Genomic DNA, 144179 nt, shown 5'->3' with positions numbered 1-144179 from the left:
GTCTTTAAGTAGTGATCTTTCTGTGAGCGAATGGTTGGGGTAGGAATTACCTTTTACAGGCGATGTTATCTAAACTCGTGAATCTGGAATCCGTACGAGAGAGGACTGATATGGGAAATAGAGAATAATCAAAGAAGAGCAGGACATTTCATTACAGGTTGATCTAGTAAGAGCGAAAACGTGATGGAAATTGGCAGACAACGGCACTGGCAGACGCTGCAACAGGGGCGTTCTGCATCACGGTATGCTTTACTGATAAAGTTCCGGGAGCTTACTTTCCTAGAAGAGTCAACGAATATATTGCTTTCGCCTACGTACGTCTTGCTAAAAGACCAGGAAGATAAAAGAATATATTGCTTTCGCCTACGTACGTCTTGCTAAAAGACCAGGAAGATAAAAGAATGATCCAGGCTTATACGTAGACTTAAAAGAAAACGTCCGTCCTGCGAACCATTCGCGACTGGAACGGGAAGAGGGGGAGCTGACAATGGTTTACGATGTACCCTCCGCCAAACACCGTAAGTCGTTTTCGGAGTATACAGGGTGGTCCATTGATAGTGACCGGACCAAATATCTCACGAAATAAGCGTCAAACGAAAAAATTACAAAGAACGAAACTCGTCTAGCTTGAAGGGGTAAACCAGATGACGCTATGGCTGGACCGCTAGATAGCGCTGCCATGGGTCAAACGGATATCAACTGCATTTTTTTTTAGATAGGAACCCCCATTTTTTATTACATATTCGTGTAGTACGTAAAGAAATATGAATGTTTTAATTGGACCACTTTCTTCGCTTTCTGATAGATCTAGCTGTAATAGTCCCAAACGTATAAGTACGTGGTATCACGTAACATTCCGCCAGTATTTGCTTCGTAATACATTACCCATGTCAAAATGGACCGTTTACCAATTGCGGAAAAGGTCGATATCGTGTTGATGTATGGCTAATGTGATCAAAATGCCCAACAGGCGTGTGCTATGTATGCTGCTCGGTATCCTGGACGACATCATCCAAGTGTCCGGACCGTTCGCCGGATAGTTACGTTATTTGAGGAAACAGGAAGCGTTCAGCCACATGTGAAACGTCAACCACGATCTGCAACAAATGATGATGCCCAAGTAGGTGTTTTAGCTGCTGTCGCGACTAATCCGCACATCAGTAGCAGACAAATTGCACGAGAATAGGGAATCTCAAAAACGTCGGTGTTGAGAATGCTACATCAACATCGATTCCACCCGTATCATATTTCTATGCACCAGGAATTGCATGGCGACGACTCTGAATGTCGCGCACAAAAAAAAAATGGTTCAAATGGCTCTGAGCACTATGGGACTTAACATCTATGGTCATCAGTCCCCTAGAACTTAGAACTACTTAAACCTAACTAACGTAAGGACATCACACAACACCCAGTCATAAGGAGGCAGAGAAAATCTCTGACCCTGCCGGGAATCGAACCCGGGATGTCGTGTACAGTTCTGCCACTGGGCACAAGAGAAATTACGGGACGATGACAGATATTCTGCACGCGTTCTATTTAGCGACGAAGCGTCATTCACCAACAGCGGTATCGTAAACCGGCATTATTATGCACTATTGGGCAATGGAAAATCCACGATGTCTGCGACAAGTGGAACATCAGCGACCTTGGCTGGTTAATGTATGGTGCGGCATTATGGGATGAAGGATAATTGGCCCGCACTTTATCGATGGCAATCTAAGTGGCGCAATGTATGCTGATTTCCTACGTAATGTTCTACCGATGTTATTACAAGATGTTTCACTGCATGACAGAATGGCGATGTACTTCCAGCATGAAGGATGTCCGGCACATAGCTCGCGTGGGGTTGAAGCGGTACTGAACAGCATATTTCGTGACAGGTGGATTGGTCGTCGAAGCACCATACCATGGCCCGCACGCTCACCGAATCTGACGTCCCCGGATTTCTTTCTGTGGGGAAAGTTGACGGATATTTGCTATCGTGATCCACCGACAACGCCTGACAACATGCGTCAGCGCAATGTCAGTGCATTTACGAACATTACATAAGGCGATCTACTCGCCGTTGAGAGGAATGTCGTTACACGTGTTGCCAAATGCATTGAGGATGACGGACATAATTTTGAGCATTTATTGCATTAATGTGGTATTTACCGGTAATCAAGCTGTAACAGCGTGCGTTCTCAGAAATTGTAAGTTCATAAAGGTACATGTATCACATTGGAACAACGGAAATAAAATGCTCAAACGTACCTACGTTCTGTATTTTAATTTAAAAAACCTGCCTGTTACCAACTGTCCGTCTCAAATTGTGAACCATGTGATTGTGACTATTACAGCGCCATGTGTCACAAAGCGAAAAAAGTGGTCCAACTGAAACATTCGTATTTCTTTACGCACTACACGAATATGTTATAAAAAATGGGCGTTCATATTTTAAAATACGCAGTTTATATCCGTTTGTGCTATGGCAGCGCCATCTAGCGGGCCAACTATAGCGCCATCTGGTTTCCCCCTTCACGCTAGACAAGTTTCGTCTTTGTAGTTTTTTTCGTCTGACGCATATTTCGTGAGATATATGGCCCGGTCACGATCAATGGACCTCCCTGTATATGCAGATGTGGGTGTAGATGTAAACGTCACAGAATATGTCTTTAGAAAACAGAAAACCAACTGGGAACGGTAGAAATTATGAAGAATATCCCAGCAGAGGGGAATATGTAGACTTGAACAAAAATTTGTCATCAGTTTGTTCATTATGTCTAAATAGTTGTACGCATTTACTTAGCATTACAACAGAGCGGTGCTGCTTACCTACAGCACGTTTTGTATCTTGCTGCTAGCAACAACTATGTATCGCTGTAAGCCCACACAAATATTTTAGAGCACGTGCTGAAGTCGAAATAATTTAATTCCGACACCGACACCAGGCGGCAATCTCTCCACACTGCCTTCTTTTAACAAAAAATTTCAAATCTCCATTTCCTTACACCAGTCGGCCTTGTTCTGTTCTGCGCTATAAACTTTAATTGTAATTATTCCTATGTAAATACTTCATTTATGCGTCTATTTGATGGCCACGCTGTGTCACTGCTTAAGGTGTTTTAAATTCTTCTTTGCAACTACTAAAAATGTGTGTTTTTTATATACACAGGTTTCATTTTCTTCATTTAAAACATCATCAGTGGTCTGGAACGAAACATATTTATTCTTTTAGTTTTGGTTCCAGATCTGAAAAAATTTCGTTTCATAAGCTTTTGAAGCATTACTTACAGCATTTTTGTGTCCTCCATAAATGCCGTCAGCAAGGACTTGTACTCGTGTGCTAGGTTGTGACTCCGGTTATTTCTGCCTAATTTCCCGCTGACTTGCAGCATTACACATTTGCTGACGTGAAACACCATTAAATATATACGTCGAAAAGTCTGTAGTGCTACAGGTCAAAGGTAACCTAGATCGTAAGCAAAAATCATACGAAAATCGTGTATAAAGTCACATTTCAGTAGTGTGTGAAATATTGCCTCTATAGGGAACTTTGAATATACATCGCGAAACCGATTAGACATAAGTCACGGAAACGTCTTCCTACTAATCGTTATTTTCTCAATGGTTCAAATGGCTATGAGCACTATGGGACTTAATATCTATGGTCATCAGTCCCCTGAAACTTAGAACTACTTCAACCTAACTAACCTACGGACATCACACAACACCCAGTCATCACGAGGCAGAGGAAATCCCTGACCCCGCCGGGAATCGAACCCGGGAACCTGGGCGCTACCGCACGACTACGAGCTTTCACAGTTAATCGACAACATTCAAAAATCTGTGAACAACGAATTCAGCGAGTTACACCAACGGCTTTTACACTATTGGCCATTAAAATTGCTACACAACGAGGATGACGTGCTACAGACGCGAAATTTAACCGACATGAAGAAGATGCTGTGATACGCAAATGTTTAGCTTTTCAGAGCATTCACACAAGGTTGGCGCCGGTGGTGACACCTACAATGTGCTGGTACGAGGAAAGTTTCCAACCGAGTTCTCATACACAAACAGCAGTTGACCGGCGTTGCCTGGTGAAACGTTATTGTGATACCCCGAGTAAGGAGGAGAAATGCGTACCATCACGTTTCCGATTTTGATAAAGGTCGGATTGTAGCCTATCGCGATTATGGTTTATCGCATCGCGACATTGCTGCTCGCGTTGGTCGAGATCCAATGACTGTTAGCAGAATATGGAATCGGTGGGTTCAGGACGGTAATACGGAACACCTTGCTGGATCCCAACGGCCTCGTATCACTAGCAGTCGAGATGACAGGCATCTTATCCGCATGGCTGTAACGGATAGTGCAGCCACGTCTCGATCCCTGAGTCAACAGATGGGGACGTTTGCAAGACAACAACCATCTGCACCAACAGTTCGACGACGTTTGCAGCAGCATGGACAATCTACTCAGAGACCGTGGCTGCGATTACCCTCGACGCTGCATCACAGACAGGAGCGCCTGCGATGGTGTAGTCAACGACGAATCTGGGTGCACGCTTGGCAAAACGTCTTTTTCCGGATGAATCCAGGTTCTTTTCAAAGCATCATGATGGTCGTATCCGTTTTTGGCGACATCGCGGTGAACGTACATTGGAAGCGTGTATTCGTCATCGCCATACTGGCGTATCGCTCGGCGTGATGGTACACGTCTCGGTCACCTCTTGTTCGCACTGACAGCACTTTGAACAGTGGACGTTACATTTCAGATGTGTTACGACCCGTGGCTCTACCCTTCATTCGATCCCTCTGAAACCATACATTTCAGCAGGATAATGCACGACCGCATGTTGCAGGTCCTGTACGGGCCTTTCTGGATACAGAAAATGCTCGACTGCTGCCCTGGCCAGCACATTCTCCAGATTTGTCACCAATTGAAAACGTCTGGTCAATGGTGGCCGAGCAACTGGCTCGTCACAATACGCCAGTCACTACTCCTGATGAACTGTGGTATCGTGTTGAAGCTGCATGGGCAGCTGTACCTGTACACGCCATCCAAGCTCTGTTTGACTCAATGCCCAGGCGCATCAAGGCCGTTATTACGGCCAGAGGTGGTTGTTCTGGGTACTGATTTCTCAGGATCTATGCACCCATATTGCATGAAAATGTAATCACACATGTCAGTTCTAGTATAATGTATTTGTACAATGAATACCCGTTTATCATCTGTATTTCTTCTTGGTGTAGCAATTTTAATGGCCAGTAGTGTACTTATAATATCTCGTGCTAAGTGCTTGTTGGGTTTCACTTGAACACTGTATTTCAAAGTCATGTCGGTTGCCGTGTAAATTCCTATTTGCTCGCAGGTGGCCACAGACATATCTGGTGTCTACATCTACATCTAAATCTACGTCTGTACACCGCAAGCCATCTCATACTGTGCGTACCTCGTGTGCCATTGTTATTTCGCCCTTTCCCTGATCCAATTGCGAATGGTACACGGGAAGAGCGATTGTTGGTAATTCTCTGTGTGATCTCGAATTTTTCTAATTTCTACTTCACTGACTTTTCACGAGCTATACATAGGAGTTGACTCTTCTAGGAACGTACACTCTAGGAGTTGTGACGCAACACCGTGATGCATACCATGACTCTTGTAGTGGCTGCCGCTGGGTTGATCGTATCCGTGGCGCTTTCATGCTGACTAAAGGAACCTGTAACGAAATGCGCTGCTCTTCTTTGGATATTCCCCATTTCCTCGATCAATATGATCAAGTACGTATCCCATACTGACGAGGAATATTCATGTAGTGGTCGGAAGAGAGTTTAGTAAGCCTCTCCAACTATCAGATTTAGGTGGTCGTTCTGCTTTAAATAGGTGCTTACGCGTAGACCCAGATATTTAATAAATGTGAATGCTTCCCGTGCCAACGGCTTTGCCGCAGTAATCGCACTGGTTCCCATCACCACCGAACTAAAGTAACGACACCGGTCACGAAAACTGACAATGGCCGGTAAGCGGTGTACTGACCACATGCCCCTTCGTGTCCGCATCCGATGACGCCTAAGGTCTGAGGATGACAGGGCGGCCGATCGGTACCTTTGGACCTAAGTAACGACACCGGTCACGAAAATTGACAATGGCCGGTAAGTGGTGTACTGACCACCTGCCCCTTCGTATCCGCATCCGATGACGCCTAAGGTCTGAGGATGACAGGGCGGCCGATCGGTACCTTTGGACCTTCAAGGCCTGTTCGGACTGTGTTTACTTTTTTTTTATGGCTGCTTCCAGTGACTGTTCGGTAATCATGTGAACTTGCAATAGTGGGCCTAATTATTTGCTATACGTTACATTTGTTTACTATGAGGTACCGAACACTGCACTACGTTCCTATCCTCTTCACGTCTTCCTGCATTACAGCACAATTTTATGCGTTATCCACTACTTCATGTATGTTCAGTACTTGACCAAAAATAAATAAAGCACGCAAACGGCATGGTCGTATGTCGTTGTAAGTATGCACTCTTACATAGTACCAGTGGGTATGTAAATGATTAGAGTCGCAAGTCTCTGTGACTGCTAGAACTGCCAGCAAAGTGCATTAGTGTTGTTCATGTTTAGTGTTAGGTATAGGAAATAAGCGGCGTGAAATTATCACTATCGACACGGTGATGCCAAGTACTAAGATGAGACAGCGTTATCAGAAACTGACAAAGATGAAAAAGGGCCTTCATTTGGCCAGCTGGTCAAATCGTGCAAAATCCAGACAGTGAGCCACCAATGGACTCCATAGGAACATGAAGGCAAACCTACTCGTCCTCTAAGCTTCCGGTCGACCACATTTCACACCAACAAGGGAGGATCGCATATCGTGCACAAAGCACGTCATAACCTCTTCATATATGCGCCCGCTGTCCGAAACCTATTAGTGAATACCCTGTAATACCCGGTGTCATTCCACACCAATGGTCGGAGAGTAGATGCATCAGAAGTGGGGAACTACCGTCCCATGCGTGCTGTTAACACCACTACAAAAACGGATGCGTTTGGTTCCATAGCCAGGAAACGTTGACTGCTGATGAATGGGATCGCGTTCACTGATGAATCGTGGTTCTGCATTACCCCTGGTAAACGTTGCCAGCGGGTGTGTTGGCGACTTTGGCAGAGGTCCCATTTTTCCACCGTTTTGGAGAGGCACAGTAGTGTGGCTCCTCGCGTCATGGAGTGGGGAACCATAGGGTACGATCTCCGGTCACGGGACCGAGGGAACTCTGACAGCACGACGACACGTGACCGGCTCTGCAGCCTCGTGTGTTATTTCTCGTGCGACACTATCGTGGTGCCGTTTTTCAACAGGACAATGCTAATTCACAAGTAGCATGCGTCTCTATGAACTCTCTGCGTGATATTCAGCTACTCCTGTGGCCAACAAGATCCTGAGATATGTCCCAGATGGAACATGTGTGTTTGACCAGCTCAGACACCAATTCATTCCAAATGCTGTCGATGATAGTTTGAAAGTTTTTGATCACATTGCCTCAGGAGAGGATGCAATGGCTTTATGACAACTTTCCCAACAGAACCAATGCAAGCATCTAGGCCTGAGGGGATGAAACCTCCCAATTACAAGAAGGCTCTTTGGCTCATCCTGCTAATTTCCCTGCAGTAAATTTGACTTGACACTCTCTCATTGAAACACGTATGTAACGTAGCAGCGATGGTGAGGCACGTTAAAATCTTTGACCAGAGAGCCTATAATCGTAGTTAGTCTGCGCTTGACCGTGCGAGTGTTGCGAGCAGTTCGCTGGTAGTCGTCATGCAGAGCAGTCGGTCAGTAGTAGCAGCCCAGAGCGGTTGTGTGATGTAGTCTGTCGGCAACACTGGTCAAGATGCTGAATGAGGTATATTGTTAATTAAGGTAATCATCAGATAATGTAAAGTTTATTTATTGTAATTAATTTCCAACAAGTGCCCCAATAATAATTTTTATTCCAAAGCAGTTTTTACAAAACAAAATTTATTTAATTGCACTTCCCATTTCATTCCACTTCCGTTAAAGAAAAATTTCAGTAAAATCACAAAAAAAAGGAATATTATTATTTGCAATGCAGTTCCTCCAAGCCGTGCGCAAGAATAAGAGCAGAAATTTGACTACCAGTACAATGAGGTAAGAAATTAATTCTGATTTTTTTTTGCACAGGGCCAAAGACCGATATTTCGGTTTAATTGAATTTCATTAGCACTGAATTGTTTTCCATTATTTTTGTGGGAGCTTACACCAGAGTCAGATTGCGAATTTCACATTTTTGTTGCTTTTGTCAGTACATTTCATTGCAGGGAGGTTATTCTTGGCTCCTATTCATTTATTATTTCTGTCTTTAAAATTTCAGTGGAGAGGTTACACTTAGCGCAATGTCCATCAGCATTTCTTAAATAATATTGTCATTTCTTTTAAATTTCTGTGGGGAGGTTACACTTGGCGACACCCAGTCCAGGATCGTATTTCGTTGAGAATCTTTTGAACAACAGTCAGATATCTGCTCTTATTTGCTTAGATATAATTAGGATTTGGCGCTACGCTTTTACTAATTTTGTGACTTTCTTTCCACAGATCAACGACAATTCGTTTGCTCTATTGTATTTGTGTGTTGCTTTTGCATTTGTGCTTATTGTTTTGGTGAATAATTGTGACTATTGTGAAAATGCCGCGAAAGACTGTGAATAGTGTATCGCGAGGTATTACGAACGAAATTACCGGCTCAAACGACTTTACCGATAGGACATGTGACACGCAGTGTAATGATGACAATCCTGCGTTCACTAATAATCAGTGCTTTCCAACCACTAGTGATGACTTTTACCCTGATAATGAACAAACGAACTCAATTGTCTCGTCTGTTAATTTGACGACAATTGATGACGCAGAACGCTCTATTGTAATGAGCGCTGCTCAGCTTAACACACCCGGTTTGGAAAATTCAAGTAACATACAGACAAATTTTTCGAATGAAAATGGTCAATGTAGTGAAAGTACGACGGATTTATTTAATTCCGAAATAGGGACTGACAGTGTATGTTTGACTGACAAACCTTTTTGTGAATCTCAGAATAACCAAATGGTTACGGAAAGCGAGACAATTCCAGGTACACCACTAAACAACACGAGGAATAGAAATGATGATGTTGTGTCGAATCCAATTATGGCATTTTTGCTACAAATGAATAAACAACTTAATGAAAAACTGGACAACACTTCCAAACAACAGAGTGAAGATTTCAAACAACAATTTAGTGAACAGGACAAAAAATTTAATAAAATTGATGAAAATTTCAAACAACTTAGGGAAGACAACAAACACTTAAATGAGAAACTTGACAATAATGACGAAAATCTCAAACAACTTAGTGAACAGGTCAGACAACAGAATGAAAAATTAGACGACAATTCCAGACAGCTTAGTGAACAAATTAGAGCCGTTGCCGCGCAGTGTCATGACACTAAGGAACAGTTGCGCGAGGAAATTGAGGCTAGCTCAAAGAAAAGTGGCGAAGAAATTAAGTCTGTTGCTCAGGAATTAAGGGAATTGCAAACAGCTGCAACAGAAACACTCAGAGACGAAATTAGCGGAGTCGCTAAACAATGCTCTGAAAAAGCTACACAATTACGGGACGAGTTTAAAGCAATGACGGTAGAACTTTCGCGCACAATGGACGCAAAGATAGACGCGAAATTCGAACAGCAGAACACTCAGATTAATGAGCGCTTTAATCAGCACATACAGAACAGTGATACGCGTTTCCGTAAATTTATTCAGGATCAAAATAAAGTCAAACGTCAAGTCATGGAAACAATCATGGCTCAGAGACAAGAAGACAAACGTAAAATGTTCGCGAAAGCGAAGACATACGTAGACAACAATATTGCCTCAGTGTCCGACGAAATTAATTCCATCAAACAGTCGAACACAGAATTACGTGACGAAATTTCCAATCTTAAATCAAAAACAGATACACACACAGTAGATATTCAAACAGTGACAGACAGATTCGAACAATTAGAACTAACACAGGATTGCGATGTCATCAAAGCTGATGTTAAAAAACTGAGCGAAACTACGCGTAAGTTGCAAAAACAGATTAATGCGTCCGATTCTAAAACCGATGAACAGGCAAAAATACTGACTGAAAAATATGATGAATTAGCCAGTCGTATTGGTGCTATTGAAAGTAATAATGATAATAAATCAGACGATACTGCACCGATTTCATTTAACCAAACACCTGAATTTCAAAATTTACAGCAGACAATTAATGAGATCGATTCGTCTAATAACACGTTGCATAGAAAATTGTCGAGTTTACAACAAGAAGTAACAGAGATGAAAAGTATTTCAGTTAATAACGCATCACAGCAGACGCCACTTTGCGAACATTTTTCAGACTCGCGCAACGCGTATAATTTGAGTAATCTACAGAGAGTACGGGACTTGATTCCGAACAACCACAGTTCAATAGATTCTCTTACGATCCTGAACCTGTTGCATCACACAGAGATGATAATTTCGATTACAAACATTTTCTGTCAGTGAGAAAGTTTAAAGTATTTAAAAACGATAGAACGCAGATTCACCCACTGGATTGGATTCAACAATTTAGCTTTGCTCTTCCACCGACTTGGCCTGTTACGCATAAACTTGAATTTATTTGCAGCTTTTTGGAAGGCGAACCGGCAACTCGTATGAGACCGATAGCGAGGCAATGCTATTCAGTAGAGGAATTTCAGAATGCTTTTCTGTCAGCGTACTGGTCGAAGACGACACAGCGCGGAATTAAAGACCAATTAATTAGCTTATCAAAATATGAGAACACAAATTTTCCCAGTGTCACGCAATTTTTTGAGCACATGGTGCAACAAAACCAGTACATAAGTGAACCGTACAGTGAATCTGCACTTATACAATTATGCATTTCCAAATTACCACGGTCATTACGAGTGTCACTTCTAACGGGCCAGCAAAAAGAAAACATTTCAGCATTCAGGGATCTGTTGCAGCTTTTAGAAGTGCAGCAATCTGATTATTCTTTTGTAAACAAAAACTTTTCGTGTAACAACCAAGGTCAACAAAAGTACGGTAATTATGATCAGGGAAGTAATTTCAATAGGAAAGATAACAGACGCTTTAGGAACGACAACTACCAAAACTCTAATAACAGCCAAAATTCTAATTATCAATATCGTCAAAATTTTCAGCAACAGGAATCACACTTTAGTAACAATAGAGGTGTTTCACAACAACAACATCAAAACCAGCCGGTTAGCATGCCTAACCAACAATGGAATGCACAAGGTCAACCAGGCTTTAATGTTCCGCCGCGTGCACGTATAGTTCAAGATCCAACAAATAGTAACGCACGGGAGCAAGGAAACAACTATGTACAAAGAAGACAGTATTTCAATTCCCATCGCAATACACCGTATAGGAATGACTATTACGACAGACGTAAAAATAACGAGAACAATTTTCAGCGTACATCTAACAACAGACGGTCATACCAACAGCAAAATTATGCACGAGAACCTATTCTCATGAACGAACCCGACAGTAGGTATCATCCAGAGCGTAATACGTCTGGAAGAAGTAATAGGACAGTTCAAATAGTCGAAATGCCACAGAATCCTCCTAATAATAATAACACGTCAGATAGAATCTGACTAGATACTACACAGGACGCATCTTCTAATAACACAAGCACTACTTTCAACGAGTGCAACAAAGAGAATACCTATCCGACATTACCTTTAGGCAAAACAAAAGTGAAAGGAGCAGTACCGAGTAAAGGAGTAGACGTTAAATTACAGACGCATTTATCATTTTGTATTGGAGGTCATACTTTCCACTCAAATTTTTGGATTGTTCCTTTATTGACAACTGACGTTATTTTAGGTACGAATTTTCTGGTACAACACGACGCAGTTATCGATTTTCAAAATTCTTATTTAATGTTAAAGGATGAAAATGTGCAATTGGCTTTAGAATTTCAGCACTCTTTATCTGCGGAAGAACAAACAATTAACCGCACAGAGGTCATTTCCGCAACACGTAACAAAGACTGTAATCCCACATTGTTCACGGATACGTACGTACACAACTATAATACTCCAGACGAAGCTGACTACGACGTAATGCAATTGATTTCTGATAAGGTTAAAGAGAGCAGTGCAACTACAGACGACGAACGAACGCAATTACACAAAATTCTTTTACAGCAAGCTCCAGTTTTTGACAACATTCCTGGTACTATGTCCGGCTTTATGTATGAATTTCAAGTCAAACAGCACGATACATTTAAAGCAAAGCATTATCCTATTCCGTATATTCATAGAGAACAAGTTAAAAAAGAATTGCAGGATATGCTTGACCAAGGAATTATAGAACCGGCAGTTAGTCCGTACATAAACCCGCTACATATTGTTAAGAAAAAAGATGGCTCACTTCGCCTCGTACTTGATTCACGTCACATTAATGACATTATTATTAATGAAACAGATCGACCACAGACACTAGAGGAACTTCTACAGAAATTTCACGGTACAGCTATTTATTCTACACTAGATTTGAAATCGGGATTTTGGCAAATTCAACTTCATCCGAATTGTAGAAAATATACAGCTTTTCTCTGTTTTGGCGACTGTTATCAATTTTGCAAATTACCGTTCGGCTTAACTATTTCTTCTGCAGCTTTTATTCGCGGTTTGAATTCAATACTTCCGACAGAACTTAAGGACAGAATCACGACGTATGTAGACGACATTCTTATCGCAGAAGCTAACTGGTCTGAACACAATCTGATTCTTGAACAACTGTTACAAACTTTTCATGCACAGGGACTTACAGTTAATCTTAGTAAATCGCACTTTGGCAAAACTTCTATAAAATTTCTTGGACACGTAATTTCAGCAGAGGGCATTGCGCCTGATCCGGAAAAACTTCAAGCTCTACGTGACATTACTGTTCCTACGACAAAAAAGCAATTACGCAGCTTTTTGGGCTTAATTAACTTTTTTCGTAAATTTATTCATCACTCTGCTTTAGACACGCCTAGATTATGCCAATTAACAGGTAAAAACAGTATTTGGTCTTGGGATAAGCAAGCACATTCTGAATTTGTGAACCTGAAACATGCTTTGTTGAATGCTCCACTTTTATCGCACCCTGATCTTACTAGAAATTTTTCCATTGCCACCGACAGTTCCAACACCGCTTTAGGCGTACATATTTTCCAGGAAATAGAAGAAGATGGCTCTACAGTAATTAAAAACATCGCATTTGCAAGCCGCATTCTGTCACCTGCTGAACGAAATTATTCCGTTACAGAACTGGAAACATTATGTGTTGTATGGGCTTTTACGAGATTTAGGCATTTTCTTTATGGCAGACATACCACCGTTTACACAGACCACAGAGCTATACAATTTTTACTTTCGGCTAAATTTACTCACGACAGGTTAAGTAGATGGAAACTATATTTACAAGAATTTAATTTTACAATAGTTCACATTCCCGGTACACAAAATGTTATAGCAGACGCACTATCGCGTTCTCTCGGCAACAATCAACAAGACGTGGCAACCAACTTCTGCAAAACAAATTTCAGTGTCATGTACATTCAGCAAGTTGCATTTGAAAACTTTATTTCATCGTCATTACAGGACATAGCAAAGCAGCAAAATAAAGACAATGTGTGGAAAGAAATTAAACACCTTTGGCAAGATAGAAAAAATGTTACGATTAGGAACCACTACACTGTACGCAATGACATTCTGTTTCGCCGCTCTCATCCTGACAGCAACAATTGGTTATTATGTATTCCTGACGAACTGGTCAACAAATTAATCTGGTACACTCATTTAAGTTACGCACATTACGGAGCACGAAAATGTTTTCTTATACTGAGACAAAACTGTTAATTTACTAACATGGAGAAACGTATACGACGAGTTTTAGCGTCTTGTAAAATTTGCCAGAAAGCTAAATCAGACACCACTTCACATATTCCTCCATTATATCCCATTATACCTGTTAAATTAAGACATATGGCCGCAGTAGACATTTTTGGTCCGATTCCGAGAACTAACAGAGGTTTTTGCTACATATTTGTCGCTGTTGAGCTCACTTCAAAATTTGTTACTTTCACTCCATTACGCAAAGCTACTGCTAAAACTGTTTCGAAAGCATTTGTAAAACATTTTCTATTTCATGTAGGGCATGTGATGAAAGTAATTTCTGACAATGGATCTCAATTTCGTAGTAGCGTATGGACACGCATGTTACGAGCTAGAAACATTTCTCCGATTTATATATCCAAGTACCATCCTTCTTCGAACCCCTGTGAAAGATTAATGAAAGAAATTTGGTAAGCTGTGCCGAATATACTGCCACAAAAGACATATTGATTGGGATACATACATACTCTCATTCCAAGATGTAATTAATTCCATTCCAAATGAATCCACTACGCTATCTTCGTCTGTTATACTGAAAAACGTTGAACCACCAAACAAAATTAAAGAATTAGTAAACTTCCCTAAATGTCGTCGACTAAGACACCACGAAATAATTGACATTGCGCTGAACAACATCAAACGTGCCGCAGAGCGCCGGAGAAGACAGCAAAAACAGGTTTGTAGACGCCGAGACTTTCACGTTGGACAGAAGATATTAGTACGTACACACTATTTATCCAGCAAATTAAAAGGTAAGTGCAGTAAATTTGAACTTCTATACGCAGGTCCATATCGGATTCGCAGCATCCCTCACCCCAATGTCGTACACGTCGAAACTTTGAGAACCAGAAAATCGAATGGCAACCACCATATCTCAAACATTAAACCGTTTATTGAATGAAGACACTTTATGATTCAACACACTATGGTGCCATTTACTAATGCAATTATTTCACCTGATTAATTACTGATGATTATCGTATTTTTCTTGGCAAGTGCCCGGCAAGGTAAGGTTAGCAGGTCGCTTTTCTTGTCGTTACACATCAGACCGTGCACATTTTCCATTTTTTTTTTTTTATGTATGATTGTTTTCAAGTTTTGTTTGTATGCACTGTGAAATAGTTAAGATATAGCACACACCAGTCGACTTTGACATTTTTTTTCCTTATGACATCTCAACATCGTGACTGTTTTACATTTTTTGCTGCTGCATTGTATTATTCTGTGTACATTTTTGCATCTGAACACTGTCAATGTCTTTGACCTATTACGATTTCTGTCATGTTGTGCTGTATAGTTAATTATGTCACCATAAACCAGTCATTATTTAGTGGGTATATGATTTAAATGCAAGACATTAATCTCTGTTCATCAATTTCAGAAAGAAATGATGCGTGTAAGAAATAAATTCAACAGAAATGGGAATTTCACCTACGGAATAAACGAAAGAAGATGCAATAACTTTATGAGGAAGAGTAAATGGATCAGGATTAACAAGCATTAACAAGAATATACTATACTCATCATAGAATAGCAGTCTTAACTAATTTTTTCTTTCAGAATACAAGGTGATTGATGCAGGCTGTCAGACAGAACTACACATCTTAGTTTTTAGTGATGAAATATGCTAGAGATAAGAGATAGTTGTATAATGAGTAATGAAGTGATTTTTTTGCAGATGATAATGAATGCTGATGAATAATGATGAAGAATATGCTATTATGAATAATGAAGTTTTTCTTTACAGGTGAAGATAATAGTGAAGTTATGATAATATGGATAATGAAGTTTTTTCTTTACAGATGAGGATAATGTTGAAGTTATGTATTTATGCTACGTAGTTATTTAAGTATTTGTTGCAGTTTCCTTTGACAGCAGGTGTTATATTGCATAGTAGGATGATGGAAAGTTTTGGAAAGGACAGCTATGGAACACATTTTTATACACATTTCACTACCTGTTAATTCGAAGTTCACTACTTTTCAGCATAGAGTGCGTTTCTTCTTTCAGGTCAATAATCCATTTTGTATATTTTTCCAGGAGAAGCTTTTCATGATACTTACTAAACCTGTTACTTATTATACCTGTTCTAGTACTTGCATTTTTATTTTTTTACCCATTTGTGTCTATCATTTATAAATGTGATCACATATACTGCTTTGTTACATAATCCTGCTACAGCTGACTCATGACGAATGACGTTACCTATCCTCATTTGCAGCAATAGGTCAAAAGCAAATAGTGTTATGCCTCAGCAATTAATTATCGATCCCAACGCAATGCATTGCTAACAAAAAAAAATGTATTACCAGTCCCAAATAGTGATACCAGTTTGAGAAAGTTCTGAGTAATGCTGATCAGCTCTGAATAGTATGTCACTTGAGTAATGACCTCTTAATGAGACAAAAAGAATATATAAAAATAATGCTTTGTAACTGGCTAATAACTGCCACTGTTTATTGTAATGAGACTACTTATAATGCGCATGATTATTAATGCTATGACTGTAATTAACTGATTTTAATAATGACTTTGTAATGATCTGAATACTACTGAATGAGGAACACTGTTTATTGTAATGAGACTACTTATAATGCCCATGATTATTAATGCTATGACTGTAATTAACTGATTTTTAATAATGACTTCGTAATGATCTGAATAATACTGAATGATGAACAATGTTTTATTCTATTCAATACTTGCTGGCCACTGAGTGCCAATAATTAATGTCACTCGATGAATTGTTATTAATTATGCCATTAATTAGCTCTTGTTTTCAATGTTCATACTTTGTAATTGGAAATGAATGTGACTGTTTAATAATGCTTTGTAATTAGAAGAAGGCTAATGATTCTTACTATATTGGAATGACAAATGATTAATTAACGATACCATACTTTGTAACTGGAAAGGAATGTGACTGTTTAATAATGCTTTGTAATTAGGAAAAGGCTAATGATTAATACTATTGGAATGACAAATGATTAATTAACTATGCTATACTTTGTAACTGGAAAAGAGTGCGATTATTTAATAATGCTTTGTAACTAAGAAAAGAAGGCTACTGATTCTGTGTAAAACAATTAATAAACATTTTTCTGTAATACTACATACTTGGTACAGAAATGTTCAATAACTGGGCTATGAATGCCACAAACTACTAATGAAGACTGTAATTGTCAATATTATGTGACATAATGTCCTTCTCCTCATAAGCTAACTACCCTGAATTACTGCAATGTCCATTTGTCCTGTTTATCCTAGTGATCATGGAGCACTATCTTTGGTTTTGCACTAATTCTACGTTGGTGTGCCTTGTAAGAGCGTGGTGTTGACACGACATGCTGTCCACCACCGTGAGCGATGAAGACGTTATTATGGTCCCACTGTTTGGTGTACCTAATATACTGCCAAAATGAAAAAAATGGAATATTACTACGACAGTTCAGTGTGTTGGCTACGCTGATAAATTCGGAGGGGAAAAGAACTTCAAGTTGTGTCACTTGGTGTTGTACTTCTGTGGAAAGATATGGACTTTCAGAACAGCTGTGTGCAATCTAAAGTGCTACAACCATGATGCAATCCTTCCCTTTCCTATCCTAATTCTTGTCACATAATGAAAATCATTTTTTTGGCAACATCATTTATGTTCGTGGGTTATACATTTTTTTCGATTCGCTGAACTCCAGTGCGAGTACACTTATGTCACTGGTCGACATGATGTTTTGCCATTATGTTTATTTGTTGCGAAAATGCTAAAGACATTTTTTCGATTTGTTCTGAAGTACAGTATATGTACACTCTTGTCTTTTATATTGTATATACATTTTTATTTTAATGATATATTGTGAAATACAGTGCATGTGCACTTCTGTTAGGTGTTATATTGTTTTCTACTGAACTTCAGTGCTTGTGCGTTTTTCTCATTTTTCAATATGATTTGTACTCATTTCTGTATGTTCAATACTTCAGTGCGTATGCACTTATGTCATTTCTTACTCATTGTATGTTCTGAACTCCAGTGCATGTGCACTCATGTCACTTGTCATGATTTTTTTTTTTTGCCAGTCTGTTTATTTGTTCTGAAAATGCTAAAGAATTTTTTCAGTGCGTGTGCACTTTGTTATCTGTCAAATAATTTGTATATACAGTTTTCTGATTTGCTACTATGTTTTGTACTCACATTTTGTCTTTGTCTGATATATTTTGTACTTAGTGCGTGTGCACAACATTTAATTCATGTACTACATCTAAATATTCTGTAAATTGTAGAAGTTTATTAATTAAAGAAAAATTTTGCCGCGATGGCAAGTCCAAATGACTCACCATCGCTGCCAAATTTTTGCCCCCCCAGTGGAGGGTTATGAAACACGTATGTAACGTAGCAGCGATGGTGAGGCACGTTAAAATCTTTGACCAGAGAGCCTATAATCGTAGTTAGTCTGCGCTTGACCGCGCGAGTGTTGCGAGCAGTTCGCTGGTAGTCGTCATGCAGAGCAGTCGGTCAGTAGTAGCAGCCCAGAGCGGTTGTGTGATGTAGTCTGTCGGCAACACTGGTCAAGATGCTGAATGAGGTATATTGTTAATTAAGGTAATCATCAGATAATGTAAAGTTTATTTATTGTAATTAATTTCCAACAAGTGCCCCAATAATAATTTTTATTCCAAAGCAGTTTTTACAAAACAAAATTTATTTAATTGCACTTCCCATTTCATTCCACTTCCATTAAAGAAAAATTTCAGTAAAATCACAAAAAAAAGGAATATTATTATTTGCAATGCAGTTCCTCCAAGCCGTGCGCAAGAATAAGAGCAGAAATTTGACTACCAGTACAATGAGGTAAGAAATTAATTCTGATTTTTTTTTGCACAGGGCCAAAGACCGATATTTCGGTTTAATTGAATTTCATTAGCACTGAATTGTTTTTCATTATTTTTGTGGGAGCTTACACCAGAGTCAGATTGCGAATTTCACATTTTTGTTGCTTTTGTCAGTACATTTCATTGCAGGGAGGTTATTCTTGGCTCCTATTCATTTATTATTTCTGTCTTTAAAATTTCAGTGGAGAGGTTACACTTAGCGCAATGTCCATCAGCATTTCTTAAATAATATTGTCTTTCTTTTAAATTTCTGTGGGGAGGTTACATCATTCAAACACTACATACCTCTCAACGCATGAAGCTCCGTTTTGTTTCCTCTACCCTTTCGGGGTTCTCGATATTTCTTTCTTTCTTTTTTTTTTTTTTTGAGACAATGTACACAAATCAAAAAAAAATTTGCATCACCACAGTTCCCGGAACTCCTGAAGATTGATTGTGGATATTGGATATTGTATCACAGACACAGTCCCTTTGACTGTTCAGAGATCTCACTAAACCCGCCCAAAGATGTAAACAACCACTCATAAGCAGCGCCTATTAGACGGAGTTGTTCCGATAGCCGATCAGTTCCAGTCATTCCACCAGGAACGAGGTACACGCTAGTGTTGTCCGTAGTTCAACCATGCCGAGACGGTCAATACCGCGATTCGATTGCGTCCGATTTGTTACTCTGTGCCAGGAGGGGCTCTCAACGAGGGAAGTGTCCAGGCATTTCGGAGTGAACCAAAGCCATGTTGTTCGGACATGGAGCAGATACAGAGAGACAGGAACTGTCGACGACACGCCTGGCTCAAGGCGCCCAAGGGCTACTACTGTAGTGGATGACCGCTACCTAGGAATCCTGACAGCAACGCCACCATGTTGAATAATGGTTTTCGTGCAGCCACAGGACATCGTGTTATGACTCAAATTGTGCGCAATAGGCTCCATGATGCGCAACTTCACTCCCGACGTCCATGGTGAGGTCCATCATTGCACCCACGACATCACGCAGCGCGGAACAGATGGGCCCAATGACACGCCGAATCGGCCGCTTAGGACTGGCACCATGTTCTCTTCACCGATCAGTGTCGCCTATGCCTTCAACCAGACAATCGTCGGAGACGTGTCTGGAGGCAACTTGATAGGCTGAACGCCTTAGACACACTGTACGGCGATCACGGCAAGGTGGGGTGGCATTATGTGGGGCCGACATACGCCGCTGGTGGCCATGGAAGGCGCTGTAAAGACTGTACGATACGTGAATGCCATCCTCCGACCGATAGTGGAACCATATCGGCAGCATATTGGCGAAGAATTCGTCTTCATGGACGACAAATCTCGCCCCCATCGTGCACATCTTGTGAATGACTTCCTTCAGGAGAATGACATCGCTCGACTAGAGTGGCCAGCATGTTCTCCAGACATGAATCCTATCGAACATGCCTGGGATTGACTCAAAAGGGCTGTTTATGGACGACGTGACCCACCAACCACTTTGAGAGATCTACGCCGAATCGCCGTTAAGGAGTGGGACAATCTGGACCAACAGTGCTTTGACGAACGAGTGTATAGTATGCGATGTCGAATACAGGCATGCATAAATGCAAGAGGACGGGCTGCTGGGTATAAGTACCGGTGTGTACAGCAATCTGGACCGCCACCTCTGAAGGTCTCGCTGTATGGTGGTACAACATGTAATGTGTGGTTTTCATTAGCAATAAAAAGGGCAGAAATGATGTTTATAGTGATCTCTATTCCAATTTTCTGTACAGCTTCCGGAACTCTCGGAACCGAGGTGATGCAAAACTTTTTTTGATCTGTGTATAGAATTGGTTGCTTGGCTGGTTTGGGGGAGGTGATCAAACAGCGAAGTCATCGGTCCAATCGCGTCAAGTATGGATGGGGAAGGAATTCGAAAGTACCCTTTCAAATCAACCATCCCAGAATTTGCCTGAAGCTGTTTAGGGGAAAGCCTAAATCAGGATGATCGTTGTTGGTTTGTACCGTCGTCCTCCCGAATACGAGTCCAGCGTGTTAACCACTGTCCCACCTCGCTCGATGACTATAATCTGCTTAGTACTGGTGCTGGAACACTCCGCGGGCGGTAGCCCGAAATTATTTTTACTTCTGAAGATATCACTCCGTTGAGAAAGATGTTCTGTGTTCTGTTTTCTAGCAACTCATCAATCCAAGCTGCATCGATATTCGGTATGCTTGTAGTTTTTTTTTCAAGCGACAGTGTGGAACTGTACGTAACGCATTGTGGAAGTCAAGAAGCATGACCTCAAACTGGCAGTCGATGTTTGCTATGTTCTTGGTCTCGCGGACGAACAGAGCTAGCCGTGTCTCAGATCATCGTTGTCTGCTGAATTCGTGTTGATTTCTACAGAGATTCTCCATTTTGATAACGATTATAACATGAGAGCGTGTGAGAGTGTTCAACGACCCTTCTTGGAAACGAGGTTGACTTGTGCATTTTCCAAGTCGCTAAGAACCTTCGCTCCTCTAGGGATCTATGGTAAACTCCTGCTCGTAAAGGACCAAGCTCTTTCGAATACTATGCACTGAGGTGACAAAAGTCATGAGATACCTCCTAATATCGTGTAGGACCTCATTTTGGCCAGCGTAGTGCAGCAACTCGACGCGGCATGTACTCAATAAGCCCTCTGAAGAAATATTGAGCCATGCTGACTCTGAAGCCATCAAAAATTGCGAAAGTTTTGTCAATGCAGGGTTTTCTGCATTAACTGGCCTCTCGTTTACGTTCCATAAATATTCGATGGGATACATGTCGGGCGATCTGGGTGGCAAAATCACTAGCTCGAACTGTCAAGAACTTCCTTCAAACCAATACGGAACGATTGTGGCCCGGTGACATGGCGCGTTGTAATCCATTAAAACTCCATCGTTTCTTCGGAAGATGAAGTCTATGAATGGCTGCAAATGGTTTCCAAGTCCATTACATACGAATACAGCCCACGCCATTATGTAGGTGAAACCTGGTAGTCAAGGGAAGGCAGGATTCGGTTACGATTGTGGACGGGGCCGTAATCAGTTACTATTGGTTGCCTTTTGCAATTACACACAGTTTATTTACGAGTAATTCTAGACTCAACAATAAATAAAAAAAACCACACGTTATTAATGAAGGAATTATCAACTGTGTAAATAATAGTGTTTTCAGTGAGTGACAGTTTAGCAAAGCACCATTAAATACAGATACTACGGATAATGTTTTAAAGCAAGCCACTGTGATCTGGGCAGAAGGCCTTACACGCCAGGATTGGCAGTAAATTAATAATTGTTTAAAACTCGATGCAACTTTCAAATAACAGGTATTGAAATGTTAAAGGCATGTCGCCACAAACGCAACAGATGGCATCAAGACGCCAGGAATGGCAGTAAATAAGGTTTTAAGGCTTACTGCTAAAATACAAATAGCAAATTAGAATTTTATGGCTCTGCGCACCTTGGGACTTAATATCTGTGTGCATCAGTCCCCTAGAACTTAGAACTATTTAAACCTGACTAATCTGAGGACAGCACACACACATCCATGCCCGAGGCAGGATTCGAACCTGCGACCGTAGCGGTCACGCGGTTCCAGACTGAAGCACCTAAAACCGCACGGCCACACCGGCCGGCCATTAGAATTTTAAGGCAAGCGACCACAATCACGGCTGAAGGCCTTACACGCCAAGAATGGCAATAAATTATGAATTGTTTAAGAACTCGATGCAATATGTAACTTACAGGTATTGAAATGTTAAGGTAAGTCGCCACAAACACAACCGAAGGCATCAGACGCCAGGAATGGCAGTAAATAAGGTTTTAAGGCTTACTGCTAAAATACAAATACCAAATTAGAATTTTAAGAGAAATGACCACAATCACTGCTGAAGGCCTTACATGCCAAGAATGGCAATAAATTAAGAATTGTTTAATAACTCGCTGCAATATACAACTTACAGGTATTGAAATATTAAGGTAAGTCGCCACAAACACAGTAGAAGGCATGAGCTGAAGGAGCGTTACACAGAAGTACTGGGCATCAGACCTCCTTTTAGAACACACATATCTTACAAGAAACAAGGAGCCACAGACGGTGCTCCAGGAACCGACGTCTGAGAAGGTCCGGCAACAAACACTTTCGCGAGCGATGAGATAGGCAGCCAAGAGTTGGTAACTCAGACTAGTGGCAGTCTAACGAATGACTAATGATAATATTGCTGAAGCTACCTGACGTCCGACAAACCAAATGCAACGTTGGAACAATACGCCAAATCCGGAACCGGTGGTCTGCACCACGTCCCCAGAATTCTGTGTTTAGACCGCCCAGAACGAGAAAGGAACCATTACCACCGTAGTAGAAGGCACTCCACTTGCTGCTCTTCGTCTCGGGGACACTACGAGCAGCAACACGAACCCAAGTCACAGGAGAATCGCGATATATCACAATGGTGGACGTTTCTCTACTTGTACTGAAATGTACTCATCTTAAAGGCTGCAAGATCTGGTTTACGACGAGGTCGTGCACCCTTGTGACCACATCCCTTCCATCCGGCAGTCCATGCGTCCAGCCAACGGTCCCGGCGTGTTCTGGCACTGCGTGGACGTGGCTCCTCCTGAGTCCTCAACCGAACTGGCCCACTCACACGACCCGGTAAAACAACGACTTCGCCCCAAAGATAGGGCAACAGTTACTACATATCAATAACCGCTGCTGCTGCCACTAACGGACAGGCAACGCTTGCGAAACCGAGTGGCGCCAGTCAACCATGCCAACTCAACGATACCGTCTGGCCTCCAACAGAGGGCGGAAACCTAGGAACAGCATCAACGCGAGCCGCAGTACGGCTCAGTAGGCCCACCGGCTTCCACAGTGCCTTGTTGACAACTTGGATCCATGGCTTCAGGGATCTGCGCCACACTCGAACCCTTCTATCAACTCTCACCAACTGAAATCGGGACTCATCTGACCAGGCTGCGGTTTTGCAGTCGTTTAGGATCCAGCCGCACTGGTCACGAGCCCAGGAGACACTCTGCAGACGATCTTGTACTGCTAGCAGATGCACTGCCGTAGCCCACTAACTTCCGCAGCGCTGTCTTAGCGGCTTTTTTGTCGTACACCCCATATTGATTTCTACAGTGATTTCACCAAATGTTGCTTGTCTGTTAGCACTGACAACTCTAGGTAAACGCCGCTGCTCTAGATTGATAATTGAAGGCCGTCGGCCAATGCGTTGTCCCTGGTGAGAGGTAATGCCTGAAATTTTGTGTTCTCGGCACACTCTCGACACTGTGGATCTTGTAATACTGAAATCCCTAACGATTTCAGAAAACGAATGTCCCATGCTTGTAGCTCCTACTACTGTTCCACGCTCAAAGTCAGTTTATTCACATCGTGCGGCCATAATTACGTCGGAAACCTTTCCACAAGAATCACCTTAGCACAAATGAGAGTTCCGCCAGATCAGCGCCATTTTACTCCACGTGTACGAGATTCTATTGCCATCCGTATATGTGCATATCGGTATCCCATGACTTCTGTCACCTCAGTGCACGTAGAATACTATACGTAACCCATAACGTCCAGTCACCTTTGTTGAGCTATTTTCCTTGATTTTCAATACTGAAGCCACTTATTTCCGTATCTATCATTTTGATGTTTATGTGACGGTTCAAAAAAGAACGACAGTACGATCTTCCTCATTCAAACAACTTTAGAAAAAGCAGTTTGTATTTCGGCCTTCTCTCTGTCATCCTCAAATGCCATTACGTGTACTGAGTGTCAGGAGAGATGGCCTTGAGCCTTTCACTTCATAGGTTTCCTGTCACATCGATTGATAGAATTTTCCTGTAGCGTTCTTCAACGCTTTGTACCGCGTGCTGCGTCACGTACAAAATCGTGTGCTTTCTCTAGAACTCAAACAAAGAAACAGACAAGTAATATTTAATAATCAAGCAGTCAAATTACAGACTTAGCGTCCTTTGTCAGTGGAAACCTCACCTCTGTATCGTACTGTCTAGAGGTCCTTTACTTTTCAATTGTGTTTTAAGTAATAGGTTGGTGCATAACTTTGTAGCGTTTTTGTTCTGCATTTTAGTATTCCGGTTGATATATATTCATTTATCGATTGTCATTTTTTATCTGTAGTTCAATGTGCTATTTGAGTTTACACATTGTCATTTAGTCACTTGGAGATAGTAAGGGTGGTGTGAACACTAGAAAATGGAATGACAAGTGAGGAAATCGGAACATTTCCGATGTCTTCTTCTATATGAATTCATAGACGGGTGACAGCAGCGGAGACATCCAGAAACATTTGCGGCGTGTATGGGGAGAGCACGGCAAGAAAATGGTTTTCCCGTCTTAAGGGGAATTGTTCTGACATTAGTGACTCTCCATGTTAAGGAAGACCTGCGGTGTATGATGAAGGACGTTTAAACGCATTAACCCACTATGATTCACGTCAGTGTACTCGAGGAATGGCAAATGCGATGAATTGTATCACCGTACAGCATTTGTGCGCAGTGTGGAAGGTTCAAAAATCGGGTGTGTGGATACCGCATGCTCTAAGCCAAAATCGCAAAAATCATCTGGTGGCCGTACGTGAACCTCTGCTTCCGCGTCATCTACTGGCTCATGCGCAACACCGACCATTCCTACCTTATATCGTTCCTGGTGACGGGAAATGGTGTCTTTATGCTTACATGAAAAAAAAGGAAATAGTTCAGCCAAAACAAAGCAGCAGCTACCCGTACAAAGAACTGAGTGCAACCGCAAAAGACAATGTTGTGCATCAGGTGGAACAGGCACGGTGTGGTGTTCTAAGAATTGCTTCTCCGAGGTATAACCATCGCTGCCGATACTTATTGTGAACAACTGAGACGTCTTGGAAACGCAATCCAAAATATAGTGACCAGGAAGACTGCGTGAAGTACTGCTACTCTTGGATAACATCCACCTGCGTTCTGCTGGGCTGACAAAAAACACTATATAGGAGTTGGAGTGGGAAGTCAATCCACACCCACCTTATTCACCCTTGTGCCCTCTGATTTTTACCTTTTCTGCTTTCTATGGACAACTTTCAAAGAACTGCCTTGCAGGATGAAAATGCGCACCGAACATGACGAGTTCTTCGCCTCAAAACCACGTGATTACTAGAGTCGCGGAATCGAATAGCTACCTCAGCGTTGAAAGACTGGTGCAAGCAGTGAAGGATAATGTATTATTGATGACTAAAGTTTCTGTCAAGTGTATGTGTTGTGCTTATTACACTTATGAAAACGCTACAAACCTATGCACCAACCTAATAATTAATAGAAATTTTGAGCACTGAGGTATATAGTTATAGTAATTCCTAATGTCCTGAGATACTGAAATCTGGAAACATACACTACTGGCCATTAATGGCTCAAATGGCTCAGAGCACTATGCGACTTAACTTCTGAGGTCATCAGTCGCCTAGGACTTAGAACTAATTAAACCTAACTAACCTAAGGACATCACACACATCCATGTCCGAGGCAGGATTCGAACCTGCGACCATAGCGGTCACGCGGTTCCAGACTGAAGCGCCTAGAACCGCAGGGCCACACCGTCGGCCTACTGGCCATTAAAGTTGCTACACCACGAAGATGACGTGCTACAGACGCGAAATTTAACCGACAAGAAGAAGATGCTGTGATACGCAAATGATTAGCTTTTCAGAGCATTCACATTACGTTGGCCGGCAGGAGGGCCAAGCGGTTCTAGGCACTACAGTCTGGAACCGCGCGACCGCTATGGCCGCAGGTTCGAATCCTGCCTCGGGCATGAATGTGTGTGATGTCCTTAGGTTAGTTAGGATTAAGTAGTTCTAAGTTCTAGGGGAATGATGACCAAAGAAGTTAAATCCCATAGTGCTCAGAGCCATTTTTTAACATTAGGTTGGCACCGTTGGCGACACCTACAATGTGCTTACTTGAGGAAAGTTTCGAACCGATTTGTCATACACAAACAGCAGTTGACCAGCATTGCCTGGTGAAACGTTGTTGTGATGCCTCGTGTAAGGAGGAGAAATGCGTACCATCACGTTTCCGACTTCAATAGAGGTCGGATTGTAGCCTATCGCTATTGCGGTTTATCACATCGCGACATTGCTCCTCGTGTTGGTCGATATCCAATGACTGTTAGCAGAATATGGAATCGGTGGGTTCAGGAGGGTAAAACGGAACGCCGTGCTCGATCCCAACGGCCTCGTATCACTAGCAGTCGAGATGACAGGCATCTTATCCGCATGGCTGTAACGAATCGTGCAGCCACGTCTCGATCCCTGAGTCAACAGATTGGGACGTTTGCAAGACAACAACCATCTGCACGAATAGTTCGACGACGTTTGCAGCAACATGGTCGATCAGTTCGGAGACCATGGTTGCGGTTACCCTTGACGCTGCATCACAGACAGGAGCGTCTGCGATGGTGTACTCAGCGACGAACCTGGTTGCACGAATGGCAAAACGTCATTTTTTCGGATGAATCCAGGTTCTGTTTACAGCGTCATGATGGTCGCGTCCGTGTTTGGCGACATCGCGGTGAACGCACATTGGTAACGTGTATTCGTCATCGCCATACTGGCGTATCACCCCGCGTGATGGTATGGGGTGCCATTGGTTACACGTCTCGGTCACCTCTTGTTCGCATTAACGGCACTCTGAACAGTGGACGTTACATTTCAGATGTATTACGTCCCGTGGCTCTACCCTTCATTCGATCCCTGCGAAACCCTACATTTCAGCAGGATAATGCATGAACGCATGTTGCAGGTCCTGTACGGGCCTTTCTGGATACAGAAAATGTTCGACTGCTGCCCTGGCCATCACATTCTCCAGATCTCTCACCAACTGAAAACATTTGGTCAATGGTGGTCGAGCAACTGGCTCGTCACAATACGCCAGTCACTACCCTTGATGAACTGTGGTATCGTGTTGAAGCTGCGTGGGCAGCTGTACCTGTACACGCCATCCAAGCTCTGTTTGACTCAATGCCCAGGCGTACCAAGGCCGTTATTACGGCCAGAGGTGGTTGTTCTGGGTATTGATTCCTCAGGATCCATGCACCCAAATTGCGTGAAAATGTAATCACATGTCAGTTCTTGTATAATATATTTGTCCAATGAATACCCGTTTATCATCTGCATTTCTTCTTGGTGTAGCAATTTTAATGGCCAGTAGTGATGTAGCCTGTTGTCAAGTTGAGGGAAGTTGATAATTCGCTGAAAATAGTAGCAGGCGCTAAAAAGTTTTTTTCTTCCCTTTTCCGACGGCTGCGATTGAGTCAGAAAGTGAAACGCCTGACGGAAAAAGATGTGGTAGATTCCCTACGTCAGAGCAGGCAGGCTTTGGCCCGTGTCCCTCACCAATAGCCCCAGTTTCCAGAGGAGGGTAGCTCACTGCGGGGTGGAGACTCCGAAGTCATGAAAGATCGAAGTGCTGCCGCCTCCAGCACCATTGAACTTTAGTTTTCATATGAACATATGCAGCTTCGTCTCTGTCGTGGACGCTTTTTACTCCAAGCAGTTGCCCTGTTGCTGTGAGTAGCCGTTTAATTGTTCATCACGCTGAAGAGAACATAGTAGTGTCGCTCTGTAACGACACCACTGTTCGCTCAGCAAGCTAGACCATTTTACGCAATGGCTGCAAGCTGACGGCTCCACCCATGCTTAAGATTTCATCGTGTTCACCCCATCACTCAGATTGGTGTCTGGTGGTTCAGCTCTCTCTCTCTCTCTCTCTCTCTCTCTCTCTCTCTCTCTCTCCCTCTCTAGTAATATAATACCCTCAAAAATGTCCGTCTATCACTGTACTGCCATCAGCATAGTCCAAGTGTCGTTTATTATTGCTTAGCGTCAGTGGAGGCCGCCCTCTGCTAGTGTACCTTTAATTTAATCACACTATTCAGGGAATCCCTGCAAATAGAAACACCCCTTTCATAATAGACACCTGGCGTGCGATTCCTTATAAGTCAGCGAATGGGACAAGCACGGCTTAACGAACAGGTCTCCATGTTAATTACAGCTTCGTTCAGTTTTTGTTCCTCTACAAGGTTTAGGCTACATTTAAATCGGTGGGAAGATAACTGCGTTCGGAGCGTCTTCCTATAATGACTGCCGAACCGCAGCGCATCTTCGGCATTCCTCCCAAATTTTCTTGTCATATACCTGCCTAAGATATGTTGGTCAATATTCTGCACCTTTGTTCATTTATACTCAGAGACGAATGTTTGATCGAAGACCTGTAGCTGTCTGTCATCTTCGACCGTGATGGCATTTTCTGTGAGTTAACGAGTATTTCGCTCTCATTTAAGTATATGGCCGAAAGAGACAGCCTTCAGGAATTGTGGAACAAACCCTGTCGTCCAGGACCGTGTGACACAAAGAGTGCAGATTCGCCACGAGATGGGGAAATTTACTGGCGTCTACGTCTATTGTGTTGAATGAGGCCTGCGCGCTGTAGTGTGCAAGTGAGACAGACAAGAATCTACGTCGTAGGTAAACTCCGCAGAAGCCATTTGTGGCCAGGGAGACGAAGCAGTGTTAAATATGGCGGACCTAAGATCGGCCATAAAGGGAACATTTATGAAAAGTATTTAATTCAATAGTACATCAGGGAATGAAGCCACAGTAATTGTAATCTACTATCTTTCATTAAATTTCATGGTGATCCCAAAAAATTTTGAATATTGATCATATCTATAATAGTTTAGGATCTACTGTTAAAATGAAATTAACAAGTTTTTGTAACAAAGACCTGAATGCTAAAATCTGAACGCTTTGGTCCATCTTAAGTATCGACATTTCATATAGAAGCACATCATTAAAAGGACAAATGTTGTAAATATCAAATCTGTAACTATATTGTTTAAAAGATATAGCGAATTTAAATTATCTTTATTTTCAATTAAGCATCAAATCATCATTTCCTTCACACAAAACACATTGAACGATGACAGCATGATATCTTATTGAATCATTAGGCAATAGAATATTTGTTGTAAAGTTTAGTGCATAATAGTTATTTTTGTTCTTTATTTATTCATCAGAAAGCACATTGGTGCAATGCCAAAGGCCGTGACATTCTAAGAAGGAGATCGTATTGGTTTTATGTAAACGAATTTAATGTTTATTATGTAGTGGATGTTATTGTTGCTTTGTTTAGAACGTGAAAGTCGTCAGGCTTTGATTATTTAAGTATGTTAAAATGTAAAATAGTGTAGAATAAGCCGTAGCCAATCAGAGGGACGGCTTCAGGAAAGGTAACTGCACTAGTCAATTGAGCAACGATGTTTCGCACACGGGGGACGCGGCCGGAGACGGGCAGAGAGAAAGTTCTGGTCTAGACACCAAAGGGACAGTGCTGGTGGAGACGCGAAAGCGGACAGTCGATATTTAGACAGCTAGGAAGTGAAAAGACTTAAGAAATTTTTCGTTGTGTGGTATCGCGGGACTTAGTCTCTGAGCGCTGAGCAGCCACGCGACTGTGTGAAATCTAACTTTTCGTGTAAATGGCGAGGTGGAGTATTGGACTTCTGTTTCGCGATGAGATGGTGAATGATCGAACTGTGTCAAATGGATATGCGCTCGAGTGTAACAGTAGCGCTAAAAACGACCACATTCGCTATTAGTTTTCTTTTTGAATAAACATAATTCTAACCAAATCGCAACTGTGTGGCCTCCATCATTTATGGGTCGTTAATTTAGCTCCCGATGTTATTATTACTGTTGTTATATTTTATATTAACTTTGAATGGTTCATACAAATTCGCAAACTTGCCATCAGCCAGATAATTTTACCAAAGGGTCACAAGTGTCTAATTTAGGGCGTGTAATGCAACCCTTGACGATTTTGAGCCAAGACATTTCGACGAAGAATAACCACATGTAAACCCGAACATCTTTGGGATGTTAGTTCTCATTCACCCCATTACAGTTTGAAGTGAGGGTTGCACTGAATAACACATTTCCTGAGGGTGCATGGACAATGCTGGTCCAACGGCATGGCCTCTGTGCCACTAGACTTATTGCTGCGGGGTGCATCATACAGACACGCGAGTCAAAGCCATTGCTGCCCCTCATGCACGAATCAATAAAGCAATCAGAAATGTTGATGCTGCATTGCTGCCCCATACAAGTGCAAAATATTGCATTGCTCTTTTACGAGCGACGAGTTCGGCAAACGCTGAAATTCTGGCATAACAGGGAAAAAAAACTGAGGGAGAGGTGCTAAACGTTTTGAAACAGGTCACGATTGTCTTTCTCTAATAGTTTTCAAGTTATCTTTTTTTTAAGTGATAGTGGAACTTCGTGAACGGTGTATATTGCCAGCTTTCTTTGTGTTACTATTGACACCTGTAGTCAGTGATGCTGTAATGTTGTTCTGAACACTGCTTTCCCGTTCAACATCAGCGTGTGGGCTGCACTAGTTTCGAAACACGCGCTTCGCCCGGTATAGTTGTGACGTCGCCGAGCAGTTTAGAGGGAAGACGGCACAGCTACTCGTCCCTGGAATGCCCACTTCACAGTTCAGATGGGACCAGGCACTGCCGCCCACGCACGAGCGACAGATACGCAGCGCGTTGCCGCGGTTCGCTGCGCTCTCTGCAGCCGCCACTGGCTTTATCCGTGTCTGGCAGCTTCAAACACCTGCCGCTGGCGGCGCTGCTAACACTGCACCGCCCCTCCCTTGACAACTGGTCATCAAACAGGAACTGCTATTTTGAGATAAATTTGCAGACACAATTATGGTTCTGGGGGAAGGGGGGGGGGGAGGGCTGAGCTCATACAAAAGTTCTGTCACTCTGTCGTCTCCAAGTTCTCTAGAGTAAACAAAGGTGTTTCCTTAATCTGTTATAATACCAACTACAATAACAAGAAAATTTTTGTAACTGTTAAGGGGTGTGGAACGTCAAACGGGCCGACTTGGAGCAGGAGAGCCACCACAGGACATTTTAATTTCCACTTTTACAAATAATTTCATAATAGTTGGTTAGCACGACCACGAGGGATTCCGGATTCACACTCATAGCAGTGGCAGTTCAAAAACACAACAAAATAAATTTCTTTACATGTGAAATTTCATCACGTTTTCACGTGCTATTGGCTGCATTTTTTGCTAGAGGTACACTTTTCTTCATACGTAACTCCGATGAATTTTGCACAGAGCACAAACCATACTTAAAGGTGTATGAAACTCTAGAATTTTCCAAATCTATTAAAAACTATGGTAAAAATTGAGATAATTAACTATAAAATTTGAGTTTTCTAAACATGAAGTTTAAAATGTAACAGCTCATTCATTTATTAAATAATTCTACAGTTTGTACACCTATAAGTATAGTTTGTATACTGTTTATTTGTAAAAGTGTCCGCCCCAGTAGCTGAGTGGTCAGCGTGACGGATTGCCGTCCTCTGGGCCCGGGTTCGATTCCCGGCTGGGTCGGAGATTTTCTCCGCTCAGGGACTGGGTGTTGTGTTGTGTTCATCATCATTTCATCCCCATCCGGCGTGCAGGTCGCCCAATGTGGCGCCGAATGTAATAAGACCTGCGATATGGCGGCCGGACCTGCCCCGCGAGGGGCCTCCCGGCCAATGACGCCAAACGCTCATTTCCATTTCCATTTGTAAAAGTATAGACAGTGGAAATTAAAATGTCCTATGGTGTCTCTCCTGCTCCAAGTCAGCCCGTTTGACGTCCTACCGCCGTAAGTCCGAAAGCTATGTTTCAAAGACTTTCTTGCGACATTAAGAAGAACCAGGAGTAGTTCTGGAGGGGGACTGCAACCTCATAGCACCCTCACCCCCTCTGTAGTCACCTCTTCGAAAATTGTCTACAGACGTATGATGCTTTCCTCTCAGAGAGGGAATCTTGATAGCCAAGAAGCTCATAGTTTCTCAGAAGCCAAAAAGTTCTCAGTAAGTGCTGCAAAGGTGCTAGGTGCAAATTCCCTGCCTCGAAAGTAGAAGGGTATCACTTTAGTAAGTTCCCTCACAGTTTGGAGGTACTGGTAGAATCTGCCCTCGAGAAAAACTGTTTGTAGAAACAGCTGAGGTAATACTGCCCTACGGCTTACCTAAGAAACGATAAAGTAAATATATCAGAAAAAAGTAGTGCTTGAGAACGGGTCGATACATCATTGTAACATACCCAGATTATGTTCAGCCTGTACTTTGACTTAGCTGTAAAGAGAACCATTGAAATATTTGGAAAGGGAATTGAAGATCAAAGAGTAAAAATAAAAGTTCGGCGCTTGCCGAGAACAGTGTAATTCTGTCAGAGGTGTTAATGGATTTCCAGGATCAGTTGAACGGAATCGACCGTGTCTTGAAAAGAATTTGTGACATGAATGTGAACAAAATTCGAACAGGGGTGATGAAATGCAGTGAAACTAAATCAGGCGATGCTCACTGAAAAGAGGATATGAAATACATTAACAAACGCAGACGATTTCGATATCTAGGCAAATTTCTGGTGATGGCAAGAGGAAGAAAAGCGTTTCCGAAAAAAGAGATTCGTCAACATCTAACGTAAATTTAAAAGTATTTTCCCAAATTTCGTGTGGAGTATAGCCTTGTATTGAGTTAATAATAATTTCGTGAGGTTCGATGGTCGAGTGCAAGTCTATCAACTGGACGTCATTTCGGCGACTTGAGTGTTCCTAACCTAACGCGGTTATCCAACCAGCGCAAGGAGACCTACAGCTTAACGTGGAATCCGAACCATGTGGCCGTCCCTGGTGACTCATCACATCATTGAGAAGTGAAGGTTGGAATAAACCAAGCGGGATTCTACACCGCGGTTTCTCGGTTTCTAGGTAAGAGCTCTGCCGGTAGAGCACCAGGTCCGGCTGCATGGAACTGAAACTTTGACGATAAACAATTTTCACAAGAAGAGAATTTTGAAATGTGGCACTACAGAATAACCCCGAAGATTACATTGAAAATAGCGTATAGTATTAAATCCAACTGAAGGGAAGAGAAATAACTGGCACAAATTACTGAAAGACTGGTTAATATGATACACACTGAGGGATTAAGAAACTGGTAGTTTATTAAAAGAGTTAAGTGGGGGCGGGAGAGACACGCCTAGGCGGCCGTTGTGACCGAGCGGTTCTAGGCGCTTCATTCCGGAACTGCGCTGCTGCTAAGATCGCAGGTTCGAATCTAGCCTCGGGCATGGATGTGTGTGATGTCCTTAGGTTAGTTAGGTTTAAGTAGTTCTAAGTCTAGGGGACTGATGACCTCAGATGTTAAGTCCCATAGTGCTCAGAGCCATTTGAACCATTTGAAACACGCCTACAAATGAATACAGTAGGCACGTTCAAATGGATGAAAGTTGAGACCAATCTGTATTAGTAACGTTTTGAGCTCCGAAATAAAAACCACCTAGCGCTACCCATTCGTCACGACAATAAACAACTTTACATGTTACCCAACCAAAACTCCATCACACTGAGGCAACACCTTAGCGGATCAGGTCCTCATCTGCTCAAAAGCACTTTCAAATACATACGATGCACAAAGAATCAGTTAAATTGCAAGCATTTAGAGTGCAAACTCTGCGATATGAAACTAACACCTCATGCCACAGCAAAAATCGAGAGTTACGTCTTCAGACTGCAAAGTCAGTACGGGACAGCCAGGAAGCGAATGATGGCACGCGACGACTCCCAGAAAACGAATGATCAGAGTTTTAAGTTCCTTGTACCCGGCCCAAACTATCTTTGGAGAGACGACAGCATGCTTGTAGCCAAGCTACCGAACGAAACACTGTAATGTCACAGCAAGAGTTGTGAAGTAAACATCCTTTTATTTTTCTCTTCGGATCCCTGTACTTTTTTCTCATACCATCCAAATCGCTAGACCAGTATTCATATTCGTCCCTGCAAATGGCGACTTTAATTCGGGAATAGTTGCCTCACTTTTCCGCTACGGAGTGGTAGGCGTCTGACAGTCTTACCACGCAGTCGCCTCACTCGCTCTCCGACCTATGAAACATCCGGCAGTACCAGTTCTAAAATCTTTTACTGGACTATAGCTAAGCGCAGAAGCTTAGTTCACGGTAGTATCTATCCTCCTTCACTACAATGAGAACACCATGTGCCTAGTCCTCCACATATAATATTTCAACTTACGAGTATACATTAGTAATCTTCAGAACCACTCTGAACTGCATGGCAAACTTCCAATGATACACCTTATCACCTGCTACGGTTTCTTGTCATTTCATTATCACCCTAGAACACACAAAGCGAGTCTCTGAGACTCATTAAGTTACTTTTTCACTTTTGTTAGCTGTAAATACTATGGTTGTCCAGAAAGTAAGTTCCGATCGGTCACGTAATGGACACCACAGTGAAAACCTGATAAAGCTTTTCAAGGATGTATTGGGTAGTGTCTCTAGTATGACCGTCATTCTCATCAAGACGCTCTTTCAGTTGTGAGCGCACTGTGAGCGAGTAAAAGTGCCTAGAACAACGATGTCTTCCGTCAGGTAGGAGGGCCCGCTGGGAGGCTTCGCCTTAATGAATGCAGCCCACCTAACACAACTGCCACGCACTCCCTTCTTCATGGCAATTCTCAGCCGCACTCTGCAGGGGCAGTGAAGACGCTCCTGCAGCCTTTTCGATGGGAAGTGTTCGATCACCCACAACACAGCCCTAATTGGCTCGTCCTGAGTATCGTCTCTGTTCACATGAAACACTGCATATGAAGACAACACTTGTGCGCAGGCTACACGCTATAGACCAGCGTAGAGAATTATCAGAAACCACAGGCAAATAAAATGTTTCTGATTTTCACTGTGATTTCCATTTTCCGACCGGTCGGAACTTACTTTCTGGACAACCTTGTATTTGTGCTGCAATTTCATCATTTACCTGTTCTCCTAGCGTGATGTTTTGCTCCAGTAAAAGACAAGCACTAAGATTTAATACCTAAAATTTATTAGCTGAGATTTAACGTATATACTGATATTTAAAAAAATATTCGTGCATTAATGCCTAAGACGAGTCTCTCAGACACAGTTCGTGCTTTTTTTCCTTTGCTTCATCTGTGGTTCGTTGCTGACTGTATTTCTTTCGAATATAACGCTCCATTATTGAATGGTATGTGGAAGCTACAGAACATATTACCTGTTAGTCTTACAACATGTCTAAGTAGCGTTGCTAACTATACTGTATATCCCGGGAAATCCGACATTTTCACTTAATTTCGAGCGAAATCTTAGGTCCCCTGTTTTTCAAGATACATCCCATGTTTTCAGATTGCCCGCCATTCTGTCTTTTAAATTAGGTGATGATCGCTTTGATGCTCTTCGTCACTTCCTTCCCTTCGTTTTCCTCCTCCCTCCTGAGGATGAATTTAAGCTTGCCAATACGACTTGCGTTCAGTGTTGCGTCGGACCATTGCATCTCGATATCCTGAGAGGACAACACGTAACAGTTACGCATCGAAACATTTTGTAAAGAGTTAAAGATGAGTGATACTGGTAGTATAGGGAGAAGAAAATTTACCAAAAGGAAAAAAAAAAGTTATTTCTGTTTCACACTAATTGGGAGGAAACGTACTCGTGAATTGCACATATAAAGAATAGTCATCATAGAGCATATTGTTATTTGTGCAAGAAGGATTTTAGAATTCCGCATGGCGGCAACACAGACCGTCTTCAATATTCGAAAACGTTGGGTAAATAATATGAATCATAGGGTTATAATCTATTTATTTTGCGTTATTCATTTCCTAATCTAGGAAATGCAGCAGTGACTGATTAGTTATTTTTACGTCTTGGTGGGTCACAAAGAGAAGGAAAGGCAAGTAAAGCAGCCAAACCTCTTCAAGCGTCACATCACAAAAAGAATTACGTAGCGCAACTGCAGGAAAACTGGTGTTTGTGTTTCACAGTGTAAAATATAACCTCAGCTATAATAGCATGCATTGCAACATGAAACTAGCTAAGGCAGTGTTCAGTGATTCATGGATTTTAAAAAACATGCAGTTTGGTCTGACAAAAGCCAAAAATCTCGCGAACAATATTTTAGTCCCCCAAAGTGTGTCCGATTTTACTGAAATTTTTAAAGAGTCATCTAATTCGAGCTTATTTTTCTTCATTTGTACTGATGCGTCTAACCACAAAAACAGCAAAACGTTTCCAGTAGTCTTACGGTATTTTGATCCAGATAACGGGAAAAAACATAAACTTTTAGACTTTATAGTGGTGAAACGGCAAAAGCGTTCACAACATGTAGAAAACGTCACTGGCGTGTCACGGTTAAATGTTTCCAATTTGTTGTGCGTACTCTGTGGTAGCGCAAATGTAAACTTTGGGAAGCACAATACAGTTACAAAACTACTAAATGATGATAACGGAAATATTTTAAACGCTCGTTCTTCGAATTATGTTTTACATAATGCTGTAAAACATGCATGTAATACATTAAATGTTGATATAGAAAGTGTGGCTTTAAAACTGTATGGCCATTGTTGCGTTTCTATAAAGAGAAGGGCTTCTCTTAAACCATTTTTCAAATATGTAGAAATGGAATGGATAGAAATTCTCAGGCACTTTCCTATGGCGTAATTACCACTAACCCCTATTTTTGAAACGATAATTAAAACCTAGGAACCCACAATAAGTTACTTTAAAAGTAACAAAGATTGCCCTTAAGTATTGGAAAAATGGTTCAATGACTGTAGTCACTCAGAAAAGGAAAAAATATTACAGTTCTATTTACTGTTTTCTTTCCATATTGGTAATGTAATAGCGGAATACTCAAAGAAACTAAGATGTGCTGACGTAAGTTTAATGAAATCTTTTGAAACAGTAAAAACTGTAATTAATAAAATCGATCAAATAATAGCTCACAAATTTTTTGGTAGTGCTACAAACAAAATGTAAAATGAATTGACTTGTTCCAGGGCAGTTTCTGACATAGACTTTATAGGTTACGATTCCATTTGGGTTGAATATATAAATCAATATTTCAAATTTGACAAAACTTTTTCATTAGAATCTTGGACTTCATTTATTTTAGTATCGGATCTTAAATTTAACCACATATAAACTTTCGGAATTTATTCTGATCGAAGTCGATGAAGACGATTTCTATGACGAATTTACCAATTTCTATGTTAATTTAAAAAATTTCACTTCTCGGAAAGGAAATACTAGTAAAAATGGATTTATGTTTTCACGTCTTTAAAAATTAGAAATTTCAGTTTGCCTAATCTTTTAATGGCAATTGGATTTGGTTTGGATCAAATGCAGGTACAGAAGGAATGTTTTCGTTATTGAATAATAAGTGAAGTGACACACGAAACAAGAGTAGTGCAGATCTAATAAATGCGGAACTTCGGGTTAGTATAAATGAGGATAAGTCAATTATCACGCACAAAACAGCTATAAAATTTTATTGTAATCAAATAGGAAACTTACAAGAATATCATTTTTCGACATAGTCTCCTTGCGTATAAACGCTCTTGGTCAATCGTTGTACAAGCTTTTTCTTGCCCTCATAAAAGAAGGTTCTTGGCTGAGCTGCGAGCCAGGAAAGCACCGCTTCTTTCACTGCTTCGTCCGAGGCAAATCGACGGCCCCTTAATGCCTGTTGCTTCGAACTGCAGGCTTTAGCCTGGCAGTAAGCATCTCACTGTAATGTACATTGTTTATTGTTGTGCCCCTTTCCCCACAATGTTCCAGTACTGGACCTTGAGCGTACCAAAAAACCGTAAGCATCAGTTTGAAACTTTCCTGTGGAATAAATAAAAGAAATAATTTAAGGGGGGTGGGACGTCAAACGGGCCGACTTGGAGCAGGAGAGGCACCACAGACATTTTATTTTCTACTGTCTAAACTTTTACAAATAAATTCATAGAACTTTGTCAGCATGACCAGGAAGGATTCAGGATTCATACTCATAGCAGTGGAAGTGCAAAAACATAGCAAAATAATTTTTTAGATATGAAATTTCATCATTTTTTCACTTACTAATGGCAGTATTTGTTGCTATAGGTACATTTTACTTCACAAGTAAGAGAGATTCTTTGATGAATTTTGGACAGCATACAAACCATACTTACAGGTGTATGAAACTCTAGAATTTTCCAAATCTGTTAAAAACTGTGGTAAAGATTGAAATAATTAACTACAAAATTTGATTTTTTTCTAAACAAAGTTTAAAAAGTAACATCTCATTCATTTGTTCATAAGTTAAATAGATTCTAGAGTTTCAGACACCTGTATGGTTTGTATGCTGTGCAAAATTCATCGAACTGTCTCTCTTACTTATGAAGAAAAGTGTAGCTATAGCAAGAAATGCAGCCAACAGTAAGTGAAAAAATGATGACATTTCACATGTAAAAAATATTATTTTGTTATGTTTTTGAACTTCCGCTGCTACGAGTATGAATCCTGAATCCTTCCTGGTCATGCTGACAAAGTTTTATGAATTTACTTGTAAAAGTATAGACAGTGGAAATTAAAATGTCCTGTGGTGCCTCTCCTGCTCCAAGTCGGCCCGTTTGACGTCCTACCCCTCTTAACTTACTTTCTATCTAATGAAAGAAAGAAAGAGAATTGAACTTTTTGTGACTTGCAGGTTTCCTGTCTGGACGTGCTTTTGACAACGTGTCTGATCTCGTAGTCTTTAGCGTACACAATGTTGTACGCCTTGTGCCTTTATTGGTAACAATCTTAATGTAACTGATCAAAAGAAAATTATTTTGACGTGAACACATAAGCTTACGCCGAGGCCCTTAGTACTGTTTGTCTTGGCAGTGAACCTGAAAACATACATATATACTTTCCTTACCTTTTATTTTACTGTGTTGCCTCTGGATAACGTCATCTGACTGCATGTCTGAATATACTCACTCTGACGTTTTGTTGATAATTATTTGGGTTGGCATTAATTTACTATGATTGCAAATATGTGAGCTAAAACTGTACTTATTATTCATTTGCTTTTCTGATTGAAGTTACTGGTGAGAAATTCAGTGTCATTATTTAAAAAAATTGAGAAAACTCAACAAAAGTTAAATCTTGTGGTTACTGGGTTCTATGAAAAGTAATACGATATTGACTGAGATAAACTGATCAATCTGAAACTGATTGAATATGAATTCCTAACTCTTTATTGTGATGCAATTTATAAAACTTTAGTTTGGGGATCGTTTACATAAAACAGACAAAAAATGTAACAACGAACTTACAATATGCAGTTAGCGCTTAAATACCTTTGATGTCTTCATGATGTCGATTGTTAATATTTCATGAATAATTATCAATTATATAATTATAGTATTCTTCAAGTAAAATATAGCTGGTGGCGAACAGTCTCACTGCTCTGTCTCTGCACACAACTTCACTGCACAAATGCTGACTCAAAAGTGTTCTGTCGACAATACTGCGCGCTTCTCCCCACGCTCCCTATGTATCAATGCGTGGGCTCCCCCGCCAACAAAGAGCTTGGTGCGGATACTTCATTGTCACCATTGGTATGCAAAGAACTTAATAAATTTTACAAAACATTTTTCTTAACATTTTTCTTACACAGTATAATTCTTATCTACATATTTCTTAGCTCATAAATATTTTTCATGGCCTGTTTGATTTTCTATTGACATATTTCAAGTTTTCCTGCGGACTGTTGGGTCTTGAAATTTTTCTTGCACAGCGAATTTCAGTGTTTCCATTCCACACTCTGCCGTTTGCTCTCCAGCTAGTAATGATGGATCCATGTTTCGACGTCAGCATCAGTAATGATCCTGACTTTTTTTTCGGTGTCCAAGCGCGTTTGTTTATGCAACTGTGTGAGTCGTTTTGGGACCCATCTTACACAAACTTTATGTAAGCCAAGTCTGTTGTGGATGATTTCGTTGGCAGAACTGTGACTAATTTGCAAGCGATGTGCCACTTCATCAATAGTTAATCGTCTGTCTAAGATAATCATTTCATGTGAACGCTCAATAGTTTCTTTATTTGTGGCGGTAAACGGTCGTCCGGCTCCTTCATTGTGCGTAACACTTGGGCGACCATTTCGGAATTTTTCAGTCCATTCGTAGACACTCAGTTGTGGCAAAACACTGTTACCGTATTGTACCGAAAGTCTTCGATGAATTTCGGCCCCTGATACGGCTTCCGACCACAAAAACCCGAGCACTGAACGTTGCTCTTCTTTGGTGCAAATAGACAGCGGAGCAGCCGTGATTAACAGCACGGCAGCGGTAACGAAACTAATCTAGCAGCATGAAAATTGCAAAGTTAACAACAAATAAACAACGCTTGCACCATCAACGTAAAACCATAATACTACCAAAATAAACAAAAATATAACTAGATTGCGGATAATAATTGACTTACCCTCGTAGTTGTAAAGTAATTCTTTCTTCTGTAAAAAGGGACACACCTTTACAGAAGGACACAACTGTTGCCAAATAACAGAAAGCCATCAATAATTAAAAGGTGAGTATAATCAATGAGTCTCTCGAGTGTTGAAAGTCTGTTCCGTCCTTTTTTTCGGGAACGTATGTAAAGTGCTGTTAACGAAGTTATATACTTTTTTTCATAGAGTATAACAATACAATACGATTCTTTACCATTCGTTATTCTGCGTGAGAGGTCAACTATATGTCTCCTATTTATTGCATTTTGCCGTCCGTATTTTCATTTTTGTAATACCTTATTCTCCCTTATCTTGACATTAAAGAGTTGGCAACCCTGTGTGTAGAGAAAATTGACAAAGAAATTCTTCAGGTATTGGAAGAGTCTGATGATCAGAGCGATTCCAATGAAGATTTGGACTGCATACAAAGTGATGAGAATAAAGAGGGGGAAGACGATCATGTAAGTGTTGTCAGTAAAGTAAGTTATGTGTATGGCTTAGTAGATATTTCGAAAGTAGGAGATGAAGGTAATACCACTAATTTTGAAAGTACTGAAGATGTATTTCCTGGAAAAAATCTCAGGAAACAAAACCAAGGAGACATAATACAACAAAATTTCAGGTTGATACAGACACACTTCCTGCTTTGAAAACTATTGTAACACTGCCAGACGCATCTGAACTATACATTTCTTCATATGGTACAAAGAAAATTATAGGGATTACTAGTTTATTATCAAAGAAGCTAAAAGTATCTATAGGGAAAAGAATTCTGAGAACAATTGAAGAAAATATGGTAGTGGAGAAATAAGAACTCTGACTGGTGTCTCAAAAACACCCGGCTATCTAAAAAGCAATCTGTCCAATGTAAGAGTACCGCGAAGCAAAAATTACGGTCCTTCAATATCTAGAGACACAGTGGTTCGTCAGGTATCTGAAGACATTATTGATCCTGCGGTTCGATGTTAAAGCACCAAGAATTGTTCGAAGAGAGAAAGAGAAATTTGTTGCATTCAGAGACATTTGAGACGACATAAATCATAATCTTGGGGAAGATTATATACCAAACGAAAGTTTGCCGATCTGTGAATAGTTAGTTCATTCCATGCATGGAGTGCATCGAGGCAGTATGAGTTCAGAATCTGATAAGTCTGGAATAAAAATTTGTCGGATCGTGACTCTAAAAACTTCTATCCAGTGAAATGGCTACTATACCTCGGAAAAGAACGAAACGGAAGAAGTAAAAACGTAGGTTTCAATATTGTCGATCATCGTGTACAGCCTGTTTCGGTAGTTCCCGAAATATCACAATGGATAATTTCTAAACATCCATGGATTTGGCAGGGTTCCTACTACAACATGGGTGGACGCTTGCAGGAACAGTTCGACAAAATTAAACATTTGCACCTAGAGAATTTTTGCCAAAGAGAAGCCTGAAGGAACATACTACAGAATTAGGTTTCACTCGCTATTATACGTTACTATCGTATGTTCCTAAAGCGAATTATATTGTACTGTTATCTTCCACAATGGTTCATAAATCAACTGTAATTACTGAAGATCTTCGTAAGACTCACGCCATAATGAGACGAAAGGTGGATTGGACTCATTAAATCAGATGGTGCAAACTTACTCCTGCAAAAGGAAAAGAAGAAGATGGCCTCTGTTATTATTCATGAACTCAGTTGATGTATGTGGAGTTGCACCATATGTGGTACTTTTGAACAAAAACCCGACATATCACATCAAAAAGATGAAACCTAGGCGTCAGATCTGTCTTTCCGAACTCACTGAAGATTTGGTCCTCCCATATATCAAAAGAAAGCCAGAAGGTGGGCTTCAGAAACCTGTTCTTCATCGTATGGTAAGAGTTTTGCATGGAACTTAAGATTCCAGAGCAGTAGTAACAGGGGTAGTTTTGTTACATGTGCGACGATACGAGAGGAAGACAGAGGAAAATTTTTGGTAGTAACAACAGAAGAAACGTATAATTGCTCTCTATGAAAACAAAACATTAAAAACAGTACTTTTTCAGAAATAAAGTCTATCAATGTAATGTAAAAATTTATAACATACAGAATCTTTTTTTCCCGGGATTTATCATTCAGCATTGTCGGAAGAGAGTACATGTTCCAGGTTTCGTGCAATATAGATAACAGGACATCTCAGCAAGTGAGTGAAGTGGTGTGGCATCTGAAGTAAGCAGGACAGTAAGATTCTTCCGCGAAGTACGTCTAAACTGCACACGGATTCACAGAGAAATTCTGGTGGCGTATGAACCAAATAAGTTGTATGCGTCTTTGTACACAATGGTAAGGAAAGCTGGACTACAAAACGGTGTAGCAACTGTCGACATAGGAAAACTGGACAGGAGCAGAAATGGTTAACGAACAAGTTAACACAATAAGGTTTACTTAACAATAAGGTTTACTTAACTTGCGTTTCTACAAACTTCAAAAGACTCATTACAAATAATGCAGTAAGAAATAGTCCAGCTCTCCATGTCAACAAAGATGGACCTCGCTGGATTAGACACGAACTATGGAGTCAGTGCGATGAGACTCCATGTGCGTGTGGGGTGAGTCACTGCCACTGGCCATCGTGTATCAGAGCGCGCTCCAAGTACTGAGCTAATGGAGGTATGGCTCAACGGATGCTCACCATTGGATCCGCCAGTCATCGAAAGGAAATCTATAATTCCGTTGAAAATGTAATGTTACCAGTCGGGTGGTATCAGTACGTGATACCAACAAAAGATCTAAAGTGCCCCGTCTAACTGTAACGAATTGGCCTCAACGATTTGACCGTGGCCGCACAGACGCGAGTGACACTAATCAGAAACGAAAGCCGTCGACGTCAAGCACAAAGAGCTCGCGCCAACAACTTGACTACAACAGCACAGACGTGGCTGATGCTTATCAGAAAGGGAACCTATGGACGTCGATCCGAAACAACTGTGCTCACGCTATCTTTTTGCCAAGCTGGAAGATCGCTGGGGAGTGAGAGATTTTCCAACGATGAGGTTGTTCACACAGCAGTGTGAGGTAACGGGCGAGATGTGGCGCCCTGAAAATATTGTAAGTTCGGAGTTGGAGTGGCCGCAAAGGGCCGCTCGACAAGCCGGGGCTCGTCAGCAACCGCGTGGTGCCGAACAGCAGCTGGAGCAAGTGGGGTAGCCGCAGAGCGTGGTCCAGGCTGACCGCGTGGCTGGGAATTCCATGTTGAAACTGTATCGAGGAAGCTGCTTTGTGTCGATGAAGGAGATTTGTATGCCGGGAGTGCCAAAGATGGCGGACTTTGTGAAACCATCATGGCAGCCATTTCACAGTTCTTGTTTTGTAAATCAAACTGCCTTTTCCTGCTGCTAGCTATTTTATTTATCCCATACGAGTTTCGCCTTCTCTTGTTCTAAGGCATCATCAGTGGTATCGATAATGATGCAGTTTTGTTAGTTATAGATTATCAAACAGTTCGTGATAAAAGTGGTAGTGCGACCTTCAGACCAGATGTGAGGAAACGCATATCAGCAAATCGTAAGTAATTACATTTTTACAAAAAAATGGCGAAGTGAACTGTTTGATAATCTATAACTAACAACACTGTATCATTATCGATACCACTGATGATGACTTAGAACAGGAGAAGGCGAAACGCGTATGGGACAAATAAAGTAACTAGCAGCAGGGAAAGGCAGTTTGATTTGCAAAACAAGTATTTATATGCTTGCTGCGGAGGATGGCCACACAAACAAACTTGTTATTTCCCAGTTCATGTAGAAATTAACAGTAGCCAGAGGAATCATGATACCTCAAAAAGATAACATGTACATTACCATTATTCGCTTGACGATTCTGATGGTGTAATCAGATTTTCAATATCTTTATTAGTTTAAAGTTTAGTATCTGACTGTAAATTATAAAAGTAACACCCAGCAACGAATTTCCAAAATCTAAGCGGTTCATCCGATTTTGTCAATCGACATGTCTTTAGAAAGCTATTAGTGTAACCCGAAATGGTATGAATTACAGGCATGTAACTTGAATAGTACATGAATTATTGGAGGTCAAAGTGGCCGATTACTACTGATCGCGTCAGGCCATAAGTACACCACAGTTACAAAAGAAACGGTAGTAGCATGCTTATAAATATATTTATTCATTTATTTCTTTGTTTATATCCTAGATTGCACATATAAAATTCTATCCAAGATCCTATATGAAAGAATCAAGGAGCAATTAGAACAGGAGTTAGGGGAATATCAGGGAGGTTTCAGACCATGGAGAAGCTGTGCAGAGCAGATAATTAGTTTAAAATTGATTATAGCATACTACAAGAAACGGAACACACCTCTGGCAATAACATTTATAGATTTTAAGAACGCATATGACCGTCTCCCCAGACCTTCAGTATTAAAAATTTTAAGAAATCTAGGACTCCATCCAAAACTAATTAAAATAATACAACTCACTCTAACCAACACCAAATCAAAAGTGAAGTTAGAGGAGAAATTTTGGAACCATTCCTCATAAAAACAGGCTTAAGACAAGGTGACTGCCTATCACCATTACTTTTCAATTGTGCACTGGAATACATAATGAGAGAATGGTACAAGGACAATCCAAAGAGGATAAGAATTGGAAGTGCAAAAGATGATATTAGCTTAAACTGCTTGGGATTCGCTGATGATCTTGCTCTCCTAGCCAACACCGTTCAAGAAGCCAGGCAACAAGTGAAATCACTACAAGAAATAGCAGAGAAAGTAGGCCTTAGAATATCATTTGAAAAAACGGAGATTATGCTAACTGATCCACCACTTGCAAACAAAATTACAATAGGAGAACAGGAAATCAAAATTGTTGATAAATTTAAATATTTAGGCGAAATAATAACATACAATCTAAATGAGAAGCCATCATGTCAAAATAGAATAAAAAAACTGAACCATGCAAATTACATTACCAAAACTACCTACAACAAAAAAGCCTATCTATAGATGCAAAATTAAAACACTATAAAACAGTTACACAACCAGAAATAACGTATGCAGCTGAAACTATCTTCAAAACAACTAATACAGCAGAAATTGACAGAATACTAAAAATAGAAAGAAGAATAATTAGGACATGTATAAATAAACAGTATAAAATAAATGGACATTGGAGAATAGCATCTAATGAAACAGTATATAAGAAAATAGAATCAGTCATGAGCACAATCAGGAAGAAACGCATCTCATTCTTTGGACATCTGATGAGAACTCCAGAAAACAGAATTAGTAAAAAAATAATACAAAAATTGTGGAATAGCAAGAGCGACATTAAATGGATCACAGAAATTAAGGAAGATATAAAAGAACTTCAAATTACAGTAGATGACCTAAAAAACAAGACAGAGAAAACTAGAATACTGCAAGACCCGTAAACCAGACTACAAATGAAAATCAATAAAAGGAGTACAGGAAGAGTTGTCTCAGATGAAGAAAGAAAGAAAATATCTGAAAGAATGAAGAAATATTGGGCAGACAGAAGAGCAAAACACCTTTCATATAAGAATAGCCTCAAATAATTATATTACCTAAATATATTAAGTTATTGTCGAACCAAATTGTATCCATGTGTAACAACTTGTTTAGAACTTTGTATTTTTGACTATAGTGGTCCAATGAAGGCCATAAAATAAATAATAATAATTATTATTATTATTATTATATCCGATATATACTATTCATGAAGAAATTGGTCAAATATTTACTGTGTTTTAGAAAGCACAGAGGCATTAGGCTACAGGGCTACTTTTGTCTCTGTTCCTTTGGTATATATTTATTTAATCTGATTAGGTATTTCATAATGTGTATTAGAGAGTGTTTATGGTCCAGCCGTAGGAATATTTATTTAATTTCAAGTTATTTAAATGTAAATCCAGTATTTCGTATGTGTCTCAATATATTTGTGAGTGAAGACATGGAGGGAGCGCTCTAGCCAATCACAGCGCTCGTTCCTACGGTAGGCGACTACCGAAGTTAATGGAGAGACTATAAGGAAGTAAGGAAGTGGGGGAGAAGCATCGGTTGGCACAGGACACGAGAGTGCTGGTCGGGAAGGCGCGACGGACGGTCGCGGGAAATGTTTGGAGAGTGTTGACCATTTTGCGTGTGGTTGCGGGAGATAGAAATATTTCGTAGTGCCAACTTGTGCACTTGTGAGATTTCTGTGGCTTCTGCAGTGAAGACATAATATTCGTTTAGAAGTGGAGATATCGCGAGCTATGTAGCTGTTCATCACTAATTATGTGATGCAGGAATCTGTTGTTTCCCTTTTATTCAACTTATATTTTATTTAGTTGCTGGACCATCGACACCAATAAATGTTTTGCAGTAATAAATGGTATTCTTAAAGGAACTTCAGCTATCGTACTCATCATTTAAAGTCGTTAAAATAGTACCTGCAAATTTTATTTAATTGCAATATTTCATTTATAAATTTCTATATTACGTTCAAAATTCGCAATTGCCGAGTGATAGGAACCATCGACCATTCGAGTCATGTGTATATTCATATTTTATACTGTAGACTCTGCAGTATTTGGCTTGTAATGCGACAACTACGTATCCCAGCCCCCTAGACAACGAAACCACCCAAAACTTTTAATATTTCAAGTCTGAGTGTGAGATACGTAGTTGAGGGCAAACTTTTTTTTTTTTTTTTTTACAGAGTCTTTGTGACTATGTTGAAAAAGAGCATTCATTGAATATTGTTTGGCCTGCCGTAATAATGCATAACTTTCTTGCTGAAGTTCTCTAATACATTCACAGATTCCTAAATACTGGTTACATGAATTTTTAAGTAGGTATCACGGGAGAGTCGTTGTACTTCACGTTTTTTGATGTCTCTATGTTGCTCTCCCGTGGTTCAAACAAACCTATGAAAAATCGTGCTACATTATTTACATGTTCAAATTCCGTTGTTTGTGCAGTTTGGTGCAGGTCCCACAAACTCGAGAAATACTATAGGGCATGTCGTACGAGTGTTTAAACCAGGCGACTATCTTTGTGATGCTTTCACGATTACTAAACGAACCAGTGACGAAATACACTGCTCTTCTTTAGATGTTCTGTATTTCCTCTACTACTCCTATCTAGTAAGGGTTCCAGAAAGACATAAAAAACTATACTATCAGTCGAACGAGGTGTTTGTAAGCCACTTCATTCGTCAGGGGGCTACACTTACTTTAGATTCTTCCAATTAATCACTGGCCGGCATCTGCCTCTCTTATGACTAGATGCATGTGTCCTTTTCACTGGTTTGACGCGATCCAACACGAATTCTTCTCCTGTGACAACCTCTTCATCTTAGAATATCTACAGTCACATCTACAAGATTGCCCTGCAATTCACAATTAAGTGCCTGGCAAAGGGTTCATCGAATCCTCTTTAAGTTTCTAAGTAGGCTGTTTAGGTTTTTTACGTTGGTAATGCCACGTATCGCTCTATATGAAAATGACTGACTGTGTTGTGTGCAGCCTGTGGCTGGTTTACATTGTTGGAATATTTGCTATTGTAGTGTTGGGAAGTTGGATGTGAACAGCGCGTAGCGTTACGCAGTAGAGATGGGCAAACTGAAACATGTAACTGTTTCGAAACAAATGAAACAGTACAATGTAATGTTTCGATACGTTGTTTCGAAACATGAAACAGTTTGTGTTTTGTAATCTAATAAACCTACACATTTTATCATCTTGAATGTCTACTGTATAAGTATGTCCATATAAACACAAATGAGGTGCGAGAGCGCTAATCATATCGCAGAAAGTATGAAAGTATCACTTAGGCGTCTTGGCAGTTCCGTATTTCTTGCAGCAAATGCACTGCTTTCGTGTCGTGTGACCTTCATACTTTTCAATTGGCTGAGGACAGCCATAGCTGAAGACAGAAGAACCATCACGAACGGAACTGGAGGTGGGAGCAAAATGCAGAAACTACGGATATGCTACTGGGATTACCACATTCCGTTAGTATGGGTAATATACCCATCCTGCTAATTTCCATGCACACCAATGAATCATTGTGGATAATAGGCACATTGACTATATAGTCACAAATAACGCCAAATAATTCGAATAAATAACAAAATATAACAGAAAAAAAATTGTCTTTCAAGGAGCTTCGAACCGTTACTATAAATTCACCATGCTTTCCAGCCCTTCCCGTTCACCATTACACTATCAGTGATATGTCAAACAGATTGCTTGCAATTATACCTACACCAAATTTTTGTACATTTCTAATAACTGTCACTCTACGCCTTTTTTTATTGAAAATCTTGTAGGCTTACTTGTGTTTCTTAATATGATTACTGTACATGAACAGAGAAGCGTATGTTATAAAAAAAGTGTAATTTAGCTGAATGATTCTCACATATTTATTATTTTGAATGTGAATAGTATGCGTTGTTTTATTGTTTGGTTAGTGTTTATAAAGCAGATGTTACAGTATTTCGGAACAAGACAGTCAGCTAGAAACGAAGCTTTATTTTCGTATACCTTAAGCTTCACGCTATTGCCTGCCAAAAAGATTTCGACACTCTTGAAAGTGTTTCATAAAGTGTTATGTTGTGTTTCAGTACCTGTGCCGAGCCCGAATCTCGTCCTACACAGAGCGAAAAGGAACATCACTGTTTCGATACAATTAGTCCGTTTCAAGCACAGGTGGACTGAAACAACCTTATTTTGAAACAACTATACAGTTTCTGTGTCTGGCTCGAGATCGAATCTGGTCCGGTTGTCCGAGACAGGGGCGGAATGAAACACCATTGTTTCGAAACAGTGAACCACAGCCGTTCCGAAACACTGAAACAGTTCCACGTATCGATACACTGTATCGAAACATAGAAACAGTGGCCAAGTCTATTGCGCAGTTGGAGGTGAGCCGCCAGCAGTGGTGCATGTGGGGAGAGAGATGGCAGAATTTTGAGAGCGGACAATCTGGACGTGTGTCCATCAGAAAGCGTAAATTTGTAATATTGGATATCATGAACTGATATGCAAACTACTTCTGTACCGTTCCACTCTCGAACTGCGCGCTGGAAAAGCGAGCATTTAAGTCTCTCCGTGTAAGCTCTGATTTCCTAATTTTATTACGATGATCATTTCTCCTTATGTAGATGGACCCCAAAAAATGTTTTCACACTCTGAGGAGCAAATTGGTGGTTGAAATTTCAAGAGAAGTTCTGGGCGCAGCAAAAAACGCCTTTGTTTTAATGTTTGCGTTCTCAATTCGCGTATCTTATCCGCGGCACTCTCTCCCTTATTTCGAGATAATACAAAACGAGCTGCCCTTCTTTGTACTTTTCTTGATGTCCTCCATGAGTCCTATCTGATGCGGGTCCACACCGCGCAGCAATACTGCGGACAAGCGTAATGTAGGCAGTCTCTTTAGTAGACCCGTTACATTTTCTAAGCATTCTGCCAGTAAATCGCACTCTTGGGTTATGTATTGTCTAAGTAATTTTGCAATCTATTTTGATCACCTGATGGTATTACATGACGGTAAATGACATCATCATCTACAAACAATCGAAACTCTTGCACTCTGCGTCCCCAGTTCTTTGCTGGATGCGTTTCAATATCTGTATTGCCATATAGTTTTTAACCCCTTCCGTTCACCTTAATAGCATGGAAATTATTCTCTGACGTCATAAAATATGTCCTATCACCCTATCCTTTCTTTGCTGCTTTGTGCATATTCCTTTGCTCGTCGATTATGTGAAGAACCTCATTTCCTATCAGTTCACCTAAATTTCAACACTCCTCTATAGCACTACATAGCATGTTGCTTCCAAAGTAGCGGAATTCTGTAACTTCGTCTGCTTCGTGGTCCCCAGTTTCAATGTTACGTTTATTGGTAATCTTATTTCTTATTCCTGATAATCCTCGTTACGATCGCCTTTCTTAGGTTTACTCTCAAAACATATTCTGTACTCATCGGAATGTTCATTCCTGCCAATACGTCCTGAAATTTTATTTCACTCTCACTGAGTATGGCAATGTCATCAGATAATCTAATCATTGATATCATTTCACCCTCAATTTAATTTCATCATCTGCCTTTTTTTCGTCATTGCTTCTTCGAAGTGCAGATTGAACTGCAATGAAGAGTGGCTTTAGACTCTTATTAGTCCAAGGACATTGTTCTTGGTCTTCTATTTTTTCCCCTCTTCATTCTTGTACATATCGTATATTATACGCCTTCCCCTAGAGCTTACACCTATTTTTCTGAGAATATCAAACATCTTGCCCCATTTTAGTTGTCGAACGCTTTTTCTAGGCCGAATAATTCTATGAAAGCGTCTTTTTTTTCTTTTCTAGTATATTTTCCATCCATTATCAAGCGATTTCCTAAAGCGAAACTGATCGTCAGATCCTCATTTTCTTTTCCATTCTTCTGTATATTATTCTTGCCAGCACATAGATACATGAGCTTAAACTGATTGCACCATAGTTCTCAGACTTGCCAGCCCTTGCTTTCTTCGGGATTGTGAGGATGATATTTTACAGAAAATCTGATGATATGTCGACCTACTCATAGGTTGTACACTCATAGGTTCTGAGTAGTCGTTTGGTTGATATTATTCCCCCCCCCCCCCCCCCCCCCGTCAATGATTTTATGAATTTTAAAAGAATCTTATTTATGCCTTCTGTCTTATTTGATCGCAAGTACACCCAAGCACTGTTTGTCTCTGATAATGGAACCCCTGCGTCACCCAATTCTTATTCTGTCACATCTTCAGACAGCATCGGATAGACCGTTAGAGACAGAGCACCTCGTATACCTGCTGGTAATAAGGCGAGTACACCGATCGTTTGTTATACATTTTTACAAGCTTCCTACAGGAGCGATTTATTTACAGATACCTGTGTAGTCACTAGATTATTTTTGTAATGTCTTGCGTGTTCAAGTGCTTACTAGGCACCAGCTTTTATTTTAACAACAGTGTAGCATACAGTATCATCGCTGTGATCGACCCTCGTATCGTATAGGCTTTTGTTTGTTTTGGTTAGTTTAGCACAGTGTCGTTAAGATTGTTAGTGAGAGAGCACTTCGAATTCCTGCTGCTAATAAGCCGAGCACACTGTTCGTTTGTCCTATATTTTTACGAGCTTCAAACAGGAGCGACTGCAGTAATGGATAGGAACTGTGACTGCTGTGGGCGAGTGGGATATCATTCCAACGTCTCGCAGGCAGCGAAAAACTTTCCAAGGGGCCAATTGTAGAGCCCTGTTCGTTTGACGAACAGGTTTCGGGCGTTACCTGAGGCTGCCAATGTCTCTGAACCGGATGCAGAAGCTACTCAGCCCGCAAGATCTGGGCATTCACAGAGGGTGGGTTTGCTGGTGGTTGGGAGTTCCACCGTTAGGCGCGTGATGGGGCCGTTTAGGAACATTTCTGCCAAGGAGGGGAAGGAAGCCAGTGTGCACTCCATGTGCATACTGGGAGGAGTCATTCCGGATGTGGAAAAGGTGCTTCCGGATGCCATGAATAGTACAGGGTACCGCCAACTGCAGGTGGTGGTTCTTGTCGGTACCAATGACGTGTGTCGCTTTGGATCAGAGGAGATTCTCTCCGGTTTCCGACGGCTAGCGGAAATGGTAAAGACTGTCAGTCTTGCTTGCGAGACTAAGACGGATTTCACCATCTGCAACATAGTCGATAGAACCGACTGTGGTCCTTTGGTGCTGAACCGAGTGGAGGGTCTGAATCAGAGTCTCCGGCAGTTCTGTGACCGTATAGGCTGCAGATACCTTGACTTGCGCCATCGTGTGGGGGGTTTCCGGGTTCCACGTGGTAGGTCAGGAGTCCACTACACACAGGAAGCGGCTACACGGGTGCGGGGGCTGTGTGGAAGGCACTGGGCGGTTTTTTAGGTTAGAGGGTCTCAGGGAACCACAGAAAGGGCAGAAGGGGACAGGTAAAACACAGTAAGTTAGTTGTAGAAATGATCGGTATTATACTTATAAATCGTTGTAGCTGTTTGGGAAAGAACCAGAGCTCCAAGCCCTAATAGAAAACATTGAAGCTCAAATGGTTGTAGGTACAGAAAGCTGGCTAAAGCCGGAAATAAGTTCAGCAGCATTGTTTTCAAACGATGTAACAGCGTTCAGAAAGGATAGATTAAATACAGTTGGTGGTGGAGTATTTATTGCTGTCGGAAGCAGTTTGTCTTGTACTGAAAAAGATGGTTCCTGCGAAATAATATGGGTAGAGGTTATACTTGACAGTGGGACTAAACTATTAATTGGATCGTTTAGCAAACCCCCCTGACTCAGAAGATACAATTGATGAACACTTCAAAGAAAACTTGAGTCTCATCATTTCTAATAGGTACTCCGCTCATACAGCAACAGTCGGTGGTGCCTTCAACCTATCCTCGATATGCTGGAAAAATTATACTTTTGAAGCCGGCGGTAGGCATAAAACGTCATCCGAAATTGTACTGAATGCTTTCTCAGAAAATAATTTTGAATAATTAGTTCACGAGCCCACTCGAAGTGTAAATAGTTGCGAAAGCATACTTGACCCCTTAGCAACAAATAATCCCAGAAAAATAGTGAGTATCGTGACGAATACAGGGATTAGCGACCACAAAGCAGCTGATGCTAGGCCGAATACCGTAACACCCACAACTTTCAAAAAGAAACGTAAAGCATTGAAAGGTCTCTGTTCGATTCCTTTCATGTTAATTTCTTAAATCTGTTGTCATTTACGGCATACATTCCACTTCTAAATTTACTGTGGTGTTTCTGACTCTATCTGGGAGGAGACTGAGCAGTGGAACGTGTTACTTTTACACTTAGTGTGTTGCATACTGGATATAAATTGAACTAATGCAGACACATAACCAAGCTTAAGCAACATGGACCAAGGGATAATTTGATTTCGAATATTAATGGGTCGGACAGTTCCGAAAATGCAATGGGGAATACTTCAGAGGAAATGCAAAACAGGATGAACGGGTTCACAGCAGAGCCAGAAATTAATTTGCCTCCAACAAACCAAATTGATTTGGCAGAACTCATGAAAGCCTTATTGCATCAAAATAAAGAAAACGTAGAGAAATCAGAAAAATCGTTTTGAGAACAAAAAGAATCATCCAAAAAATCGATCCGAGAGCTAGGCGAACAAATGACGCAGAAATCTAAAAAATCGATCCGCGAGCTAGGCGAACAAATAGACGAAAAACTAATCCAGCAGACAAATAAAGTCGACAAGTCGATGCAGAGAGTGTCCGATGATATCTCACAAAGAATAAGCAATCCGGCAAGTGAAATAAAAAGTGATATTATGAAAGAATTAGGCCGTACATTTGCACAAATTGATGATCGTCTGCAAGCTTAGAACAGGGCAAGCGGAGTCGTGATGCGGAATCGAAAGACAGCGAGGAACAGCTACTTAGGAATTCCTAAGCGCTGAGAGAAGAATGCCAAAGGGAACGCCAGCAGGTACTCTCGAGGGTCCAGGAGGTGGAAACGCATTGTCCTGTGTCCGTTAGCAACACAGTAGCGGACAACAGACAAGCGATTTACACACTCGAACAGCAAGTAGAACAATTGGAGCTGACTGGGGTGGAGGACAACAGACAAATACATTATAAGATTGTGGCATTAGCCGACATTGTAGGCACGATGAAGGTGATGGAGAGCGATAACAATACTAAACCAGTAGCGGTCGCAAAGACTGAAGAAGTGCGTTCGCTTCTTAGATTTCAGAAGGGACAGTTCGAAGTGAACAGGCGGCACAAAACTGTAACAGGCGAATTACAAGAACGCGTGGCGCATCTGGAAAGCCGCATGGAGTGTGATTCTGAACTAGCCAATAGCACTAAAAATAGCCGTACGAACAGTGCAGAGATCAGCCACGAGGGAGATTTTGACGATAGGGAAGAATGTATTTTGAGGGGCAGACATGAGAAAAATAGAAACATTCAAGGGCCTCGCCGGGAGGAAATGCGGGAATTTGATTTCAAACATTTCCTTATGGTGAGAAAGTTTCAGATATTTCGAAATTCGCAAAAAGGAATACATCCACGATCATGGCTCAAGCAATTTGAATTCTGTCTTCCCCTCGAATTGGCAAGTTCACATAAAATAGAATATATGTGTGGCTATTTGGAAGGTGAACCGGCGATTCGCATGAGGTCAGCAGCATGACACTGCAGCTCCACTCGAGAGTTTCGACAAGCCTTTCTGTCCGCCTGTTGGTCGGAAGCGGCACAAAATAGGGTCAAGCATGGCATAATTATGCTGCCAAATTTGAACCAGTCTGGTTTCGGCAGCCCAGAACGCCTATTCGACCACATGCTGCAGACGAGGCAATTTCTATACGATCCATACGGACCTGCGGAACTAATTAGGAAATGCATCACCAAATTGCCGATGCACTTGCGCCACGTCATTCTTGAGGGACGATGCAAAGAGGACGTGGAAACTTTTAAGACACTTCTCCAAGAGCTGGAATATAACACAGGAGAATGGCCCCCTAATCAGGCACAAAGTTATTACGGGGCACAGCAGCGCGACCGCAGTCATGGCCGTATTACTAATCAACGGCGTAACTGGTCGTCGCGACTCGAACGGATCAATAATCGGGACAATGATCGATGTTAAAATAAATGTTCAAATATAAACCGGTTGTCGTGAGATGGCTATTAAAAGATTATAATTAATGTTAGTCTGGTTGGGAATTTGGTAAGCTAGACTGGATACCTGGTGAAACAGTTGCTCAGTAATGCAAGGTTAACTTCCCCAGATAGCTCACAGCTTTTACCCCGCTTTTATTGTCTTGAATATCAACACCGCTTTCAGAACAACTTAATGCATCAACATTACAGTATGTCTATTTTTAAAAAAGCTGATAAAAATGCTCTTAACGCCGTTCTAAGAGACAGTCTTCACTTATTCCGATCTGATCATGTTGAATGATTTCAAAGAGATAGTATCGACAGCAATTGAGGGATATACCCCACATAAATTAATAAGTGATGGTAATGATCCCCCATGGTCAACAAAACGGGTCATATCGCTGTTGCACAAGCAGCGAAAAAAGCATGCCAAATTTAAAAGATCGGAAAATCCCCAAGACTGGCAAAGTTTTACAGAAGTTGGAAAAATAGCACGTACTTCAATGCGAGATGCTTTTAATAATATCCATGACGAAACTCTGTCTTCAAATCTGGCAGAAAACCGAAAGAGATTCTGGTCATTAATTGCGCGATAACAACTGTGAAGTCACTGATGACAGTGACACTAAAGCAGAGTTATTAAACGTGGTTTTACGAAACTCCTTCACCAAAGAAGACTAAGTAAATATTCCTGAATTCCACTCAAGAAGTCCGCAGCTCGTGGTCGTGCGGTAGCGTTCTCGTTTTCCGCGCCCGGGTTCCCGGGTTCGATTCCCGGCGGGGTCAGGGATTTTCTCTGCCTCGTGATGACTGGGTGTTGTGTGATGTCCTTAGGTTAGTTAGGTTTAAGTAGTTCTAAGTTCTAGGGGACTGATGACCATAGATGTTAAGTCCCATAGTGCTCAGAGCCATTTGACCCATTTTGAACCACTCAAGAATAACTGCCAAGATGAGAAACATAGAAGTAGACATCCTCGGTGTCGCAAAGCACCTTAAGTCACTTAATAAAGGCAAGGCTTTCGGTCCAGATTGTATACCAGTCAGGTTCCTCTCAGAGTACGTTGATCCAATAGCTCCGTATTTAGCAGTTGTATACAATCACTCGCTCACAGAAAGATCCGTACTTACAGACTGAAGAATTGCTCAAATCACTCCAACACCCAAAAAGATAAGTTGGAGTAATCCGTTGAATTACAGGTCCATATCACTAACGTCGATTTGCAGTAGGATTTTGGAACATATACTGTTTTCGAACATTATGAAGTACCTCGAAGAAAACGATTTATTGACACGTAGACAGAAAATATCGTTCTTGCGAAACACAACTAGCTCTTTATACTCATGAAGTAATGAGTGCTATCGACAGGGGATGTCAAATTGATTCCATATTTTTAAATTTCCAGAAAGCTGTCGACACAGTTCCTCACAAGCGTCTTCTAACCAAACTTCGTGCCTGTGGGATATCGCCTCAGTTGTGTGACTGGATTCATGATTTCCTGTCGGAAAGGTCACAGTTCGTAATAATAGACGGAAATCCATCAAGTAAAACAGAAGTAATATTCGGCCTTCCCCGAGGAAGTATTATAGGCCATCTATTGTTCCCGATTTATATTAACGATATAGGAGACAATCTTAGCAGCTGTCTTAGATTGTTTGCAGATGATGCTGTCATTTACCGTCTTGAAAAGTCATCAGATGACCAAAACGAATTGCCAAATGATTTAGATAAGGTATCTGTATGGTGCAAAAAGTGGCAATTGACCCTGAATAAAGAAAAGTGTGAGGTTATTCACATGAGTACTAAAAGAAATCCACTAAATTTCGATTGCGAGGTAAGTCACACAAATCTGAAGGCTGTAAATTCGACTAAATACTTAGGGATTACAATTACAAATAACCTAAATTGGAACAATCATAAAGATAATGTTGTGGTTAGAGCAAACAAGAACGATTCTTTGGTATAACACTTAGAAGGTGCAACAGGTCTACTAAAGAGACTATTTACACCATTCTTGTCCGCCCTATTCTGGAGTATTGCTGTGCGATGTGGGATCCACATCAGGTAGGACCGACGGATGACATCGAAAAAGTGCAAAGTAGGACGGCTCGTTTTATATTATCGCGAAATAGGGGAGATAGTACGACAGAAATGATACGTGAATTGGAGTGGCAATCATTAAAACAAAGGCGTTTTTCTTTGCGACGGGATTTTCTAATAAAATTACAATCACCAGTTTTCGCTTCCGATGCGAAAACGTTCTGTTGGCACCCACCTACATAGGGAGAAATGACCACCACCATAAAACAAGAGAAATCAGGGCTCGCACAGAGAAATTTCAGTGCTCGTTTTTCCCGCTCCCCGTTCGAGAGTGGAACGTAAGTGAGGCAGCTTTAAGGTGGTTCTCTGAATCCTCTGCCAGGCACTTTGCTGTGATTAGCAGAGCAATCACGTAGATATGGATGTGGATGTCTCTCCCTCTCGCAGATGCCTTCAGTCTACTATTTCCATCTAACTGCATTCTCCTTCGCGTTTAACAGTGGAATTTCTCTAGCAGTCTTATTATTGACGCCTTTGCTTTTAATTTCCACCGAATGTTAATTTAATGATCTTTCCTTCGCGGGGGACAATAGCCATGAAGATTTTTTTGAAAGAAATATTCGTCATTTCATTGTTAATTGTTCCTTTATGTTACAAAACCATGATTTCGGATTTGAAACCATTCTCAAGTGCATGTTGAAATGTTAAAATATGTCTGACCTGTCTGTGACATGTCAGCCCCGAAAAACATATTTCTTGTCTTACGAGGAGATGTCGTATTAGGGGATATAAGTGTATATGAAGACACATAATGCAGAAGACATCGTACACAGCGAAAAACCATTAACACATAATATGGCGTAAGTAACAGCCAATATATTCCTCAGACCTTCTTTCGTTACTTCTGTTGAATCACTATTACAAGCTGAAATTTATTGCAGAACTCAGTCTTTCTGTTCTCTCATCTGTAGTAGAGAGCCCATATTCTCCCATAATGCTGTCTCCTGTTCGTTCCCATGCTACCATGCTACTGCGTTCCATTCACCCTTATCCTACCAATTTTTTTCGTGTCCTTATACAGTTTATGTCTTCGTCTTCCGCTTGAGACGTCGGTATTCACTCTTTAACAGCGATTCGAATTTGCGTTATAACTTTGAAGGTAACAGCGATTCAAATTTGCGTTATGACTTTGAAGGTTATTCATTCCGTTAACCGCGCAGAACTGTGCCAAAGTACAGGCCAATCAGTATGCAGTCTAGCACGTCAGCTATGGCGAGTAAATTGAGTGAACTCCCTCGCCAACAATAAGAGTGGCACGAGTTTCAATAACACCGCCAGCAACATACAGCTCGCAAGAACACAACGTAGACTAAAAAGAGTCGTGCCGTTGCCGGAAATTAGAAGTGCCCTATTCGTTTTTTCACGTGAGGTAACGCGACATTCGAGCACAGCTGCAGTGCCGTTGGTTTGATATACTGTGGCACCTATTTCTTGCTGGTAAATTGCGACACTAGACTGTCATTCTCGAAATGAAGCAGAACATTGCACCAGTTTTTAAACAGCGTCGGAGGACAAGTCTATGTAACCCATACCCCTTTTCCCTCTCTCTCTCTCTCTCTCTCTCTCTCTCTCTCTCTCTCTCTCTCTCCTTCACACACACACACACACACACACACACACACACACACACACACACACACAAAACTGTAATTTTTGATTGGAACAAAGGTCCAAATTGTCCCGGAAGTAAATTAAAAGTTGTAATTCGCTGAATTTTTTGATATATCCGTTGGTTATCAGCAAAACGCTGGAAATAGAAATTCCCTTCCGAATATTCACATTTGGAAATCCCAGTGCCCCACTCACAGTCAGCTGCGATACTAGGCTAAAAAGAACAATTTTCTAAAAGATACCACCTTTATCTCACGAGAAAGGAATAGACTCTATACAATAGTAGCATGACATCAAATAAATGTAGACGTCTGGAACATTTGACTTCCGTGCATATCACTTCTTTTCTAAAAGTTGTTACGGTTTTTACAGACTCTGATCTATGAAATCAGTCTCAGTCTTTTCCAACGATAACTGTAGCGCATGTAGAGTGTACACCACACGAAGAGCTGGTACCTGACGAGGACAGAAAACGAAGACTGATTAACTATGTCAGTGTACGTCACTACTGATGGCAAGGCCGTAAGATATCTTTCGTTTAATTTAACTATTCAACAAGAAAGTTATCATGTAGGCTTCAGTAAACAGTTTTACGATACCTGAAGATGAGGTGATGATCGAAACAAGCACTAAAAAGAAAATCAAGAAAAAGTTAATCAGCAGTTCTGTCTGTTTTGGAATAAGACGTTTTTCAAACATTTACGAACTGTAAGGAACTGTCTCTACAAAATATACTCAAGATTTACGAATTCATCTTCCATATAAACTCCGATAAAGTTTCTTGCTATCGCCTTACGAACGGAATACGTACGCACGAATTGTCCAGCCATGTGTGAATTCGGCATTGAAGGCTTCTTAGAAACTACAACTCAGCAAGTCGTACCCGACGATAACGATGGAATGTTCAGCTGACACCTATGTCGTGTACACCAATTCGACGGGCAGCTTCCGACTGCTGAAAACTTACATCACAGTCGGGTAAGACTGGGCAGTTGCCTCATTCTTTTAAATATGTAAGCGTTAATATTTCAATTTTACATATCTCTCTGGTATTCTGTTGAGTAATAGCCAGAAGCGATGTTGAGCGCCCTAAACAAAAAAACCACCAACAGTAACCTAAAGCAGACGAAATGTCAGTTAAAATTTAACAGTAATCTGTTAAGTTTCCTTCAGTGTATCGCTAATTAAAATGTAGGTGTGCGTTCTTTCTCGACGCTACGTACCGTGTTACCAGTTAAACTTCACGCAACGTGGCAGAGTGACCATGGAGCAAACACATGCCGTGTCAGCGTATTTTATTGTCGCCACGTTGAAGGTGTCCAACGCACGGGACACAGGATCTCCGAGATATTTTCACCTGCCGTGTGAGACAACAGATCTCCGATGTATTTTCATCTGGTCCAGAATATTACCAGTGGTCGGATTTGGGATCCTATTGGACGCGACGTGTAACCTGCGCCGCTTGGCGACAAATCCAATCCATCTCCGGAACTTGTGGGCGGTCGTTGAGCGCTCCTGAGTTGGTATGGCGCCACAGAGCTTTTGGTGTCTACTGGAGTCTACGAAGCTACGCTTCCCCGTCATCATGACGTAAAGGGATGATACACGCTAGTACATACATACGAGGATTGCTCAGAAAGTAATGTACCGCATTTTTTTTTTTTTTTTTCCTCAGCCGAAAACAATGCTACGAATACGAAACGTTACGTAATTATTATTTGAAGTCTCCTGACTGAGCTCTCCGAGTTTCCGTCACTGCCGACAGATAGCGTAGTTGCAAGACAGTTTCAAAATTGCGTCTGTAGGTGATGTACACTACTGACCATTAAAATTGCTACACCAAGAAGAAATGCGGATGACAAACGGGTATTCATTGGAGAAATATATTATACTAGAACTGACATGTGATTACATTTTCACGCAATTGAGGTCCATAGATCCTGAGAAATCAGTACCCAGAACAACCACATCTGACCGTAATAACGGCCTTGATACGCCTGGGCATTAGACCTTCTCCTGAAGGAGGGTGCCCTCCTCTTTAATCAACGTTACAAAGCTGACCCTTCCCGTTCCCCTCCTCAATCCCTCCACTGCCAGAGGTGCTTGCGGTATAACACACACCCCACATCTGAGTGCCGCGAGGCCCCCACCTGCTCGCACTGTAAGCAAGCACATTTTCTATGGCAGTGCCCCAACCTCCAGTCCCCTCCCTCCTGTAACACCTGTAACCTCCCTCATCCTACTTACTTCCAGAAATGGAAGGCCCGACCCCCTCCTACCACTCCTGAACTCACCGTCCCTGTCCGCCCTCTGGACGCCCCCACCCCTCCTGGCAATACCCTTCGCCCCCCCCCCCCCCTCTGCCACTGAGGACATCATCAGATTCCTCACCATCGTCCTCCAAAATGTTCACCCTTTCCAGCGCCCCCACACCCTCCAACAGATCTCCCTCGCCGCCCGTTCCATCTTCCACTTAAAATGTATGCCACCTACTCCCACAACCAGGCCCATTTCACCTTTTCCCATCTCGACACGCTCGTTTAAATCCTTGACATGGCGCGACAGCACTGTATCCTGTTCAACAACATACGCTTACTTCCCGCCAACAGGACCCTCTTCCTGCACACCCTTGCCACCCACTGCATGATTGCCTTCCTCCTAAATGAAACCTTCCTCCAACCCCACCACACCATCCACACTTCACCCTACCTCCTTCACCACTCCGATAATCCCCTCCCGATAGCGCGTGGTGGAGTTGCCATTGGTAACCACCACCAGATCCCGGTTCGGCTTCAACCTCTCCTTCCTGACCCCACCGAACACCTGATCCTTAGTCTATTCTTCCCCGGCCTTACTGTCACCTGCGCCACCATCTATGTCCGCCCTAACTCCCCTATTCCTTTCGACCCTATCCCACATTGACTGTACCTTCTCCTCCTACGTGATCACCGCCGACCTCAACATCCATAGTCGTTCCGCCACCCAGTTATGGCGGTGGTATCGGTTCCTCTCCTCCCTCCAAGGCGACCTCGTCCCCATTCCCCAACACACCCGCCCCGAATCCAACTCCACTCCCGATGTCATCCTCTCCTCCCCTAACCTCCTTGGCCGCATAGCGGTGGATGTCCTGGACCCCATTGGTAGCGACCATCTCCCTGTGCTCCTCACCGCTTCAGACGGTCGTCGCCCCTTCCCCAACCCTCATAATGAGTCTCCCCGAAGTACATACATGATTATTCCCGTGCCAACTGGAATGCCTACCGGGATACCCTCTCCACCCAGGTTGATAGCCACCCCTTCACTTACCACCACCCTGATGATGTTACCCATGCCTCCTCCTTCCTCCAGCAGACCTTGTCTGAGGCCATGGAAGCCCACGTCCCTACTGTCGCCATCCATCCCCATGGTCCTACCATCCCCCACAGGCCGTCCTCCTCCTCTGTGCATCCCGCTGTCTCTACCGTGCCTTTCTCCACATGCGTAACCCGGACACACTACGGCGCCACCGGTAACTCCAGCGACACATCTGAAACTTGCTCGTGGCTAAGAAATGCTGGGACTGGTGACAGACATGCACCCGTTTAAATGCTACCCTTCCTATAAACTTGTCCAAGTTGTGGTCAGCCTTCCATTGCCCTACCAGAACTAAACCCTCCCCGTACTATCCTCTTCTCCATGATGATCACCCCTTCCCTGACACCCTTAGTAAGGTCAATCACTTTGCCTCTTACCTCTCTGATGTCTTTTCCATCCCCGATGATCCCTAGTTCGATTACTCCCTCTTCCCGGATATCCGCGATCGAACTGACACCTCTGTCCCTCCCCTCGCACCTGGTTTCCAGTACATGGATAACATTGCACACACGGAACTCAATCCTCCTATCACTACACAGGATCTCATTGCTACACTCCGCACAAAACGCAACACCGCTCCTGGTCACGACCGTGTCACCTACCGCCACCTTCGTGAAGCTCCTGTCTCTTTCCTCTCCACCCTGGCCAGGCTCTACAATGTAGTCCTCTCCACCGGCTACTACCCCGACCTATGGAAAACCTCCCGTATCCTGATGTTCCTTAAACCCGGTAAACTGCCATCCGCCGTCTCCTCCTACCGTCCCATCAGCCTTACCTTGGTCTTCAGCAAGGTCCTGGAATCCATCCTCACCCAACGCATCCACCAGCATCTCCGCAGCACCACCTCCTTCCCATTACCCAGTGTGGCTTTCGGCCGTCCTTCTCTTCTGATGACCTTCTCCTTCACCTCACTCATCTCCTTTCCGAACAGCTTAATTCCCGTCGCTCCACTATCTTCCTCTCCCTGGACCTCGAACCACTCATCTCCTTTCCGAACAGCTTAATTCCCGTCGCTCCACTATCTTCCTCTCCCTGGACCTCGAACGTGCCTATGACCACGTATGGCAGTCTGGTCTTCTCTTCAAGCTCCAAACCTTCGCCCTTCCCATTAACTACGTCCGTCTAATCGGCTCCTTTCTCTCCCAACGTCCTTCCTACGTCACCATCCATAATACAAATTCCTACACCTTTTTTCCCTTAGCTGGTGTGCCCCAAGGCTCCGTCCTCTCTCCCCTTCTGTACCTTTTTTTATACGGTGGACATGTGGCCGCCGTCACCCCCTGTCTACCTTCTCCAGTTTGCCAATGACACCGCCTTCCTTGCCCTTCCCCCACCCTGCAGCGTTCCCAACACCTTCTCCAATCCCATCTTGACTGGTTCACCGCTTGGTGCAACCAGTGGTTGCTTAAGGTCAATCCCTCCAAAACCCAGGTGATCATTGTAGGCAAAACCACCCCTTCCTTCCGCCTTCTCGATTTCTATCTAACCATCTACGGCCGTCCTATCGCCCTCACCCCCACCCATAAGTACCTTGGTGTCACCCTCGACCGCCACCTCTCCTGGATCCCCCATCTCCTGACAATCCAAGCCAAGGCAAGCTCCCGACTCCATCTCCTCAAGCTCCTTTCTGGCCATACATGGGGTCTGGACCTCTCCACCATACTCCACACCTATAAATCCCTCTTCCGCCCTATCCTCTGTTACACCCATCCTGCCTGGATCTCTGCCCCCCTACCTTTTACAGATTCCTTCAGATCCTTGAACGTCATGTTCTCCGCCTTGCCTATCACATCCGTCTCCCCTCCCTCATACGGATCCTATACAACCTAAATCCATTCCCCTACCTCCTCCTTTTCCTTGAACGGATACGGATCTTCTACACCTCCCGTAAACTCGATCCTTCTCACCCACTTGTCTCATCCATCCTCTCCCACCCCCGCCCGCTGCCGCATCTGTATCTCCAAGTCAAACCTGCTCTCCATCTCTCCAACCTCCTTACCCTCTCCCAAGGTGGATTCCGCCAGCTCCCCCTCCCTGATGATGCCCTCCTCCCCTCCATCTACCCCTCCAACCAACTTTGATCCTCAGCTCCCCCTTCCTGTGTCTTTTCCTTTGGGCACCCTCCCTCCCTTCTCTCTCCATTTTCCTCCATCCCCCCTTCCTCCACCCCTCTTCCCCGGGCTTTCCCTACACCCCTCCCCCTTCCTTCCTCCCCCTATCTCCCCTGCCCTTGGCATCTCTGCTTTCCTCTCTCCCTCTCCCACCCCCTCCTCCTCTCTTGGCAGGTCCCCAGACTCGTACACACTCAGTGGATATTCGCGTGCCGGAGATCGTCGCCTCGTGTTTCTGTGTGTGAGGTCGTTCTGCTCAAGTGTTCCAGTGTTATTCATTTTGTGCTCCAACGTTCTCATGTGACAATTATTGTCTCTGTGTGTGTCCACGTGTCTGCTCAATTTTATCTTGGACTCTACGCCCGCGAACTGCTCTGTGCATTTTAAAAGTGTCTGTCTCTGTCTATGTATCCACCCTGTTTACTCTTTGCTTGTCTTCATTTGTATCTTTTTTTTTCTCTGTGGCTGAAGAGCGTCGTCCTGTGCCGCTGATTGCCTACCTGTAACGGGTTTAAAAATAACAACAAAGAAAAAAAAAGCCTGGGCATTGAGTCAAACAGAACTTGGATGGTGTGTACAGGTACAGCTGCCCATGCAGCTTCAACACGATACCACAGTTCATCAAGAGTAGTGCCTGGCGTATTGTGACGAGCCAGTTGCTCGGCCACCATTGACCAGACGTTTTCAGTTGGTGAGAGAACTGGAGAATGTGCTGGCCAGGGCAGCAGTCCAACATTTTCTGTATTCAGAAAGGCCCGTGCAGGACCTGCAATATGTGGTCGTGCATTATCCTGCTAAAATATAAGGTTTCGCAGGAGTCGAATGAAGTGTAGGGCCACGGGTCGTAACACATCTGAAATGTAACATCCACTGTTCAAAGTGCCGTCAGTGCGAAAAAGAGGTGACCGAGACATGTAACCAATGGCACCCCATACCATCAGGCCGGGTGATACGCCAGTATGGCAATGACGAATACACGCTTCCAACGTGCGTTCACCGGGAAGTCGCCAAACACGGATGCGACCATCATGATGCTGTAAACGGAACCTGGATTCATCGGAAAAAAGGACGTTTTGCCATTCGTGCACCCAGGTTTGTCGTTGAGTACACCATGACAGGCGCTCCTGTCTGTGATGCAGCGTCAAGGGTAACCGCAGCCATGGTCTCCGAGTTGATAGTCCATGCTGCTGCAAACGTCGTCGAACTGTTCGTGCAGATGATTGTTGTCTTGCAAACATCCTCATCTGTTGACTCAGGGATCGAGACACGGCTGCACGATCCGTTACAGCCATGCGGATAAGATGCCTGTCATCTAGACTACTAGTGATACGAGGCCGTTGGGATCCACACGGCGTTCCGTATTATCCCCCGGAACCCACCGATTCCATATTCTGCTAACAGTCATTGGATCTCGACCAACGCGAGCAGCAATGTCGCGATACGACAAACAGCAATCGCGGTAGGCTACAGTCCGACCTCTATCAAAGTCGGAAACGTGTTGGTACGCATTTCTCCTCCTTACACGAGGCATTACAACAACGTTTCACCAAGCAACGGCGGTCAACTGCTGTTTGTGTATGAGAAATCGGTTGGAAACTTTCCTAATGTCAACACGTTGTAGGTGTCGCCACCGGCGCCAACCTTGTGTGAATGCTCTGGAAAGCTAATCATTTGCATACCACAGCATCTTCTTCCTGTCGGTTAAATTTCGCGTCTGTAGCACGTCGTCTTCGTGGTGTAGCAGTTTTAATGGCCAGTAGTGTACTTTAGAAGCAACGTACCGTCATTGAATTGCTCTTTTTTTTTTTTGGTCTTCAGTCTACTGACTGGTTTGATGCGGCCCGCCACGAATTCCTTTCCTGTGCTAACCTCTTCATCTCAGAGTAGCACTTGCAACCTACGTCCTCAATTATTTGCTTGACGTTTTCCAATCTCTGTCTTCCTCTACAGTTTTTGCCCTCTACAGCTCCCTCCAGTACCAGGGAAGTCATTCCCTCATGTCTTAGCAGATGTCCCATCATCCTGTCCCTTCTCCTTATCAGTGTTTTCCACATATTCCTTTCCTCTCCGATTCTGCGTAGAACCTCCTCATTCCTTACCTTATCAGTCCACCTAATTTTCAACATTCGTCTATAGCACCACATCTCAAATGCTTCAATTCTCTTCTGTTCCGGTTTTCCCACAGTCCTTGTTTCACTACCATGCAATGCTGTACTCCAGACGTACTTCCTCAGAAATTTCTTCCTCAAATTAAGGTCGGTATTTGATATTAGTAGACTTCTCTTGGCCAGAAATGCCTTTTTTGCCATAACGAGTCTGCTTTTGATGCCCTCCTTGCTCCGTCCGTCATTGGTTATTTTACTGCCTAGGTAGCAGAATTCCTTAACTTCAGTGACTTCGTGACCATCAATTCTGATGTTAAGTTTCTCGCTGTTCTCATTTCTACTACTACTCATTACCTTCGTCTTTCTGCGATTTACTCTCAAACCATATTGTGTACTCATTAGACTGTTCATTCCGTTCAGCAGATCATTTAATTCTTCTTGACTTTCACTCAGGATAGCAATGTCATCAGCGAATCGAATCATTGATATCCTTTCACCTTGTATTTTAATTCCACTCCTGAACCTTTCTTTTATTTCCATCATTGCTTCCTCGATGTACAGATTGAAGAGTAGGGGCAAAGGCTACAGCCTTGTCTTACACTCTTCTTAATACGAGCACTTCGTTCTTGATCGTCCACTCTTATTATTCCCTCTTGGTTGTTGTACATATTGTATATGACCCGTCTCTCCCTATAGCTTACCCCTACTTTTTTCAGAATCTCGAACAGCTTGCACCATTTTATATTGTCGAACGCTTTTTCCAGGTCGACAAATCCTATGAAAGTGTCTTGATTTTTCTTTAGCCTTGCTTCCATTATTAGCCGTAACGTCAGAATTGCCTCTTTCGTCCCTTTACTTTTCCTAAAGCCAAACTGATCGTCACCTAGCGCATTCTCAATTTTCTTTTCCATTCTTCTGTATATTATTCTTGTAAGCAGCTTCGATGTATGAGCTGCTAAGCTGATTGTGCGATAATTCTCGAACTTGTCAGCTCTTGCCGTCTTCGGAATTGTGTGGATGATGCTTTTCCGAAAGTCAGATGGTATGTCGCCAGACTCATATATTCTACACACCAACGTGAATAGTGGTTTTGTTGCCACTTCCCCCAATGATATTAGAAATTGTGATGGAATGTTATCTATCCCTTCTGCCTTATTTGACCGTAAGTCCTCCAAAGCTCTTTTAAATTCCGATTCTAATACTGGATCCCCTATCTCTTCTAAATCGACTCCTGTTTCTCCTTCTATCACATCAGACAAATCTTCACCCTCATAGAGGCTTTCAGTGTATTCTTTCCACCTATCTGCTCTCTCCTCTGCATTTAACAGTGGAATTCCCGTTGCACTCTTAATGTTACCACCATTGCTTATAACGTCACCAAAGGTTGTTTTGACTTTCCTGTATGCTGAGTCTGTCCTTCCGACAATCATATCTTTTTCGATGTCTTCACATTTTTCCTGCAGCCATTTCGTCTTAGCTTCCCTGCACTTCCTGTTTATTTCATTCCTCAGCGACTTGTATTTCTGTATTCCTGATTTTCCCGGGATATGTTTGTGCTTCCTCCTTTCATCAATCAACTGAAGTATTTCTTCTGTTACCCATGGTTTCTTTGCAGCTACCTTCTTTGTACCTATGTTTTCCTTCCCAACTTCTGTGATGGCCCTTTTTAGAGATGTCCATTCCTCTTCAACTGTACTGCCTACTGCGCTATTCCTTATTGCTGTATCTATAGCGTTAGAGAACTTCAAACGTATCTCGTCATTCCTTAGTACTTCCGTATCCCTCTTCTTTGCGTATTGCTTCTTCCTGACTAATGTCTTGAACTTCAGCCTACTCTTCATCACTACTGTATTGTGATCTGAGTGTATATCGGCTCCTGGGTACGCCTTACTCACTGCAGAGAAAGAAACTGTGGGGCATATTCACAAACGCTTGTGCAAAGTCTATGGAGCATCTGCTGTGGACAGAATTACAGTTAGTCGCTGGGCACGGGGGGTGAGGTCATCAGAAGTTGGTTCGCCGGAGGTCCACGGTTTGCAGCGGTCGTGGAGGCCATCCACTGCAGTCTCACCTGACACAATTGACCTCGCCCCCTCGGACTGCCACTTGTGTAGGACGATGAGGAGGTGATTCACATAGTGAAGCGCTGGCTCCGCCACCGCGAGAAGCACTGGTACCGACAAAAGCATACACGCCCTTCTTTCGCGCTGGAGGAAGGTCGTAGAACGGGATGGAGATTACATGGAAAAATATGATGTGTAGATAAACCACCATTCTTTCGTGTGTGTAATTCTCATTACGTTCAATCAAGAATTGTTGAACAAAAAATGCGGTGCCTGCCTTCCTGGGCAACACTCGTATTTAATTCTGTTTCTCACGTGTGTTTTAGTAATCATTAGATGACTGGTTGTACATGTTTTTGCAAAATGCCTATTCCTCCCAGTTTTCTTACTCATACATGTTCCAGCCCATCTGTACCTCACACCAGGGAAGAACCTTATTACTATTTCTGTTATCTAAACGGAAGTTGTTATGTCCGCACTATAACACAACAAATATTCCGTGATAACCAAATTTATTTGACCTTCTGTCCTCAAAACAAAACTTAAGTTCGACTACACAACACTTCGCTGACTGTAGCGCCAAGGAGAAATCAGAGTCACTAGTAGAGAATACAAGTCCAAACCACTGCAACCAGTCGATTCCGACGCGTCGCAAGTTTCCAGCCATGGAGGCCACAGTACGGTTCGGTCGTCGTGAATCCAGCAGCCGGGTAGTAACACAGTCATCGGTGAAGATTGAACTGGTTAAACGGGCTCAGGGAGCTCGCTTAAATCCGCAGATCCGGCCCATCAGAGTGTTGGTAGATGGCACCCTTATACAGTTGCTCACTCTGGTGGCAAGGGCAGCGCCTTCAGGGTAATCCGTATCGATAGTGGTGTGTACGCTGCCGCTAATCCCGCGACGACGCGTTCACTTGAGCCAGTTGTTGACATCGTGTGCGGCGTCAGCGGTACTCGATTTGTGCCGTGCATGTTGTAGCACGCCGCGCCGAGTTGACGGCTACTGTGCGGCGGCCGATACGACAGAAGTGAACACGGTTTATTTGATACGTGGGGAGGCGTCGCCACGAGTTGCTTTCTCCGTTCGATTCACCCGGAACGATTGTTTCCTTCTGGCGTTGTTTATCTTTGCCTCGTTGGCTGGTGGTGGTGCTTCTGGGCTGGCGGCCAGACTCGATTTTGGCTTCGGAACGGCCGGTACGTGTCGCTGCTTATAGGTTGAAATTTGTGTTTGCGTGGAGTTAGCTGGATTTGACCGGTGTATGTGGATCGGAGTGCGGAAGCGGGCCTGTTATTGCAAGTTCTTGAGGCGTGACTGGGTCATGGTCTTCTACACAGGACGCTGAGCAGTGTGTTATTCATTTTGGAGTAGAACTATGTACCACGCAGCTGTCTATTGAAGAATTAGACATTCAAGCTTTCTACACTCCTGGAAATGGAAAAAAGAACACGTTGACACCGGTGTGTCAGACCCACCATACTTGCTCTGGACACTGCGAGAGGGCTGTGCAAGCAATGATCACACGCACGGCACAGCGGACACACCAGGAACCGCGGTGTTGGCCGTCGAATGGCGCTAGCTGCGCAGCATTTGTGCACCGCCGCCGTCAGTGTCAGCCAGTTTGCCGTGGCATACGGAGCTCCATCGCAGTCTTTAACACTGGTAGCATGCCGCGACAGCGTGGACGTGAACCGTATGTGCAGTTGACGGACTTTGAGCGAGGGCGTATAGTGGGCATGCGGGAGGCCGGGTGGACGTACCGCCGAATTGCTCAACACGTGGGGCGTGAGGTCTCCACAGTACGTCGATGTTGTCGCCAGTGGTCGGCGGAAGGTGCACGTGCCCGTCGACCTGGGACCGGACCGCAGCGACGCACGGATGCACGCCAAGACCGTAGGATCCTACGCAGTGCCGTAGGGGACCGCACCGCCACTTCCCAGCAAATTAGGGACACTGTTGCTCCTGGAGTATCGGCGAGGACCATTCGCAACCGTCTCCATGAAGCTGGGCTACGGTCCCGCACACCGTTAGGCCGTCTTCCGCTCACGCCCCAACATCGTGCAGCCCGCCTCCAGTGGTGTCGCGACAGGCGTGAATGGAGGGACGAATGGAGACGTGTCGTCTTCAGCGATGAGAGTCGCTTCTGCCTTGGTGCCAATGATGGTCGTATGCGTGTTTGGCGCCGTGCAGGTGAGCGCCACAATCAGGACTGCATACGACCGAGGCACACAGGGCCAACACCCGGCATCATAGTGTGGGGAGCGATCTCCTACACTGGCTGTACACCACTGGTGATCGTCGAGGGGACACTGAATAGTGCACGGTACATCCAAACCGTCATCGAACCCATCGTTCTACCATTCCTAGACCGGCAAGGGACCTTGCTGTTCCAACAGGACAATGCACGTCCGCATGTATCCCGTGCCACCCAACGTGCTCTAGAAGGTGTAAGTCAACTACCCTGGCCAGCAAGATCTCCGGATCTGTCCCCCATTGAGCATGTTTGGGACTGGATGAAGCGTCGTCTCACGCGGTCTGCACGTCCAGCACGAACGCTGGTCCAACTGAGGCGCCAGGTGGAAATGGCATGGCAAGCCGTTCCACAGGACTACATCCAGCATCTCTACGATCGTCTCCATGGGAGAAAAGCAGCCTGCATTGCTGCGAAAGGTGGATATACACTGTACTAGTGCCGACATTGTGCATGCTCTGTTGCCTGTGTCTATGTGCCTGTGGTTCTGTCAGTGTGATCATGTGATGTATCTGACCCCAGGAATGTGTCAATAAAGTTTACCCTTCCTGGGACAATGAATTCACGGTGTTCTTATTTCAATTTCCAGGAGTGTAGTTTTGTAATCGGGCCTACTCGTGTTATCACTAGCTTCTACCTTTCCGTATGAGTGTCAATATTGCATTGGAACTGCCACGTACTGGTGTAATAATATTATGCTTTGTATTATCGTTGCCCTTTTAAAACTAGTCTGTTTTGTGCTGGGGCAATTTCACATATTTGAAATTTAAAGTCTACAGTTAATGCTTTTAAGCATTTTTAATTTACCTTTGTCTTGATGTGATCTATCTTTGCAGAATTTTATCTTGCTATATTCTGGGGCTGTTGACATTGTTTCTTTTGGCTGTGGCTGTATGTTTGCGCTTACCTGTTACAGCACTGCAGCGGGCACCTCGTCCATGTCTAAATCGATGTCCGGAGTACGACGCCTTGGCCGACCAGTACCAGAGGGAACGGGAGTTTCTTTTGGCCGCGGGAAAAATGGCAACCGATACGGCGGGCACTGAGTTCTTCGGGTTGCAGTGAGTGGGGATCTTGCATTAAGTTAACTTTCCTCTGCATTGGGACGCCAAGGCGTCTGTTCCGTTTGCTATATTGCTTGTATATTTACCTTTCAAACCACAAAGGAAGGAGACTAGTGTTCTGAACTATACTTTGCGTGCAGTGGGAGTTGAACTTAGAGAAATACTTGATGGGTAGCGGAAACTGGAAATTAATGTGAATTGTCCTACAGCGTTTGCCCAGGTGACCTGTTTAAAAGAAACTTATTTCACCTTTATTATCCAAGTGCCCTTTGTTAAATAGAACTGATTTTATCTTTTATTATTGAAATGGTTACAATTAGTATAGAAGTTGTGAGAAGTTCTTGTTTGCAAGTAATTCAATCAGAAAGGTTTCGTGTAACGTATTTTTGACTTCTGTATCCTGTTCAAAAGAAACTTGTTTCACCTTTATTATTTAAGTGCCCTTGTTAAACTGTTAAATGAAACTGATTTTACCTTTATTATTGAAGCCCTTATAAGAAGTACTTGTTTACACCTAATTCAATTAGAAAGGTATTGTGTAATGAATTTTTCTGATTTGTGAATAAGAGACACTTGTACAAAGTATTTGGGTAAATACTGTGCCCTTTGGGATGAACTGTTGATCAGTAATAAATTAGTTGTATCTTGCAAGTCCTCTGTACTTATTATTTCGCTTGTCACCGGTTTGCACGTAACCACCACGTTTCATTATTCTTTTTGGAAATACGTCTGCCTGCCTTTATAACATCAGAAGCCAAACAACGATTGTTGCTTTTTATAATATCCGTCTTGGAAGACGAGCTGGCTTAGGTACACTTGTTCCCTGGCAATTTTTCACATTTGATCGGTTTGGAGCCTAGTAATGAAGAACTATTGATTTCCATTATCTGGAAGGGTGAGAAGGGGGGCGGAAGGATAGGTGTTTGTATTTCTTGTCATCACTGCTGAACCCAGCGTTTTGAGTTGAATACTCATTTTCTGATGGAGTGAAGGTATGTGACACCGTTCATGATGCCACTAACTCTATTCGCGACACATAAAACAAACACTAACCTCATATGACACTGAATCTGTCTGCAAAATTGTATCATTGTAGCAGACGCAGTTCAGGAGATACGACGTCAAAAACATTGAGTTACTTGAAAACGAAACTGCAGGGCGAAATTCGCTAGAAATACAGATGGAATATGTGTATAAATACATGTAAAATTTGTTAAATATGTGTGAAATATGAAACTTCCTGGCAGATTAAAACGTGTGCCGGACGGAGGCTCGAACTCGGGACCTTTGCCTTTCGCGGGCAAGTGCTCTATGTGTGAAATATGTTTGACATGTGCGTATGCTGTCAGAGCTACGGGTAAGAAGCTACACCGTTGAAATTATTTCAGTCAAATTTAGTACACAGTGGTACAAGTACTGTAGGGGTAAGAACACCAGCCACCTACTGGGATGAGTGTGGTAGCGTGGAGAGAGAGAGGAGGACTAGGATACGGAGGGACGGGTATGGAGAAAGAGGAAATTTAAATAGAGATGGGGCCCCTCCACGCCCGCACCAACGTGATGACCAAACCAAAAGTTCTATTGTCACCTCCGTCAACATGTTAGTTATCTAGTAAGTGGATCACAGGATGCTGGGCTGTCATGTTATCCGTGCGTCTGGGTAAGACTATGCATTAACACGGTCCATCAGGTGATAGATAGTGGACGAAACGCGAGTGAGGGTAGCGATTTGAAGAGCAGACGGAAAAAAGTTCCAAGGCTCGTGCCGTGGGAAAAAACCTCTGCGACAGTGGGATGGGTAGTAAGAGCAGTAGTGGCTTACTAGCTGCGATAGTTCATGCAAGGTTGGATTTGTTAGTATGGGTATCATGCATCATTACCGTGGCAAGCGATGGCGGTGTATCCCAGTGCTGCAGCCGCTACATTCCTGGAACAATCAAGATCGTTATGCAGTAGTGGGAGATCGGCCATAGATCATCTCACTATGTGGGGAATGTGTGGAGCTAGTCTGCATGCAGTGTACGGTACGGCTTCCCTGCGTGGTGCCAGTTTTTTCGGCAGTGTATTCCAGCTGGATATCCAGTGATGGCGTCTGATTAACAGGGGCTCACCTGTACCGTTGTGTTTGCGTGTGCTAGGCCATAGATGTTAGGTCCTTACAAGTATGTCTTCTGGTCTTTTATGTTTCCATCTATGGTTGTGGTCGTAGTTCCCCAGATTCAGAGAAAGAGGAGACAGGCACAGATCAGAGGAGGAAGAGAAGGATGAGATGGACAGAGGCATGCGAGGGAGAAACGGACAGAGAGAGGGGAGAGGAGGAGATGACCAGAGTAAGGAAAGAGAAGAAAATGGAAAGAGATAGGGGGAAAACAAGATAAGCAGAGAGATCGGACAGTGATAGAAGATAGACAAATGAGGAGGAGAAAATGAACAATTGACGGGGAGTGCAGGGCAACAGGAGAGGAAGACATCGAGAGAGGGAGGAGGGGGAGAAGGAGAGAAAGAGAGGAGAAGAGGAGAGGGATACAAAAAGAAAAGGGGAGGTGATGAACAGGGATAAGGGGAGGAGCAGATGCCAGATATTTAGCTACTTACTGATGAAGAAGAACCACTACCTCACACCCGATCAATGGTCAGTATTAAAGTAGCGGTCGAGATGTAACTGAGTGTTACTGCAGTTCTTAGGGAGAGTGGTAATGGTACATGATACATATTGCGTCGCTCCCTGTAAAGTGGTTCAAAATGGCTCTGAGCACTTTGGGACTTAACATCTAAGGTCATCAGTCCCCTAGAACTTAGAACTACTTAAACCTAACTAACCTAAGGACATAACACACATCCACGCCCGAGGCAGGATTCGAACCAGCGACCGTTGCGGTCGCGCGGTTCCAAACTGTAGCGCCTAGAACCGCTCGACCACCCCGGCCTGCCCTTGTAAAGTAGTTTGCGAGGTGTACATGCAGATGTGTGTCAGCGTACGTGCGGTCGCATCTAGTGACCTGAGAGCGCTGTATCGGAGAGACCGGTCGCCGCCGCTCTCGCCCTACAGAAAGCAGAAAGGAGACGCGTCCTAAAATGGACCCGCGCGTCGCCGTCTGGGGAAGGGAGCCAAGGCCACGCCGAGAGGCGGCCGTTGCACCTGCACCGGCAGACCTTGTGTCTGCTTTCCGAAGCGTGAACCGGGCCGGGGGAGAAGGAAAAAGCGGCCGGCTGGCTGGCTGGGTGACTCAGCCGACAGGCGGATTACCTGCCGGCCGCGGACCGGTACGGCGCGTCGCCTTTTGTGGCCGACGCCAACCCGTCCGCTCCCGTCTCGTCCTCTTTATGCCGCGACGCACCTGGGCCCAGAACCGAACGCGTGTCCTCCAGGGCAGAGAGACTGCGTGGCGCTCTGCCGCAGCACAGTGGATGGCTGCCGAAGGCAGCGCCGCCGCTTCAAAGGAAATGCGCGACCCGGTGCTCCAAATCCTCTGTGGAACCAACCATTCTCCTAGTCCTCCTAGTGCACGTTGCGCTGAGATCTAGAAAACAAGGACCAAGTTTCATATTTGGATGCTAAAGCGGAATGAGAAACTTCCCACTGCAGTCACTATCTAACTCCCTGTAGCGCAAGAAGTAATGCCCGATTCGACGCAGAATTAATCTGTATTGGCGGAGCTCATAGAAAAGTAGGTGAAACGGTTTTACTGGTTCACACTCAGACGACTACGATGAGGGGCCCTGCGAGCACGCAGAAGTGCCGTAACACGACGTCGCATGGACTCGACTTATGTCTGAAGTAGTGCTGGAGCGAACTGGCAACATGGATCCTGCAGGGCTGTCGATAAACCCGTAAGAGTCCGAAGGGGTGAAGATCACTTCTGTATAGCACATTGCAAGGCATCCAAGATATGCTCAATAATGTTTGTGTCTGGGGAGTGTTTAAACTCAGAAGAGTGCTCCTGCAGCCTCTCTGTAGCAATTCTGAACGTCTGTAGTGTCGCACTGTCCTGCTGAAATCGCCCAAGTCCGTCAGAAAGCACAATGGATGCAGGTGGTCAGAAAAGGATGCTTACGTACGCGTCACCTATCAGAGTTAAGTAGGCTGTTTAGGTTTTCATGTTGGTAACGCCACGTAGCGCTCTATATCAAAATCACTGACTGTGCTGTGTGCAGTCTGTGGCTGGTTGGACTCATTGTTGGAATATTCGTCTGTGTAGTGTTGGGCAGTTGGATGTGAACAGCGCGTAGCGTTGGGCTGTTAGAGGTCAGCCGCCAGCAGTGGTGGATGTGGGGAGAGTGATGCCAGAGTTTTGAGAGATTACTATGTGAGCACAATTTGGACGTCTGTCCGTCAGAAAAAGGAAATTTGCCAATTGGATGTCACAACATTATATATATATATATATATATATATATATATATATATATATATATATATATTATGACTTTTGAACGCTATTAAGGTAAATACGTTGTTTGTTCTCTATCAAAATATTTCATTTCCTAACTATGCCTATCAGTAGTTAGTGCTTTCAGTAGTTAGAATCTTTTATTAAGCTGGCAGTATTGGCGCTCGCTGTATTGCAGTAGTTAGAGTAACGGAGTTTATTGTGAAGTAAGTGATTCATGAAAGGTATAGGTTATCGTTAGTCAGGGCAATCCTTTTGCAGGGATTATTTAAAGTCAGATTGCGTTGCGCTAAAAATATTGTGTGTCAGTGTAGTGATGATCAGAATAAGTAAAGAGAGAAATGTCTGAGTACGTTCAGTTTTACTCAGCTGTCTTTGTACCAGTACAGTCATTCATAAAATTTTTCAGAGGGAGGTTACAAGAGTCGTATCTGGACGTATCAGATGTCCCACATCACTCCACCTGCACACGCCCCAAACCGTTACAGAGCCTCCATCAACTTGAACAGTCAGCTGCTGACATGCAGGGTCCATGGATTAAGGAGGTTCTCTCCATACCCGTACACGTCCATCCGCTAGATAAAATTGGAAACGAGACTTGTCTGACCAGGCAACATATTTCCAGACATCAACAGTCCAATGCCGGGGTTGACGGACCCAGGCGATTTGTAAAGCTTTGTGTCGTGCAGCCGTCAAGGGTACAATAGTTGACCTTCGGCTCCGAAAGCCCATATCGATGACGTTTCGTTGGATGGTTCACGCCCTGACTCTTGTTGATGGTCCATCATTGAAATCTGCAGCAATTTGCGGAACGGTTGGACTTAGGTCACCTTGAACGATTCTCTTCAGTTGTCGTTCGTTCCGTTCTCGCAGGATCTTTTTCCGGCCGCAGCGATGTTGGAGATTTGATTCCTGATATTCACGGTCCACTCGTGAAATGGTGGTACGGGGAAATCTCCACTTCATCGCAACCTCGGAGATGCCGTGTCCCATCGCTCGTGTGCCGACTATAACACCATCTTCAGACTCACTTAAGTCTTGATATCGTGCTATTATAGCACCAGTAACCTATCTAACAACTGCACCAGAAACTTGTTGTCTTACATAGGTGCTGCCGACAGCAGTGCCGTATTTTTCCTGTTTACATATCTCTGTATTTGAAAACGCATGCCTACTTCAGTTTCTTTGTCGCTTCAATGCATCTCCCTATGCACAGACATTGCGCTACCTGGACTGCAGGTAGCAAACTGTAACTCACGAATGATTTCTTCTTCTGCAGTCATGTGATTTTTTAAAACCACCCTCTGCAACGCTCGATGGTCCCTGTCCATCAGAAAATTCTTCAATCATCATCTTCATAATCACATCACAAACACTCCACATGGACAGCTTTGAAAAGGTTGGAATTTCTCTGATCGTTTCGTTGAGTGAAATCTAACGACTAGTCGACGTTGGATGTCACTCAGCTTTCCTATCCGACAGATTCTACTGTTACTTCTTTTGTATTGACAATAAAACACACCTCGCATCCATTTACACTTGCGGGTCCGCCTCCGATGACATCTGGTGTTCACTTGCGCATTACACAGAGATGCAGGAGTACTTTTCATCAGACAGTGTATGTGTTGGAGAAGTTCTGGAGGAAGAAAGAGGAGGAGGGGATGTAGAAGAAGAAAATACAGACGATGGAGGGGCTACAACTTTCTTCCTCTTCTCTCTTTATTCCTAGGCTACATCAACAGGAAGTACACTACTGGCCGTTAAAATTGCTACACCACGAAGATGACGTGCTACAGACTCGAAATTTAACCTACGGAAAGAAGATGCTGTGATATGCAAATGATTAGCCTTTCAGAGCATTCACATAAGGTTAGCGCAGGTGGCGACACCTACAACATGCTGACGTGAGGAAATTTTCCAACCGATTTCTCATACACAAACAGCAGTTGACCGGCTTTGCCTGGTGAAACGTTGTTGTGATGCCTCGTGTAAGAAAAGGAAATGCGTACCATTACGTTTCCGACTTTGATAAAGGTTGTAGCCTATCACGATTGCGGTTTATCGTATCGCGACATCGCTGCTCGCGCTGGTCGAGATCCAATGACTGTTAGCAGAATATGGAATCGATGGGTTCAGGAGGGTAATACGGAACGCCGTGCTGGATCCCAACGGCCTCGTATCACTAGCAGTCGAGATGACAGGCATCTTATCCCCATGGCTGTAACGGATCGTGCAGCCACGTCTCGATTCCTGAGTCAACAGATGGTGACGTTTGCAAGACAACAACCATCTGCACGAACAGTTCGACGACGTTTGCACCAGCATGGACTATCAGCTCGGAGACCATGGCTGCGGTTACCCTTGATGCTGCATCACAGACAGGAGCGCTTGCGATAGTGTACTCAACGACGAACCTGGGCGCACGAATGGCAAAACGTCATTTTTTCGGCTGAATCCAGGCTTTGTTTACAGCATCATGATGGTCGCATCCGTGTTTGGCGACATCGCGGTGAAAGCACATTGGAAGCGCGTATTCGTCATCGCCATATTGGCGTATCACCCGCCGTGAAGGTATGGTCTGCCACTGGTTACACGTCTCGGTCACCTCTTGTTCGCACTGACGGTACTTTGAAGAGTGGACGTTACATTTCAGATGTGTTACGACCCGTGGCTCTACCCTTCATACGATCCCTGCGAAACCCTACATTTCAGCAGGATAATGCACGACCGCATGTTGTAGGTCCTGTACGGGCCTTTTTGGATACAGAAAATATTCGACTGCTGCCCTGGCCAGCACATTCTCCGGACCTCTCACCAACTGATAACGTCTGGTCAATAGTGGCCGAGCAACTGGCTCGTCACACTACGCCAGTCACTACTCTTGATAAACTGTGGTGTCGTGTTGAAGCTGTATGTGCAGCTGTACCTGTACACGCCATCCAAGCTCTGTTTGACTCAATGCCCAGGCGTATCAAGGCCATTATTACGGCCAGTGTTGGTTGTTCTGGGTACTGATTTCTCAGGATCTATGCACCAAATTGCGTGAAATTGCAATCACATGTCAGTTCTAGTATAATGTATTTGTCCAATGTATAACCGTTTATCATCTGCATTTCTTCATGGTGTAGCAGTTTTAATGGCCAGTAGTGTATCTCCCTTCATCTTTTCCTTAGACAGTATACATTTCTTTTACCAGCCGGTGATTTATTTCTTACGATTTTCACAATCTTCCGTTCATCCATCGTGCCTGTGTGTTCCATTCATGCTAGCTGTTACGTACCCACTCATTAATCCAGTTTACTTTACGACCTTTCCTAATGCGTTAAATTTTCTCTATCTCTCAGCGTCTTCTCCGCAGTCCTCCGCAGGATTCTCACTTCCGTGGTTTCCAAACGCCTTTTGTGTTTGATGTTTCAGGTCTTGATCAGCTGTGTATGTTATAACTGGTCTCTCAATTACTCAACATTCTTGCCTTTTCTTTCTGCATGTTTGTTTCCCCAAATTGTATCATTTAAGCACACTGCCACTTTGTCTGCTTTTGCTACTCGCTCTCTAACCTCCTTTTTGACATTTCCACTGCTGGTCGATTCAGTACCAAGCTATTTGAATGTCAGTATTTCTTGAACAAATTTTCCGTATGGTACCAGTTTGCACCTAACTGATTCCACAGATATGGTCGTACATTTATTTGGTTCTCCCATTTTTAGTGGTGATAACCACTAAGATCATCCAGTGTGTGTGGTCTCGCAGCGTAAAATGTGTTCTTCAGAGTACACCATAGAAAGAAGTCTAGAGGTGTTAATTATGGAGGTCGAGCGGGATACTCCACACTCCCTCTTCGTCCTATCAATCTGGCCGGGAATGTACGATTGAGAAATACCCTCACATCCAGGTGAAAGTGAGGTGGTGTCCCATCCTGTTGAAAGTAATGATTTTCGTTTACAAACACAACGCTAAGACCACGAGTTATCATTTACAACATTTCCAAGTACAAGTCGCCCGTGATATTGTTGTCAAAGAAGTACGGCCCGATTAACCCTCTGGAAAAGAGACCACACCAGACTCTTACTCCTGGTAGATTAACATGACTTTGCTCCGTTACGTATGGATTCTCCCTGGCCCAGTACAAGCAATTATGGCGGTTAATTGTTCCATCAAATTTAAACGTCGCGTCTTCTGACCAAAGAATTCGATCTTGGAAACGTTGTTCTTCCTCACATCTGTTAATGAACCACTCACAAAATTATCTTCGCCTATCAGGATCATCCTCGTTAAGAGCATGGAGAAGTCTTGGAATGTAACGTTTAAAGTTCTGAGACCGCAAAATTCTGTGAACACTGCTTCTGCAGATCCCATTCTCACGAGTGCATTGCCTCACAGATTTCTTTGGGGACCGAGTGTATGCCTGTATTACTGCATCAACACTCTCATTGTCTGTTGAACTTCTGTTTCATCCGCTATGTCCCTTCTTTATATCGTGCACCGTTCCCTCGACTTCAAATTTATATCTGATTCTTGTAATAGTTATTCTTGTCTGCGGTGGTGTTCCAAATTCAACTCTCCAACGTCGGCGTACCGCACTCACATTCTCTGTTTTCCAGTAACAATTTAGCACCCATTTCCGTTGTTCAAACGATAACGCCATATTTACTGACAATCCTGAAACAAAAGAAAGTTACGTTTTTCAGCGTATTCTAAATTATTACCCACAAAAATTGTATTTCTGTCTGCTTCAATTAAAGAGATATTCTGTTCCAGAGAGTGTATACATTATTATGGGACACGTCCACTACTATATTAAAAAGTATCTGGTCCAGCAGTCACCCTCTCTAGCAACGCTCTTAACTGGTATACAGCTAGTTAACCTAAAACCAATTTTTACCTGGATGTAGCTGTTGGAATAAATGTCTTCAGCTGTTTTCATTAAGTTGGAGGGAACGCCCCAATTTGATAAGTGAGTCCTAACAAAAGCCTTCTGTAAGTCAATAAAACAAGGTAAGGTGGTCTGTTGTATTCAATGGACGTCTCTACAACCTGTGTAAGAAAAAAAATACTGAATCTGTGCATGACCTACCGTATTTAAAACCACACTGCTTCTATACAAGAGTTATAATGTTTTTTTATTTTATTTTTTGTTATTTTTGTTACGAGGTTAAGAACTGTACTGAGTATATTTATGCCTCTTATCTCCTTTTGCGTACTGGGTCTCCATTCATTTGGAATTTCAACCGACACTTCACGATAACTAATCAGTAAAAAACACAGCACATGTTCTAATGAAAGTATGAAAGCCGCCTGACGATGAATCGTAATGATTCGAAACCGATAACGGTATTTTTTGATTAAATGAACTTAAAATAAATTTGTAGCTGGTTGTTGACTCAACACCATGAACTTCATTGTGAGCTATAACACTGTTAACTAACTTGGTTAATTATTCAGTTATTGGATGTCCTTTATATTTTCGTAATGCATAGGAACTCTACTTTTCCCTGGAGACTTCCCATTGTTAGCAGACTTACAGCTTCATATATGTCTGCAGGTGAAACGATTACACCATTCGTTTACTTCTATGCTGATGTCTGGTATCTCCGTTTTCGGTTGGTTTTTTTTTTTTTTTTCACCGAAAACCATCTCCATTAAATATTTAACCCATGATTTCTAACTCATATTGGTCACTTTCAAAATTTCATTTAATTCTTTCCTCTTAGTATCATTCTCCGGATTCATCTATGCAGTCCTTAGAGACCTTTTCCACATTTTTAAAAAGATTTCCCAGGGTTCCTTCTTAAAACGATTCACTGGCGACTCTGCCACAAGGAACGTAGCTACAGCCAATATGTCTATGTTCGTCTGTGAAAATGGACTCGATAAGCAATCTGAGCTATCAGTACATGGAATCTAACCTGTCCAACACTGGGCGCATGTTGTATGAGTGTCAGTTTCACTGTCATTTAAGCTATCAATAGATCGTTACATCAAAAACTTAACGAACATTTGGATAACCTATATGACTGCGTATTTGAATCTGAAAAACTACAGCAACATAATGAACCTGTAACAATGAATACCTAAGCTATCTGACTGCGTTTTTGAATAAGAATTTACAAGTGATACAGAATCTAACTTGTGCAACGGAAATTACTGGATTAGAGTAAATGACATGTTGTGGTGTGCCAGGTCTCTGTTTTGACCCTACGTTTCGCACTCACCTCTTCAGATGAATGCCTTTTTCCATGTGATTTACAGCGATTCACAGCAGCAGCTGCTAAAGCTTATTGTTACTACGAATGAATTTAATAAAAGGAGTTTCCTTGGGTCCTGTTAACTACTATATAACTTGTGAGAAGGGATTTCATAAATTAAATGTACACTGCTGGCCATTAAAATCGCTACACCACGAAGAAATGCAGATGATAAACGGGTATCCATTGGACAAATATATTATACCAGAACTGACATGTGATAACATTTTCACGCAATTTGGGTGCATAGATTCTGAGAAATCAGTACCCAGAACAACCACCTCTGGCCCTAATAACGGCCTTGATACGCCTGGGCATTGAGCCAAACACAGCTTAGACGGCGTGTAGAGGTACAGCTGCACATGCAGCTTCAACGCGACACCACAGTTAATCAAGAGTAGTGACTGGCGTATTGTGACGAGCCAGTTGCTCGGCCACCATTGACCACACGTTTTAAATTGGTGAGAGATCTGGAGAATGTACTGGCCAGGGCAGCAGTCGAACATTTTCCGTATCCAGAAAGGCCCGTACAGGACATGCAACATGCGGTCGTGCATTATCCTGCTGAAATGTAGGGTTTCGCAGGGATCGAATGAAGGGTAGAGCCACGGGTCGTAACACATCTAAATGTAACGTCCACTCTTCAAAGTGCCGTCAGTGCGAACAAGAGGTGACCGAGACGTGTAACCAGTGGCACCCCATACCTTCACGCCGGGTGATACGCCAATATGGCGATGACGAATACACGCTTCCAATGTGCGTTCACCGCGATGTCGCCAAACACGGATGCGACCATCATGATGCTGTAAACAGAACCTGGATTCAGCCGAAAAAATGACTTTTTGCCATTCGTGCACCCAGGTTCGTCGTTGAGTACACTATCACAGGCGCTCCTGTCTGTGATGCAGCATCAAGGGTAACCGCAGCCGTGGTCTCCGAGCTGATAGTCCATGCTGGTGCAAACGTCGTCGAACTGTTCGTGCAGATGGTTGTTGTCTTGCAAACGCCACCATCTGTTGACTCAGGAATCGAGACGTGGCTGCACGATCCGTTACAGCCATGGGGATAAGATGCCTGTCATCTCGACTGCTGGTGATACGAGGCCGTTGGGATCCAGCACGGCGTTCCGTATTACCCTCCTGAACCCATCGATTCCATATTCTGCTAACAGTCATTGGATCTCGACCAGCGCGAGCAGCGATGTCGCGATACGATAAACCGCAATCGTGATAGGTTACAATCCGATCTTTATCAAAGTCGGGATCGTGATGGCACGCATTTCTCCTCCTTACACGAGGTATCACAACAACGTTTCACCAGGCAACGCCGGTCAACTGCTGTCTGTGTATGAGAAATCGGTTGAAAACTTTCCTCATGTTAGCACGTTGTAGGTGTGGCCCCTCGCGCCAACCTTGCGTGAATGCTCTGAAAAGCTAATCATTTAGATGCTGTAAAATGCAAATGCAAATGATTAGCTTTTCAGAACATTCACACAAGGTTGGCGCCGGTGACGACACCTACAACGTACTGACATGAGGAAAGTTTCCAACCGATTTCTCATACACAAGCAGCAGTTGACCGGCGTTGCCTGGTGAAACGTTGATGTGATTCCTCGTGTAAGGAGGAGAAATGCGTACCATCACGTTCCCGACTTTGATAAAGGTCAGATTGTAGCCTATCGCGGTTGCTGTTTATCGTATCGCGACATTGCTGCTCGCGTTGGTCGAGATCTAATGACTCTTAGCAGAATATGGAATCGGTGGGTTTAGCAGGTTAATACGGAACGCCATGCTGGATCCCAACGGTCTCGTATCACTAGCAATCGAGATGACAGGCATCTTATCCGCATGGATGTAACGGATCGTGCAGCCACGTCTTGATCCCTGAGTCAACAGATGGGGACATTTGCAAGATAACAACCATCTGCACGAACAGTTCGACGACGTTTGCAGCAACATGGAGTATCAACTCGGAGACCATGGCTGGGGGTTACCCTTGACGGTGCATCACAGACAGGAGCGTCTGCGATGGTGTACACTATTATGAACCTGGGTGCACGAATGGCAAAACGTCATTTTTCGGCTGAATCCAGGTTCTGTTTACAGCATCACGATGGTCGCATCCGTGTTTGGCGACATCGCGGTGAACGCACATTGGAAGCGTGTATTCGTCATCGCCATACTGGAGTATCACCCAGTTTGATGGTATGAGGTGCCGTTGGTTACACGTCTCGGTCACCTCTTGTTCGCGTTGACTACACTTTGAACAGTGGACGTTACATTTCAGATGTGTTACGTCCCGTGGCTCTACCCTTCATTCGATCCCTGCGAAATCCTACATTTCAGCAGGATAATGCACGACCGCAAGTTGCAGGTCCTGTACGGGCCTTTCTGGATACAGAAAATGTTCGACTGCTGCCCTGGCCAGCACATTCTCCAGATCTCTCACCAATTGAAAACGTGTGGTCAATGGTGGCCGAGCTACTGGCTCTTCACAGTACGCCAGTCACTAGTCTTGATGAACTGTGGTATCGTGTTGAAGCTTCGTGGGTAGCTGTACCTGTACACGCCATCCAAGCTCTGTTTGACTCAATGCCCAGGCGCATCACAGCCGTTATTACGGCCAGAGGTGGTTGTTCTGGGTACTGATATCTCAGGATCTATGCAACCAAACTGCGTGAAAATGTAATTGCGTCTCAGTTCTAGTATAATATATTTGTCCAATGTATACCCGTTTATCATCTGCATTTCTGCTTCGTGTAGCAATTTTAATGGCTAGTAGTGTACTACAGCTGTTGACAGAACCATTAATACGCGATAAGGGATTTGTACAAAGTTATTATTTTTTATAAATGATGTGATCGATACCTGCCGGTGTCGAAGAACTCCTAATACGCACGAAGCCTGATTGCACCTCACTGTGCGAGTGCACAATACCGGATGAAACCAGCCGCATCTGTCGGTGCGGCCACCTGCTGCTTGCCCGTGCCAGGCTGGGAACAGAGACGCGGCGGCCAGTACGGACACAGGTGGGGGCGGGCGTCCTGCTTCCCAGAGACGGATCGGCGCGGTGGCGGTGGGGGCGGTGGCGGTGTCCGGCGGGCCGGAACGGCCGGAGACACGGGCCGTGCGCCGCACGCTCCGCCGCCCACCGCCGCCCAGGATCTCCACCCCAGTGCCGCCCCCACACCCGGCTGCCTCGCCTCCAGTTATGACCGACGACTTCCTTCACATTTCGAGACGTCCCGAGCTCAAACAGCGTCGCCTTCTTTTTCCTCCAACAACACGAGTTTCACTTGGTGTCTTTATGATTTTCCTGGTAAACACGAGCCACACAAAAATATCAACGGCGACGCTTGCAGAGACATCAGCGCAAAATTTTCTTACTCTGACACGAGTAGAATTCTAGAACACGCTCTAAAGTGTTTTTCTTTTCAAACAGTGAAGGCCGTTCCGCTACAATAGTGCTCTCTTCCATCTATTACTATTCTGTACTAATCTTTTAATCTCTGCATAACTATCACACCGTACATTCTCTGCAGTTTTTTCTCTTATTTTAGTTTCTGCCTTCCCCTACTAATAGTCCCCTCTACTGCGCACTCCTTCCCAAAGTTAACCATATCTTGATATCATAGCCGCCGCCCAATACTTCTTTCCCCGCCTGTTCTTTTTGGTATTGTGGCGCCTCACACGTCAAAATTTTTAACGTTTTCCATGGCTGACGACGGCGCTAGAGTTGAAGCCAAGGTAGGCTAGTAGCCTGCACAATATGTAGACTGTAACGCCAAGAAGACGAACAGCCGATATTGCATGTAGCATGGGCACATCACCGAGTTAACTGCCACACACCACCGGAGCTGGAGGACCGAGATGCCAATGCGGCAGAGTAACCTCACAGAGGAGGGAGAGCATTTTGGCACTCTTACCACACTGGCTGAAGTAACAACTCTTAAGTCGTACACAAGGGTGGATTGAAGGTCACAGGAACTGCAGAAACAACTAAACTGAAAAACTGAAGCGAAAAGTTGTGACACCGCAGCATGGTGCAGCCGGGTCTAGAAAACTAGGCCACATTGCGTCATTCGTACTAGATGATAAAGTCATTGGCGTAGATCTACAGCTGCAATTACGAGCAGTGAACAACAAATACGGTGAATGATTTTATTAGAAACAAGGTAATAAGTTTATGTCGAATCTGATTTAATGTATTTCAAAGTACTGTCCTTGGGTAGCAAGGCATTTACCCAATCGCTTAAACCATGACTGGAGGTACTTCTGGAAGGCTTCGGTTGGAATGGCTTTCAGCTGCTCTGTCGTAGCCCTCTGAGAGACAAGAATGGTGTCAAAATGCTTTCCTTTAATATGGTGAGAAAGGCGGAAGTGGACAGATAGTCAAAAACTCGTAAATCAAAAGCGAGGTGTGATACGGCCATTATGGAGATCAAGAAGGAAGTCATTGATCCATTGTTTGGTCCCTTTTTTAGTACACCACTTCGCAGACGTTGCAGTACGCGTTTCTAAATTCGGCATTTATAGCTGTTCCATTTGGAACGAATTCTGATCACTCTATGCATTCAATGTCGAAAAAAAAAATGAGCGTGACTTTGATACTCGATTTTGACTGGTGTGCCTTTTTATGACTAGGAGATACAATGGTTTTCGGTTGCGAATTCCGAATTTTCGTCTCAGGGTCATACCGAGAGACTCGAGTTTCATCTCCAGTTACACTTTTTGACATGAAGTCCGTATCTGAATGAAGATGAGTCTTCAGCTCCGTGCAAAGTGATGCAGAATTTTCGTTCCGTTCACCATTCAGGAGTCTGGGAAAAATTTTTGCACCCACTCGTCTCATTTGTAAACTATCCGTTAGAATCCTCTTCACGAACCCGTTCGCATCAGTAAGGTATTCCGTAAGATATCGAATGGTTATTCACCTGTTTGAACAAACTACACTCCTGGAAATGGAAAAAAGAACACATTGACACCGGTGTGTCAGACCCACCATACTTGCTCCGGACACTGCGAGAGGGCTGTACAAGCAATGATCACACGCACGGCACAGCGGACACACCAGGAACCGCGGTGTTGGCCGTCGAATGGCGCTAGCTGCGCAGCATTTGTGCACCGCCGCCGTCAGTGTCAGCCAGTTTGCCGTGGCATACGGAGCTCCATCGCAGTCTTTAACACTGGTAGCATGCCGCGACAGCGTGGACGTGAACCGTATGTGCAGTTGACGGACTTTGAGCGAGGGCGTGTATTGGGCACGCGGGAGGCCGGGTGGACGTACCGCCGAATTGCTCAACACGTGGGGCGTGAGGTCTCCACAGTACATCGATGTTGTCGCCAGTGGTCGGCGGAAGGTGCACGTGTCCGTCGACCTGGGACCGGACCGCAGCGACGCACGGATGCACGCCAAGACCGTAGGATCCTACGCACTGCCGTAGGGGACCGCACCGCCACTTCCCAGCAAATTAGGGACACTGTTGCTCCTGGGGTATCGGCGAGGACCATTCGCAACCGTCTCCATGAAGCTGGGCTACGGTCCCGCACACCGTTAGGCCGTCTTCCGCTCACGCCCCAACATCGTGCAGCCCGCCTCCAGTGGTGTCGCGACAGGCGTGAATGGAGGGACGAATGGAGACGTGTCGTCTTCAGCGATGAGAATCGCTTCTGCCTTGGTGCCAATGATGGTCGTATGCGTGTTTGGCGCCGTGCAGGTGAGCGCCACAATCAGGACTGCATACGACCGAAGCACACAGGGCCAACACCCGGCATCATGGTGTGGGGAGCGATCTCCTACACTGGCCGTACACCACTAGTGATCGTCGAGGGGACACTGAATAGTGCACGGTACATCCAAACCGTCATCGAACCCATCGTTCTACCATTCCTAGACCGGCATGGGAACTTGCTGTTCCAACAGGACAATGCACGTCCGCATGTATCCCGTGCCACCCAACGTGCTCTAGAAGGTGTAAGTCAACTACCCTGGCCAGCAAGATCTCCGGATCTGTCCCCCATTGGGCATGTTTGGGACTGGATGAAGCGTCGTCTCACGCGGTCTGCACGTCCAGCACGAACGCTGGTCCAACTGAGGCGCCAGGTGGAAATGGCATGGCAAGCCGTTCCACAGGACTACATCCAGCATCTCTACGATCGTCTCCATGGGAGAATAGCAGCCTGTATTGCTGCGAAAGGTGGATATACACTGTACTAGTGCCGACATTGTGCATGCTCTGTTGCCTGTGTCTATGTGCCTGTGGTTCTGTCAGTGTGATCATGTGATGTATCTGACCCCAGGAATGTGTCAATAAAGTTTCCCCTTCCTGGGACAATGAATTCACAGTGTTCTTATTTCAATTTCCAAGAGTGTATTTTTGTCACTTTTTGCACGATTTCTTCTGTTTTCGAGGTTAATGGGCGTCCCGATTGATGCTCGTCCTCTACCCACTCATTTCACGGTTTAAACCGCTCATACCATTTTTAAACAGCACTATCGACATTCAACAATTACAACACTTAATGAGTTTCTTTGTCAGTTTTTTTGCAACTTGAAATAACACCTAATGCTCACGTGTTGTTAGAAATCCTTGATGTACGACGGACACGGTAAACAAAACCTCCCTCTAGCTTGTCTGGACTCTGACTGACAAGTCAGAACGTAAGTCTGCAGGCTTTCGTGGCCGTTGCCACTAAAGATAAAATCTTCTGGGTTGTTAGGCCGCGTCATATTTCTTTCTAAAATAATCGACGTTTCGACCCCTCTGCTGGGATCTTCTTCAGGAAGGTCTTTTTCAGGAAGATACCAGCAGAATGGTCGAAACGTCGATTATTTTAGAAGGAAATACGACGCAGCCCAACAACCTAGAAGATTTTATCTTAAGTCAGAACATGTTTCAAGTGTTTGTCGGACAAATTACGTCAAGTGGTTGGAGTTTCAACAGTTGCTGCAAAAACATTCATTCACCGTGTTTATTTTCATCACACCTCGTAATCTGACTTGTGAAGCCCAGTGCTCAGTTTGCACAACCATCAAATTTCAAGGTGGGGAACAGCCAGCCCAAGCTGAAGGACTTGGCTGTCGATGGTTGCTGCCACCTCACATTCACGTTCGCTGATGAGAAGTCTTGGGTCTCTCCTACCACCAGGCCCCCTGGAGACCTAGTTTGTGATACCTAGTGTGTTGGCGAGCTACCATCATCGTAATGAACGCAGTGGCTGCTACTGCCCCATCCTGCAGTTCTGAGCGGACACCGACATTGCTGGCTTTTGTTTTACTGAGAGGCTGTGACACAACTCCTCGTGAGTACAGACACCTTATGAAGAGCTGTGGGGTGCCTTCCCGGGGCGCCGTCTACGATGTCAGCGATAGCGCCACGGTAACCTGCCAGCCGTACTGCTGGCCACCAGGACGCACTGGCAGCGTCTGGACCGCGTCCTGTTGACAACCTGCCGAGGCGTAGCTGCCCGTGGAGTGTGACTACGGCCGTGCAGATTGCAAGGTGCTCTGGCGTCGGCGCTTACCTGTGGGGCTACCACCGATCTGCATACCTGGCTACTGTCAGCCAGGAAGGAAGACACGTGTACAGCCGTGACTAAAGTATTCAGTCTCCGTTTATCCATTGTGGACACGGGACGGAAGCTGAGCAAGTATTTAATAATGAAATTCGCCAAACAACCGTGCAGTTGAGATGTTATTTTATTTTCGCCACCATTTTCAGCTATTCATTATGCCATCTTCAGGTACCTGAATAATAATAAGAGTATATATGTAGTGCATATTAAGGTGTACCACAGCAAGCTTTACGGAAACAGACAGGAAATAACAATTGCACTTAAAACTGTTCAAAGAGATTTCGGGCTTGCAACCGGTCGTCGTAAACTTCATTGCACGATATTTCGGCTGGACAACTGCCAGCCATCTTCAGGTGAGCCGAACGAGGACTGACGAAGACGTTCTCCGCTCCGTCTTACATAGCGCGCTGACGGTACTGCCGCGGATGCGTTGCAGTCGAGGAGACAGAGGAACCACACCGCCAAGCGACAGCGCCCTCGCTAGTGAAACTGCAATACTCAGCTGCCGTCGGTATTGTCGCTGGCCGCAGCCATCGAAGTCTTGTCTTCGTCTCGAGCAAATTTCGGAGATGACGGGATTCCAAGCGTTTTTCAGTTGGTAACCACTGTCCCGGTTCATTAGATTTCCCGCGATGCGTATTTCAACGGATTCTTTGACAATGGAGTCCCATAAAGTTATTGCTGTGGCCAAAATCGAAGTTTTGTCATACTCCATTGAATGTCCGTTGGAAATACAGTGTTCCGCAACTGCAATCTTACTGGGTTGCAGTAGGCGAGCTCAACGTTAATGCTCCGTACAACGCTCTTCCACTGTACGCGTTGTCTGTCCTATATAGGCCATACCACATTGACCCGGTAATTTGCAAATTCCCGCCTTCCGCAGTAACAAATCATCCTTCACCAATCCCAGCAAATCCTAAATCTTAGAATGTCGACGAAAAACCTCTTTCACATGAAAATGATTAAGAAGCCTCGCTATTTTGAAGGAGATATTTCCAACGAAGGGAAGAAAAGCTAGGGACTTGGCTGGCGCGTTATCCCCTTTATCCAATTCCCGGTTCCCCACTTTAGTTGAGAAGGCCCTGTTAATTCGCCGGGCCGAATATCCATTGTCTCAGAACACCGTCCTTAAATGTGCAAAGTTCCTTAGGTAAAATCTCTGCCTCAGACATCGTATGTGCCCTGTGCACTAGGGTTTTAAGTACACTCATAGTCTGGGATGGGTGATGGCAACTTGAAGAACGCAGGTACAAATCAGTGTGAGTGGGCTTACGATAAACAGAATGTCCCACCTAGCCGTCACTCTTCCATTTAACCAAAACATCCAGGAATGGAAGGCAACCATCTTTCTCTAGTTCCATAGTAAATCGAATATTCTCATGGATGGAGTTAAGATGCTGAAAAAAGTCCATCAGCTTTTCTTTTCCGTGGGGCCACGCTACAAAAGTATCGTCGACGTATCTCCAAAAAATAGTTGGTTTACAAACTGCTGTTCCAAGTGCTCTTTCTTCAAAGTCCTTGGATTTGGTTTACGACGACCGGCTGCAAGTCCGCAATCTCTCTGAACAGTTGATTCGCAGGGAAAATTTTAAATTTTGCACTTAAAACTACAAAATGAAAGTAGCAGCGTTAAGACAAATTACTGTGTACATACAGCACAACAGAATAAAATATATGTACATACTCGTTACTCCTGAAACTTTTTATCGTCGCGGGTTTATAAGAGAGCATGCCAAACATTAAAATTTTTTCACCAGTAGTGATAATACTTAGGCCATACATATGCACATTATTGTGTACTTCATAGATTATAGTGTGAAATTTCACTTTGAACGAAGATAGGTCCTCATATATACTAGGGTTTTTTCTCATCTGTAAGAATTATACAGGATTCTTGTAAGCTTGTTCGGCGCAGCTTCTGATTGAACATTGTCTTTTTTTCATCGTTTAATGTGTGGCATCTTCTCTTATAAATCCCTGACGTTAAAATAATTTCAGGACTAACAAGTATGTACAAATATTTTATTCTGTTGAGCTGCAAGTACACAGGGAAATGTGTTAAGGTTTCTACATTCATTTTGTTGTTTTAAGTGCTTGTATAATCACCCGTCATTTTCTGTAAAGCTTGCTGTTGTACACCTCGATATACACTACACATATACTCTTTTTATTGTACAGGTGCCTGAAGATGGCATAATAAACTGCCGAAACTGGTGTCGAAAAGAAAATAATTTCTCAATCGCACGGCTGCTTGGCGAATTTCATTGTTAAGCAACTAATGTATTCTGTTAACAATGCATTACCAGTACCTTTAGACATTCGACAGATCTTCACTGCAGCACTCTGCTCCACATCATTCTGGAAGTCGTAGAGGAAACGGCTTTGGCCCTCTATAGTTCTTCATTTTCTACTTTACCCATCCACCTAATTTCTAACAAATTTCTGACATTTGCAGTTCCATCTTCTCTTGATTTTCGATGGTCCAGGCTTCACTTCCTTTCATTTCTGTGCTGCAGATGAGCACATTGTAAATCTCCAGCCGCATTACTTCACTTCGTTGACAATCAACCTTGTCTGTCTAGAATTATTTAGTGATCGGTTGGGAAAAGTTCGTTAAGCACAATGGATTGAGATGCCACTATTCGTTTATTACAATCCTTATCGAAAGGTATTATTGAATCAGAGCCGTAAAATCGTGCCACGAGATGCGAATAAAACTTAAACCTTCACGAATGCTTCGTTCTTGGACGAAATTCCCTACACGCAAATTACTATTCAATATTTATTTTTCCAACTCGCCATGATAAAACTCGGTACACTACTTGGCTCTCTACGGTCGGGAGATTCGCGACCGACCACATCTGAAGACTCCACATTAACCATTGTCCCGATGACGCGTGACTTTTATTCCTCCAACAGCAACATATATACTCCACAAGCCACCTTAGGGTGTGTGGCGGAGGGTACTTTGTCTACAACTCTCACTTCCACCTTTTTCTGTTTCAGTCATGAATGGCTCGCAGGAAGAACGATTATTGGTCAGCTCGGTGTGGACTCGAATCTCTCTAGCTTCATCTTCATGGTCACTTCGCGAGATACACGTAGCAGGAATATTGGTAAACTCTTCTAGGAACGAACACTCTCACAACTTTAACAGTGAACCATACCGTGATGTAGAACGCCTCTCTTGCAGCATCTGCCACTGCTCAGCATTTCCGTGATGATTTTCCGCTTATGAGTGAACCTGGACGATACGCGCTGTTCTTCTTCCGATCTTCTCTTTCTGTCTGTTTATGCATAACACGTTAAATTTGTTAATGGTGAGGGTCGGTTGCCACTTCCTGCACCAGGCGTCGATACCCCTCCGTATTTCGCTGCAGTTTTCTACCGTTGCGTCTTCTCTTATACAGCAGCTTCATCCGCGAGAAGCCTCATGAAACTTCCGACGTTGTCTACTATTTCGTTTATATATATCTGGTTAAAAGTAATGTCCGATAACAGCTTGCTGGCGCACTACGCAGAGTTACCTTTGCGGCTAATCACAACTCTCCAATGAGGACACGCTGTGTCTTCTTTGCTGGAAAATCTTCAACGCTGTTACGCAGTTGGCCTGATATTCTATACGCTCGTATTTTGTTCATTAGGTGGCAGTGCGGAACTGCATCAAACGCAGTCCGGAAATCAAGGAACGCGGTATCTACCCGGGCGCCTGTATGTACTGTTCGTACGTCACTTGGGGGAACAGACCAGGATGGCTTACGCACGATCGTTGTTGTCTGAGGACTTGTTGATTCCTAAAGAGATTTTTTGGGTCTCCAGAAACCCCAGAATACGCGATAGTGAAACATGTTCCAAAATTCTGCAGCAGACCGACGTGAAAGACATGGAACTGTAGTTCTGTGCGTTTCTTCGACGACCCTTCTTCTAAACACGAATGAACCGTCCGTTGTCAATCATTAGGAAAGCTTCGCTCCTGCAGAGACCTTCCAGGGGCTTTTGGTACACTATTGTCAGAAGAGGGGCAAGTTCTTTTCCATACTACATGTTAGTAGTTTCCAAACCTTTAGAGACAATTACCCCTCAGCACAATCAGATATCAGCTAGTACGTCCCCTCTTCAAATCATCAACATCAGTGACTAACTAAACTTTAGAAAGCAAAATAACATTTTTCTTTGGACACTTTTATTTTTAAAACGATAAAAGATAAATAGTATTTATTTTTTGTAGGTGCTTTATTGAGTCACAAGCTAATGTGTCAGTGACACAGTTGGTACTGCTTATTTCTAACAAGTTTTTTTCCTAGAATGATGACGCAATCTCAGTGCATCGCCAGTGATACCTACAGCTGCTGCTCAGAAAAGAAAGCTGAAGGCAGACACTTGTTATAAAACGTGAGTCTCCTACACCAATCCTCTCTGCAGTGACACCTGCTTGACCCACACCTTGCTCCCGAATTTAAAATCAGCCAAGTTAATCTGTGTGCACTGTGCTTAGGCCCACTGTTCATAAATCACTTTATTGCTGAACTGAAAACTGCAGGTTAGCAATGCTTTGCGTCTGACCACTGGCAATAATAATAATAATAACAATAATAATACAGTGCAAACCCTACGGCAACGTAGTAGCCACTGTTGTGTTGAACTGTCAGTTCATTTATTGTTGTTAAGTGATAAATGATGCAATTTCTGGTCTATTAAGGTAACTATCCACAACTAAGAGAAGGCATTTTCATGAGACATTTAGGCGTATGTGATGCATATGTCTCAATGTTACTATGATAGATGTATGGTCCGAAGCACAAAGTCTGTGAGTACTGGGTGGAGAATGAGAGGAAGATGATGTTCATACATTCATTTCACAAGCTGTAAGCTCCACTGCATATTGTCGAGCATTAATGTCGGTATTTGAAAAAATAAGATGAAAATCTTAAACATGCCTGAGAAGCAACAATTATGTAAATCTCAAGAGATTGAAAAAATCAGCCAACCACTTGCAAAACAAAGGTTTATTAGCCCTTGACGTAGGTTTGGGTATTTCTAAAAATATCATCTTCAGAAGGTGTGGGCCTTGTTACATCACTTGACCGTACATTAGATTAGCTGAAGCCAAGTGACTCTCGCCATGTATACGAGGGCTATTCAGAAAGTAAGGTCGATAGCAAAATGGAAGCCACAGTGTAAATCTGATGAAGTTTCACATAGATGTGTCGGATAGTGTCTCTAGTATGACCATCGATCGAATCATGTGGCTCTTTGCAGTTCTGATCGCACAGTGAGCGCGTAAAGAAACCTGGAAAACGCTGTGCCCCGCCAAGTATGAGTACCTGAGAGAGATTTCGCCTGATTTCATGCAGCCCGCACAACATAACTGACATGGATTTCCTTCCTCATGACAATTCTCGGCCTCACCCTGCAGGGGCAATGAGGTGGCTCTTGCAGCGTTTTCGATGGGAAGTGTTTCGTCGCCCACCATACAGCCCAGACAGGGGTCCCTCAGAGTTTCCTCTCTGCTCACATGAACCACTGAATATGAAGACAACATTTTGGCACAAACAACAACCCACCAGGTTAGCTGAGAGCACTAATACAGTTCTTCCTGGACTCGGGTAGGCGCGTCGGCCCCAGATCGAATCCGCCAGGCGGATTAACGATGAAGGCCGGTGTGCGGGCCAGCAAGGATGTGGTTTCTAGGCGGTTTCCCACATCCCACTAGATGAATACCTGGTTGGTCCCCACGTCCCGCCTCAGTTACACAAGTTTGCAAAAGCAGGCATAATGTCTGATGGGATACTGCAATCACTTGTTATACAATATTACTTATAATCCATCTTGATTGCAAAAATGTTTATTCACATGGCTGGTTTCGGTTCCTCTAGAACCATCTTCAGATCTGCAATTTCAGTTACAGGAGTAACGCGTCCACACACACAGCAACCTTCACAAGCTGTGCAGCAAATGAAGGCTGCTGTGTGTGGACAGGTTACTCCTGCAACCGAAATTGCAGATATGAAGATGGTTCTACAGAAATCAAAACCGGTCATGTGAATGAACATTTTTGCAATCAAGACGGATTATAAGTAACATTCATTTACACAACTCGCAGACATTTGAAACACATTCGCACTATTTCATGATTTACACTGATTCCGTGCTGCGGGGTACGGGGTGGCAGCAGGAAGAGCATCCGGACGCCCCTTCACATTAACCTTGCCAAATCCGATTGTAACCGCGCCGACCCTGCCAAAACTGTGGGACAAAGGCGTAAGCAAAAGAAGAAAGCTTTTGGCACAGAGAACAAGCTGCAGATCAGCATAGAGAATTGGTAACAAGCACAGGCGGCTGCCTTCTGTGACGAGGTTATCGGAAAGTCCGTACAGTGCTATGACAAATGTCTCAGTCAGAGCGGCGACTGTGTAGACCAGTAGTTGGAAATAACACATTTTTGATTTTCGCTGTGATTTCCATTTCGCGACCGATCTGACCTTACTTTCCGAACAGCCCTCGTAAAATTGACAAAGCAGGAACCATCCCAAGCCATGGCTTTAGACAGCAGCCGCATTACATTTAACATTCATTCTGAAGTACGCTAAATGTAATCTGGCGGCTACCTAAAGCCATACCTTGGGATAATTTTTGTTTTGTCAATTTTATATACAAGAGCCGTTCGGCTTCGTCTAATCTAATGTACCGTACTGTTTGTCCTAGGTGGACATGAATGAGAAATGTATATAGATTGCATGTTTTTACGATAAGTATTGTATGAGAATCTTACGCGTTTTACCAAGGAACAATATATTATGCTACAATGTATGCCTATTCCATGTAATTGTGATTCTGTATTTTAACTCTGACCTCTTTTATCATTAATATTCTTCTTCTTGGGTTATGATCTGGACGCGAACCGTAAGGAGCGTTTAACGAAGGTTCATCTTGCTGTATCATCCAATGTAAGTTATCAACAAAAATGAAAACAGGGTTGTTTGTGACTTAAAAATTGTGTCCGTGTTGAAATCATTTGTAAGCCTGAACCTTGCTTGTCTGCAGTAGACATGGGCCTTAATAGAAATTCTTCATTGTTAGGTTCCATCTTAAAAAATAATTAAGAATTTTCTTTTAGCTCATCATAGAGACGTGCTACCGGTTAGAAAACTAAACCTTTTTTGTTACAGGTTCTACGAGCCTGCCGGCAGCTGCAAATAATTTAATAAGATTCACTTTCAGATTTTCTCAAAGTTGCGAGATAACAACCCAGGCAGGAACGCCTGGTCACCTGATTCTAGTTCTGGTATAAGGTTTTATTTGCAAAAGCTACGCTTCTTATCTTATATTGGGAATCAAAACGAAACCACGATTTTGAGTTACGGAATTTATTGTTGTACAGTGAACGAACTGGTGAAATATTCTCTAGTGCTATAAGCACACGACTTGTAACTTGACGTCGACTAAGGATATACTGAGGATTATCTGTGGTGTTTTAATACTCAAACAAATGAGTATTCACAATTTCGTAATTCCTGAGAACTGAGCTAGTTTACTGAGTGCTTATACGAGTCGGGCTAAATTAAACAACATATTACAAGGTTGTTAGTTATTTCTCTTTTATTCTGAGCCATTGCATTAATGTGTATTTCCTTTTTAAATAAGTCAAGGCTCCTATTCATTCTATTACATTACGCTGATAGTAAGAAAAAGAGCCACAACTATTTTTATTTTGCACTACTGGCCATTAACATTGCTACACCAAGAAGAAATGCAGATGATAAACGGGTATTCATTGGACAAATATATTATACTAGAAATGTCATGCCATTCCATTTTCACGCAAATGCATAGATCCTGAGAAATCAGTACGCAGCAAAACCATCTCTGGCCGTAATAACGGTCTTGATACGCCTGGGCATTGAGTCCAACAGAGCTTGGATGGCGTGTACAGGTACAGCTGCCCATGCAGTTTCAACACGATACCACAGTTCATCAAAAGTAATGACTGGCGTATTGTGACGAGCTAGTTGCTCAGCCACTATTGACCAGACGTTTTCAATTGGTGAGAGATCTGGAGAATGTGCTGGCCAGGGCAGAAGTCGAACATTTTCTGTATCCAAAAAGGACCGTACAGGACCTGCAACATGCGGTCGTGCATTATCCTGCTGAAATGTAGGGTTTCGCAGGGATCGAAAGAAGGGTAGAGCCACGGGTCGTAAAACGTCTGAAATGTAACGTCCACTGTTCAAAGTGCCGACAATGCCAACAAGAGGTGACCGAGACGTGTAACCAGTGGCACCCCATACCATCACGCCGGGTGATGCGCCAGTATGGCGATGACGAATACACGCTTCCAATGTGCGTTCACCGAGAAGTCGCCAAACACGGATGCGACCATCATGATGCTGTAAACAGAACCTGGATTCATCCGAAAAAATGACGTTTTGCCATTCGTGCACCAGGTTCGTAGTTGAGTACACCATCGCAGGCACTCCTGTCTGTGATGCAGCGCCAAGGGTAACCGCAGCCATGGTCTCCGAGCTGATAATCCATGCTGCTGCAAACGTCGTCGAACTGTTCGTGCAGATGGTTGTTGTCTTGCAAACGGCCCCATCTGTTGACTCAGGGATCGAGACGTGGCTGCATGATCCGTTACATCCATGCGGATTTGTTGCCTGTCATCTCGACTGCTAGTGAAACGAGGCCGTTGGGATACAGCACGGCGTTCCGTATCACCCTCCTGAACCCACCGATTCCATATTCTGCTAACAGTCATTGGATCTTGACCAACGCGAGCAGCAATGTACGATAAACCGCAATCGCGATGGGCTACAATCCGACCTTTATGAAAGTCGGAAACGTGATGGTACGCATTTCTCCTCCTTACACGAGGCATCACAACAACGTTTCACCAGGCAACGCCGGTCAACTGTTGTTTGTGTATGAGAAATCGGTTGGAAACTTTCCTCATGTCAGCACGTTGTAGGTGTCGCCACCGGCGCCATTCTTGTGTGAATTCTCTGAAAAGCTAATCATTTCCATAGCACAGCACCTTCTTCCTGACGATTAAATTTCGCGTCCGTAGCACGTCATCTTGGTGGTGTAGCAATTTTAACGGTCAGTAGTGTATTATCGCGAAATATGGGAGAGAGTGTCACAGAAATGATACAGGATTTGGGCTGTAAATCATTAAAAGAAAGGCTTTCTTGTTGTGACGGAATCTTCTCACGAAATTCCGATCACCAACTTTCGAAAATATTTTGTTGACGCCGACCTACATAGGGAGCAAGGATTACCATGTAAAATTAGAGACCGATGACCTAAGCGCTTTGGTCCCATAAGACCTTAAGTTTCCAAAATTTCCAAAGAGACCATGACACGGGAAGATATAGGTGTTCATTCTTTCCGCGCGCTGTACGAGATTGGAATAATAGAGAATTGTGAAGATGGTTCGATGAACCCTCTGCCAGGCACTTAAATCTGACTTGCAGAGTATCCATGTAGATGTTAGTTATTTCTCTTTTATTCGAGCTATTGCATTAATGTGTGTCTCTTTTTTATATAAGTCACAGCTCATATTCATTATATTACATTACACCGCTAGTAAAGAAAAAGGGTCACAACTATTTTTACTTTATTACATTACAGTACCATCATGTGATGTAACAAAGCCCTCTCCTTCTGAAGAAGATATTTGTAGAAATATCTAAACCTGGGTCAAGGGCTAATAAACCCTTGTTTTGCAAGTGAGTAGGTTAGAAGCATAACTCACATGCTCCAAAAACATAAATTTCAACAAATGACTAAAAACGTGTTTTACATGCGTCCTGCGCATGTGCCATATATTGACATCAGTATGTGCAAGAACAATGGCCATAAATCATTATGTATATTTCAGATTATGTTTGCTTGAGAAATTACAATTACTTAAGGTTACATTATGGATCATGTGAGTTTTGTTAATGAGCTATGGAACATGTAAGTTTTGACAATCCCCGTTTTGGATCTTGTGAGTTTTGGTACTGAACTGTTTGGACGATGTTAGTTTCGTGGGAACTATCGTTGCGACTCGATATGCAACATTTTTCAGTTCCGACTGCAAACTACTTTCTCTTCTAAAGTGTATATATAATATTACATTCCGATGTTAATCGTGATAAATACCAAATAATCATCTTTTATGGACTTCGCTTGTATTAGTTTACAAAAGATATTCTCTAGTTTGGAATACCGTTTGCAATTTCATAAAAGAAATGTTTACCGTGCACATTTCTTCAGTTTAATGATCAAAGAAATTTACAAATTTTCCATTCATCAGAACTAATTATTGATCATAAAGAAAAGTAGAATATTATAATCAGGAAAATAATTCAAACTTGTTAAGCATTCTTTGAGAATAAAGAAAATATCAGATACCAAAAGAAAATAAGCTACTAAAATAAAACTGAAAATTTGAAGGAGATTCACTTTTAAAACTGAGAATAATTTTACTCTTCTGTGTTTATATCACTGAACAGAACAGAAAACACACTCCACTGGCATCAATATTTACTACTATACAAGAAAACGGCGCCGGGTGAGCTAAACACTGATTGGTTAAGGTGAGGTACGGGACAAAACTCACAAGATCCCGCCGATCATGAGACTTTTGAAACTAACCATAAAGCTTAACACCGGTTTTCTCAAGGACCTTGTGCCAAATGTGAATAACTGTTTCGTGAATTATGTTCTATGTATAAAGCTATATGAGAATATGTCGGCATCTCAATTTTCATTATTTTGGAGCATGTGAGTTATGGCTCTAACCTACACAAGTGATTGGCTGTTTTTTGTTTTTTTTTTTCACCGTCTTAAAAAATAAGATGGGAACACACGAGTATGTGAACAGTGAACACTCTTAGGAAACGATATTAATAGTAACTGCATTTCACAAACTATTTTCGTGACTGGAACGTAATTGAGCACTTCTGTTTTTACACCTAGGAAAGTTTAATTTTCCCCTCAGGTTTCGAACAATTGTTGTATGTAGAATCTCTACCGACAAGTTGCACCGTTCCTCTTCTCTCTCCAACCGACTAATTTTTTCCTTGCTCTGGTCCTGCTCTTTCCTTCTCTCAGTGTCGACTGTGTGGCTAATCCCTGGCTGCCCGGGGTGGCCGAGCGGTTCTAGGCGCTACAGTCTGGAACCGCGCGACCGCTACGGTCGCAGGTTCGAATCCAGCCTCGGGCGTGGATGTGTGTGATGTCCCTAGTTTAGTTAGGTTTAAGTAGTTCTAAGTTCTAGGGGACTGATGACCTCAGAAGTTAAGTCCCATAGTGCTCAGAGCCGTTTGAACCATTTTTTTCAGCTAATTCCTGAGACGTCGGCCGGCAACTCATGTGAGGTGGAAGCGGGAGCTGCGCAAAGAGCGCCGGCCAGTTGGCGCAGGTAAATCAGCGCGAGGGCGGGGCAGAGCAGTGCTGCGGGGGTGGCGCTGGACGCAGCCAGTGGGGCAGGCGGGCAGCCAGCGCCCCCGCCGGAATCACAATTAACCCGCCGGCCGGGCATTGTGCTCGCGCCCTCCGCACTTCCCGCGCTCACAAAGGCGCCCCTAATGCGTCCGCTGCCCGAGACGAATTAATTGGCTCCTAAAGCGCTACCGCGGACGTCGTACATCTGGCGCCCGCGCGACACCGACCTCGACCACCGGTGGCACTGGAAAATGAAGAATGCCCGTTCCCCTGTTCGGTGGGATCCTCGCGTGACTCTCGCTGCTAATAATCTCTGCTCCAGCAGTGTTGGCCACTGAAACGTCCCAGACAGGGCACGGTATTGAACCGTGGTACTACTCATTTCTTTAGAAAATCAAAAATTACAATTCACCACACTTATTTAAGGGGGGTAGGACGTCAAACGGGCCGACTTGAAGCAGGAGAGGCATCACAGGACATTTTAATTTCCAGTGTCTATAATTTTACAAATAAATTCATAAAACTTTGTCAGCATCACCAGGAAGAATTCAGGATTCACACTCATTGCAGTGGAAGTTCGAAAACATAACAAAACAATTTTTTTTTTTTTTTACGTGCGAAATTTAATCATTTTTTCTCTTACTAATGGCTTCATTTGTTGCTATAGGTACACTTTTCTTCATAAGTTAGAGAGAGTCTTTGATGAATTTTGCGCAGGATACATACCATACTCACAGCTGTATGAAACTCTACAATTTATATAATCTATGAAAAAACGAGTGAACTGTTATATTTTAAACTTCATGTTTAGAAAAAAACACAAATTTTATAGTTAATTACCTCAATTTTTACCACAGTTTTTAATAGATTTGGAAAATTCTAGAGGTTCACACACCTTTAAGTATGGTTTGTATGCTGTGCAAAATTCATCGAAGAATCTCTGTTACTTATGAAGAAAAGTGTACCTATAGCAACAAATACTGCCATTAGTAAGTGAAAAAAAATGATGAAATTTCACATGTAAAAAAATCATTTCGTTATGTTTTCGAACTTTCACTCCTATGAGTGTGAATTCTGAATCCTTCCTGGTCATGCTGACAAAGTTTTATGAATTTATTTGTAAAAGTATAGACAGTGGAAATTAAAATGTGCTGTGGTGCCTCTCCTGCTCCAAGTCGGCCCGTTTGACGTCCTACCCTCCTTAAAGTAAATAGGAAACCCGGGATCACTGGTAATGGACAAGCTTGTGATTGTTTTACAATTTTAATTTAACTCAAAACAGCCTTTATTATAGACTTCAATTCGGACATTTGCCCTCTCACTGATGCAATATACAAATCTTCACTTTAATTGAACTACGTATATATAAGCTCCCTTCGTCTTGGAGATTATATGGGTTAATTAATGATTATTATGTTAAAATACTCTTGTTGTAGTGTAAGTAGGCTGTTTAGGTTTTTATGTTGGTAACGCCACGTAGCGCTCTGTATGAAAATCACTGACTGTGCTGTGGGCAGTCTGTGGCTGGTTGGCATTGTTGAAATATTCTCTATTGTAGTGTTGGGCAGTTGGATGTGAACAGCGCGTAGCGTTGCGCAGTTGGAGATGAGCCGCCAGCAGTGGTGGATGTGGGGAGGGAGATGGCAGAATTTTAAGAGCGGACGATCTGGACGTGTGTCCGCCAGAAAGAGTAAATTTGTAATACTGGATATCATGGAATGATATATATATATTATGACTTTTGAACGCTATTAAGGTAAATACATTGTTTGTTCTCTATCAAAATCTTTCATTTGCTATCTATGCCTACCAGTAGATAGTGAGTTCAGTAGTTTGAATCTTTTATTTAGCTGGCAATATTGGTGCTCGCTGTATTGCAGTGGTTCGAGTAACGAAGATTTTTGTGAGGTAAGTGATTCATGAAAGGTATAGGTTATTGTTACTCAGGGCCTTTCTTTTGTAGAGATTATTGAAATTCAGATTGCGTTGCTCTAAAAATATTGTGTGTCAGTTTAGTGTTGATCAGAATAAGTAAAGAGAGTAATGTCTGAGTACGTTCAGTTTTGTTCAGCTGTTTGAAAAGCAAATAACGTAAGAGGTTTTCCAGCACAGTAATTCATAAATTTTCCTAAGGGGACGTTTCAATAGTTGACCGTGTATATCGAGACTTCGTTCATTGTTAAATGCAGTGGTGTTGTACTAACTGATGGAGACACATTAAGAACTGGTAAAATTTAATTTATTTCCTTTATCACACTGCACAAACATAAACACACTATTATCCAAACTGTGTGCCACTACTATTAAACATAGAGATAAACCCTTCGCTACGCAACCGCCTTTGGCTCACGCAGCCTGCACCTTCCACAGCCTCTCAACAACTGCCTCTGCTCGCGACTCTCTGTGCGACTGTGCATATTTTGCGTCCGCAACCAAAATCATAGATAGTAGGCACGGTGAATAATCAGTCATAAACTTTCGTTCTTGTTTAACCATATCTCAAAAGACTAGTAACACTATACACTTCCAACCCAAAGTTACACAGCCACATAATAACACAACTTCTTTAAAAAAACAAAGATCTTAAAGCTTAATAAAACTGAACTGCCCACATACAGGTCCACAGTGGCTGGCTCTGAGCACTATGGGACTTAACATCTATGGTCATCAGTCCCCTAGAACTTAGAACTACTTAAACCTAACTAACCTAAGGACAACACACAACACCCAGCCATCACGAGGCAGAGAAAATCCCTGACCCCGCCGGGAATCGAACCCGGGAACCCGGGCGTGGGGGTCCACAGTGAAACATGCTTATACTAAAAATGCGAAGTGGGAAAACCAAGGTCGCAAAACTGGCACACAGGAAAAATAACAAGTTCCACATTAATTAAAGATACGCAAATGATTAACATAAGGGTTAAATAAGAATGGCTAGTAGTAACTCATCCATTAAAATAACTTACAGAAACGCTAATATTAACAAAATAGCCTCACTTAACTTTAGAGAACAGCGTTAAGGCCTAGAGTAGTATTTGGAAGCAATAACGCTACGGCGGGCAGGCAATACGAGCGTTCACTCTCCACGGCTTGTGCACAGACTCACTAGCAGGTGGTATATACACTCCTGGAAATGGAAAAAAGAACACATTGACACCGGTGTGTCAGACCCACCATACTTGCTCCGGACACTGCGAGAGGGCTGTACAAGCAATGATCACACGCACGGCACAGCGGACACACCAGGAACCGCGGTGTTGGCCGTCGAATGGCGCTAGCTGCGCAGCATTTGTGCACCGCCGCCGTCAGTGTCAGCCAGTTTGCCGTGGCATACGGAGCTCCATCGCAGTCTTTAACACTGGTAGCATGCCGCGACAGCGCGGACGTGAACCGTATGTGCAGTTGACGGACTTTGAGCGAGGGCGTATAGTGGGCATGCGGGAGGCCGGATGGACGTACCGCCGAATTGCTCAACACGTGGGGCGTGAGGTCTCCACAGTACATCGATGTTGTCGCCAGTGGTCGGCGGAAGGTGCACGTGCCCGTCGACCTGGGACCGGACCGCAACGACGCACGGATGCACACCAAGACCGTAGGATCCTACGCAGTGCCGTCGGGGACCGCACCGCCACTTCCCAGCAAATTAGGGACACTGTTGCTCCTGGGGTATCGGCGAGGACCATTCGCAGCCGTCTCCATGAAGCTGGGCTACGGTCCCGCACACCGTTAGGCCGTCTTCCGCTCACGCCCCAACGTCGTGCAGCCCGCCTCCAGTGGTGTCGCGACAGGCGTGAATGGAGGGACGAATGGAGACGTGTCGTCTTCAGCGATGAGAGTAGCTTCTGCCTTGGTGCCAATGATGGTCGTATGCGTGTTTGGCGCCGTGCAGGTGAGCGCCACAATCAGGACTGCATACGACCGAGGCACACAGGGCCAACACCCGGCATCATGGTGTGGGGAGCGATCTCCTACACTGGCTGTACACCACTGGTGATCGTCGAGGGGACACTGAATAGTACACGGTACATCCAAACCGTCATCGAACCCATCGTTCTACCATTCCTAGACCGGCAAGGGAACTTGCTGTTCCAACAGGACAATGCACGTCCGCATGTATCCCGTGCCACCCAACGTGCTCTAGAAGGTGTAAGTCAACTACCCTGGCCAGCAAGATCTCCGGATCTGTCCCCCATTGAGCATGTTTGGGACTGGATGAAGCGTCGTCTCACGCGGTCTGCACGTCCAGCACGAACGCTGGTCCAACTGAGGCGCCAGGTGGAAATGGCATGGCAAGCCGTTCCACAGGACTACATCCAGCATCTCTACGATCGTCTCTATGGGAGAATAGCAGCCTGCATTGCTGCGAAAGGTGGATATACACTGTACTAGTGCCGACATTGTGCATGCTCTGTTGCCTGTGTCTATGTGCCTGTGGTTCTGTCAGTGTGATCATGTGATGTATCTGACCCCAGGAATGTGTCAATAAAGTTTCCCCTTCCTGGGACAATGAATTCACGGTGTTCTTATTTCAATTTCCAGGAGTGTATTTATATATAGTCCGACCGGCCTCACAATGAGCGGTCCTGACAAGAATGCTTAACCGCAGCGATGCCAGGAAACGAGCAGACTTAACAAAAGGCCTGCAGCACAAATAGACTGCAAAGAAAACAAGATCAAATCACAGCCACACTGCAATATATAATAAACATGCCCCCAAATTCTTATGGAGCAATACTCTAACATTACCCGTCTCCCAGAAAATTAGCAGAAAACTTAGAGATCACTTAGAGTTGCCTTAAGGCACTTTCAACATTGAATTAACATACCAAATCCCGCCGTGACAAATGATTAAACCATTAACTCTACGGCTGCAGAGCGCCTACACAAAGGCAACCAGTCCCCAAGCGGTCAATATGTCCTAAAACAAGTTAAAACTTGAATGAAAACCACTTAAAACACACACTCCACAGATGATGAGAAACGAAATGAAGATCATCAGCCTCCTTAAAATAGCCACTGTGGAACCAAGTCAAGAACCATCTCCGGCAGCTACCCATGCCACAATAAGTTTCAACAATCTTCTTAGTTAAACACAGAATAACTTGCAGCTTGCAAATTACGAGCTGGGAAGCTGTTGAGCGTGAAACGACGAACCCACCACAATTTTGGACGTCAAGATGCCCAGTGATGGGCAGCGTACATCCGGCGAGACAAAAGACAAGGACGCCGAGCTCGGCGAGGCCCGTGCACCACGGTTAGGAACGGCGGCTTGTTTACAACACAAGCTGGCTCGTTGAACACCGACCAGAGACTCTCCTGTCACACGTTCACCAGCAACACTGCCGGAGGGGAGCAGTGAAAGATAGCAAGACAGCCGAATATCGATATCAGCGATGCAAGTAGAACACACTAGCGCCAGCCGCCAAGGCTCAGTCTCCCTTACCCTTGTTTACAAAGAACAACTGCCAACAGCAGATGGGAAGGGATGAAGTCTTAATTACTGACGATGCCTTTGGCATAATTGTTTTATTATTCTCCATTGCATGATGTAATTTTAGTAAGTACTAAAGATTTTGTGCCTGTATTACTTTGGTAATTTCACCGTTACTTAAGCTTCTGTTTCTCACTTTCGTTGATATGGCTTTTCTAATGAATGTGTCTTTCTGTTCAGGATGTTTTACTTCTGATGAAGGTATATTTATATGTACCGAAACCTTGGTCAAGAATTTTAATAAAAAATTTTATCCTGCAACTGTTTTGGCTGTCATCCTTTTAATGTGAAGAATTTTAACAGTTGCTGCTGCAGCCATGTTTAAAATCTTGAAGGGATGAAGAGGTTGGCACAGGAAGGGAAATCGTCGCGAGCCCCATAGAGGAGTCAGAGGACTGATGAGAAGAAAAAAATATAGATACTACCGTCCAGCAAAACAGAAAAATTAGGCTCTGAAACTAAAATGCTTCACTAAAATAAAATAGTTGCAGCTTTGCTCAAGAAAGAGAAATGATTAATTGGGAATGACTGTTGCAGGTAAATTATTTTACGTATAGTGGCTGTAGTCATTTTTTTGCTATTTTCCATCGTTCCTCAGTTGCCTCAATCTTCGTGCAGGTATGTAAGCAACTGAAGGCTGTTGGTTTATTGCCATGCGTTTCGCTTTTGTTATTTCTGAAGCTTCTTCAGCGACGATTTTCAGCAGTGTTAGCCCACGTGTGTCGCCCTGTAGATGTGTTCATTAGTCTCCACTCTCCAGATGGCCGATTTCCGGCGTTCTTTCACCCACAATTGATTCAACACATCGCACACATCGCTTGAGCTTTACATGTAAAGAAAGAACGCTGGAAATCTGCCAACTGGAGCATGGAAACTAATGAACACATCGTCACTGAAGACGCTTCACAAATAAAAGAAGCGAAACGTGTATGCCAATAACAAATTGTCTTCAATTAGTTGCACAGACGCAACATACCTGCACGAATAGTGGCTATATTTCATATTTAAACAGATTTAGACCCGACTTGCGGAGCAATAGTCATAAATGCAGTAAACTCATCAAAATATGTTTGTAAAATATATAAGAGAAGGAAGAAAACAAAAAGGAGCATGACATCAGTTCGAATTTTTTTCTGTTTTGTGGAAATAACGTATGTACAGTGAGATAAAATGCACCACTCGGTTCCTTGATTTCAAATCTTCAAATTAAAACACAGTTCGGAAATCTTCTGCGTTATTTACTTTCGATGAGGAGCAGGAGGTGAAGAAGGAGGAGGAAGAGTGGGAGGAGGGGAGGAGAAGGAGGAGGAGGAAGAGAAATGGAAGTAGGAGGAGGAGAGCAAAACAGTGAAGGAGGAGAATGAGTAGCAAGGGGAAGAGTAGGAGGTGGAAATTGAGGTGCTGGAGAAAGAGTAGGTGTGGAACAAGTGACAGAGTAATTTAGAGTATCAGTTCTTGTGAAGGTTTGATCACTTGAGAGTGAGTTCTTGCTTAGGAAGACAAGATGGAAGAAACAAATCGGCATGGCGAAAAGGAAGAAGCCATCCCACCATTTTCTTCAAATGACTTGGAGGAACTCTAGAAAACATAAAACACTGGACGTAAGGGGATGTTTGCCCAATTTTTTGCTGAGGAGAAATACAGTAACTTGCTACAGTGCTACCTCGTTTAATATGTTTTCTTCATTAAAAAAAAAAAAAACAAAAAAAAAACACTGGCAATACTTGGCAGCCGTTTTGTTTTTATTCCTCATTGTTATTACTTATTTTCAAACATTTTTACTGTCGTGAATATAAATCACTTATGACATGTTTCCTTACTGACAAGAATTAGCTTACATTCTTTCCAGGCCCATATTCAGGCGACAAAGATTAAAACTGAAGAAACTGCAAAAAGGTGGGAATTTAAGGAGATGGGACCTGGATAAACTAAAAGAACCAGAGGTTGTACAGAGATTCAGGGAGAGCATAAGGGAGCAATTGACAGGAATGGGGGAAATAAATACAGTAGAAGAAGAATGGGTAGCTTTGAGGGATGAAGTAGTGAAGGCAGCAGAGTATCAAGTAGGTAAAAAGACGAGGGCTAGTAGAAATCCTTGGGTAACAGAAGAAATACTGAATTTAATTGATGAAAGGAGAAAATATAAAAATGCAGTAAGTGAAACAGGCAAAAAGGAATACAAACGTCTCAAAAATGAGATCGACAGGAAGTGCAAAATGGCTAAGCAGGGATGGCTAGAGGACAAATGTAAGGATGTAGAGGCCTATCTCACTAGGGGTAAGATAGATACCGCCTACAGGAAAATTACAAAGACCTTTGGAGATAAGAGAACGACTTGTATGAATATCAAGAGCTCAGATGGAAACCCAGTTCTAAGCAAAGAAGGGAAAGCAGAAAGGTGGAAGGAGTATATAGAGGGTCTATACAAGGGCGATGTACTTGAGGACAATATTATGGAAATGGAAGAGGATGTAGATGAAGATGAAATGGGAGATATGATACTGCGTGAAGAGTTTGACAGAGCACTGAAAGACCTGAGTCGAAACAAGGCCCCCGGAGTAGACAATATTCCATTGGAACTACTGACGGCCGTGGGAGAGCCAGTCCTGACAAAACTCTACCATCTGGTGAGCAAGATGTATGAAACAGGCGAAATACCCTCAGACTTCAAGAAGAATATAATAATTCCAATCCCAAAGAAAGCAGGTGTTGACAGATGTGAAAATTACCGAACTATCAGCTTAATAAGTCACAGCTGCAAAATACTAACACGAATTCTTTACAGACGAATGGAAAAACTAGTAGAAGCCAACCTCGGGGAAGATCAGTTTGGATTCCGTAGAAACACTGGAACACGTGAGGCAATACTGACCTTACGACTTATCTTAGAAGAAAGATTAAGGAAAGGCAAACCTACGTTTCTAGCATTTGTAGACTTAGAGAAAGCTTTTGACAATGTTGACTGGAATACTCTCTTTCAAATTCTAAAGGTGGTAGGGGTAAAATACCGGGAGCGAAAGGCTATTTACAATTTGTACAGAAACCAGATGGCAGTTATAAGAGTCGAGGGACATGAAAGGGAAGCAGTGGTTGGGAAGGGAGTAAGACAGGGTTGTAGCCTCTCCCCGATGTTGTTCAATCTGTATATTGAGCAAGCAGTAAAGGAAACAAAAGAAAAATTCGGAGTAGGTATTAAAATTCATGGAGAAGAAATAAAAACTTTGAGGTTCGCCGATGACACTGTAATTCTGTCAGAGACAGCAAAGGACTTGGAAGAGCAGTTGAATGGAATGGACAGTGTTTTGAAAGGAGGATATAAGATGAACATCAACAAAAGCAAAACAAAGATAATGGAATGTAGTCTAATTAAGTCGGGTGATGCTGAGGGAATTAGATTAGGAAATGAGGCACTTAAAGTAGTAAAGGAGTTTTGCTATTTGGGGAGCAAAATAACTGATGATGGTCGAAGTAGAGAGGATATAAAATATAGGCTGGCAATGGCAAGGAAAGCGTTTCTGAAGAAGAGAAATTTGTTAACATCCAGTATTGATTTAAGTGTCAGGAAGTCATTTCTGAAAGTATTCGTATGGAGTGTAGCCATGTATGGAAGTGGAACATGGACGATAAATAGTTTGGACAAGAAGAGAATAGAAGCTTTCGAAATGTGGTGCTACAGAATAATGCTGAAGATTAGATGGGTAGATCACATAACTAATGAGGAAGTATTGAATAGGATTGGGGAGAAGAGAAGTTTGTGGCACAACTTGACCAGAAGAAGGGATCGGTTGGTAGGACATGTTCTGAGGCATCAAGGGATCACCAATTTAGCATAGGAGGGCAGCGTGGAGGGTAAAAATCGTAGAGGGAGACCAAGAGATGAATACACTAAGCAGATTCAGAAGGATGTAGGTTACAGTAGGTACTGGGAGATGAAAAAGCTTGCACAGGATAGAGTAGCATGGAGAGCTGCATCAAACCAGTCTCAGGACTGAAGACCACAACAACAACATTCAGGCGACACATAAAGATATTTTCAGAAGGAAACTATATGGTTTTCAGTGACCTATTCCAGTGTCACACGTCTATCAGTATTTGAAAATTTATGCCAAGGCCCAGTGTGCAGAAAATCCAGTTTAGATTACCGGCCTTTGTACACATTTTCATTCATCGCTTCAGTCTGCATATACACACGTTTTCAGGAGTTCTTGGCTTGTTGCCGGGTTCAAGAGGTTCCTTGCATGTACACCCAGATGCCTCCAGGTTTCTGATGACACTCACTATAACGGACGAATATGCCAATAGGGAGGGAATATGGAAATAGCCACGTGCACGTTAACACCAGTACCGCCCATACTCTCACACAGTACCCTCTCCAGTACACAAAATCACGCCAAAAACATAAACATGTTAGCGACTGCGTGCCACATCATGAGTCTGCAATTGTTGGAAAACTAGTTGGCCGGCCGGTGTGGCCGTACGGTTCTAGGCGCTTCAGTCTGGAACCGCGTGACCGCTACGGTCGCAGCTTCGAATCCTGCCTCGGGCATGGATGTGTGTGATGTCCTAAGGTTATTTAGGTTTAAGTAGTTCTAAGTTTTAGGGGACTGATGACCACCGATGTTAAGTCCCATAGTGCTCTGAGCCATTTGAACCATTTTTTGAAAACTAGTTGACGGAAAAAAAGAACATTTCGTAAGTGGCTCATCACAGCTTTCTGCATTCATATTCAGTTAGTACACTACTGGCCATTAAAATTGCTGCACCACGAAGATGACGTGTTACACATGCGAAATTTAACCGACAGGAAGAAGATGCTGTGATATGCAAATGATTAACTTTTCAGAGCATTCACACAAGGTGCGCGCCGGTGGCGACACCTACAACGTGCTGACATGAGGAAAGTTTCCAACCGATTTCTCATACACAGACAGCAGTTGACCAGCGTTGCCTGGTGAAACGTTGTCGTGATGCCTCGTCTAAGGGGGAGAAATGCGTACCATTACGTTTCCGACTTTGATAAGAGTCGTATTGCAATCCATCGCGATTGCGGTTTATCGTATCGAGACAATGCTGCTCGCGTTGGTCGAAATCCAATGACTGTTAGCGGAATATGGAATCGGTGGGTTCAGGAGGATAGTACGGAACGCCGTGCTGGATCCCAACGGCCTCGTATCACTAGCAGTCGAGATGACAGGCATCTTATCCGCATGGCTGTAACGGATCGCGCAGCCACGTGTCGATCCCTCAGTCAACAAATTGGGACGTTTGCAAGACAACAATCATCTGCACGAACAGTTCGACGACGTTTGCAGCAGTGTGGACTATCAGCTCGGAGACCATGGCTGCCATTACCTTTGACGCTGCATCACAGACAGGAGCGCCTCCGATGCTGTACCCAACAACGAACCTGCGTGTACAAATGGCAAAACGTCATTTTTACGGATGAATCCAGGTTCTGTTTACAGCATCATGATGGTCGCATCCGTGTTTGGTGACACCGCGGTGAACGCACATTGGAAGCGTGTATTCGTCATCGTCATACTGGCGTATCACCCGGCGTGATGGTATGGGGTGCCATTGGTTACACGTCTCGGTCACCTCTTGTTCGCACTGACGGCACTTTGAACAGTGGACGTTACATTTGAGATGTGTTACGACCCGTGGATCTACCCTTCATTCGATACCTGCAAAACCCTACATTTCAGCAGGATAATGCACGACCGCATGTTGCAGGTCCTGTACGGGCCTTTCGACTGCTGCCCTGGCCAGTGCATTCTCCAGACCTCTCGCCAATTGAAAACGTCCGGTCAATGGTGGCCGATCAACTGGCTCTTCACAATACGCCAGGCACTACTCTTGATGTGCTGTGGTATCGTGTTGAAGCTGCACGGGCAGCTGTTGCTGTACACACCATCCAAGCTCTGTTTGACTCAATGCCAAGGCGTATCTAGGCCGTTATTACGGCCAGTGGTCGTTGTTCTGGATACTGTTTTCTCAGGATCTATGCACCCAAATTGCGTTAAAATGTAATCACATGTCAGTTCTAGTATAATATATTTGTGGAATTAATACCCGTTTATCATGTGCATTTCTTCTTGGTGCAGCAATTTTAATGGCCAGTAGTTCATACTGTGCTTCACAATAACCAAAAACGAGATAATTAGCTTTTCATTCCCCGTGGGAAGACATACTCTCACACTTGTATCTAGCACACATACGTATGCGGGAGGTAGGATGAAGGAAGTAAGAGCGCCGCGGTAGGCAGCTCACGTCGGGGAGAGGGAGCCGCGTGCCGCCCCCTCCCCCAGGCCAGAAGGCCTTCCGGGGTGCCTCTATTGTCACTGGGGGGCGGCGTCGGCAGCCGGCGGATGGTGGCGCACGTGGGACGGCGCTAACACGGGTCTTCCGAGGCGATAAGCCGCGCCCTAACTGCAGCACGGCGGCCGCGCGCAGCTCCTGCGGGCCCGGTGCAGGCTGGGCTGGGAGCCGCCCTTATCGTCCTGGCGAGCCGAAACTGAAGCGTCTGCCCGCATGAATGCAGGCACCACTTCCCCGCTCACTGTCACTGCTCGTTTCCCTTCTCCACACCCCCCCGCCCTCCCCCCCCCCCCCCCCCCCCCCCGCCAGCCACACGGTGTGCCTACCTGTGCAAGTAACGGCCACCACTGCCGGCTCAGCAGACAACGCAGCCAGCGGAACTGCATAGCCCCCCCAGTAGCACGTGCTACATACGAGGACCTCCTCTGCAACGCCACTGCTACACGTACCACACCACACTCCAGTAGAGATAATTCGCAATACTGTCCTTTTATCTTATTGTCTTCAGTCCGAAACTACACTGAAGAGCCAAAGAAACTGGTTGTTGTTGTTGTGGTCTTCAGTCCTGAGACTGGTCTCATGCAGCTTTCCATGCTACCCTATCCTGTGCAAGCTTCTTCATCTCCCAGCACCTACTGCAACCTACATCCTTCTGAATCTGTTTAGTGTATTCACCTCTTGGTCTCCCTCTACGATTTATACCATCCAGATGCCCTCCAAAGCTAAATTTGTGATCCCTTGATACCTCAGAACATGTCCTACCAACCGGTCTCTTCTTCTTGTCAAGTTGTGCCACAAACTCCTCTTCTCCCCAATTCTATTCAATACCTCCTCATTAGTTATGTGATCTACCCATCTAATCTTCAGCATTCTTCTGTAGCACCACATTTCGAAAGCTTCTATTCTCTTCTTGTCCAAACTATTTATCATCCATGTTTTACTTCCATACATGGCTACACTCCATACAAATACTTTCAGAAATGACGTCCTGACACTTAAGTCAATACTCGATGTTAACAAATTTCTCTTCTTCAGAAACGCTTTCATTGCCATTGCCAGTCTACACTTTATATCCTCTCTACTTCGACCATCATCAGTTATTTTGCTCCCCAAATAGCAAAACTCATTTACTACTTTAAGTGTCTCATTTCCTAATCTAATTCCCTCAGCATCACCCGATTTAATTCGACTACATTCCATTATCCTCGTTTTGCTTTTGTTCATTTTATACCCTCCTTTCAAGACACTGTCCATTCCTTTCAGCCGGCCGTGGTGGCCGAGCGGTTCTAGGCGCTACAGTCTGGAACTGCGCGACCGCTACGGTCGCAGTTCGAATCCTGCGTCGGGCATGGATGTGTGTGGTGTCCTTAGGTTAGGTAGGTTTAAGTAGTTCTAGGTTCTAGGGGACTGATGACCTCAGATGTTAAGTCCCATAGTGCTCACAGCCATTTGAACCATTCCTTTTAACTGCTCTTCCAAGTCCTTTGCTGTCTCTGACAGAATTACAATGTCATCGGCGAACCTCAAAATTTTTATTTATTCTCCATGGATTTTAATTCCTACTCCGAATTTCTCTTTTGTTTCCTTTACTGCTCGCTCAATATACAGATTGAATAACATCGATAACATCGGGGAGAGGCTACAACCCTGTCTCACTCCCTTCCCAACAGCTGCTTCCCTTTCATGTCCCTCGACTCTTATAACTGCCATCTGGTTTCTGTACAAATTGTAAATAGCCTTTCGCTCCGTGTATTTTACCCCTGCCACCTTTAGAATTTGAAAGAGAGTATTCCAGTCAACATTGTCAAAAGCTTTCTCTAAGTCTACGAATGCTAGAAACGTAGGTTTTCCTTTCCTTAATTTATCTTCTGAGATAAGTCGTAAGGTCAGTATTGCCTCACGTATTCCAATATTTCTACGGAATCCAAACTGACCTTCCCGGAGGTCGGCTTCTACTAGTTTTTCCATTCGTCTGTAAAGAATTCGCGTTAATATTTTGTAGCTGTGGCTTATTAAACTGATTGTTCGGTAATTTTCAATCTGTCAACACCTGCTTCCTTTGGGATTGGAATTATTATATTCTTCTTGAAGTCTGAGGGTATTTCGCCTGTCTCATACATCTTGCTCACTAGATGGTAGAGTTTTGTCAGGACTGGCTCTCCCAAGGCCGTCAGTAGTTCTAATGGAAAGTTGTCTACTCCCGGGGCCTTGTTTCGACTCAGGTCTTTCAGTGCTCTGTCACACTCTTCACGCAGTATTGTATCTCCCATTTCGTCTTCATCTGCATTCTCTTCTATTTTCAGAATATTGTCCTCAAGTACGTCGCTCTTGTATAGACCCTCTATATACTCCTTCCACCTTTCTGCTATCCCTTCTTTGCTTAGAACTGGGTTTCCATCTGAGTTCTTGATATTCATACAACTGGTACACCCGCCTAATATCGTGTAGGGCCCCCGCATAAGTGCCGCAACACGATGTCGCATGGAAATCGAGTGATGTCTGAAGTAGTGTGGGAGGGAAGTGACACCATGAATCCTGAAGGGCTCTCCATAAATCCGTAAGAGTATGAGGGGTTAGAGATTTCTTCTGAACAGCACGTTACAAGCGATCCCAGATGTGATCAATAACGTTATGTCTGGGGACTTTGGTGGCCAGCAGAAGTGTTTAAACTCAGAAGAGTGTTCCTGGAGCCATTCTGTAGCAATTCTGTACGTGTGGGATGTCGCGCTATCCTGCTGACGTGTGGGGTGTCGCACTTTTCTGCTGTAATTGCCCAAGTCCGTCAAAATTCACAGTGGATGCAGGTGATCAGACAGGATACTTACGTACGTGTCATGTGTTAGAGTCGTATCTAGACGTATGAGCGGTTCCACATCACTCCAACTGCACACGCCTAACATCACTACAGAACGCCCACAGTTTGAACACTCCTCTACCAGCTTGAAAAGCCACCTGCTGACATTCAGGGTCCCTAGATTCATGAGGTTGTTGCCATACCGGTGTAAGGTGCCAGGACATGGGCACTTACACGTTAGCTTACCAACATTAGTATTAATAATAAAGGGGCTGGAAAAGGCACCAGATCATGACTCCATTTAATTGTGATAAATATGAGGCACTCTCGAGCAGTATTCCCTGCATGTCTGCATGATTGAGCCACCAACTTAAAGCATTGGTGAAAAGTATCGGAAGCTGAGGATTGTGGAATGTAAAGTCTGCAGACGGCCGTAGCTCGCCGGGCCGCCGTGGGCGGCAGGTAGCGGTCACCGGAAGCGCGGAACAATACGGAGCTTTTGGGATAGCCCGGTATCCGGAGCCACCTGTGCTGGGCAACACGTGGCGTGGACGGGAATTTCGTTTCCCTAGGGGCGTTATGACCAACTCGATTATTGGGTAGATCTCAGAAATGCCGTTGGAGGGATTTCGGCGACGATAGAGCGTTCGACATTGGCCAAAACTGAGTATTCTTCCACCGCGTTTTCGTACGCATGTGAGACAGGAGAGTTGTGGAGAGGAGGACTTCGCCTTCAGCCATCGAGCGGTACAGACTTGCAGACGGCGTCTTGGCCATCGTCTTCGAAGAGAGATATACGGTCTGTATCGCAGCACTGCACCAACGCGTGTTCCGTGCAGAGTTCTGCGGTTAGAGCTCTTTGTGTGCTCGGGAGCGAGATTTTCACCAACACCTAACCACTTCCAGCAACTTACCTAATATTCTTGATCTGGTAGTTATCCTTGCGAGGTGCCGAATATTTATCAACGTAGCTGCCGGTAATAGGGGCACGTAACTGCAAATTGTTAATGTGCTATTCTCAGGAGTGTGTGAGTGGACAAAGAAATTCACATTTTTTGTAAATTTGGCTGTTGTGGGGGATATCACATTAAAATGCCAGTATTACAAGCCAATTATTGACTTCATTGTAGCTAGCATTTACCTTGTCCCAGTAAGCTTTACATGTACTCTGGTCACTGCACACCTTGCCCAGACGGGATGGAAAGAAGGTTTGCGGTCTTCTATGTCAGCGACGGAGAAATAAGCTTACACCGGTAAACGTCCATCCGCTCGATACAATCTGGAACGAGACTCGTCCGACCAGGCAACATGTTTCCAGTCATCAACAGTCCAATGTCTGTGTTGACGTGCCCAAGCGAGGTGTAAAGCTTTGTGTCGTGCAGTCATCAAGCGTACACGAGTGGGCCTTCGGCTCCGAAAACACATATCCAGGATGTTTCGTTGAATGGTTCGCACGCTGACACTTGTTGATTGGTCCTGTATTAAAATCTGCAGCAATTTGTGGAAGGGTTGTACTTGTGTCACACTGAAAGATTCTCTTCAGCCGTCGTTGGTCCCATTCTTGCATGATCTTTATCCGGCCGCAGCGATGTCGCAGATTTGATGTTTTACCGGATTCCTTACATTCACGGTACACTTATGAATTGGTCGTACGGGGAATTCCCCACTTCATCGCTACCTCTGAGATGCTGGGTCCTATCGCTCGTGCGCCAACTATACCACGACTATCAGACTCATTTAAATCTTGGTAACCGACCACTGCAGCAGCAGTAACCGATCTGACAACTGTGCTAGACACTTGTTGTCTTATATAGGCGCAGCCGACCGCAATGGCGTCTTCTGCCTTCTTTATATCTGTATTTGAATACGCATTCCTACATCAGTTTCTTTGGCGCTTCAGTGTACTTGATGCAGATCTTCACTCTCCACGCAACTCTGTTCCTTTCAAGCATCTTCATCTGCGAATAACTACTCCTACCTACATCCATTGGACACTGCTTACTCTGTCCGTCTCTTGTCTCCCTCAACAACTTTTACCCTCAACGCTTCCCTCGAGTTCTACACTGTGGTAACGAGAGTCATCGGATACCTTCTAATATAGTGTCGGATTTCCTTTTGTCCAGCGTAGTGCAGCAAATCGATGTGGCATTAACTCAGCGAGTCGTTGGGAGTCTCACGCAGAAATATTGAGCTTTGATGCCTCGATAGCTTTCCAAATTTGCTGGTGCAGGATTTTGTGCAAGAACTTGCCTCTCGTTTATGTCCCATAAATGTTCGATGGGAAACATATCGGGTGCCAGCCGTTGTGGCCGAGCGGTTCTACGCGCTACCGTCTGGAACCGCGTGACCGTTACGGTCGCAGGTTCGAATCCTGCCTCGGGCATGGGTGTGTGTGATGGCCTTAGGTTGGTTAGGTTTAAGTAGTTCTAAGTTCTAGGGGACTGATGACCTCAGAAGTTAAGTCCCATAGTGCTTGGAGCCATTTGCATATCGGGTGAGCTGAATGAGCAAACCATTCGCTCTAATTGTCCAGATTGTTCTTCAGACCAGTCGGGAACAATAGTGGCCCTGTGAGATGGCGCACTGACGTCCATAAAAATTCAATCGTTGTTTGGGAACGCGACGTCCATGAATGGCTGCAAATGGTCTTCAAGTAGACGACCGCAGCCATTTCTAGTCAATAATTGGTTCATTTGGATCCGAGGACACTGTCCGTACCATGTAAACACAGCTCATACCATTATGGACCCACCACGAGCCTACACAGAGACTTGTTCACAACTTGGGTCCATGGCTTAGTGCAGTCTACGCCACTCTCGTCAGCTCTTACCAATTGAAATCGAGAGTCACCTGACCAGGACACAGTTGTCTAGTGTCCAGTCGATGTGGTTACGATCCCAAGAGAGGCGCTTTCATACCTTGTGTATCCGATACTAACGTCATCCGTATATGTGCATATCGCTGTCCAGTGACTTTGGTTACCTCAGTGTAAACTGACCTCTTGACGGACGGACGGAGTGGCCGAGCGGTTCTAGGCGCTCAGTCTGGAACCGTGCGACCGCTACGGTCGCAGGTTCGAATCCTGCCACGGGCATCGATCACCGATGTGTGTGGTGTCTTTAGGTTAATTAGGATTAAGTAGTTCAAAGTTCTAGGGGACTGATGACCTCAGATGTTAAATCCCATAGTGCTCAGAGCCAATTGATCCATTTTTGACCTCTTGACGACTCAGACACCTTTAATTCCTACTCTAATGTTTTCTTTGTTTTCCTTTACTGCTTGCTCAATGTACAGATTGAATAACATCGCGGGCTGGCTACAGTTCTGTCTACTGCCTTTCCAACCACTGCTTTCCTTCCATGCCCGATGCTTTTTGTAACTGCCGACTGGTTTCTGTACAAGCTGTAAACAGCCTTCTTTAGCTCCCCGTGTTTTACCCCTACTATCTTCAGATTTTCAAAGAGAGTATTCCGCTGCTGGCGGGGTTACTAAAGGTTCCTACTGTCAAACTGGGATGGTCATTAAGGTGTGGGGGGTTCTTCAGATAATAGTCGAAGATTGCTAAGAACTTCTGCCGGCGGGGTCAGGGATTTTCTCTGCCTCGTGATGACTCGGTGTTGTGTGATGTCCTTAGGTTAGTTAGGTTTAAGTAGTTGTAAGTTCTAGGGGACTGATGACCATAGATGTTAAGTCCCATAGCGCTCAGAGCCATTTGAACCATTTTTTTGCTAAGAACTTCCATATTGAGTTCCATTACTGACAGAAAAAACCCTCATTGAACATATAACACATACAAAGAGTAAATAAAACAGTCCCCCACTGCTGATGGTAAAAACAATTTAGTATTCACACAAATACATTGCAGTCTCCTTTACATGCACGTTATAGTACCATAAGCAGTTACGAAGTCAGGATGGGCACGAGGTAATTATTTGTGGTGGCACACAAAAGAATGTCGTCATTCGTTCGTGCATCCAACAGGTTGCACGCGGAGAATTTATCTTACAGAGTTTCAGTAGCATGCCACACGACGGTATGCTCGACAGAGACGAGAACTGTGTCCGCAAGAAAGATATACAGTGAGTCTTGAAGATATTTGATCATCCGAAGAACTGCGTAATTTAACGAAATTTAACATGTGTGCCGATATCGGAAAGAGATTGAAAGTGTAGCGCAGTTCATTTAGAAACATCACAGCGATCTACGGAGCAGCTCAAGGACACGTGGCTGGTAACAATGGAACAACGAAAAACCAAGTAAATTCCCCGTATCTCGGAGGTGAACCACTTTATTCGTATAGTAGTTTGACAAACGGGATTAGCACGGTACGCTCTGTTTAATTAATAACAACACCGAAGTTAAAACCGTATCTGAAGGACGCAAGATATATCGTGAGTGAACAACGACAAAGAAAGGGCCAAGTATTTGGACACAAAACTGCATAATAATTTAAATATTACACACAGATTCAATAACTCCACCGTTCAACCATGATTTAATTCACTTGCTGTGTTCACTAATATTGCGGACGTGCACATGAGATCAATGCAAAGCACAACTCTGTAATTCTTCTAACCGACTTCATATTAAGGACGTAATTATTCCGTTAAGTGCAGTTAGTTTCCCCAGTTTAATTTTCAAAGATAGTAGTTAGTGTGCTTTGAGAAAAGTCCAATTCCTTTGTGTAATGGAAAGGCTACTTGGCCTGAACACAAAGCACTCCCGTGAAAATTGAAAGAACGCGTTTAGTTACAACTTTATACGCACTTCAACACTTAAAACCTCAAATAACATGCTAACGCTGTAAGGAAGAGTGTTAATCGGAATATTAGCACACTTATAGGACAAGCTGTTACCAGAATTGCACCGAATGCACTGTCGCAAAACGTCCGTCTTACCAGAAGTCCACTGAAAGAGTGACGGTTCAAATCGTCTGCCACTACCCACCAGTCCGAACACGTGGATGCGGAAACGACTGCTCCAAAGAGTTTGGCCGCACCCTCGGCACCATTGCTGGAAAATTCTTGACCACTACACCTGTCGTACTGGTGCAGCTACCCTCCCTGTCCACGCACTATTATCACAAAGATAGGTAAGACTCAGTTATCAGAATACGCATCCCATCACTGATAAGGAAAGACGTTCCACTCATCCTATCATTGATTCGGATACACACTTAAGTTTGAAAAAACATGAACAATGCTGATACTCTAAAGACAGAGGTAAAATAAACGGAGACTTTTCTCCATCTTCGAAGTTAGCTACTATCACAAACAAGTAGCGAGTGGCAGTAACTACAAAAAAAGCAAGAATAATAGTTGTGAAAGCGATCTAATGGAACTATTTCATCGCTTGTTCTTGTTAACCGACCTGTTCACCAAAAACGTCGCATATATTTAATTGTAGACTGAACAAATGTGATCACGGTAGGCGTATTCACGGGTGACAATGTTACGCATCCATCTAGCTAAAAAACTAAACTCTGCCTGAACAGGCCATGAAGGCCCAACGGTAGCGACCGGCCGCTGTGTCATCCTCAGCCCACAGGCGTCGCTGGATGTGGATATGGAGGGGCATGTGGTCAGCACACCGCTCTCTCGACCGTATGTCGGTTTACGAGACGGCAGCCGCTACTTCTCAATCAAGTACTCCCTCAGTTTGCCTTACAAGGAGTGAATGCACCCTGCTTGCCAACAGCATTCGGCACACCGGATGGTCACCCATCCAAGTGCTAGTCCAGTCCGACAGAGCTTAACTTCTTGTCAATGTGAATAAACTTCACCAGCAGCCGTATACTTTAAGATATTTTATTTTCTTCTGGAAGCATACAGTTTCGGCAATTCATTTTGCCATCTTGAGGCCCCATACCCTTTTATCCGGATAAAGCGGCTTACCGTACAGCGCCTTAAAACACTGGATATCGTGAATTCTAATCGTCATACAAATGCTTCGTAGGAAGACAACAGCTGTCACGTCTTCGTGTGAAGCATTTGTATAATGATTAGAATACACGATATCCAGTGTTTTATGGCGCTGTACGGTAACTTGGTTTATTTGGATAAAAGCGTATGGGACCTGAAGATGGCGAAATGAATTGCTGAAACTGGTTGCTTCCAGAAGAAAATAAAATGTCTTACAGTTTAAGACTGCTGATGATGTTTATTGACATTGAAAAGTACTTGCCGGCCGCAGTGGCCGTGCGGTTCTAGGCGCTGCAGTCCGGAACCGCGGGACTGCTACAGTCGCAGGTTCGAATCCTGCCTCGGGCATGGATGTGTGTGATGTCCTTAGGTTAGTTAGGTTTAAGTAGTTCTAAGTGCTAGGGCACTGATGTTAAGGCCCATAGTGCTCAGAGCCATTTTTGAAAAGTACTTACCAACTGATGGCCCCTGCCCAAGATGAACCAATAGAGATTGAGCGCTTAGCTTCGGTGGTCTGATGGGAACAGCTGTTATCACTGCGGGGAGGCCATATCCACCTAGCTAGACCTGATAAATTGTAGATTTCTACGAATAGAATTTGCCCCACTAAATCTCGTCTTTCTCACGTTTAAGTAGTAAGGTAGGGTGAGCGAGAGAGACAGACAGAGAGAGAGAGAGAAAGAGAGAGAGAGCAGGTTCGAATCCTGCCTCGGGCATGGATGTGTGTTATGTCCTTAGGTTAGTTAGGTTTAAGTAGTTCTAAGTTCTAGGGGACTAATGCCCTCAGATGTTAAGTGCCATAGTGCTCAGAGCCATTTGAACCATTTTTGAGAGAGGGGGACGGGGGGGGGGGGGGGAGCGAGGACGGGGAATAGGAGAGAGAGAGCGAGGATGGGGAATAGGGACAGAGCAGAACAAACAATAACGTTCAAAGTAGGCACGATTCCTATGACTGGTATGTCGTGTGGAATGGATGGTATCGAATCCTCCAGCGTTCGTGAGCGGGTGACCGGTTAAAGGCTACACGGTTCTTAATTGCCGCAAATAGCGGTTACTTACTTGGTGTAATTTAACGTTAAATGGTCCATGACTGTTTCTACGGACGTCGCGGGCAATTTCAGGCGAAGTTTAATAAACTAATGCGGCGCAGACGGAGGTAATTGCTCGCGACGCGCCCTCTGACTCAGCGCGCGCGGCGGTGCCTTTGTCCGCGGGCCCCGGGCCGCTCTAATTGCGGAAGGCATTACGCGGCCGCTGCTGCCAGCGGCGCCTCCTCACCTACCTGTCAGGGTGCGCGCCTCCACAGGGTCACGTTCTGGGCCCGCTCTTCCTCCTCCACTCGTGCTCCTCCTCTGTTCCAAGTGTCCGGGCGTGAATGCGGAATATGCTTCAACCAGCGTGCTTCAAATTGGGCGAGGCGTCGTAGTTTTTAGTAAGAGTGCTCCGTGTCCGAAACTAACAGCTGAAATACCCGGTGGTTATAGTTAAATTTTCCCTATTAAACACGCAAAAATGTTGGAACACGGGAGGCAATACTGACCCTACGACTTATCTTAGAAGAAAGATTAAGGAAGGGCAACCTACGCTTCTAGCATTTGCAGACTTAGAGAAAGCTTTTGACAATGTTGACTGGAATACTCTCTTTCAAATTCTAAAGGTGGCGGAGGTAAAATACAGGGAGCGAAAGGCTATTTACAATTTGTATAGAAAGCAGATGGAAGTTATAAGAGTCGAGGGACATGAAAGGGAAGCAATGGTTGGGAAGGGAGTGAGACAGGGTTGTAGCCTCTCCCCGATGCTATTCTATCTGTACATTGAGCAAGCAGTGAAGGAAACAAAAGAAAAGTTTGGAGTAGACATTAAAATCCATGGAGAAGAAATAAAAACTTTGAGGTTCGCCGACGACATTGTAATTTTGTCAGAGACAGCAAAGGACTTGGAAGAGCAGCTGAACGGAATGAACAGTGTCTTGAAAGGAGGATATAAGATGAACATCAACAAAAGCAAAACGAGGATAATGGAATGTAGTCGAATTAAGTCGGGTGATGCTGAGGGAATTAGATTAGGAAATGAGACACTTAAAGTAGTGAAGGAGTTTTGCTATTTGCGGAGCAAAATAACTAATGATGGTCGAAGTAGAGAGGATATAAAATGTAGACTGGTAATGGCAAGGAAGGCGTTTCTGAAGAAGAGAAATTTGTTAACATCGAGTATTGATTTAAGTGTCAGGAAGTCGTTTCTCAGAGTATTTGTATGGAGTGTAGCCATGTATGGAAGTAAAACATGGATGATAAATAGTGTGGACAAGAAGAGAATAGAAGCTTTCGAAATGTGGTGCTACAGAACAATGCTGACGATTGGATGGGTAGATCACATAACTAATGAGGAGGTATTGAATAGAGTTGGGGAGAAGAGGAGTTTGTGGCAAAACTTGACTAGAAGAAGGGATCGGTTGATAGGACATGTTCTGAGGCATCAAGGGATCACCAATTTAATACTGGAGGGCAGCGCGGACGGAAAAAATCGTAGAGGGAGGCCAAGAGATGAACACACTAAGCTGATTCAGAAGGATGTAGGTTGCAGTAGGTGCTGGGAGATGAAGAAGCTTGCACAGGATAGGGTAGCATGGAAAGCTGCATGAGACCAGTCTCAAGACTGAAGACCACAACAACAACAACACGTTAAACATGGAAACTAATTACCGTACGAGTAATTGGTAGCGTTAATGTCAAGCCAGCCGCAGTGATGGAGCGGTTCTAGGCGCTTCAGTCTGGCTCCGCGCGACCGCTACGGTGGCAGGTTCGAATCCTGCCTCGGGTAGGGATGTGTGTGGTGTCCTTAGGTTAGTTAGGTTTAAGTAGTTCTAAGTTCTAGGGGACTGATGACCTCATATGTTAAGTCCCATAATGCTCAGAGGCATTTGCACGATTATGTCAAGAACATGGGGGAGAGAAATAACACAGAATCAAATCAACTGAAATCATTTTAATGTGCTGCTACGGTACATCATACCGTTACATACCGGAACCATTATTACTACAGAGAGGCTCAATATGGCGCCCATCAGTGTCCAGAAGTATCTCAAAGCGCAGGACTGCACTCTGCACAGCAGGACCAAGCATGCCCGTGGGTATGCTGGCTACCTCTCTTGATATGCTGCGCTTCAGATAATCACACGTGTGAATATTCCCCTGCTAAATCCTGTCCTTCAGGTAGCCCTACAACCAGAAATCACAAGGAGTTAGATCAGGTGATCGTGCCGGCCAAGCGTTTGGAAACGATCGGCTGATAATTCGATAGTTTCCAAATGTGTTTGGAAGAAACAAGTGAACCTCACGAGCGATACCCGGTGGGGCCCCAACTTGAATGGAAACTGTTGAGTTCGATGCGTCTATCTCCTGTAGAGCGGGTATGGCATGCTGGCGAAGCATATCGCACCAAAGTCTTTAACCCTTGAGCGCCAACCACCAATATTCCAGAATTCGAATCGAGAACAGCTGCCAACGTCAGTAACGTAGAAGTAACTATCCTCAGAGTAGTGAAGCAATTTAAATCACTTAATAAAAGCAAGTCTTCTGGTCCAGACTGTATACCATTTAGCTTCCTTTCGAGGTATGCTGATGCATTAGCTCCATACATAACAATCATATACAACCGTTCACTCGACAAAAGATACGTACCCAATGACTGGAATGTTGCACAGGCCACACCAATATTCAGGAAAGGTAGTAGGAGTAATTCACTAAATTACAGGCCCGTATCGTTGACGTCAATATGCAGCAGGATTTTACAACATATATTGTGTTGAAACATTATGAATTACCTCGAAGAAAACTGTCTATTGACACACAGTCAACATGGGTTTAGAAAACATCGATGCTGTGAAACACAACTAGGTCTTTATTCACATGAAGTGTTGAATGCTATCGACATGGGTTTTCCTATCGGTTCCGTATTTCTGGATTTCCGGAGGGCTTTTGACACTGTACCACACAAGCGACTTGTAGTGAGATTGCGTGCTTATGGAGTATCGTCTCAGTTATTAACTGTATTTGTGATTTCCTGTCAGAGAGGTCACAGTTCGTAGTAATTGACGGAAAGTCTTCGAGTAAAACAGAAGTGATTTCTGGCGTTCCCCAAGGTAGTTTTATAGGCCCTTTGCTGTTCCTTATCTATATAAACGATTTGGGAGACAATCTGAGTGGTCGTCATAGGTTGTTTGCAGATGACGCTGTCGTTTATCGACTAATAAAGTCATCAGAAAATCAAAGCTTAGTGCAAAACGATTTAGAAAAAAATATTTCAATGGTGCGAAAAGTGACAGTGACACATGAGTGCTAAAAGGAATTCGTTACACTTCGGTTACACCATAAATCAGTCTAATCTAAAAGCCGTAAATTCAACTAAATACCTAGATATTACAATTATGAACAACTTAAATTGGAAGGAAGACATAGAAAATGTTGTGGGGAAGGCTAACCAAAGACTGCGTTTTATTGGCAGGACACTTAGAAAATGTAACAGATCTACTAAGGAGACTGCCTACACTACCCTTGTCCGTCCTCTTTTAGAATACTGCTGCGCGGTGTAGGATCCTTACTAGATCGGACTGACAGAGTACATCGAAAAAGTTCAAAGAAGGGCAGCCCGTTTTGTATTATTGCGAAATATGGGAGAGAGTGTCACAGAAATGCTACAGGATTCCAGCTGGACATCATTAAAAGAAATTCCATTCACCATCCTCAGAATGCGAAAATATTTTGTTGACACCGACCTACGAGGATAATCGCAAAAGTAACGTTTCCTATTTTTTATAAGTACATAGACCTGTTTATTTCTACAATGGTTTACATCAGTCTAAAGCATGAACATTTAGGTATTTTTCGACATAATCACCATTTTTGTCGACGCATTTTTGTAGACGCTGTGGCAGTTTTTGTATGCCCATGCCATACCAGCTCGCCGCCATGCTGTTCAGAAAGTTATCAACCTCTTCTTTCACCTCGTCGTCGTAGCTGAACCACTGGGACCACAATTAACGCTGACAGGTACTGTGAGTCTCTGAAAAAACTTAAGCGGGCAATTCAAAACCGGAGAACAAGAATGTTGAGCAAGGGTGTACACATTATCCATGACAACGCTCGCCCACACATCGCTCGGCAAACCGTTGCTCTCGCGCAACAGTTTCAGTGGAACATAATCACCCATCCACCCCATAGTCCTGACTTGGCGCCCAGTGACTATCATCTGTTCCCTAGGTTAAAACATCATCTGGCCGGACACGATTCAGCTCCGACGACGAGGTGAAAGAAGAGGTTCATAACTTTCTGAACAGCATGGCGGCGAGCTGGTCGTACAAAACTGTCACAGCGTCTACAAAAGTGCATCGACAGAAATGTCGATTATGTCGAAAACTAGCAAAATGTTCAAGCTGTAAACTGAAGTAAACCACTGTAGTGGTAAACAGGTCTATGTACTTGTAAAAATACTCCTATTTTTTTGGGATTACGCTCGTACATAGGGAGAAACGATCACCATGATAAAATAAGGGAAATCAGAGCTCGTACTGAAAGATGAAGGTGTTCGTTCTTTCCGCGTGCTATACGAGATTGGAATGATAGAGAATTGTGAAGGTGCTTCTATTAACACTTTGCCGGGCAATTAAATGTGATTTCCAGAGTATCCATGTAGATGTAGATGTAGATGTAGATGTAGACCATACAGTGACACGTTTCCCATACGGAGGAACTGCATGCACTGTGACTGGAGGTCACTCGCCAATTCTGTGGCTCACCTCACCCGTCGCAGAAAAATGTGAGTCGTCTGTCCATAGGATGGCCCTCGTCAACTTCAGTCCTTGCGAGAATGCGAAGAGCGAAGTCACCACGTCGTCGGGCGTCCTGTGGTGCAAGCTGATGTACGATATGGATCTTGTACGTACACCATTTGAGAATGGTTTGAAGCACCTTCCGTACAGTGGACCACGGGATATTCAGCTATCATGACCACTGCACGCGCACTGCCTGACGATCGGGAAATGCGCGCAGCGGTGTCTGCCTTAGCAACAGAGATTTCATCAGCCACCTGTGGTGCAACCGGTCGTCGGCCTCTTCCTGGAGCGTCTGCCAGTTCTCCAGTTGATTCGCAATTCTTCATCATGCTCCGCACAGCAGGTGGAGGAAGAGGACCATTCCGTAATCCTTTCGGCCGGCGGTTCTCGAAGTGCAGCTGCAGCATTAATCTTGTTTTGATAATAGAGCTTCACCTGTTCATTTTGTTCAAGCTCATGTTGACACGTCCACAAGTGCACTGTAGCGGGTCAGGTGTGAGATACTATGGATCACGATGACTTGTCACAGCACCTGGTCGCCATAACTGGAAGTGGACGGTGGCGCCGTAACGCACGGAAATAATGCGCCCCACTCTCTGGACATTGCTGCTATCGTGACTGGTACTCGTACGGTAATTAGTTTCCATGTTATAATGTGTTAAATTGCGGAAGTTCAATTATAGCTACATGTTAGTTGTAACTGAACAAAGCTGCAAAACCCCAAAAGAGTCTGTACAGAGTGTGCAGAGTTACCCCCTATAAAGGCACATTTGCATGCCGTGCGTGAGTTTCCTCGGAAACGCGAAATCTTAATGAAATAATTAATCTCTGACAAATAAATAAAGCCTATGGCACAGAACTGCAGCGCTATGCCGCTGATAAAACAAAATACAATTAGGACACTTTCACGTTTCATTAACAAGGAGTAGGTCTAGTCGAATAGCTGGTGCGTGAAGCACGTATATTTTATTAACTGGCACACCGCCATATTTGATGTTATATAAGAACACTGCGAGTTGCAATCTCACTAGGCACGACCCTGTAAAGATTCTATATTTATGAAAGTAAGTAGAATTATTTAACTGTAGGCTTATTCGTTGAATATATCTGATTTAACTAACTGTGTAAACTTTTTATGTTTAGTAGACAGTCACCTCTGTACGACGTATTGACATGGCTGGCAAATTATTCTAATATTGAGATTTAGATTTTGAGTCCGCACCTACCGCAGCAGTCTTTGGAAAAGATTTTAATACGAAGTCCGATGATTTGAATCACATTTCACGGTCAACTACCAATAACATTGCATTTACGAAAAAGCCATTGTCAAGCGTCTGATACCAAATAATTAAACGTCCACGTTCCAGATAAGCAAATATTAATTACAACCAATCACTATCATACATAATTAATAATTAATATTTTATTATATTTTATTTATTTATTTATTTTATATTGGCGACTGCGTGTCGGACTTGTAATTTTATCATTTGTTGCATTGTTCTGTTTGTTTCCTGTGAAAAATCAACTTTCTGGACCTGGACTTGAATATATGAGAAATAACAAAAATCTGAAGATATTTTCCAATTCAAAAATTTTGCGCGAAGACGCAACGAAGCTTCCAGCAAAATAAGGTAAGACGCAGCATCTTTGCATTGGCAGGCTTGACCAGACGCATAATTCAGTGTATTAGCTCTTCAGTAGATTCGGTAGTATTTCTTTCGCGTGTGGAAGTTTTCAGTGATAAATTTCATTCTCAGTACTTTTCCTTAAACAATAACTTCTGCAACAATACCAATACACGAGTGTACAATATGGCCGACTTCTGTACGATACGTTGTAACATGGCCAGCAGCCATTAACAATAACCCCATATTCACTTAACATTTTTAAATTAACAAACAACCATTGTTGCTACGAGCGATTCATGTTCAACTGGATTTTATTTTAAAACCAGTGTCAAACTTTCTTTTCTTGAAGCATATCTTACGTGTGGCATGGTCATAACTAGAAAACAATACGCAAAGATGGAACAGCAAAGACATACTACTCAGACGCAATCCGACTCGGACGAGAGACAAATGTTAGAAAATGACTTTACGACAGCAACCGGTAGTGACGATTCATCAAATATTGACGCAAGTGTTAACGGAAATTTTGACAATAGGCCGTGCACCACAAAAATTTCAAAGTCTCAGTCAGAGCCCGTGTTAATACATGACGTCACGTCTAATGACGCGGCGGGGGCAGAGACCTTGCAAACAGTAAACATTGCCAACATGTTACAAATGCTAATGAAACAGAACGCAGAAAATATGGCAACCTTAAAGACACAAAATGAACAGTTAAAGACACAAAATGACGAAATTAAATCTGACCTCATAGCAATCAAGACATGTAATGACACTTTATGTAAACGTGTGGAACTTGTAGACGCCACACTGACCAAACAGATGACTGAACTCAGTAGGAAATTTTCCAAGCTTAACTCAGTACAAGAAAAGACCACAAGTGACGTAGCACTTTTACAGACACAAGTAAAAAACCTTAAAGTCACGTGTAACGCTCTTACTAAACAAATTCAAACATATCCTTCAGTACATGACAACCTTGAAAAACAAATTACTGACGTGCAGATTAAATTTGGCGATGTTGAACAACACCTGACTGACAGATTACAATCTGATACCACAGCTCATTTTCAAAATATTAATAAGGAATTTCATGATTGGGTAGAGAACAAAGACAAACATTTTGATAGATGCATACGTGAAAATTTACCAACAATTGTGCATGATTCCGTAGCGGAATACATCACTAATAACAAACAGCTGATTAGTGGCGCAGTACTGTCTGTCACTGCACCAATGAAACAATTCGCGGTTCAACCACAGTCTGAATGTAACGAAAGTATCAGTCAAAATGTACAGTTCAGAAACCAATACACATACGAGTATGACGCACACACAAGAACAAAACACACCACGACAACAACACATACCACGTCTTGCAAACACAAACACAAGCTATTATCATGGTAAACCACAGCAACATTATCGTAATTACTCGCTATCTGAACATTACAGTAATTACAGTAAACAAATCCATATTATAATGCAAAGGAAGAAGAAAGCTTAATAAAACACAGGCAATTTCAGACTTTTATCCCAGAAAAACGAACCATTTATCCGGTGATTTTTCTTAAATCTTTTAGTAACGCATTTCCACGCACTTGGAGTGACCGGAAAAAGATTTCATATATTGTCGGTTACATCCGAGGTGATGCAGCTGTCTGGGCATACAGTCAAGCTGACGTATGTACCACGTACAGTGAGTTTGAGCGTGCCTTTCTGAACAAATTCTGGTCGCAATCCGCCCAGGAGCGACTCAGAAGACAAATTTTAGAACTTGTAACTTTTAACAGTAAAAATGGTAACTTACGCAGATATTTTGAAAAATACTTGAACATGGGACATTTTTTGGACGTACCAGTCGCAACACGTGATATACTCCGTGCGTTGAAGGCCAAATTGCCTTTCAACATTAAAGAAAAACTCTTACATATTCAGGATGACGATCCAGATTATTTTTTAAAAGCTTTAGATTCGTTTGACATGTTACTAGAAGTGTTAGTAGGCTGTTTATGTTTTCTTATTGGCAACGTTATATAGCGCTCTGTATGAAAATCACTGGGTGTGCTGTGTGCAGTCTGTGGCTAGTTTGCATTGTTGTCTGCCACTGTAGTGTTGGGCAGCGGCAGCTGGATGTGAACAGCGCGTAGCGTTGCGCAGTTGGAGGTGAGCTGCCAGCAGTGATGGATGTGGGGAGAGAGATGGCGGAGTTTTAAAATTTGTCATGAACTGCTACATATATATATGATGATATTAAGGTAAATACATTGTTTGTTCTCTATTAATATCTTTCATTTGCTAACTATCCCTATCAGTAGTTAGTGCCTTCCATAGTTTGAATCTTTTATTTAGCTGGCAGTAGTGGCGCTTGCTGTATTGCAGTTGTTCGAGTAACCAAGATTTTTGTGAGGTAAGCGATTTGTGAAACGCATAGGTTAATGTTAGTCAGGGCCATTTTTTTTGTAGGGATATTTGAAAGTCAGATTGCGTTGCGCTAAAAAAAAAAAAAAAATATTGTGTGTCAGTTAAAGCACAGTCTTGTATAATTGTTCAAAGGGGACGTTTCATATGTCGACCCTTAGCCGAGGATACCTCACTGGAATCTTCTGATTTTTTTCTTGTAGTTTGTGTAATTAGTGTAGCTATTGTTTATTGCTAGTGCGTAATTGTAGAGAGAATTTCCTTTGTAGTTGCAGTCTTTCATTGTTGTACAGTAAAACAGTTGTGGCATGCTTGTAGATTTGCAGCACGTATTTCGCAGCTGCGCTTGCAATTAACTAGATATTATTTACAGTGCTATGTTAATGTGTTCCCCTATTTTTGCTCTTCAAATTGTGTTTTTCTGTGTTGTCGTGTGAAATATTGTGACAATAATGGCGTGTGAAAAACGTAACACTAGGCTCCAAAGTAAACTGAGAAATGACAGCGAAGACGAAAGCAGTGTGTTAGCGCCACTGTGTAATGAATTAACTAATGTTCAACATAGACTTAGAATCTGTTAATAAGCAACAATGTTTGAAGTTAAATATCCAGTCAAGAACCAAGAGAACTTATTTAAACAGAAATTACGAATGCATTGTTATTGTGAACAGACGACACAGTGTTATTGTGTGTGTACATTCTTGCTTGTTTGTTGCATGTTTACGTAACGACTATAAGGCTCACATACTTAGAACATTTACCAGTACTGCTAATAAGATTTTAATGCCACATTTTGGTTTACTTGCAAATACATTATGGATTCAAGGTGCTTTCTGAGAGATACCAGGTGACTCAGTAGTTAGTTTATTTGACAGCTACACGACTATATCACGACGTTACTAATGTGTGACACAATTTACCTTGTTGCTTTTGCGGTGTATCTGTTTTATATCTGCACAGTTTTTCTGCATTATTCTGGAAAGTAAAACATGTTTTAGTAGTAACTTTTGTGGTATAGCAATAATGAGACAGCCTTTTCTGTAGCACAACAATACGTTACAGCACAGAACTTTCTTCATCACGGAAATAAGCATAATAACTAAGATATCTATACTCAAAGCATTTCACTTTTGTTTATCATGAGGTAAGTACATTGACTTCTGCAGAACGTAGCTTTCGGAGGACGATTACTACGACACTTCCACAGAGATTATCTTACAACAAGACGCACATTTAGTGCTACAGGACACGTATTTGAGTGATTAATTTTGCACTTAAATCATTTATTTTTAAAGATATTTGAAGTACAATGATACAAAGGTTTTCCGTGACACATTTCATTCCATTGCTGTAATCTGTAACACCTGAGGGTATTATTCATTAATCCTCAGGGGGGTACACGCTTACTTTGTGTATCATGTGTTTGGCAAGCATAAGGAGCCCTAGCTAATATGATATTTGCTTACACAACTTTACACATCGGTACCATATTTCTCAAACACAGAATTACACAGCTATCTGATCATTTAACTGAGAGACAAACATTTTTTTACTACATCAGTGCCACATGTTTACGCAATTACACAGTTGGATAACCTCACACTTATGAAACTTATTTTGTCTGTACTTTGTGAACTGTTTATATTTTTTTTGGAACCACTGTGATACTGTGAGAGCTTTGAATGACATATTTGGTATGGAATCATGATTTTTAAAGTACGTTTGAGGTAGATGACACTATTGAAACGAGCAGAGAATTTTCTTTAGGTTTTGACATTATTGCAGAAAGCTACGACGTTTTTGAGATTTGATGTTATTTTTACGATGACGATGTGTATTATGCTGTTGAGGTATGTTTATGATCAATAAGATGATGCTACCGTAAATGAGGAATTTGATTATGCTACATATTTATTTTGATGAAATATTGAAGAAGTGTCGACGAATATTTATATGTGTAACGAGGTAAGGAATAATGAGTAGTGTTTAGGGACTCTGGTTGTGAAAAAGGATGTTGGAAACCGAGAATCATACTTTAAGAGTTATGAAATGTGTGTATACGCGTTACTGTATCACAATGCCGGCGAAAAAATTTTTGGACACTGTTATATCAATAGGATTTTGTTTCTACAGATTTGTAACGCAAATTCTTGACCTGTGAAATATTTTTATATGAGACTGTCACTGTAGCGGAAACTGGTGTCGTAAATATTTCGGTAAGAAAGTTAATTGACCACCTGCACGTAATGCGTCGTGGGCACCCAGCTGGGCGACAGTCGCCTGGAAAATAGCCATTAGCGTGTGCCCCTTTCAGAGGTACAGGTGGAGAAAAAAAAAGGGAGGCCATTATCCTTGCTATTGACGTTCCTTTGTAGAAAGCATCGCAAAAACGACATGGTCGAACTTGAAAACATATGATTACACTGTGGAGATCTTAATTTATGATATTTACTGAAATGCCTAATGAAATGACGAGAAATATTTTTATGTCTATACACCTGATTATGACTACTGTCTCTTTAGTTGAGAGATTTCTCTACTAACTTATGAAATGCCATATGGCTAATGAATAATGTTTCATGCCTTCCTTTGTACATATTTGCTCATTTTCTTTAATATCTAGTTTCTGCACTGCAGCATTGGTTAAAATAAAATTTAATATATGTACTAATATAGTTATTTTATGCCTACAGATCCAGTCAATAAGAAATTAATGATCCACTTCCAAGAAAACGAGGGCACATAAATAGACATTTCCCTTCACAGGAATTGCATAAATAATTTCTTTACGATTTGGTAACTTATCTGCTAGTGTAAGTTCTCGTGATGTATCACTCTAGTGTTAAGATGTGACATGGCCATTTTTATTGTACTATTTTTTCTGCCTGAGCTTTCTCATGTTTAGGTATAAGTTATAGCACTTGCTGCAGCTGTTCGCCAGGCATAGTATTACCGAATTTTACTTTGTGTTACTCTGCTAAGCCAGTTTACTACCGATTTATCTTTCTTGTTTGCTGCACATTGCCTTATATTAGTTGTAATATTGCAATTGCTTTGCTAATTTCTATAATGCTGCTTGCTTTGCAAATCTGCATTTTTTTTCATTGCTGTTTCCGTTAATTGTTTTGTGCTGCTGCATTGCCTCATCCCTTAGTTTAGCATCTGAGCTCAGTAGATTTAAGTTAGCTTAAAATGGGGTAGACTATATAAGAGAATGAGTTGCAATGAATTGGAAGAAATGCATTGAGAAGTTATACGAAAAAAAGTACAGAAAGCAGGTATAGATAGGACTTTTGGGAATAATGATGAACCAAGGGAGATCTCCATGCAAAATACCGCAGTAAAACAAACCCTGTCCTTTCCTTTTGTATTATTTTGCTATGTGTGTATGTACCATTGTGTATTTGTCTTTTTCCTGTCATTAAGTGTTTAGCTAATAAGATTTATGTTGTAGAATTTTTCAAATACTATGTTATTTATCTTGTAAAGATGCTTAGACATTATTTATTCTGTTTTGTTTTAATGCTCATATGTGAAGTTGATGTTTCAAAAGTTATTCTGATGTTTATGTATGTACTTATGTCATAATTCTTGTAACACTGATATGCATGATTATTTCTATTCTTTTGTAAAGCCTGTTTTACTACAAATGTTATCTGCACTATTATTTTCTTTAATGATGTATTTTGTACCTTTGTTATTGTATTCTTATGTTATAAAATTGTAATTGACACCATTTCATCAAACTAAGTAACTTGTAAGTTTCATTTCACTGCACACGTTTCTGTTGGTCATAGTATACAGACAATATGTGAGAAGTAGGGACTGTTAGTGTTTGCACGTGTGTTAGTAATTCAGCAAGGGACTGGATAACAGCATTGCTGGTTCTAAGGATAAAAAAAAACTTTGTGAGTGCACAAGTGGTGGTTTATGGACTTGCTATATTCTCCGCAAGACTCTTCGATGGTGAATGTGCACCTGCACAGTCGCAACAGATGGCTGCTGGCTGTCTCTACATGGACTACAGTGGGTCTGCATCTTTGATGACCCACCAATACCATTATTTCTACATGGACTACAGAGGGTCTGCATCTTTGATGGCCCACAAATACCATTATATCTACAAGGACTGCAGTGGGTCTGCGCCTCTGGTGGCCCACCAATACCATATTCTCTACCAGGACTACAGTGGGTCTGCTCTGTGATGACCTACCTACCAATATTCTTCAAAACGTCGAATGACTCTGTTGTGGGTTTGCTCTGTTGTGACCCATTATCTGTCAGCATGTCAAGAGTCAGCACTGTCTTTCCGTTGGAAGGACAACACTACTTCTTCAAGACTGCATGGAAATCCACTACTTCCGTGTGCATTGTCTTTTACTGCTCGGACTTTGAGAAAAGAAACGGCAGTTTCACTGTGATGAAGGATCAGGACTGTCTTTATGGACTGTGAGAAAATGTTAGCTTTTGACCAACATTGTATTAATCAGTGTGTGCATTTGATATCTTTCTGACTGTAATTATGAAAAATTTTTTCAAATCAGTATTGACTAATGCCCAAAACAATTTGTAAAATTTTTTGTGCGGAGCATGGGGGCTATGTAAGTAGGCTGTTTATGTTTTCTTATTGGCAACGTTACATAGCGCTCTGTATGAAAATCACTTGGTGTGCTGTGTGCAGTCTGTGGCTAGTTTGCATTGTTGTCTGCCACTGTAGTGTTGGGCAGCGGCAGCTGGATGTGAACAGCGCGTAGCGTTGCGCAGTTGGAGGTGAGCTGCCAGCAGTGATTGATGTGGGGAGAGAGATGGCGGAGTTTTGAAATTTGTCATGAACTGCTATATATATATATATATATATATATATATATATATATATATATATATATATATATATATATATATGATGATATTAAGGTAAATACATTGTTTGTTCTCTATTAATATCTTTCATTTGCTAACTATCCCTATCAGTAGTTAGTGCCTTCCATAGTTTGAATCTTTTATTTAGCTGGCAGTAGTGGCGCTTGCTGTATTGCAGTTGTTCGAGTAACCAAGATTTTTGTGAGGTAAGCGATTTGTGAAACGCATAGGTTAATGTTAGTCAGGGCCATTTTTTTTGTAGGGATTTTTGAAAGCCAGATTGCGTTGCGCTAAAAACAAAATATTGTGTGTCAGTTAAAGCACAGTCTTGTATAATTGTTCAAAGGGGACATTTCAGAAGATCAGCGCTTCACGCGGCAAAACAGCAGCCACAATGTTTATACTAGTGGCATGCAAAACATGCAGGCTTGCCAACTCAATTCTGGCGCGCCCACAGTTGGATACGCGGTACAGCAAAAACAGCAAACTCACATGCCGTCTCAATACGGAAATCAAAATCAACACGCGTATTCCAATACAAACAACAGTTACAAAAGTAATAACACTTCATGCGGCAATCCATACAAAAGGCACCGCGGTAGTAACAACAACAACAACAACGGTAACAACGGATACAAATCTTCAACTTTAGTGGTCCTGTCCTCCTCAGTTGCGCGTAATACTACGGTATATTGATAATTTTCACTTATGGACCGTCTGACAGCAACTGAATAAAACACAATTTTAGTGCCATTCGCGTTTCGCCTTTATTTTCTCCAAGGCATCATCAGTGGCCTGGAATATGTACATATGTTAGCTATTTTATTTACATTTTTGTCACTGTGCCTATAGGTTATAAACAGTTCTGGTGGTTGGTATTTCCTATTAAGTAGTAATGTTTTAAACTGTACTTACAGGTTGCGTAGACAGTTTCTTACAACTTACGCTCCTGTTGCATTTTTGGTGTTGTTCTTCTTACTATGAGCGCCAATTTGCTGTTTTTCCCGCATTCCACAGCACTATGCACTGAACGCTTGTTTTAATGCAATGTTTTGGTTTCTGTTGCCGACTGTCAAATGTTTTTGCCAAAGATCGAATATTACTGTCAAATTTATGAGTGTAACTATTGAAGTATCTGTGGTCTGTTCGTGTATTCATTTGTGTGTGCGTTTGCGTGTGTGTGTGTGTGTGTGTGTGTGTGTGTGTGTGTGTGTTTGTGTGTGTGTGTGTGTGTGTGTTTGTGTGTGTGTTTTGGTGTCGTATTAATTTAATTTAATTTTATTGTATTTATTCATTTATTTTTGTTTTTGTCCTGTGTATGTGTGTGTGTGTTTTGGTGTGGAATATATATATATATATATATATATATATATATATATATATATATATATATATCGTGTGTATGTCTGTATTTTGGTGTTATTTATTTATTTATTTTTTTTTTTTTTGCTGTGTGTGTTTGTCTGTCTGTATTTTGGTGTTACTTAATTTTTTTTTTGTGCTGTGTGTGTGTGTGTGTGTGTGTGTGTGTGTGTGTGTCTGTATTTTGGTATTATTCAATTTTTTTTTTTAATTGAGGGTTGCTGTGTGTGTGTGTGTGTGTGTGTGTGTGTGTGTGTGTCTGTCTGTATTTTGGTGTTATATATATATACACCGAAAAACCCACAAGCACCAACACTCCGCAGTCAACCGAAAGTACATAAAGATGGAATGCCAATGAGACCTGTTATCAACTTCAAGAAAGCCCCAACATACCGCATAGCCAAACACCTCCAAAAGTTAGTTACAAAACACTATAAAGTAGAAAACAACAAAACAGTGATAAACACAGGAAACCTAATAGAAAACATACAGAACATACAGGTACCTCACACAGCATCACTGATTTCATTCGATATAGAAAATATGTATACCTCCATCCCTATCACAGAAACAATAGAAATCATAGAACAAAATCTCTCATCCCACAGCAACCTCACCACAGACGCAATAAAAGAAATAACAGATATGCTCAGACTGACAACTGAACAAAACTACTTTCAGTTTGAGGAAGAATATTATCTACAAACTGATGGACTGCCCATGGGATCCCCAATATCAGGAACACTAGCAAACATTTTCGTCAGTCACCTTGAAAATCAGATATTTGATAAGATAACCACAAACAAAAGTTTCAAAATCATATATTGGTACAGATACGTGGATGACATCATTTGTCTGGTAGACGAGCCAAGTGAAAAAATAGATGAACTCCATTCAGAAATAAACAAAGCTCATAAGAACATAAAATTCACACTTGAAAAAAAAAAGAAAATCAAATAAATTTTCTTGACATTACAATTAAAAAAGAACATGGAAAACATACATTTAACATCTTTAGAAAACCAACAGCCACGGACACAATAATACATTCCACATCCAACCACCCCCAAAGCCAGAAACTTGTAGCACTAAGACACATGTTACATAGATTAAACAGAATCCCACTCAGCAAGAGAAACTATGAACAAGAAATGAACACGATCATACAAATAGCTAGGAACAACGGGTATGACACACATGTGGTACACAGGCTCAATCAAAAAATAAAAACACAAATAAAAAACAAACACATTTCCACAATACAAAAGAATTCACAAGCTGAAAACTTACAAACACACTCAACAAACACACACAATGACAACACCACACAGAAAAGAACCAGATGGTACACCATGACCTACACACATAAACTAACACACAGAGTTGCAAACATCCTAAAGAGACAGGGCTTCAAAATAGCATATAACCCTGGGCAAACCCTTCAATCACACCTAAGCCAGCCAGCTACCAAGAGGGACAAATTCCAACAATCAGGAATATATAAACTTGAATGTCAAAGTTGTGATGCAGTATACATAGGCATGACATGCAGGAATTTTGAAACAAGATACAAAGAACATATAAGATGTTGGAAGTATGAAACAAACCATTTGACATTTGCAGAGCATTTAAAACACTACAACCATCATCCTACAAACATGGAACAAGAAATGAAAATAATGAGAATAAGCAACCATGACAAACATCTTATACAAATGCAAGAAAACTTCCACATCCAGAAAGCCATAGCAGAAAACAAACATGTGATAAATGAACAAACACACATCAGCACAGGCTCCCTACGACACTTAATAAAGGAAATGATAACGTAAAAAAATATATACACTCCTGGAAATTGAAATAAGAACACCGTGAATTCATTGTCCCAGGAAGGGGAAACTATATTGACACATTCCTGGGGTCAGATACATCACATGATCACACTGACAGAACCACAGGCACATAGACACAGGCAACAGAGCATGCACAATGTCGGCACTAGTACAGTGTATATCCACCTTTCGCAGCAATGCAGGCTGCTATTCTCCCTTGGAGACGATCGTAGAGATGCTGGATGTAGTCCTGTGGAACGGCTTGCCATGCCATTTCCACCTGGCGCCTCAGTTGGACCAGCGTTCGTGCTGGACGTGCAGACCGCGTGAGACGACGCTTCATCCAGTCCCAAACATGCTCAATGGGGGACAGATCCAGAGATCTTGCTGGCCAGGGTAGTTGACTTACACCTTCTAGAGCGCGTTGGGTGGCACGGGATACATGCGGACGTGCATTGTCCTGTTGGAACAACAAGTTCCCTTGCCGGTGTAGGAATGGTAGAACGATGGGTTCGATGACGGTTTGGATGTACCGTGCACTATTCAGTGTCCCCTCGACGATCACCAGTGGTGTACGGCCAGTGTAGGAGATCGCTCCCCACACCATGATGCCGGGTGTTGGCCATGTGTGCCTCGGTCGTATGCAGTCCTGATTGTGGCGCTCACCTGCACGGCGCCAAGCACGCATACGACCATCATTGGCACCAAGGCAGAAGCGACTCTCATCGCTGAAGACGACACGTCTCCATTCGTCCCTCCATTCACGCCTGTCGCGACACCACTGGAGGCGGGCTGCACGATGTTGGGGCGTGAGCGGAAGACGGCCTAACGGTGTGCAGGACCGTAGCCCAGCTTCATGGAGATGGTTGCGAATGGTCCTCGCCGATACCCCAGGAGCAACAGTGTCCCTAATTTGCTGGGAAGTGGCGGTGCGGTCCCCTACGGCACTGCGTAGGATCCTGCGGTCTTGGCGTGCATCCGTGCGTCGCTGCGGTCCGGTCCCAGGTCGACGGGCACGTGCACCTTCCGCCGACCACTGGCGACAACATCGATGTACTGTGGATACCTCACGCCCCACGTGTTGAGCAATTCGGCGGTACGTCCACCCGGCCTCCCGCGTGCCCACTATACGCCCTCGCTCAAAGTCCGTCAACTGCACATACGGTTCACGTCCACGCTGTCGCGGCATGCTACCAGTGTTAAGGACTGCGATGGAGCTTCGTATGCCACGGCAAACTGGCTGACACTGACGGCGGCGGTTCACAAATGCTGCGCAGCTAGCGCCATTCGACGGCCAACACCGCGGTTCCTGGTGTGTCCGCTGTGCCGTGCGTGTGATCATTGCTTGTACAGCCCTCTCGCTGTGTCCGGAGCAAGTATGGTGGGTCTGACACACCGGTGTCAATGTGTTCTTTTTTCCATTTCCAGGAGTGTATATATATAACACCAAAATACAGACAGACACACACACACACACACACACACACAGCAACCCTCAATAAAAAAAAAAAATTGAATAATACCAAAATACAGACAGACACACACACACACACACACACACACAGCACAAAAAAAATTAAGTAACACCGAAATACAGGCAGACACACACACACAGCAAAAAAAAATAAAAATAAGTAAATAACACCAAAATACAGACACACACACAGCACAAAAAAAATATTAAATAACACCAAAATACAGACAGACACACAATATATATATATATATATATATATATATATATATATATATATATATATATATATATTCCACACCAAAACACACACACACACACATACACAGGACAAAAACAAAAATAAATGAATAAATACAATAAAATTAAATTAAATTAATACGACAGCAAAACACACACACAAACACACACACACACACACACACACACACACACACACACACACACACACACACACACACACGCAAACGCACACGCAAATGCATACACGAACAGACCACAGATACTTCAATAGTTACACTCATAAGTTTGACAGTAATATTCGATCTTTGGCAAAAACAACTGCCTTGCAGAAAATAAAGTCGAAACGCGTATGGCACTAAAATTGTGTTTTATTCAGTTGCTGTCAGACGGTCCATAAGTGAAAATTATCAATATAACGGATACAAATGTAACAACAACAACAACAACGGTAACAACGTATACAAATGTAACAACAAAAACACAAACAGAAATAGAAATAATAATAACTACGAGCCAAGACAGCATCAAGGCTGGACTCGTAGCGATCAATACTTTCATTCAAACACTGCTATACCACAGCAGCCACCAAGGCAAAATTGGAGCATACCTTACGACCGACAGGTAAGTCACAATGCGCAACAGCAACAACAACTGCAAAAGTTTGGAGATCACAACAGGCAATATCCGAATGTGAGTATAATAGAAGTGACACCTGATACACAACCTCAATCTGTGTCAGTACCTAATACAAATGCTAATCCAACAAACCAGAAACAGTCACTTCTATGCCTCAGGTCGTGGCAGAAGAATTCTTGGGGGGCGACTTCAATGTTAATCAGTTATTTGACATCACCATTGAACAACAAAATATTGATATGTCTAATAATTCTAAACAAAAACTACCTGTTTTATTTATAAGATACAACCACAATGAGAATATATCAGATGAACATTTGCAAGACAGTACACAATGTCGTTCAAACACAAATGAAATTGTTTTAGCATCTACTGCTGGTGTAGTAGGTGGGATTCCAACTACTATTATCTTAGATACAGGTGCAGCTGTGAGCGTTTTGTCTTTTAATTTCTGTAAAAAGATGTGTGAATTGGAGCCCGTGCCTGAGTTTCCCGCCCAAAATTGTAAAATAACTACTGCTCTAGGTAATAAGTCATGTAGGGTTAAGAAGCAAGTTTTTGTAAACATTAAATTAGGTAATGGAACCGTACAATGGCCATTCCTGGTTGCACAAAACCTTGTGACAAATTGCATATTAGGATTAGATATTATGAGCGAGAAGGACAGCATTATAGACTTCTCCAAAGGTAAATGTATTTTAAATGATAAGGGCAGTGTTATAATTATTGATTTGGACAGGAGAATTCTAAAGCATGACAAAGACTGTACAGGGTACAAGGTTCGGTTAGTACTTGACAATGACGTTCAAGACATGCAAACACACTCAACTGACACAGAGTTAATGGACTTGAAAACATTGCTTGATCATAAGATAAATGAAGCTACAGCTCTCAGTGTACATGAACGTATGAAACTACAGGAAGTGTTATCCAAATATTTACAAGTTTTTACCAAACGATTAGGTGTTATCAACACGTATGTGTACAAGATTGAAGTTAAGCCTCACAAGATCTTCTACCACAAGACATATAAACGTACCGTTATCTCAAAGACCTGCTGTGTGGCAAGAACTAAAACAAATGTTAGACTGGAAGGTCATTGAACCATCCA

Source organism: Schistocerca piceifrons, chromosome 6 (genome assembly GCF_021461385.2).
Source record: "Schistocerca piceifrons isolate TAMUIC-IGC-003096 chromosome 6, iqSchPice1.1, whole genome shotgun sequence".
NCBI lineage: Eukaryota > Metazoa > Arthropoda > Insecta > Orthoptera > Acrididae > Schistocerca > Schistocerca piceifrons.
This window is presented reverse-complemented; position numbering follows the sequence as displayed.